Source organism: Mustelus asterias, chromosome 6 (genome assembly GCF_964213995.1).
Source record: "Mustelus asterias chromosome 6, sMusAst1.hap1.1, whole genome shotgun sequence".
NCBI classification, from domain to species: Eukaryota; Metazoa; Chordata; class Chondrichthyes; order Carcharhiniformes; family Triakidae; genus Mustelus; species Mustelus asterias.
The window spans coordinates 83412463-83556641 of NC_135806.1; the positions used below are offsets into that span (position 1 = coordinate 83412463).

Genomic DNA, 144179 nt, shown 5'->3' on the forward strand with positions numbered 1-144179 from the left:
CCTGCCTATTCCCAATAACATTTCAACCCCTTGCAATCAAGAATCTATCTAGCTCTGTCTTAAAGATATGTAAAGACTCTGTTTCCACTGCCTTTTGAGGAAGTGTTCCAAAGACTTACAACCCTCTGAGAGAAAAAAAATCTCCTTGAGTGACCCCTTATTATTAAATATTGACCCCTAGTTCTCGATTCTCCCTCAAGGGGAACATCCTCTCCACATTCACCCTTTAAATACCCCTCAGGATCTTATAGGTTTCAATTAAGTTGCCTCTTACTCATAAACTGCAGCAAATACAAGTCTAGCTTGCCTAATCTTTCCTCACAAGACAAGTTGGCCATTCCAGGTATTAGTCTAGAAAACCTTCTCTAAACTGCTTCCAATAAATTTACATCCTTCCTTAAATAAGGAGAGCAAAACTATTCACAGGGCTCCAAAAGTGGTCTCACTCTGTCCTACCATTTAGTTACTGCTAGGGAGCCTGTACATCATGTCCACAATTGACTTCTTGTCTTTATCATTTCTCATCTCTGCACAAATTGCTTCTACATCCTGGTTTTCTGAACTTAGATCATCCCTCTCTGTTGTGCAAATACCACCATTAATTAATAGTGCCACCCCTCCACTTTTTCAAAGCTTCCTGTCCTTCCTAAAGGTCATGGTTGATATCCCCTTTGGATATTTAGTTATAAGATTATTTAACAATAAATAAAAGTGTTTTAAAGTTATTTATTAGTCACAAGTAGGCTTACATTAACGCTGAAATGAAGTTACTGTGAAAATCCCCTAGTCGCCACACTCCGGCACCTCTTCGGGTACACTGAGAAAGAATTTAACATGGCCAATGCACCTAACCAGCACGTCTTTTGGACTGTGGGAGAAAACCCACGCAGACACGGGGAGAACGTGCAGACTCCGCATAGACTGTTGCCCAAGCCGGGAATTGAACCTGGGTCCCTGGCGCTGTGAGGCAGCAGTGCTAACCACTGTACCACCGTGTCGCCCAATATTCTCATATTCAATAATAATATAAAATCAAAGTATTATATAAAACAGAGACTGAATGCATGGCTTTAAAATGAGGAGCAAATTATGTCTGCACACCAGATTTATCCTAGCCAAATTCAAAGTGCAAAACGTGTAATCCAGGCAGCCTCCATGAAACACTTTGGACTATCTGACATGAATCATAAATCATCCTCTGGCTCCCATTGCTGACATGATTTCCCCCACTGTCTAATCTAAAGGTCCACCACTGGCCTGTTAGGTCTGGGCCTGAGTGTAACAAGATGCAGCGGTCCTTCTGAAAAGAGGCGACATGGGATCTCATTGATACTTCAGCCAGTGGCTGAGACCTCGTCACCTCCAAAAGATTCCATCCTCTAGGCAGGGTTTTTATTCCCACATGCTGATACTGCCTTTGGGATCAAATGTGAGTCAGGAACCCACAAATGTCAGTAACGGGAACCAGAGAATGATTTATGATTCATGTCAGATAGTCCAAAGTGTTTTATGGAGTCTGCCTGGATTACACGTTTTGCACCTTGAATTTGGCTAGGATAAGCATGATATGTTTCATCTCAGGTATGATTCAAATGACCCACTTTTACCAAACAAAGTTCATTTAAGAATATAGATAACATGTATAGAACGAATATAGTTAACATGTATAGTACAAATAACTATAGCAATAACTGTTATCAAATACAAACAAAACAAGCACCATAATGTATACCTCTTAACAAATATATCTAAGATGTTCCAATCGAACCAATCCTATAAACAAAACCCCTCCACAGGTTTAACACAGCAAAGACTAATGCTCACATGTTACTGGAATTGAGTCCTTTGGGCGAATGCTGCAGTTCTCTTGATACACTCAGAACAGTTTGAAGTCAGAACAGCTTCCCAGAACATGGAGAGACTCTGGTCAAGCCACCGACAGCAGATTTCCTATTCCAGGAAGGCAAGAAGCCTTGCTTTCAGCTAACCAGCAGAACTTCCAAAACCCAGGGAGAGAGAGAGACTGCTTTCAGTCTGATGTCCACTCTCTTCTAAAATAAACACTGCTGCCAGCCAAAAACAGAAGCTGAAACCTTGAATTCCCTTGGAAGGAAAAAAACCTGACCAGAATCCATGACTTTCCTCCTAACAATGCATGGCCATAAAACAACCCAGAGTAAAAATAAATAACCCCCATTTAAACCACTGAAGGAGCAAGAAAAGGGCTCCTACAGACAGCCTGGCAACAAAAAGAGCTGAGAGCTACAGAGAACATGATTTTCTAAAAAATCTCTTAAAGTACACTAACTTCACACTATCAATTAAATGACCACCTCCCATAGACTGGTCCCATCAAGGGGAAGCCGACGGCCTCCCAAATCTAGACTGTTGCAATATCACATTAGGAGAATATGAAAATGATGTGCACATGTCATCAAAGAACCAGGATGTAAAGCATCTGTCTGCAGGAGTACCTGTGCTGTTGGTCATGGTGGTTGTTGTTGTGGTAAATGGGACTAGATCATTTTAAGAAAATTGGTTGGCATGGATGGGTTGGGCCAAAGGGCCTGTTTCCATGCTGTATATCTCTGTGACTCTAACCACTACACCCTCATAAGCTTCCATTGCACCCTTGGTCCACAATTGCAAATGATTAAGTGACTATCCATGGCGCTGACTTGTCACTGATTACTTTTCCAAGTTTCCAATCATCAGATAATTGAAGGATAACTCAAGTGTGTCCAGCAGAATGAGCACAATATTCAGTTTGTTTGGTATATCTGAGGTGATTATATTGGACAACAGTCCATAATTTACAGACACATATTTTAGTGGTGTGTGTGCTAAATGGGACATAAACCATGTGACAGCCACTCCACACTACCCCAGATCCAATGGTCTTGCCGAGCGAATGTCTATTGTTAAGTTATTAAGTGCAAACGAATAAAACAAGATCTCCACATTGCCATATTACAGTTGAGGTTGACATCTTTCGACATGTCACCAGTGGAAATCATGTCTGAGAGGCAGGTTCGGACAACTTTGCTGAGTCATCACCTGTCCAAATTCTCAGGAATACAGGAGAAATTTCTCACTGAACAAGATACAGGATCGACATGCAGGTATGGAGCAGCTTAGTCTGCACATAGGACAATGGGTCAGTTCTCACATCCCACTCCAAGGAGCCTGGTTAACCATGCAAGTGTGCATTGAGTCAAGGTCCTATGAAGTCATAACATTGAATGGAGTGACGTTAAGGAGAAACAGAAAGCAGCTAAAGGAATTGTACAGTTATAACACCAAGCATGCCAATTGCATCTAGAACATATCCAAAGATGAACTCAGAGAGTGAAATTGTGACAGGCCACCATGAAAACAGTCAATACTCCAGTAAATTACAGGATGTTATTGTACCTACAGGTCAAGAACAACAAAGTGATAAATCTAGAACTCAAGAAGGTTACACTATCATGAGATCCAGGAGGACTAGTTAGTCACCAATATGTTATCCAAAACCTTAAAACTCTTAATTGAACAACAGAGACTTTTTTGTGAAAATTGTTTTTGTGATCACCCTGTGCACGTATAGTTCCTCCTGATGTATGCAACACTTTCTTCAGAAATAAAGGGGATGCTGTGATATCACTTCAAAAGAATATGAAATGATGTACATGTGTCACTGAGGAACCAGGATGTAAAGCAGAATGTGACCAGTGTTCTGTAGATCTGTATGAGGTCTTGTGGCATAGTGGGTAGTATCCCTGCCACTGAGCAAGAAACTCCGGGTTCAAGTCCTACCCCAGGACTTGATGGTTGAGGACGGTGCATTCATAACCTGACCAAACAGGTTGAGTGCGTCAACCTGCAAATCCTTCCAACGCATCAGTGGTTGGCAGTAAGAGCAGGAGGGATTCCTGGTCAGCCACACTTGATGCATTATAAGTTATAAGCTTCTGGCAATACTAGTGACTTGTTCCAGGAATAACTGGTTATGGAAACAGTCTGCCTTAGTGCAGCACTGGGTGTGAGAAGGGAATTGGAATTCTGCAGATGCAGCTGTAATGGTGGTTGCTGTTATCGACATTGAATCCCGAGAGTAAACACGTCTACTAAGCTATCCTGTAATGTGTATATGTTATTTGTAGTCTTCAATCAATCAAATAAATCAAGCCTTCTTGTAGTTTACTAATTACTTGAATGGTGAGTCTGCATAAACATTCAGGAACATAACATTCCTGGTTGTCAGAAAGTAAAGGGATGAGGGCCAAAAGCCATTCGACTGTTTGGCATAGAAACATGCAAACATATGAATTAGGAGCAGGAATAGGCCACTCAGCCCCTTGAGCCTGTTCTACCATTCAACAAGATCATGGTTGATCTGATTTAACCTCAGCTTCATATTCTTGCCAACACCCAATAACCTTTCACCCCCTTGCTTATCAAGAATCTACCTACTTCTGCTTTAAAGATATTCAAAGAGTTCAACCACCTTTTGAGGATAAAAATTCCAAAGTCTCATAACCGCCTGAGAGAATCTCTTTTCCCTCATTTCTGTCTGAAAGAACAGGTGACCCCTTATTCTTAAACAGTGACTCCTAGTTCTCGATTCTCTCACAAGAGGAAACATCCTTTCCAGATCCACCCTGTCAAGTCCCCTCAGGATCTTATGTTTCAATCAAGTCACCTCTTACTAAACCCCAGCAGAGCCTAGCCGGACCAATCTTTCCTCGTAAAACAACCCACCTGTAATAGTAAATACAAAAATGTTCATGTGTGTTAACTGTTGTCCCTTAAACATAGTTTTAGAATAGCCAGTATAGAGTACATTTGCCTGTTTACTGACAGATCAAAATGTATATGTAGCACCAGCTATATGATACTATTCCTTCAGTTCTATTTGTTCTATTTTATCATATCATCTCTTTGTTGTAGTCATTGTATTAGCTAGCCTATTATTTCTAAACAAAGGATAACTAATCTCTGGCAGAAAATTCAAGGCAATAATTCAATCTTGGGTTGTGCTGATTCAAGAAAACTGATCTTGTTACACTCACGGTTTTGGATGTCATCAGAGCTACTTATTGAATTGGACTGCCAGTCATTTGTTATCCTCTGTCACTTTCAATAGGCACAAAGGCCCCAATATTTACAGGGAGCTGGAATGGGAAGGGTGGAAAGAAAAGAGGCCAAAAAAGGTTGAAGAACCTGGCAAGGCCGAGGATGTGGAAGAGCTGCCAAATGTATCGGCAGAACCTCATAATTACTTATGTGTTCTGTAACGCCAAGAAATGGTGAAGCAGGGAGAAATAACTGTGTAGCTGGTGGCCTGGGTGGAATATCAGTGGCAGGAGACAGGGAAGGAGAAGGACTGGCAAATATACCTGAGGTATAATGGTCAGAGTGTAAGTTAGCCAATATTTGTAGCACAAAGATTTCCCAATGACTTTGCTAACTGCCTTAAGACACGATTTTTAATGTTTAAATGCATCATTTTACTACTTCTTCATTCCCTTCTCACACCCAGAGTCTGTTTCTGTAGCTAGTTGTTCCTGGAACAGCCGATCGCCAGAGGCTATATCTTAAGGGGTGCTATTTTACATCAAGCATGACAGACCCAGGAGATTCTCCCACTCTTACTGCCTGCCATAAGCGTATTGCAAGGATTGAAAGGTTGATAATCAACCTGTTTGGCTGCATAATGAATTCACTTTCTGTGGCCATCAAATCCGGGAGTCAAGTTGAACCCGAAGCTTCAGTCTCAGAGGAAGGGATGCAGTTTTTCCCAGTTCTCTATATGGGCCATTGTTCTGAATTAAGTGAGATGTTGGGTCTGATTTTACCATCAAGTTGTGCCTGTTTTCAGGCACAAAAACTTGGTAAAGTCGGACGTGAGGCAAGTAGCGCGATCTGCACCCACCTCTGCTCCGGTTCCCCTTTACCAAGGCCTGAAAATGGCCACGATCGGGACCATGCCCAAAATGGGTGCAACGGCCATTTAAACACATTTGAATGCATTTAAATTGAATTAATGGGCTGCACGCCCAACTTTACTGGCACTTCCCCCTTTACCACCGCGTTCGCCCATCCGGAATCGGCACGAAACAGACCTGCTCAATAAAAGTCCGATTCGGGCGCTCCATTAGTGAGGGTTAGTGAGGAGGTAAGTGTATAACGTCCGATGGCTCTCTGTTACTAATGAGTGTCCTTTTGTTGCGGCCATTTTCTTTCTCGGGTCAGATATATATATATATGTTTTGTGCGGAGAGGAGGGGAATAATAACAACCCCTCTCCCGGATGGATGCAGAGAGAAAAAAATAATGTCATGAAGACCGGATTATTAAAAAAATAAATAAGCAAAAATAAACACCCTCCCCGGGAAGCGGCGAGTTTTTAAAAAAAAATTTCCTCAGGAGAAGAAATAAATGAGCTGGTTAGGTTGTGGAGTGTGTGGGGGTGGGGGGGTGGTGCTGTTGCTCTGCAGGGTCTCCAATGTCCAACTTGCAGCACGGACCTGGGTCTTAGCACTGACCTCACGTCTTGTGGTGCTGCTGGGTCCTAGCGCACTCAGCACACTTCCAGCTGAAGGATGGGCACAAAGGCCTCGCAAATTGCACTGCTGCAGCCTCTCAACTTTGCAAGGAGCTGTGATTATGGGGTGCATGTAGCTGGGGGAATTAAGTGGGGGGGGCTGGGAATATGGGGAGCATGTGGCTGGGGGAATTAAGGGGGGGGCTGGGATAATGGGGAGCATGTGGCTGGAGGAATTAGGGGGGCTGGGATAATGGGAAGCATGTGGCTGGGGGAATCGGAGGGGGCTGTGATTGTGGGGAGCATGTGGTTGGGGGAATTGTGGGGGACTATGATTGTGGGGAGCATGTGGCTGGGGGATTTGGGGGGCTGTGATTGTGGGGAGCATGTAGCTGGGGGAATTGGGGGGCTGTGATTGTGGGGAGCATGTGGCTGGGGGAATTGTGGGGGACTATGATTGTGGGGAGCATGTGGCTGGGGGATTTGGGGGGCTGTGATTGTGGGGAGCATGTAGCTGGGGGAATTGGGGGGCTGTGATTGTGGGGAGCATGTGGCTGGGGGATTTGGGATGGGCATGTGATTGTGGGGAGCATGTGGCTGGGGGAATTGGGGGGCTGTGATTGTGGGGAGCATGTAGCTGGGGGAATTGGGGGGCTGTGATTGTGGGGAGCATGTGGCTGGGGGATTTGGGATGGGGCTGTGATTGTGGGGAGCATGTGGCTGGGGGAATTGGGGGGTTTCTGTGACTGTTGATGTGCTAGGGGCAAGCAGCATTCTGTAACCTTTACATGTATTCCTCTCCATCTCTTCCGTGTACTCCTCCCCTCCCCTCCCCCCACCCTTCAGAGTGACAAGATGGCTTTTGCGATGCAACCAATTGATCTTCCTGTTCTTTAGGTTGCTGCTGGAGCTGAGGAGGAGGAGCCAGAGGAAGAATTGCAAGCACAGGACGCCCGGGCCTTGCCACTTCCAGGACCAGAGGAAGGCAACCACCAGAGGCAGGAGGTGGCTGCCATTCACCCAGAGGGGTGGGGTGGAGGAGAAGGAGGGAACAGAGACCCTGGCAGTTCCATGCATGAATGTCATTTGAACAAATGTCGGACACCATGTGCCGCCAACATCTCTGCCTCCAAAAGGAGACAGTACAACCTGTTGCAGGACCTGGAACCTAGGAGCGGAGGGGTGGCGGGGGGCGGGGCACCCGCAATCAGTGGCTGTCAAATTGACTGCCGCTCTGAACTTTTATGCGACTGGCTCCTTCCAGGCCCCTAGCAGAGATGTATGTGGCATCTCCCAATCTGCCGTGCACCCCTGTGTGAGGCAGGTCACTAAAGCTCTGTATGCCCGGGCTGGCCAGTTCATCAACTTCAACCTGGGCCAGATGCAGCAGGAAGCCTGGGCTGCAGGGTTCGCAGCCATTGCAGGGATGCTTAAAGTTCAGGGGGCGATCGACTGCACACACATCGCCTTCACGGTCCCCTACAGAATCCACAGAGATTCGTCAACAGAAAGCGGTTCCACTCCCTGAATGTTCAGCGAGTGTGCGACCATAACATGAATATTATGCATGTCTGTGCAAAACATCCGGGTAACGTGCACGACAGTTTCATTGTCAGGAGCTCAGACATCTCGAAGGCATTTGAGAAGGAGCCCAGTCTGCGGGGATGGCTTGTAGGTGATATGGGTTTCCCGGGGGGAAGGAAGGAGGTGCTTGGGGATGAGGAGCTGGAAGCATGCAGGGTGCTGGGGATGGGAGGATCTGGGGAAATTTGGGAGAAGATGCAAGATGGGGTTCAGCACTCACCCTTGCTGCACGGATGAGGTCATTGACTTTTTTCCGGCACTGCTTCCGGGGAACCAGTGCCCTGGCACTGAAGTGGTGACTTCCTCCCAGGCTGCATTTCCATCAGCTCCCTGGGTCTGCGTCCTCCTGGGGGGAAGAGGGTGTCCCGCCTCGCCTCTGCTGCATCCAGCAGCCTCCCGAGGTTGCCCTCTGAGAATTGGGGGGCTGGTCGTGCGCTCATTTTGTGAGGGAATGCCTGCCTGCCTGCCCATTCTTGAGCTTTTAATGGAGCTGCCCCTCATTAGGGCAGATCAGCTGCAGGCAGAACATTCCAGCAGGTTCCATGCAGTTTGCTTGTTAGCATTGAGGGGAAGGCAAGTGAGCACTTGCAGCTGTGCTGATGGGGAGGGGGGCAGGTGGTGGATGAGAGCCTCAACGTTTGGGGACAGGGGAGAGAGAGGGAGGTGTCACACAGCCATCAGAGTCCGGAGGAGATGGGGGCCTTGTGCGGGAGGGTCTGGGGTGAGGTGAGGGGGATCACCAAGCCTGATATCTGTAGGGTGGTGTGGGGAAGGTGGATCTCTCTGCCTCACATCACTGGGGGGGGGAAGGGGGTCTGCTGCCACTCTTCCTGAGATCAGTGGGGGGGAAGGGGTAGGGGCCTGGGATCGTTCTGGATGGTGGATGGGTGAGGGAAAAGGGGGGTCAGTAATGTTAGGGGGGTGGTGGAGCAATGTCTGTGGGGGCCAGGGGAAAGCATTATCCGGTCCAGGAGCGAAGTGGTAGGGGAGCATTATTCTATCATTTTTTCTGTGCATGCGCAGTTGGAGGCACTGATCGGAGCTGCAGTGTTTCGGATGCATTAAGCCCCGCCCACAGGCTTCTGCAGTGTGATTCGGAATCGCTGATTTTTTTTTCAGGCAGAGTGCGTATGGGGGCGCCTAAGAACGGGTCTAAAAGTCGGATCTGAAACACTCCCAGATTCAAGTCCGCCCAGCACTTAGAATCAAAATGGCAAAATAGGGCCCATTGTATCTAAATGCAGGGGTGAAGTTGAGGGTGAGGGGAGGGTGGTGAGGGGATGGTGACTGTGAGATCCAGTTGATTTTACACAGCAGAGCCACAGCAAGCGATCAGCAGCACTGGGGTTATCCTTACAGCAGAGAAGGTTTAGGACAAATTTGATAGTGGTGTTCAAAATCATGAAGAGTTTTGATATGGTGGCACTGTTTTCAATGGCAGAAGTGTAAATAACCAGGGACAAGTATTTTTGATTTGATTTATTATTGTCATATGTATTAGTATACAGTGAAAAATATTGTTTCTTGCGCACTATACAGACAAAGCATACTGTTCATAGAGAAGGAAACGAGAGAGTGCAGAATGTAGTATTACAGTCATAGCTATGGTGTAGAGAAAGATCAACTTAATGCGAGGTAGGTCCATTCAAAAGTCTGACAGCAGCAGGGAAGAAGCTGTTTTTGAGTGGGTCGATACATATCCTCAGACTTTTGTATCTTTTTCCCGACAGAAGAAGGTGGAAGAAAGAATGTCCGGGGTGCGTGGGGTCCTTGATTATGCTGGCTGCTTTGCCCAGGCAGCGGGAAGTGTAGACAGAGTCAATGGGTGGGAGGCTGGTTTGAGTGATGGACTGGGCTACATTCACGATGTATGTAAGGTTAAGTGGAGAACAAACCAGAAGTGACATGAAGAAAAAATGTTTTATGTGATGTGTTATGATTGAGTGCACTGCCTGAAATGATGGTGGAAGCAGATTCGATAAAGAGAATTTGATAACTGTTTGAAAAGGACAAACTTGCACGGATATGAGGAAAGAGCAAGGGGGTGGGACTTATTTCCAAGAGCCAGCATAAACCCGGTGGGCCGAGTGGCCTCCTTCTCTGCATTCTATGATGGTTCTCGCCATGTTACCCAATACTGATCTGCCATTCAGACTCTAAATGGCACGTGACCAAAATTCGGAAATTAAAGGTTAAATACATTATTTCCAATCAGTTTTGATCGAGCCTTGACAGATTAATTAGCTGGCTTCAGAGCAGTGAAAGACATGGTCCAGCACTGTCTAATCTGCAGCCAAGTTGCTGGATTTTGCTTTGTCGCGGTTACACATGAGTTAAGAACACGTTTAGCATTGATTTGCCTATTTTACCTCGGTTAGGAAATAGAATGCCAGCTGTCTCCGTTGTTTGGTTTCTAATGAATAAAATGGGCAGAGCTGATGGGGAAATTAGCCGTGGACTGAAGTGTCCATGGTGTAAAAATGTAACACCCAATGCAGGAAAGTACAGGATTCAATGTCTTACTGTATTGTGTCTGCTGGTATAATCTCTGCTCAGAATGAATTCCATCTGGAACGCTTACAGAAGCGAGTTGTATGAGCGAGAACTGGGTAGCAGTATGTTGCGATGTGAAGGATGCAATTCATTTTAGACGCAGCATGGGAAGTAGCCCGGATTGTTCCACCAGTCTAACTGGAACAGAAAGAAATGGCGAGTCTGGATTTGCATCAAGATTTGCACGTCATGACCCCTAATCATATCTGCTTTGTGTGCTGCAAAAGCTTAGCCGCCTTACCTGAAGCCAGGATTTCCCAGTCTGACTGCTGCTTTATTTTTGGAGGCTGTATCCGGGTTGGCACCTGTTGAATTGGAGCCAATCGGAATCCAATAATAATAATGTCAGAATTGCTCTCGGCATGGCCGGTGTGGATTACACTAAGGTCGAATTATTCCCTTTGAAAGGTTAAACCTCCTGTAGCTCCAGTGATTTCACAAAGTGTGAAAGTGAATCTTCTAGTGTGATATTGAGAAACAGCTGGAGGTGGTGAAGGAGGCGCTTTCTGAATGGAGGATTTTGAATGGCTCCCCTATGTGTGTGTGTGCTGTGGTATTTTGCTATCCTCACTGGGTGAGAATGTGTGAGTGCCGCTGCAGAGCGAGCAACAAGCGGGCAGCTCAGTCAAGCACAACTGAGCCAAGCAGCTGGACACTGCAGCAAGTCTCTCTCAGTGAGATCGGCGGATGGAAGCAGCGAATCGCTAAACTAAAGGCCAGCCCCACCCTCAGTGTGTATGTGCAAACTAAGCTCCAATACAGATAACCTCGCCACATTGCAATATGTTGGATTTTATCCCCGTTCAACCTCTCTGACCTTGGACAGCCCACCTGACTGAAGCTTTAACACAAACTGTGTCTATTATTTAAAGCCTGATTGAGAGAGCGTTCAGGTGAAAAGCTCGATTTCATTTCAACACCTTCTGTGGAGCCAGCGAGACTGAGCCGTTCCCGGGCTCGGGCCGGGCTCCTGAACCCACTATGAGTATTTATTCCAGTGTTTTAATGGCTTTCTGTGAAAAGCAGCCGCCAGCAGGAGGAGATTGCTGCCAGTTGCCCTGAAAGAGGAGCTGGGTGTGTTCCAGCTGACCCTGGGAGGCAGAGGTTGTTCTGAAACCATTAGTCTAACGCTCCCATCTGCCTGAGCGGCGGATGTTGGCAGCTACCAGCCGGTTGGTTGTGCCTCGGTAATATCTCCACTCCACGCCCCGGGCTGGAGGCTGTGGGCGGGGTTTGGACTCGGGGAAGGGACTGGAAACGCCGGAGCTGAGGCCGGAGCTGAGGATCTGAGTGCGGTTCCAGTGGCTGGTGATCACAGCTCTGCAGCCTGTTTGTGTCCCCTGTCTGCCCCCCCGTCTGTCTCCCCAGCTCCTTGTCTGCCCCCCCCCCCCCAGCCTCCTGTGTGTCCCCAGCTACCTGTGTGTCCCCCAGTTCCCTGTGAACCCCCAGCCCTCTGTGTCCCCCCCCAGCTCCCTGTGTGTCCCCCTCCTGTCTGCCTCCAGCTCCCTGTGTGTCCCCCTCCTGACTGCACCACCACCCCCCAGCTCCCTGTGTGTCCCCCTCCTGTCTGCACCCCGCCCCCCCCCCCCAGCTCGCTGTGTGTCCCCCTGTCTGCTCCCTGTGTGCCCACTCTACCCTGGAAACAAGGAGAGGAAAATATTTCCACACGCAACCTCGGACTGACTCTTAATCCGAAAAGTGCCTTTCAGCAGGAGTATGTCCGATTCGGATGATATAAGTGAGTTTGGATTCATCGTTGACAGGATCTCCAAAGGTGAGGTATGTACTCCAATGTGTGTGTGTGTGTCTACAGTACAGGCAAGTCCAGTCTGACTTCTGTCTAATCCCAATCTTTCTATTAACTGAATGCTTACACATCCTGCTAGCTCAACCCATCCTGATCGCAATCTGACTCTAACCAGTACAGCAGACTGTGGGGTACATCCCCCAGGCACTGAGCTGCTTCTCTGAGCTGCTTCTCTTTGGGCTGACTCGCTGCTGGCCATGTGTTGCTGGCAGGGTTGCGCCAAGATATCCGTCAAACCAATGGCTCTCTTTCCCGATCCGCTTCAGCAGGATTGAATCCCAGTGTTTGGAGCAGGTTCACACAATCCCTCCCTCTCCATCCCACCTCATTCACCCCACCCCAGCTCTGAGCAGCTGCTCAGTCCGGAACTTGCACTAACTGGCGGTCAGGCGGATCCAAATGAAGGGATTTACATTAAAACCTGCAACCTTAAGTAGCAGTTTCCAACGGTTCCCATGGCGACCTTTCCTTCGCTCAGTTTCCCTTTCTGCCAAGTTTGGTTGCTGCTCGGATCCGGGCTCCTTCCCATTTAAGACACATCGCGGTCCCCAATCTGACTCCCGCCAGCCCATTCATGTTTAATAAGCGGCCTGAACCAGGCTCAAAATCTCCACCATGTCGGTTAAAATGCACTAAGGTGCAGGTAGTAACTTCCTGAAATAGTGTGAGGTGAGATGTTTGCAGAACTGAGACATATACGAACACACACCGACATATGGCCACACACATACACACACATGAACACACACAGACATACATGAACACAAACACACAAAGACACACATGCCCACACAAACACACACGGGCACACATGAATACAAACACACAAAGACACACATGCCCACACAAACACACACGGGCACACATGAATACAAACACACAAAGACACACATGCCCACACAGTCACACATGAACACAAACACACACGGAACGGATATAGACAAATACATGAACACACACGGACACATATAGACACACAAACACACACACAGACACATACACACACACACATAGACAAAAAACATACATAGAGACACACGGATACACATGAACAAACACATACACATGTAAATACAAACACACATGAACACATGCACACAAACACATGGACACATATAGACACACACAGACACATACACAGGCACATACACAGAGGTTCTATTTATCTCTTTATTGAACAAACTCGCCCTAAAATTGTGATTAGCTTCTCATCGGCCAATGATGTAGATAGTATCCTTCCGGTAGCCAGACACTCCTTCACAGTGTGAGAATGGGGTAGATTTTGTAACCGTTTCTTGTTGATGTGATGTTCAGCATAACTGGATAATTTCTCAATGCTTTGTTATTGTTTAATATGGACCACGTTTAAAAAAAAAACACCTCTACAGATTAAAATATCGATGTGGGGGTTGACTGATATGAGAACACCTGTCTGCACTCTCGGAGTTGTGAGAAGTTTTTACTATGCCAGTGTCAGGAGCTTTGTTGTTTAGTTGCAGCATGAGGTGTGGATGAAGGTCTCTCCCTTTTTGCAGGTTCCCATTAAAAACATCGAACGCGAGTTGATCTGCCCATCCTGTAAGGAGCTCTTCACCCACCCCCTGATCCTGCCCTGCCAGCACAGTGTCTGTCACAAATGCGCCAAAGAGTTACTGCTGTCCCGGGACGATGCGATTACAGAGTCGGACTCGGAGTTCTCCAATCCGGCCACACCTATCAGTAGCCCCAGGGTCCGCCGCCTCTCCTCGGCCAGTGTCGAGAAGCTCGACAGACTCACTAGGACAGGTAGGTGTCACTTCCCACTACTGCTTCAGCCAGCTGAGAAACCGCTGGGTCTAATGTGTACAATGATGGTGTCCCTTCTGGATTGTTTCTGCTGGACGAGGATGTAAATCTATTTGACCAAAGGTCACCCACCTGAAATTCTCTTTCCCCTGATCTATTCAGCAGCTCCAGCATTTGCTGTCTTTTAATTTGCAAAGATTACATGCGGAGCCCCAACCTAAATCCAAAACTTCATGGATGGGGTACATGACAGATTCAACAGCATCATATAAGGTCTGAAAGGGTTATATAATTTAACCCTTTCAGACAGGTTCTACAGACTAGACCTATATTCCCTTGGATATTGAATATTGAAGGGTGGGTGATCTGAGGTGCTTAAGATGATTAAACGACTTGATACTGTAAATCAAGATAAATTATTTCCTCTAGGAATTTGACTAATTATTATTGTCATATATATTGGTATACAGTGAAGAGTATTGTTTCTTGCGCGCTATACAGTCAAAGCATACCATTCATAGAGAAGGAAATGAGAGAGTGCAGAATGTAGTATTAGTCTTAGCTAGGGTGTAGAGAAAGATCAACTTAATGTGAGGTAGGTCCATTCAAAAGTCTGATGGCAGCAGGGAAGAAGCTGTTCTTGAATCGGTTGATACATGTCCTCAGAGTTTTGTAACTTTTTCCCGATGGAAGAAGGTGGAAGAGAGAATGTCCAGGGTGCGTGGGGTCCTTAATTATGCTGACTGCTTTTCCGAGGCAGCAGGAAGTGTAGACAGAGTCAATGGATGGGAGGCTGGTTTGAGTGATGGACTGGGCTTCATTCACGACCCTTTGGAGTTTCTTGTGGTCTGGGACAGAGCACAAGAAGGGTGCCAGAAAAAGGGAGCATAATCCCAAAATTAGAACTAGGACAATTAGGGTGATGTCAGGAAACATTTCTTCATGCAAAAGGCAGTGGCAATCTGAAATTCTTTGCCCCCCCCCCCAAAAAAAAAGCTGATAGAAAATTTCAAAGCTGAGATTGACATATTTTTGCTGGACAAAAATATGAAGTGATTTGGAAGTCATGCAAGTAAATGGAGTTAAGATATGGGTAAACTGTGATCTGATTGATTGGTGACACAGGCTCCACCAGCTAAAGGAATACTGGAACAAACTTTGAGCAATGTTCTTGAATGTAACGGTGTGAGACCATGGAAAAGTATATTGCTAGGGAGGTGTCAAGCCTCAGGTTTCAACAGAACCTGAGGGTTGGTTGGAGCTCCTAGCAACTTTGCAAACTTAATCCCAGTCAGAGTTTACATTGAAAACAGACAGTTGCATGTGGTCACAAAATAATTTTAAAAAGGGGCTGTCTGGGGGCAGTAGTGAATCCTGTTTGGGCCACAGATCCTGTTTCTCAGCCTGCAGCATCATTTTGGCATTGTTAGATGCAAATAGCATTCTGCAGCTATCAGTTTCGGACCAGAAGTGCACACAGTATAATCACCGCCCGAACATAGCAATATTGATTGGTGGGCTATTTTAGTGGTTTTAGTTTTCGCAGATATCTGCTGTGTTAATAGATCAGTGAATGTTCTAAAAAAAAACAGTTCTGCCAAATTCAGAAGTTTTTCTAACTGCTCAGCTTAATTTTAAAAAAAAGTTAACTAAAATATCAATGCAGTTATGAGACTTAATATTACACTTCATTGAGTCATGGGACAGATTTTGACAAGTTGATGCCCTGGCACAAAGCTTTGCATGGTGTGAGTCCATGAATTACGTTGAGAGGATCAGATCAATTCATCAGTGTTTTGTCCCTGAGGTGGTCTTACATCATTTGGCTTGACACCCACCACAGTATAACTCTAGCCCAGCCCATTAAGCAACATAAGTAACATAGGAACATTTTAAGCAACTTTATTTTCGAAGGTTAGCAGATGGTGGTTGTCTTGTCAGCTGTCTTCTGGCATTATACCGTGGGCGGCACGGTAGCACAGTGGTTAGCACTGCTGCTTCACAGCTCCAGGGTCCCGGGTTCGATTCCCGGCTCGGGTCACTGTCTGTGTGGAGTTTGCACATTCTCCTCGTGTCTGCGTGGGTTTCCTCCGGGTGCTCCGGTTTCCTCCCACAGTCCAAAGATGTGCGGGTTAGGTTGATTGGCCAGGTTAAAAATTGCCCATTAGAGTCCTGGGATGTGTAGGTTAGAGGGATTAGCGGGTAAATATGCGGGGGTAGGGCCTGGGTGGGATTGTGGTCGGTGCAGACTCGATGGGCCGAATGGCCTCCTTCTGCACTGTAGGGTTTCTATGATTTCTATGATTAATATTTATCAGGCATTTGGGAGGGCTGGACAGGAAGCTCTGCACTTCAGTGTATGCGCAGAGTTCTGCAGCATTTGGACAATGAACAACACAGTACTTGGAGATACCAACCTGGCATTTATTTATGCTGATACTGGTTCAGAGTGATATAACACCATAACTAGTAGCTGTTATATTAATAGATTAGTAATCCAGAAGCCTGATCTAATAATATAGAGAACATAACTTACAAAGCCACCATGGAGGTTTGAGAATTTTGAATTCAGTTTAGAAATCTGGAAATACAAAGCTGGTGTCAGTAAGAGTGAGCATAAAGCTAATTAAAACCTGGCTATTGTCCGTTTGGGAAATAAATTTGTCCTCCTTACCTGGTCTGGCCTAAATGGAATTGCAGTCTTAGACCAATGTGGTTGCCATGTAACTGTCCTTTGATGTGGGTCTAATAAGCCACTCTGTGGTTTCAAACCTCAAAGAAGAAGACCGACTACCACTTTCTCAGGGAAACTAAAGATGGACAATAAATGGTGGTCTTGTCAGCAATGTGCACATCCAGAGAATGAAGAAAAGTCATAGAACCATAGAATCCCTACAGTGCAGAAGGAGGCCTTTGGCTCATTGAATGTGCACCAACAGCAATCCCACCCAGGCCCCATTCCCACCACCACATGTATTTACCCTGCTATTCCCCCTGACACTAAGGGACAATTTGGCATGGCCAATCAACCTAACCTGCACATCTTCGGAGTTTGGGAGAAAACCCAGCAGACAGGGAAAATGTGCAAACTCCACACAGACACTGATCCGAGGCCGGAATTGAACCCGGGTCCCTGGCGCTGTGAGGCAGCCGTGCTAACCACTGTGCCACCGTCATGCAGTAATTAATTGAAAATTTATCCCCGGCTGACTTAGGCCAGCTATATTGTATTTGAGTGCAACAAATTTCCTCACAAACCTTGCCTCTAATATGCATGAAATATAACTGAAATTAAAATTTGTTTGTAATTCAGGCCAGGATCGACCCTTGTTCAGCCATCTAGAAAAAACACTATCCCCTCATTGTAACAATCAGCTTCTTTTAAAAAAGAATTTTGTCTCCACTCCCATATCAATAAGGAGGGTGGAGGACACAGTCAGCTGTACAGTACTGTCATGCCAGTGATAGAATATGGGTAGAATTTTCATCCCGCAGTGAAGGTGAGTTTGAAGATGTGCATGCAAGCAATTTCTTGCTTGCAGCTGCTATGCTGATCTGCTGGTATGTTTCTGCCCCTGGCCTATTTTCAGGGAGCAGGCTTCTTGGGTGTGGGGGAGGGAGGTGCGGGGTAGTTGATGACTACCCACCCACCAAATTGCAGGTGGCCAATTAGACCAATTAAAGTGCCATGTGAATGCATTCCTCACACGCCATCTGGATTTTCTCGACAGTGGACAAATCCCCATTGATGTGGCTGGGGCTGGTAGATTGAATGGTGGCAGCTTCCCTGAAGCAGGCCAGGCTGGGGGAGCCAGAGGCATGTCCTGCAAAGCAGCCCAGCATGGATCTACTGGATTGTGAATGCCACAGCCACTGCCGCAGACCATCCTGTGGCCTCTGTGGTGGGCTCCTTCCCACTATGTTGGTCTGGCAGCTGTGACCAGAATTTATTTGGTGCAATTTACAAAACTCCAGAGGGTAACTGCATCTTGGGGATGACCGTCCTCATAGTTTGCCATCCACAGCAGTAGTGGCCAACTCTCCCAGTCCAACTGTCACATCTCCAGAGCCTCAGGCCCACCCATTGGCCCTTCTGGCTGTGGAGACAGTCCTTCTTTCTTAATTGGGCAAGGCTTCTGGAGTTGGCCTTGAAAATCTCCTCCAGGGTCCAGCCAGAGCCACCTCTGGGTTCCGGACCTGGAATTCTGCCCTGGATCAGAATCATGGAAGTAAAATTCAGCCTTAGCTGTTTCCTTATTATTTTGTTTTTAAACTTTGACTGTAAAATTAAGATCAAATGTGTCTGAAGAAAAGAATGTACCTCAGTCTTGAAAGGGCAAATGCATATGGATACTATGGATACTTAACAGTTGAATTTTCAGAGCAGTCTGCTGCAAGAACTGATCCTGCCTGAAACCGCCCAGAAGGAATGATATCATCCCTTCAAAGTGATTCGAAGTAGGCGTGCATTCTGTTGGGCAACAATCCAAATAAATGAGACATTAAGGGAATGCATCACTCATCTAATCATCCATTGGACTACACAACACATATACACTATAAAATGAGAGACCTTCTTGAGTAGGATTTTAATGGAACCTTTCTGTCTTCTTAAAATAATAGTTTTTTCCCTTGCGGTCAAAACAACTCAAATTTAAAAATTCATTCATGGGATATGAGCAGCGCTGGCAAGGCCACCATTTGTTGCCCATCCCTAATTGCCCTTGAGAATCAATTGATTTGTATGTGGAAAGGAGAGTAACCCCTTAACCAGCATAAACCTAGATTTGGGATCAAATTAAGTAGTTTGGAAGGTATGTAGTACAGCTCATCTTTATGTTTTTGTTTAAAGTTTGATCATCTGTCATGTGTATCTGACTATTAATTGTAATAGCAAATTGACTGATTAAACATTGGGTGGTATGAATTTCAAATTAAAATTTGGTTAAAAACTAATCCAGGCAAAACTCAAAAAACATATATTGTGATCCTTACCCGAGGGCTTTTCGTTATATAAGGAAAAAAGTTATGTATTCTGTAATTTACCAATGTAACATCCCACGTGTCAGAATAACCATGATATTTATTCCTCATTTATATTCCAACCTTCAGAAGTAGCCCTGTAATGTGAATGTTGAGTTTTCTGGAAGCATAGACCATGACCTCTTTATAGCTGCATTTGTTTCCTCCTTTCAGAAAGCAAAATATTGACAATGCCAAAGGCACTTCTAATGCCTGTTGCTGACAGCATCGATGTGGAGATGCTGGCGTTGGACTGGGGTAAACACAGTAAGAGTTTTAACAACACCAGGTTAAAGTCCAACAGGTTTATTTGGTAGCAAATGCCATTAGCTTTTGGAGCGCTGCTCCTTCGTCAGATGGAGTGGAAATCTGCTCTCAAACAGGACAGAGAGACACAAAATCAAGTTACAGAATACTGATTAGAATGCGAATCTCTACAGCCAACCAGGTCTTAAAGATACAGACAATGTGAGTGGAGGGAGCATTAAGCACAGGTTAAAGAGATGTGTATTGTCTCTAGACAGGACAGCCAGTGAGATTCTGCAAGTCCAGGAGGCAAGCTGTGGGGGTTACTGATAGTGTGACATAAACCCAACATCCCGGTTTAGGCCGTCCTCATGTTTGCGGAACTTGGCTATCAGTTTCTGCTCAGTGACTCTGCGCTGTCGTGTGTCATGAAGGCCGCCTTGGAGAACGCTTACCCGAAGATCAGAGGCTGAATGCCCGTGACCGCTGAAGTGCTTCCCCACAGGAAGGGAACAGTCTTGCCTGGTGATTGTCGAGCGGTGTTCATTCATCCGTTGTCGCAGCGTCTGCATGGTTTCCCCAATGTACCATGCCTCGGGACATCCTTTCCTGCAGCGTATCAGGTAGACAACGTTGGTCAGCGGTCACGGGCATTCAGCCGCTGATCTTCGGGTAAGCATTCTCCAAGGCGGCCTTCATGACACGCGACAGCGCAGAGTCGCTGAGCAGAAACTGATAGCCAAGTTCCGCACACATGAGGACGGCCTAAACCGGGATGTTGGGTTTATGTCGCACTATCAGTAACCCCCAAGCCTCCTGGACTTGCAGAATCTCACTGGCTGTCCTGTCTGGAGACAATACACGTCTCTTTAACCTGTGCTTAATGCTCCCTCCATTCACATTGTCTGTATCTTTAAGACCTGGTTGGTTGTAGAGATTCGCATTCTAATCAGTATTCTGTAACTTGATTTTGTGTCCCTGTGCCCTGTTTGAGAGCAGATTTCCACTCCATCTGACGAAGGAGCAGCGCTCCGAAAGCTAATGGCATTTGCTACCAAATAAACCTGTTAGACTTTAACCTGGTGTTGTTAAAACTCTTACTGTGCTGACAGCATCACCATGTTTATTTTTGACATGGAGTGGGTTGAGCTTTTGGGGAACCAGTGGTTTATTGATGTCATTAGTCTTTTATTGGATGGCGACAACTACAATGGTAAAGTCACAAATGCTGTTTGATTTTTTTAAATTAGAAAGGTGCTCTGCTCAGTCCTAGATGGAGACAAGTGTTCATCACTTGATGTTATCTGGCACCTATTATAGTACTACATCATTCTGAAAATCAGAGGCAGAATACATCTATCAGCCAAATCACCCAACTCTGCTCAAGGAAAGCGGGAACGTGAAGGAAATATATGTTTTGAAGCTTAAACTCTAGGTTTCCCCATGTGGAACTGGAGAATACTCAAATATGATGCACAAATGTGTTGCTGGTTTCTTTGATTTTTAAGATGCATTTTATGCTAAAGATTTTTGGCCATTGAATGTCAGCAGTAAGCATTCCCAAGACAGGTACAGTAAAGTTAGATATTGGCTAAAATCCCCTCTAGCCTGTCCAAGCAACCAACTTCAACCTAACTTCAGAAGAACTATACTACACAAGTTTGACCTTTATAATTTTGCACATCCACTAACCCAACACCAATTAGTATAAGTATAATTACTTATACTGACTGGAAAGGGTTTCCAGTTTACCAGATTTGTGGGTGTCTGTGTAGCAATTATTATTCAGTCTGACATGGCTATTTTTCTAGTTCATGAACTTTAAATTCATTTGCCAAGTGGCAATTGTGTATGTATAAACTTGAATGGTGAATGTTCACACCACATAGGTGGTTATGGTTGGGTATCACAGTCAAGCGCAATTCAAACCTCACAAGATATTTACGCATGTGCACTTACCAACAAACATCAAGTAGCAATTAGGAAGATCAACACTAACTGTTTTTATGGCCACCTAGCCAGAAGCCATTGAAACCAATTATAAGACATTTTGCTATATTAGTTTATTACAGAATAAGTCATATCTATCACAGCTATAATTGAGAATTTGAAAACTCTCAAAACCCAATTTGAATTATACACCATTGCATCCTTTCAAAGAAAGAATCAAAAAGCATCTGGTATGCAATCATTTCCCTATGTAATCTGTGTCTATTTACAGCACTATTGTGGTATATTGAAAATGTACAAAATATATGGCACTGGATACATAATTTTATTGGAATGTTTCAAAGAAGTTAAAGTTGTGTGTGAAAGCACACAAAGGCCTTTGAAAACCCAAGATGACAACATTCAGAAAATGTTAACTCTTTTTCCCACAGAATATTGACCTGCAAAATGTATAACGTAGATCTATCTATAAATATCAGTGAACATAGCACTGTATATGACATTCGAAACACAGGACTATGCTAACCATCTCCTATCCTAACCCAATGGTGTAAGTAGAGCTTCTAAGTAATGAGTAACAATTTTAAAAAACTTCAAAGTGTTGGAAATAGATGGCAGGTCAGTCAGTTTCTGTAAAAAGACAAGCTAACAACCCAGGTACATCTACCTCATCAGAACATTAACTTATGTTTTACTGTTCAATTGCTAATTGATCTGCTGTATGTTTCCAGCAGGTTCTGTCAATATTTAATTAATATCTAACCAAACCAATGAGTGGAAGATGGACAGGTTTTTAAAAAAAAAAATAATGGGATGTTTGTTGTCCATCCCTAACACCCATGAACTGAATGGCTTGATAGTTAAGAGTCAGCCACATTACTCTACGTCCAGAGTTACACGCAGGCCAGAGAGCGAAGGAACGGTGGATTTACTTCCCCGAAGGACTTTAGTGAACCAAATAGGTCTTTACAACAATTGATGATAGCTTCATGGTCACTCACCATTACTGAGGTTAGCTTTCATTTCCAGATTTTCTGAATTGAATTTGAATTCCACCAGCTCTGTGGTGGGATTTGAACCAATGGACATTAGCCTCTAGATCACTGGTTCAGTGACATTACCACTACGCCACTATCTAATGTATCCCACTAATGTATCAGTTCATCATGTGAGTGTAATTATGTATATCACTCATTTTCAGGAACAGGATGTTACACTTCATTCTTTAACCTTCTTGTTTACGGCGGCAATTCCACATCCAAGTCCTAAACACCAGAACTGTAATTATTTATGCAAAGAATGTAAAAAAGATTTATTTGTGACAATAACAACGCTCATTTCACTAGTGCTTCTTAGTTGGAGAACATAAAGCTCTATATTGTGTTTGAGAGAAAGAGGGTGAGGAAAGGAGCTGAGACAGTTACATGGCCAAAGCTTTTGATGAAGTCTTTGAAAACAGGAGCAAAAGGAGATAGCGAGATAAGTTTTGGGAGAATTCCAGATCATGGGGCAGAGTAGTACAGCAGCTAGAAGTTGATGGTGAAATGGAGTGTAGAAAACAAGAAGTAATCTGTTATTGGGGGAGTGGAGAGCATGTGTCACAGGAACAGCCAATAAAGCACAGTGGGATTATACAGTTGAATTGTACAGAGTGAGATTGCCAAGGTATTCCCCAATTCCGCAGGACAAGTGACTTACTATTTATTTAAAGTGATTGCCTGAAAATTGGCTCCAACATCAGGGTTGTTTAAATAATGAACCCTGTAAAAAGCTAACAACACACAATCTATACTAAATGAAAGATGTTTGCACAGTTAGCACTAGCTTGTCAAAAATGCTTCCCTGAGCATACTTATGGCCTAGAAAGAGTAGAGGTGGGGTGGCACTTATTCATTAGAAATTATGAATATACAGAATGTTTTATCGGAATTCTTGATGCCAGGAGTCTCCATCACCATTGGAAAGGGACCGTGTGCTTTGAATGCTGAAGCTGGTCAACATTTTCACACTTTAAAAAAATAACTGTTTATTATCGTTTGTATAAAAATGTTTCATGGCCATCTGATTTATAATCCAAAAGCTGGAAAGAATGTGAGGCAGAGTTCAAGATAGGAAGCACCTGATCAGGGGCATGAATTGAAATATGAATGATACAAACACAATGGAGGTAAAACTGCAGGAAGCTGAGTAAAGATGTTTTTAATTCATTGTGTGATGAACAAGGTGTGATAGTGCGATACAGGGACATGTGCCTGAGTGGCCTATTTAACAATTCTATTTGAATTTGATAACTCTATAGAGAAGTGTTGTACCACTTGAAATCATGTATTTGAAGCAAGTGCAAAACACAAATCTTAGAAAACAAATGTTTCGATTATTTCTATTGTTCATTGCAGGAATGGGCTCTATATGAACGAAAAGCACCTCAGAATCTTTGATCAGTCATATTTTGGGAGGGGTCTTTTCCTCCGGTGTCTCTGTGATTGGCTATTGGAAGAAATAACAGCTTTATTTCAAGCTTCAGTCTGAACTTGCTTTAAACCTAGTCCCATAAATGTGAGGAATGTGATCCAAGCCACCACACTATCAAGTCTGTACTCAATTTTGTTTAAGGATTGGCTAGTATTCCATCAATAAACTAAAAAAGAAAACTGACATTCAGATGATTTATTTGATTTATTATTATTGTCATATGTATTAGTATACAGTGAAAAGCATTGTTTCTTGCTCGCTTTACAGACAAAGCATACCGTACACAGAGAAGGAAAGGAGAGACTGCCGAATGAAGTGTTATAGTCATAGCTAGGGTGTAGAGAAAGATCAACTTAATGCGAGGTATGTCCATTCAAAAGTCTGATGGCAGCAGGGAAGAAGTTGTTCTTGAGTCAGTTGGTATGTGTCCTCAGACTTTTGTGTCATTTTCCCGATGGAAGAAGATGGAAAAGAGTATGCCCGGGGTGTGTGGGGTCCTTGATTGTGCCGGCTGCTTTTCCGAAGCAGCGGGAAGTGTAGACAGTGTCAATGGATGGGAGGCTGGTTTGAGTGATGGACTGGGCTTCTTTCATGACCCTTTGTAGTTTATTACAGTCTAGGACAGAACAGGAGCCATACCAAGTTGTGATACAACAGAAAGAATGCTTTCTATGGTGCATCTGTAGAAATTCGTGAGAGTTGTAGTGGGCATGCCAAATTTCCTTAGCCTCCTGAGAAAGTAGAGCCGTTGGTGGGCTTTCTTAACTATAGTGTTGGCAGGGAGGGACCAGGACAGGTTCTTGGTGATCTGGAAACCTAAAAATTTGAAGCTCTTGACGATTTCTACTTTGTCCCATTGATGTAGACAGGGGCATGTTCTCCACTATTCTTCCTTAAGTCAATGACTATCTCCTTTGTCTTAATGACATTGAGGGAGAGATTATTGTCGTCGCACCAGTTCACCAGATTCTCTATCTCATTCGTTTACTCTGTCTCGTCATTGTTTAAGATCCGACCCACTACGGTGATGTCATCAGCAAACTTGAAAATCGAATTGGAGGGGAATTTGGCCACACAGTCAGAGGTGTATAAGGAGTATAGTAGGGGGCTGAGAACACAGACTTGTGGGGCACCGGTGTTGAGGATGATTGTAGAGGAGGTGTTGTTACCTATCCTTACTGACTGCGGTCTGTGAGTTTGGAAGTTCAGGATCCAGTCGCAGAGAGAGGAGCTAAGCCCCAGACCAAGAAGTTTGGAGATGAGTCTTGGAGGAAAAATGGTGTTAAAGGCTGAGCTGTATTCTATGAATAGGAGTCTGACATAGGTGTTTTTATTATCTAGGCGTTCCAGGGTTGAGTGCAGGGTCAGGGAGATGGGATCTGCTGTGGACCTGTTGCGGTGATAGGCGAACTGCAGTGGATCCAGGCAGTCTGATTATACTGTGGTACATGAATTCTGGTACAGTGCTAAAGGCCCATAGTCAAGTATTCCTTTCTGAAGGTGTAATGCAATAATTTAATCCAATCACTTTTAAAGCTAGGCACTTTGCTGTATTGTTCTAAGGCTTTTAGTAAACTGATGGTTACTTAGAATAATGTGTGATCTTTGGTATCTGACATATAAGTGCTGGGTCTGTTTAGGTGAATCATTTGTTAAACGTTCTACCTACTGTGGCACCATATCAATCAGCAAATTTTCAGTTTTGATCTGTGCTGAACTCATATGAGTGACAATAGTGATGATAAAATTGGCTTCAGTATCCCTAGATAAGGAAAGAAAAGAATCACCCAGGGTTCCCATTTCTAACCATTGTCTGGTGATTCTGCTGGACAACGTGTTTACTGGGCAACAGGTAAGGGTATGAGAAGGACAACATTCTCTGTGTCATAAGACCATAAGAACATAAGACCATAAGACATAGGAGCAGAATTAGGCCGCTTGGCCCATCGAGTCTGCTCCGCCATTCAATCATGGCTGACATTTTTCTCATCCCCCTTCTCCTGCCTTTTCCCCATAACCCCTGATCCCTTATCAATCTAGAACCTATCTATCTCTATCTTAAAGACACTCAATGACCTGGCCTCCCCAGCCTTCTGCGGCAAAGAGTTCCACAGATTCACCACTCTGGCTGAAGAAATTCCTCCTCATCTCTGTTTTAAAGGATCGTCCCTTTAGCCTAAGGTTGTGCCCTCTGGTTCTAGTTTTTCCTAGCAGTGGAAACATCCTCTCCACATCCACTCTATCCAGGCCTTCCAGTATCCTGTAAGTTTCAATAAGATCCCACTTCATCCTTCTAAACTCCAACGAGTACAGACCCAAAGTCCTCAACCGTTCCTCATACGACAAGCTCTTCATTCCAGGGATCATTCTTGTGAACTTCCTCTGGACCCTTTCCAAGGCCAGCACATCCTTCCTTAGATATGGGGCCCAAAACTGCTCACAATACTCCAAATGGGGTGTGACCAGATTCTTATACAGCTTCAGAAGTACATCCCTGCTCTTTTATTCTAGCCCTCTCGACATGAATGCTAACATTGATTTGCCTTCCTAACTGCCGACTGAACCTGCACATTAACCTTAAGTGAATCTTGAACAATGACTCCCAAGTCCCTTTGTGTTTCTGATTTCCTAAGCATTTTCCCATTTAGAAAATAGTCTATGCCTCCATTCCTCCTTCCAAAGTGCATAACTTCACACTTTTCCACATTGAATTCCATCTGCCACTTCTTTGCCCACTCTCCTAACCTGACAAGTCCTTCTGCAGCCCCCCTGCTTCCTCAATACTACCTGTCCCTCTACATATCTTTGTATCATCTGCAAACTTAGCAACAGTGCCTTCAGTTCCTTCCTCCAAATCGTTAATGTAAATTGTGAAAAGTTGTGGTCCCAGCACCAACCCCTGAGGCACACCACTAGCCATCCTGAAAAAGACCCCTTTATCCCCACTCTCTGCCTTCTACCAGTCAGCCAATCCTCTATCCATGCCAGGATCTTACCCTTAACACCATGGGCACTTAACTTATTTAACAGTCTCCTATGCAGTACCTTGTCAAAGGCCTTCTGGAAATCTAAATAAATCACGTCCACTGGTTCTCCTTTATCGAACTTGTTACCTCCTCAAAAAATTCTAACAGATTTGTCAGACATGACCTCCCCTTGACAAAGCCGTGCTGACTCATTCCTACTTTATCATGCACTTCCAATACTCTGCGATCTCATCTTTAATAATGGACTCTAAAATCTTGCCAATGACCGAAGTCAGGCTAACCGGCCTATAATTTCCTGTCTGCTGCCTCCCTCCCTTCTTAAACAGCGGTGTTACATTCGCTACTTTCCAGTCCTCTGGTACCCTCCCTGCCTCCAGTGATTCCTGAACGATCGCCACCATTGCCTCCACAATTTCCTCAGCTATCTCTTTTGTAACCCTGGGGTGTAGTCCATCTGGTCCAGGTGATTTATCCACCTTCAGACCTTTCAGTTTCCCCAGAACCTTCTCCTTAGTGATGGCCACTACACTCACCTGTGCCCCCTGACTCTCATGGAGCTCTGGCATCCCACTGGTGTCTTCCACCATGAAGACTGATGCAAAGTATCTATTCAGTTCCTCTGCCATTTCTTTGTTTCCTATTATTACTTCTCCAGCTTCATTTCTGAGTGGTCCAATGGCTATTTTTGCCTCTCTCTTATCTTTTATATATTGAAAAAAACTCTTCCTATCTTTTATATTACTAGCCAGCTTACACTCAATTTCATCTTCTCCCTCCATATTGCTTTTTTAGTTGTCCTCTGCTTGCTTTTAAAGGCTTCCCAATTCTCTGACTTTCCACTAATCCTTGACACTTTGTATGCTTTTTCTTTTGCTTTTATGCTGTCCTTGACTTCCCTCGTCAGCCATGGATGCCTCCTTAGCATGTTTCCTCCTGCTTGGGATGAATTTCTGTTGTGCCTTCGAATAACTCTCAAAAACGCCTGCCATTGCTCTTCCACTGTCTTCCCTGCTAGGCTTCCTTTCCAATCAACTCTGGCCAGCTCCTCCCTCATGTCTTTGTAGTTACCTTTATTTAATTGTAATACCGTTACATCTGATTCCAGCTTCTCCCTCTCAAACTGCAGGGTAAATTCTATCATATTGTGGTCACTGCTCCCTAAAGGTTCCTTTAAGATTCCCTAATCAAGTCTGCCTCATTACACATCACCAAATACAGAATTGCCTGTTCCCTAGTAGGCTCTGTCACAAGCTGCTCCAAAAAACCATCTCTTGGACATTCCACAAATTCCTTTTCTTGGGATCCACTACCTACCTGATTTTCCCAGTCCACCTGCATATTGAAGTCCCCCATGATTATTGTAATATTGCCTTTTTTATATGCCTTTTCTATCTCCTGATTTATTTTCTGCTCCACATCCTGACTACTGCTAGGGGGCCTGTACATAACTCCCATCAGGGTCTTTTTACCTTTGTGATTCCTCAACTCTACCCAGAGAGATTCTATGCCTTCTGATCCTATATCACTTCTTGCTATCAATTTAACTTCATTCCTTACTAACAATGCAACACCGCCCCCTTTGCCCATCTACCTGTCCTTTCAATAGGACACACATCCTTGGACATTTAGATCCCAGCCCTGATCCCCTTGGAACCACGTCTCTGTGATGCCCACAACATCATACCAGCCAATTTCAATGTGTGCAGCAAGCTCATTAATCCTGTTCCAAATACTGTGCGCATTTAAGTACAACACTCTCAGTCCTGCATTGACCACCTCCCTTCTCATATTTGTCACCTTTTTTGCTCTGCCTGAGGTTAGATTCCTGCCATTTTCTATACTCTCTGTTCTATTACGTGGTCTGGAAACTTTACTAACTTCTCCTGAGCCCTCAGCTCCATTAACCTGCACTTCTACCCTCTCCTTTAACTATGATTTTATGACTCTGGTCCCAGCACGATTCAAATGAAGACCATCCCATCGGAACAGATCCCCTTTTCCCCAATACTGGTGCCAATGTCCCATGAATTCGAACCCATTCCTCCCACACCAATCTTTGAGCCACGCATTTACCTCCTTAATCTTACTGACCCTGTACCAATTAGCTCGCGGATCAGGTAGTAATCCAGAGATTATTACCTTTTGGTTCTGTTTTTTAGTTTAGCTCCTAACTGTTCATACTCCCTTAGCAGAACCTTTGTTCCTGTTCTACCTATGTCATTGGTACCTACCTGGACCATGACAGCTGGATCTTTACCCTCCCACTCCAAGTTCCTCTGCAGCCCAGAAAAGATATCCCGAACCCGAGCACCAGGCAGGCAACACAACCTTCAGGATTCTCAATCCTGGTCACAGAGAACAATGTCAATGCCTCTAACTATACTATCCCCAATTACGACAACATTTCTTTTTTCTCCCCCCACTTGAACGGCTCCCTGTATCATGGTGCTGTGGTCAGTTTGCTCATCCTCCCTGCAGTATCAGTTCCTGTCCACACAGGGAGCAAGAATCTCAAACCTGTTGGACAAGTTCAGGAACTGAGGCTCCTGCAACCCTACCTCCTGGATCCCTCTACCTGCCTCACTCGCAGCCACACCCTCCTGTCCCTGATCACTGGCTGAATTCAAAATATTTAATCTAAGGGGTGTGACTGCCTCCTGGAACACAGTGTCCAGATATCTCTCCCCCTCCCTGATATGTTGCAGCATCCGAAGCTCAGAATCCAGCTCATCCACTCTGAGCCGGAGTTCCTCAAGCAACCAACACTTACTACAGATGTGCTCACTGGGAATGACAATGGGGTCCACCAGCCCCCACATCGTGCATGAACAACACATCACCTGACCCGCCACCTCTATTTTATTTAATTAATTTTTAATTTGGGTTTTAAATTTTTTCTTATTTAAATTTAAAAAAAAATTATATATCTCCTTAATACCTCAGTCTCAACGCAATGTCTAACCAGTAATTTAAATGGTTTTTCAAATTTAGTACAGCTCCCTGTTAGTCAATCAAATCACAGCCCTCCTGTCATGTCACTTTTGAGGTTTTTTTAGTCCGAAGTCACTGTCAGTTTCAGAGAATCAATAATAACACTTTATTACCAATCAGCACTCTTCCTTGTAGCCTCTGCTGCCTGTTTCACCTGACTCCCTGTGTTCACCCAACTCCAAAAGCACTCCTCACAGGCAGGCAGCACTCACCGTGCAGCCATCTCATGTGTCATCTCACACGAAACATCAGCCCTTGCTTGAGACACGGGAGAGTGTGTGGAAAATGTGGAACTATATCGCAACAATTTCCACCCTCCATTATTTAAGGCACAAACATATGCCTCAAATGATGGAGGGTGGAAATTGTTTGCAATTACTTTATAATATTTCCAGAATAGTTACAACATTAAATATAAGCTTTTGTATTATCTCTGCGAGATGTTGTCCTGCTGATGTGCGAGCTGACTTTGAGTACTTTGTTTGAAGAAAATTTTTCTGACTGTATATTCGATGCTTGAAAAATAGTCTGCAGTGTTCTGTGTACATTAATTGAATGATGTAAAAATAAATTGTTATAATTGTTTATTTACTTGGCAAATAGATGCTACAAGTTAGTGTTTTGAATATATAGGCAAGTAAAGGCCTGATAAGAGGTACGACAGTTTTAAAACATTTGTAACTTTATTTTGTTAAAGGTTTTCTAATTCAGAAATGTAAGGAACTAACCTGATTACTGCAAATTAAATTTTTCTTTTAAAAATATAATCTAATTTGTGTTACATTATCTCTGAGATGCCGGTCAGCCAGTGAAGTATAATGTTATTGTTGCATTAAGTATTGTAGCGTATTGGTATTGTAGGATTATTCCTGACTTTTTGTTAATTGATTACAGCCTCACTGCGAAGGTCATTTGGGAGAAAAGGTAGAACTATTCTGTGTTTATCTAGGTTCAATGACTCCTAGCTGCAGCTCTATTATAATGACTGTCTTTGTAAGACAGGATAATATATAAGAATCGACGGTCAAGTTCTAAAGTTAACATAAGGAGGACATAATCACATCACTATGGAAATATTTCTTTTCAATTAACTAACTTACAAAATTTCTGTAATACTGTGGTATTTGGATTATAATTGATGAGCTCCATTTCAGAGGTTTTGGACAGTGATATTTAAAACAATCTAAAATTCATTTTTATGCAGTTTCTTCTGGAAGTGGTGATAGTATCAAATGAGCATATATGGATAATGGGTCTCAGCACGTTTGGGGTTAGGCATTCACCTAATGATAAACTAGTTGTCAGCTTGTGGCACATTTAATACTTGTATAATAATGCATGCAATGGTTGGCATATTCATTGCAGCACAAGTGATAAAAGAACCAGACCCTATGTGAACTTTAGCGTAACTTGACCACTGCAGATTGTTTCTGGCATTCAGTTCCCTGTTGCTTGGTTCATTAGTTTGTAACAACAGTGTGCCTGTCCCATGCCTGCTTGTGTTGTCTGCTGCTCTCTGGATGTTGTGCTACATCTCACTGTTTTTTGATTTGGTGTGTTTTATGTGGTTTTGTTGTGTGCCATGCTCTTTGTTTCTTCCGCACTGCCTGATAATACTGCACTATGCAAATCAAGAGTGGGTACAGAAAGATAGGACAGATTTATGGGTATCCCAATCCTTTTTATTCAAAGGAAAGTCAGTGCACTGGAATGGAAGTTTGTGGATGCAATTTTATGGGCATGATTTGTGTATATTGTCATTTGACATCCTGAGCCATTCCATTTCAAGGGGATGGATAACCATAAACTAAATGATCTGTCCCACAAGTTGCATTGTCCGGAGTACTTTCCCGAGGCTAACAGCCATTGGCTGCACAGTGACACTGGGAGAAGTCAGTGAGTAAAGCCCCTGTAAGGAAATGGTGTGAGTCCACTCAAAAGAAAAGAGGGAAAAGATTTCAAAGAACCTAAAACATAATCCAGTTTGGAAAAGTGTTTTCGAATGCGACCATTTGCTAAGATGCAATGTGTTTATATTATTCATCACTATTCCTGTTACTTTATTAATAACCATTCAGCCTTTAACATGCAAACACTTCTGATATAAAGTTACCGACCAACACTAATAATCCAGCAGGTCCCACATACTAATGGACTATTAACCAAATGTAATTTCTCATTACGCTGCACATTTTAGCTTTATGATTTTTGTCACACTACTTGTTTTAAAGAACTAACATTTGTTTGATAAGTTGCAGCTTACTGACACTAACATTTGTGAATTATTAACAATGCTATTATCCTGTGAATTACTAACTTACAATCTTATAAATTGCTCACAGTGCTGTGATCCTGCAATTTACTAACAATGTTACTGTTCCCTGAATTACTGAATGTTCATATCATGTGAATTACTAATGGTCAATTAACATTCTCAGCCATGTTATCTGAAAGGGGTAGTTGAAAATAAGCGAAGTGGTTCTGCAGGAATTACTAACGGTATTGTGGTGAGGTATTCTTATCCTTCACTTGCTCATTGATTCATTGTTTTAGTCTCACTTTATCTCTCTCTGTCTCTCAGATTTTCTTCCCTCTTTCTCATTTTCTCTCATGTTCCACTTCTGAAAATTAAAAAAAAGGAAACTGCATGGGCTCAGTGTTTCTCTTCCTTCAATAGAGATGGTTGATACCTGTAAACATCACAAGGTGGTAATGTGATAGAGGGGCTTAGATAACACTGATCAAGGGACTTGGGTAACAATGCAACTATTGTACAAACCTAATATTAGATTACATACGAGAAGTCAGTTTAAGGTAGTGCTTCCCAAATACAACTCAACTCATATTTAGCATTGATTTCAACCCTCCCTGCCTTTGGGCATACTGAGTGCATGGGTATTAACAAGTAGCAAGCCAATTATCCACTTGGGTACTGCATACTTGCCGGCCATTGCTGATTCTAACCTGCAGGCTGAGACACCCACAGGTGTGGACACCATGGCCGGAATTTACCACCATTCACGCCGGCGGGATTTTCCAATCCCTCTGCAGTGAACGGAAATTTGGCTGGACGCCAAATTCTTCGACCTCGCTGTAGTGGGAGCATGGCGTGAACGGCTGGTAAGATCATGCCCCATGAATTAATGCAAATCAAAGACCCAATTATTAAACCTGGACCTGCTGTGAATTTCCTCCCAAGTTGAAGCAGATCAGCTGTGTGTAGGATGGACAAAGAGACTCTCCAATTGTGTAAAATACATCTTTGTGGTATCAGGAAAGGCAAGAGTGCTCGTTTGGGTGGGCACAAAGAAAGTCATCACCCAGATCCAACAGGCTTTCTCCCCTTTCCTCCCACCCATCCTTCACTGCTGTCAGTTGCTCCATGATATTTCAGCACCTGCTCCTCACAGGAAATAGAGCGGTGACATTTAAACAAGCTCAGGGATTTAAGAAAGCTAACGAAAGCTAATGGCATTTGCTACCAAATAAACCTGTTGGACTTTAACCTGGTGTTGTTAAAACTCTTACTGGATTTAAGATAACCCAGGCCTGAAAGACTGTGGTGAGGAAGAATTCCTCTCTCTCTACTATTAATTTCCCCCTCTACAAATGCCCAACACCAACTCAGTTTAAACCCATCCGCTTAGTGTCAATGTGGGTGTTTTCATTAAATTTTGGATCATTTTTCGTGTAAGCAGTAGTTATCAATGCACTTCATAGTGTGGGTGTCATTCACTTTGAATGATTAACCATTGTTATAAGTGTGCTGATAAGTTATTTGATGCAGATTCTCTGTATGATCAGAATATATCCAATTACATTACATCCACTCCTGTTTAAAAAGGCTAACAACATCCAACTCTCCAAAGGCTTAAATAAAGTTTCCAGTGTCGTTACTTACCTGCACTGGAAATGCAACAGCTGGCTGCAAATCATTTGGGGAATTAAATCTCCAGCTGTGCAGCCTGCTGTTTTAAGCAACCGAGTTTTGTTTCAAACTCACATAATTATTCACATTAACACACTCATGTTTCAAATGATATAAAAACCTGCTTGCTGAGGAGCTGTCACTGCAGAATCTGAGAATTGGAATTAAAACATCATTGTAATGTAAACAGTGGTTAAAATCTGAATCAATCCAGTATAAGTAAGTTCAGCTAGTCTACGATTAGTTTTATTAATTCAAGCAGTTTTATTTTCAATTATACGCAGTAATAATTATATAATAATTATATAATAATTATACGCAGTAATAATACACTGTCTGTGTGGAGTTTGCACATTCTCCTCGTGTCTGCGTGGATTTCCTCCGGGTGCTCCGGTTTCCTCCCACAGTCCAAAGATGTGTGGGTTAGGTTGATTGGCCATGCTAAAATTGCCCCTTAGTGTCCTGGGATGCGTAGATTAGAGGGATTAGCGGGTAAAATATGTAGGGGTAGGGCCTGGGTGGGATTTTGGTCGGTGCAGACTCGATGGGCTGAATGGCCTCTTTCTGTACTGTAGGGTTTCTATGATGATGATTTCTATGATTTAATTTGCTGAAGTGGATGCAATTGTTTCTTGAGTGGGGAGGGGAGGGTTGTACTAACCCTGCTAATATGATATGAGGCAGGTACTCATAGCAGTTCCGTTTAAAATTAAGGTGAGCAGCTGTTAAGTTCAAAGTCAGTGAGCTTTAACAATTTCAGGCATGTCTAATTAGGGTCTCTTACTCACCAGTGAATGCCAATGTTCTCTTTGACTGAGGAACTGGAACTAACACTAACCAATATATTTACAGCAAAACACTTTACAGTGCTTTTTTAGTTCGTTGAGAATCAAGTGACAGTGGTATATATTTTCGTGGAATAAAGTCTAAATATAAGATGTAAATTAGAATATCAAGTTATCCGAATAGAATAGTGTAACTTATTAAGTTAATTAAAAATAACTTATCATGCCATTTAAAGTTATGAGGTGATATTTTTACTAGCCCTTTGGCAACAGGCTGGGAGGCAGGAAGACTAGCAAAATACACAGAACAGCATCGGAGGGAGCGCCCAATGTCTTTCCATAGCCATGCTGTTTTGCCAGTGGCAGGAAATTGACAGGTCAGCTGCCCACCTGGCAGCCAATCGAGACACCTAAATAGACAATTAAGGGCCATTTCCTTCATGTGCTGGCAATTTGCTTGCATCTGGGGTGCCCACCACCATGTGGGGAAACCATATAGTGAAATCTGATGGGGAGGGGAGGCGACCTTTTGGGTATTCCATGGCCTGCGGAGGAGAATCCAAACCACAATGGCTGCTGCCTGTGGCATCAATGTGCACTTTGAGGCCTCACCCCTGATCATGGGGTCCTGTCTACCTGGCCTTGGCATACCTCAATCCCTCTTACCCATTTTGAGGGCCCCTGGCCATTGAACTGCCTTCTCCTTGCAGACATGGCCTCCCTACCTCTGATTGGGCAGACAATTATTGGGGATTTAATAAGGACAGCAGCCTTGATGGCAGCCACTTAACAGTCGCTGCGGTAATATGCTTCCCTGGGTCCGACCACCCCCCCCAGACGATGCGGCTTTTGCTTTTATTGCAAAACCTGTTCAAACTTATGATATCTGGTGAATCATGTTTTTTTTAATGCATCAGCATTAGTCAAACTCCACCTTTATTGTGAATTCCATGTCCTCCACCCCTTTTCCACAAATGGTAAATCTCATGGTACAAAGTAAAGCAGCTGATAGAACAGTTATATGTTCAAATAAAGTGAATCATAGTCCTGTAGAGTTGAACACTTTACTGCAAGCCTCTACAATTTGCCAGTCCATTGCAAAAAAGCCCAAAAGTGGTGTTAGCTAAATACTGACTTCCCTTAATTTAAAAGAATAGAATTTAATATTAGCATTCCTCAACTTTAGAAAAAATTGAACTCAGAAGCAGGCCACACGTTGGATATTTTATTCAGTTATAATTTTAGGGGACTACTGAAGGTTATTGAATTTTTAAATTTGAAGTTATCTAACAATTAGGGCTATATCCATGTTACAAATGCAACTACATCCCAAAAGTACTTAATTGGCTGTAAATGTGTTTTTGGATACCCTGAGATTGTGAAATGTGCATTATAAATGCAATTCCTTTAATTTCTTAATTCCTTGCTTTTAAGGTGCAAAGTGTATTGAAGAGAAACATCTAAAGGTTACAGGATTTCCCAAGCTCCCTCCTCCACTAGTCCAGTGAATGATGAATCAATCAGTGTAACACAAAGCCACACAAACCCAGAACAGGAGCTTTTAGCCATTTGATGTCCTTCTTCCCCGAGCTAAAGACAGGAATGTTGACCAGGTCTCCTGTTCCTGATTTGCTGTTCAGTGACACCTCATGGAAGTGCCAGTGTGCAGATGCCAAATCGGGATAGGATTTCCCTTCCTATGATGAATGATTAACTTTCCTGCCAATGGTCAGTGAGATAAATGTAATGATTTAGCACTCTTGGAACAGAGTTTCAGGACTGCATAGCAGGAATTTGGACTTGGATGCCTGATTCGTGGCCTGCAGGGTTTTGCATTCTTTCAGGCCATGTCCAAATTCCTGATATGCATTTGTGTCATACTGAGTCCCATTGTCTAGGGTCACAGATGGAAAGTGGCCTCTTAGGAGAAGATCAGAACACTGCCACTTGTGGAAATGTGCACTATCATCAGGATTTGTATTTGGAGAAAATTGTTGAGGGAATGGTGTGTAGGAGGGGTTGAACTGGAGAAAAAACATCAAATGACCTTGTCACTGTTCCTGGATATGTGTTCATTTTTACTAGTCCTGTACATTATGAATCTTTATTCCACAGTAATATATATTCATGCACAATCAGAGAATACTTTGACCAAGTCAATCACTTGGACAAAAAGGACTAGTTGACATTATTGCTTTTGAAGAATTTCAAAAATCAGTGTTTGTGTGAAACTGTGCCCGAAAGTCCAGATTGCAATACACCCCATAATACCACAGGGATAGATTCGTCATGGTTACTTTCATGATGTTCCAAGGCTAGATGTGCCAAATTAGATTTAGAATTGTAGTTCTATGTTTTTAGGTAGTTCAGTCTAATGTTTTCAAAACAAACAGAAGCTTAATTAAGTCTGGTGAATTAATATCATTAAAAACATGTCCTCTTGTCAGCTTGCACGATTTCAATCAATAGCTTTACAGAATTACAAAACACATCTTGCATGGAACTGCAATGCAATATTCAGCATCCAAAATTATTGTGGCATGAACATTAACTTTAAAAATTGGATGAGAAAGTTTCAAAAGCTAAATCCACTCATTACTAATCTTTATTTTCTATGCAATGGAACATTGACCCAAGAGTTCCTTTTTAAGTTACATTGCTTAAAAAAATCTGGAACCCAAGGCCAATGACCCTTATGATGGTCAGTTGTTTTCTGGGTGAACAGAAGTTGTGTTAGAAATGGATTTACATTGCAAGATAAACAGGGTTTGCTAATCTACAGAAAATGTTTTCATGGCAAATTATAAGCTTAATAGTATTTTAAAGAGAGTGCAAGAACTGAGAGATCTGGGTGAGTTTGTGCACATATCTTTGAAGCTGGCAGGATAGGTTAACAAAGCGGTTAATAAAGCATATAGAATATAGAGACATAGGGCCCGATTTTACCATTTTCATTCTAAGTGCTGAATCTGGGCGTAATGCAGATCCAATTTATAAATCAGCTTTCAGGCGCCCCCATACGCACTCAGCCTGAAAAAACAATCGCCAGTCCCATTCACGCTGTGGGCGGGACTTATCGCACCCAAAACGATCGGAGCTCTGAACTGCGCATGCGCAGTTAGAAAAAAAATTGAAAAACCCGTGTCAGATCGCTCCCGGCCCGCAGAAAGCGGAGAAAGCGGCCCAGGAGCGAAAAGCGGGAGCGATGGTCCCCGCACACACCGCTGGCCTCCTTATCCACCCCCCCACTACCCATACACATCACTGTCCCCCTTATCCACCCTCCACTACCCACAGACATCGCTGTCCCCCTTATCTACTCCCCACTACCCACAGACATCGCTGTCCCCCTTATCTACCCCCCACTACCCACAGACATCGCTGTCCCCCTTATACAGCCCCCCACTACCCACACACATCACTGTCCCCCTTATCCACCCCCCCACTACTCTCACACATCACTGTCCCCCTTATCCACACCCCCACTACCCACAGACATTGCTGTCCCCCTTATCAACCCCCCCCGCTACCCAGACCGATCGCCACCCCTGCCCCCCTCCACCCCCCACCGATCGCCCGCAGAGTGGCAGTGGACCCCCCTGTCCTCCCATGCCCGCAACAGAGATCCATCTGACCACCCTCCCCCACCAGTGAGCGATCGGGCCTCCCCCCCCACCAGAGCTACATCTTACCCGCCTCCCTCCTCCCTCCCCCCCTCCCCCCCCAGACAACAATCTGGCCTCACTCCACTCCCCCCCCCCCCCCCCCCCCCAGAGAATGATCTGGCCTCACTCATTCCCCCCCCCCCCAGAGAATGGTCTGGCCTCGCTCACCCCCCGCCCCCCCCCCCCCCCACAGAGGAACATCTGACCACCTCCTCCCCCCCCACTACCACCAGACAACGATCGGCCTTCCCCCCGCCTCCACCAGAGATATATCTGACCAGCCTCCTCCTCCTCCCCTCCCATCCAGACAACAGACCCCCCCCCCAACCACCCCACACACCAATCTGAGTCAGAGAGCCGTTGGAAGCACTGAACGCGCCTCTTCAGCAGCTGGAGTGCCCGATTCAGACTTTTATTCAGCAGGTTCATTTTGGCGCGATTCCAGATCGGCGAATGCGGCAGTAAAGGGGGAAATGCTGATAAAGTTGGGTGGGCAGTTCATTAATTCAATTTAAATACATGCAAATGCATTTAAATCGCCGTTGCGCCCATTTTGGGCGCGAAGCGGATCGCCGCCATTCCCGGGTTTTGGTAAAGTGGCAACCTGCATGGACGCGAGCACGGATCGCGTTAATGGCCTCACTCCCGACCTTACCATGTTTTCGCGCCCGAAAACGGGTGCGACGCAATGGTAAAATCGGGCCCATAGAGTACAAAAGTTAGGGAATTATGCGCAACCCATGCTAAACCTATATGAAACATTAGTTTATCCCTGCTGGTACATTGTATCCAATGGTGGGCACCAACCATTAAGAAGGGTGAGAAGGCTTTAGAGAGGGTGCAGAAGAGATTTACTAGAATGGTTCCAGGGATGAGGGATTAAAGCTATATTGAAAAACCAGAGAAACTGAGGTTGTTCTTCTTAGAGGAGAGAAGGCTAAGAGGAGCTTTATCCAGGTGTTTAAAACCATTAAGTGTTTAGATAGAGAACATAAAGAGAAACTGTTTCCAGTTGCTGAAGAGTTGTTAATCAGAGGTCACAGGTTTAAAGAACCAGAGGTGGCATGAGGAACAAACCTTTTTAGCCAATGAGTTGCTGGGATTCGAAATGCACTGCCTGATGAAGTGGTGGATATAGATTCAATATGAGCTTTTGAAAAGGAATTGTATAAGTACTTCAAAGAGAAATATTGCAGCGAATTGGGAAGGCGCAGCGGTAGGTCTAACTGTATCGCTGTTTGAAGAACCAATGTAGACTTGATGAGCTGAATGGCCTCTTTCTGTTCTGTACTATTCTGTCATTCTAATAATCTATATAGTTTTACCACTCTGTCAATATTCTTTTTTCCCCACTTCCCCTTATCTGTCCTTTCTCTGCACCTTCCCCTTTTTTACATGTATTGGTTGACTAAAAAAGGATCTGCTGCCCATTCAGGCTGGAAACGAACCATCCACAGCCAAGGAGTCACCACCTTCCCTTGTCCTAGCTGCGAACATGACATTGACCTTGGAGAACGTGGCCTTAGTGGTCTGTTCCGAAACTTCACCTTGGAAACGATTGTAGAAAGATACAGACAGGCTGCTAGAGCAGCTGTGGCAATCATGTGCAATCTCTGCAAGCCCCCACCACAGGAGGCGACAAAGAGCTGCATGGACTGCAAGGCAAGCTACTGCAATGAGTGCTTCAAGATTCATCACCCCTGGGGGACTCCAAAGGCCCAGCATGAGTATGTAGGACCAACAACCAACTTCCGACCTAAGGTACAGAGCTTCTCTTATCACTATTTTTATACAAATGCCCAGAAAGGCATTTATTTCTTCAGACATTTTGTTCAAAGTGCAACATCTGAATTTTAAAAAGTATACAAGCTGCTTCTCATTTCTTTGCAAAGATATGATTTGAAGATATAAATATGTGGTCCCATCACTCATCCCTCTCTTCAAACACACAGACAGGAATGGGCCAAGGACATTTTTGTGAAGACAGTGCTTTATTAATAATTAATTTGCTGACTGCAGAAATTCAATGGACAGCATTGAATTATTACATGTGACATGTCCAATATGCTTTGAATCAAGATCATCATTAATAATTATACACACATTATGAGTAGAGATCTGGTCATAGTATAGACATTTTGTATTTATTCATTAAAAACAAATATTTTGCTAGTTAAGCTAAAAAGGAGGAAACATTGAATAGGTTGCACAGTTGAATTCATTTTCTTAATTATTCATTCTGACTCAAATGCACAGATCAACCTTTAAGGTTAGCATTTCCCTTGAGGACATTAATGTGATGCGATAGATCAAAGTAACCTAAATGCTTAGAGGAAATTGGTTTCAAGTAAATAAATGTTTATTTTATTGCTATAAGCTTATCACCATATTTTGTTAAGTAACTTAACACTTTAAATTTGAAAATCCCAATTTGACAATCCAGTCATTATTTTTTTCACAATCATGTGGCTAGATCGAGTGATTCACAATACTTAGTCTCCAGTTTCCTTTTTTCCTTACAAGGATGTGATTTCTAATGAGAGTTACAGATCCCCAGTCAGTCAAGCATACACCTATAGTGCTAGTTATGGCATGCTTATCGTATCTGCTGGTGAATATGTTACAGATGTTGTAGTAATTTTACCCATACATGAATAACAGCTGTACGTCATTCCCTTAAGATTGTGAACAGCTGGAATAGGTGCAAATGTAGTCAAAACAGAAAAACAAAAGCAATGAACCAATTGGAAATATTGAATATATTTATTTTGAAACATTATTTAGCTTTCTGTCCTACAATTTGGGATATGATGCCATCGCAGCAGTGGTACCTCACCCAACTGAATATTTCTGATGTTTGAGTTTGGAAAATGTTATCAAAGTTGGGGGAACCTGATCCACATGAATACGTATTGCTTATTGGGCTTTTGGAGCGTGAGTCGTAGTTTATGTTGATTTCTTTACACTGGGGGTTGTGAATCTTTGGAATTCCCTATCCCACAGGGCTGTGGAAGCTCAGTCATTGTGTATGTATAAAGCAGAGATTGGTAAATTTCTGATCAACAATAATGTAAAGGGTTATGTGGATAGTGGGTCTAAAAGGCACTATCCAATCAGCCATGATCGTATTGAATGGCAACACAGGCTCTCGGACTGAATGAGGAAGTTAAACCTCATAAAATATCCAATCCAACTACAATATCTATAACCATTCAGCTTTTGATTGACAGTTTGGATATTTGATGTGGTCTAACTTCTTCTTTTCTAACTACTTCCTCTTTTACAAAGCACTCAAAATGCATTCAACCATAAAGGGAAAGAAAAACAAACAAGGCTCTTTGCTAGTGGGTAAATAATCCATACCTGTCAATCAAACTACTTCAAAATATGCAGACACCAGATGCTGACCTTTCAATGGTAAAAGGGTTCTCCTCAATGAAACTGACAATCAGAGCACTTCAAAGGGGTTTCACAGCAGCAGCTGTGGGCTATGAGAGAAAGCAAGGGGTTCTCCCCCAAGGAAATCCTGACAAGTCATTTCTGTAAGAGCACTTTAAAGAGGGCCTTTAACACTGGGGCAATCCTCATTGTGGCATGGAGTGCTGCAGTGATTTTGAAGGCTTCCAAGTGCCCAAGGAGCATGGATGTCAAAGTGATCAGGGCACCTCAAAGGTTTTAGAGGACTGAGACAATAATGAATATCTTACCAAGAATGGTGTCTGACTTCACTATCCTGAAATTGAAGAACACCTTTCCCAGGACAACAAGGACAAATGCAGCACTAGACCTCCATCCCGGGGGAGAGTCCTGATGTCAAACTCCCATCCTCCTGTAATTGATGACTTGCCTCTGCAGAGGCAGCAAATGTCACTGTCTTGTCCATTTGAAGAGGATGACTTCCAGGTTGCTCAGGTCAGCACATTGCAATCCAGTCCTGCAAAGGGCAAGGTGCAGGGCAATGGGAGGGAGTGCTCATCAAGAGTGCTTTGTAGCTGAGAGGAAAACTCCTGTTCCTTGTGGCTCCCATAAACTTAAAAGAAAAGCTTTAGTCAAAGTGACTGTGGATTATTCTTCAGTGGAGCAAGCCTTGAAAACTTGCCAATTTCAGCACAGTAGTCCTCAAACAGACATTAGGTCCCGCCTAAGAAACTTAATACTTGGTTTAGATGACTGAAAAGATTGTCTGAAGAATGAGCTGACTAATATGGGTCAAACATCTTTTTGGCACTCTTGGAGTGTGGGATATTGTGTTAGGTTCCAGAAAGACATTTGGCGAAGGATTGTACTGGAGCCAATCTTTATTCAGTATAATATTTATTTACACGCATTCAACTCCTAACTAAATCCCATCACAGTTTCAACAAGTGACTCCACACATGAGCTCAAGTGAAGCCCCGACTATTGCCTTCTACCTGCATGGTATTATAAACAATTGATATACAATTAACATACTGCCCTGAAAATTGAGTAATTTTTGCACCCTTTTTCAGTCTGGAAAAATGGGTACACCAAGAAGCAAACTCATCCCCCATGTGTGTTCATTTGCTAAACTACTTGCTTGTGTAAACAACTGTAAAATGATGGTAGGCAGGTAATCCCATTGGCAAACTGAATAATATTGATATTGCTCTTTGGAAAGTTCCCAATTACAAGGAATATTTCACTCTTTTGAAAGTGTGGTAGGACTACAGAAACTGACTAAAATTCATGTGGATGTTGGCTGTGACTGGATTGTACAGTTGGAATTGTGGTTCCAAATGACAATAGTTTTAATGTCTTGTTTTTTGCACCCCCCCCCCCCCCTCCCCTCCCCTCCCCCTATCACCAGATTCTGATGTGTCCTGAGCATGATATGGAAAAAGTTACCATGTATTGTGAGGTATGCAGAAGGCCCGTGTGCCATCTCTGTAAACTGGGCGGGTCACATGCCAACCACAAAGTAACCTCCATGAGCAGTGCCTACAAAATACTTAAGGTAGGTTATGTTGATAGAAGAACAAGAGCTAGTGACTGCTTCCATTTTCCAAAAGTGCTTATTATGTTCTCAAATATCAGGACATTAAAAATGCTCCAATTTCTTGTCCCTCTAATGCTTATACACAATTGGATCTTAAATGCTTAATGACTTTAATGTATCAGTGACTTTCCTGATTCCAGGCCTCACCATTCATCTATTTATTCTTTTATGTATATTTGGTTTCCATAAGTCTCATAATTGTTGGTTGCTTTGTGTCTATGTAAAGTGAGATATTGAGGACACGTTGACAGTTGGTGTGATTTGAATAGTGTTCTCTGATTTCACCCTGCGGTGTGCTTTGTTGTTATGACAACAGGAAAAGCTCTCTAAGAGTATCGGTTACCTCATCAGCAAAGAGGACCAAGTGAAAACTCAGATCTTTCAACTGGAGCACATGATTGACCAGACAGAGGTAGGAATTGGCTAGAATGACAGTTCCTTGCCGCCTATGGTTAGGTTATGTTACAATATAATGTAGTTTAACAACAAGGAGGATATTTTGAGAAAGCAAACTGGCAATCAAAACGTGGAGCAAACATTTCTCCTGTTATTATCTCGAGTCTTGTTTATGCAACAGTCCAAAATGAATGTGCAGAAAAATAGAAAAAGAAGCCAAAAAAAGCTTCTTAACAGCTACTTGCTGTTTTATTTCTTATCCTGATCTCTTAAGTGGTTGCTACCCATTGTGCTGTGTCCCAGTACTGGCAAATTTACATGGGCAGGGAAGAAAATTGGAGCAAAATTTGGGGACAGTGATGAGCAGTTGTATTATAATAGGAGCAGATGTAGGCCACTCAGCCCATTCTGTAATTTAATAAGATCATGGGTGATCTGACTCTGGCCTTCACTCCACTTTCCTGCCTGTTTCCCATAATGTGGAGATGCTGGCGTTGGACTGGGGTAAACACAGTAAGAAGTTTAACAACACCAGGTTAAAGTCCAACAGGTTTATTTGGTAGCAAAAGCCACACAAGCTTTCGAAGCTCTAAGCCCCTTCTTCAGGTGAGTGGGAATTCTGTTCACAAACAGAGTTTATAAAGACACAGACTCAATTTACATGAATAATGGTTGGAATGCGAATGCTTACAACTAATCAAGTCTTTAAGAAACAAAACAATGGGAGTGGAGAGAGCATCAAGACAGGCTAAAAAGATGTGTATTGTCTCCAGACAAGACAGCCAGTGAAACTCTGCAGAGTTTCACTGGCTGTCTTGTCTGGAGACAATACACATCTTTTTAGCCTGTCTTGATGCTCTCTCCACTCCCATTGTTTTGTTTCTTAAAGACTTGATTAGTTGTAAGCATTCGCATTCCAACCATTATTCATGTAAATTGAGTCTGTGTCTTTATAAACTCTGTTTGTGAACAGAATTCCCACTCACCTGAAGAAGGGGCTTAGAGCTTCGAAAGCTTGTGTGGCTTTTGCTACCAAATAAACCTGTTGGACTTTAACCTGGTGTTGTTAAACTTCTTACTGTGTTTCCCATAAGCCATAATTCCCTTGTCAATCAGAAATCAGAATATATTCAAGGCCGAGTTAGACAATGACCCGGCCTCCACCGCTCTCCGAGGATGAAAATACCAATGATCCTCTAAGATCAGAAAATCCTCATCACTGTCTTAAATGGAAGACCCCGTATTTTCAAACTGTGTCACCTCTCACAAGGGGAACCGTTCTCTCAGCATCTCCCTATCAAGTAGGGTTGCCAACCTGAATTTATAACCTCAATGCAAATAACAAAGAATATAGAAAAAACTTCTGTATCTATAGGAAGGTCAACTTTTCCTTGGTCCTTTAGAGCCCTGATTATATGTTTCAGTTACTCAGAAATGTGTGGCCATTCAACCCAGCATCCAGACTCTGTATTTTTCCACTGAATGCCACTGTACTTATAGCTTTGGATAAATTTAAATTCCTCTGCTGCCTGTCCTGGTGCCTCCAATCCTCCATGGTGTGGTATCTTAATTGCTTTTTGTTTTCCGCTCCCTTGGTTATCCACCTTAGAAGTAGGTGATAGAAGATGACTGGGTCCCATGGAGCTGTGACCACCATGGGTAAGCTTAAAGGGAGAGGGACAGAAATCTGAGGGAGAGATCAGACATGGATATTTCTCGTTATCACATTATCGAAATAAAGAAAGACTTGAATTTGTACAGTGGTTTTCACAAGCTCTGTTAGTCCCAAAGCCCTTTGCAGCCGATATATTTTTGGCATGTAGTAACTATTGCAATGCAGGAAATACAGCAGCCAATTTGTACACAGCAAACATCCATAAGCAGCAACATGATAGCGACTGGATAATCTGTTCTTATGATATTGATTAAAGAATAAATATTGATTGTACACTGGGGATAACAGCCTACTTATCTTCAAAATAATGTTGTGGAATCTTTTATATCCACCTGAGGAAGCAAACGGTTTCACATCATTGAAAGACAGCACCTCTGACAGTGTAGCGTTCTCTCACCACTGCACTTAAGTCTTAGCCTTGGGTTTTCAGCTCAAGTTCTACATTGAAGCGATAACCTTCTGACTCTCTGGTAAGAGTGCTACCAACTGAGCCATGGCTGACAAGTAGACCCTTTATCAGACCACTGTTTGTCCTACTTGCAATCTTACTCAGTCTCTTACAGAGTAAAGTAAAAGTAAATGTTTATTTGTTAGTCACAAGTAGGTTTACATTCACACTGAAATGAAGTTACTGTGAAAATCCCCTAGCCGCCATACTCCGGCACCTGTTCGGGTACACCGAGGGAGAATTTAGCATGGCCAATGCACCTAACCTGCACATCTTTGTGGGAGGAAATTGGAGCACCCGGAGGAAACCCACACAGACACAGGGAGAATGTGCAAATACCACACAGACAGTGACCCAAACTGGGAATCGAACCTGGGTCCCTGGCACTGTGAGGCAGCAGTGCTAACCACTGTGCCACAGCACCTTAATAAATCAATTCCAAAGGAATCAGTGAAATGTTTTGCTTTATCAACACTCCAATTTAACAGGATTTCTGCTCCAGGACCAGTCCTGCTTTTCTGGATGCTCCAATTAAAGTGTCACACAGACTCTAGTCTCAGACTGATAAACATGCTCTGTCTTCCTAAGCAGACCTAACTTCACTTGGTATGAATTCTGTAGTAGTGTCTCACTGTACTAATCAGACCTGGCCCTTCAGTAACTAACCACAGCTCTTAACAGTGCGAACTCAGGGGATGTGAACTCAGGCTAAAACTAAAGGCTGAAATTTTTCAGCCCATGAAGATGGGGTTGGAGTGGAGGAGAATGCTACTTCCCAATACCTTCCTGCTGCTGGAGATGTTTCCAGGCAGTGGGGAGTTCAGATGTGAATCAATTGCCCGTTCCAAAGAAGCTGGCAGTCACCTTAAATAATTAAGGCTGTAATTAGGGATGATTTTTATCGCGCTCACCAGCATTTTGCAGGTGGCTCAAGAGGCAGCCTCTCTGCGACAGGCTGGGGGACAATCAGAGCTGGAGGCTCCATGTCCCACTGATAGGACCATAGAAAAGGCTGCTCTAGAGTCCCAAAGATCTCCGCTGGGAGCTTTCCCCTCCATTCTGCCGGGCCTGCCATCAGACTACCTCTAAAATATTAATTTATTTACCTCTCTGAGGGTGTCTCCATTTTGAGATGTTTTCTGATCAGCTTCATTGGCATTTCCTTCTATTCTATGTCCTAAATCTACATCTAAATTTAAACCTACATTTAATCTTATACTATGCCTCCTAAGCTCTCTCCATTGTCTGAACAGCCTTCCAATAGTATGGAGCTCAAAACTGCACACAATACTCCAAACGTAGTCTTACTGAGGTTTTAAGACCGGTTTAGCAATACATTTTGACCATTGTGGTTAATGTGTATGAGCAGAAGGACAGAACAAGAAGACCAGAGAAGAGTTGGAGATTCCAGGAAAGTGTTTAATTAAATGTAGGTGGACCTTGACATATCGAGTACACTTTATATGAAATAAATGGAGGTGAATGCTGCTGAATGACCGTCACAAAATCTAGGGATTTAGTTAATTTTGTGAAATTAAAAGTATCAGGTTTCATGTAGACATTGAAGATTAATTTTAAATTAATTAGACACAGGCACATGTCGATGAATGGAGCCACAAAATTAATTAGATGAATCAAGGTTTAATTTTAATATATATCAAACTAAAATGAAACAAAAGTAGCAAAGCAATACTAAACTTCTACATATTGAGATATTTAATATAATAAAAGTCCACCACAGTTCATTTATGCATTTATCACTGGGAATTAGTTATTCTTGTAAAGTTAAAAATAATGGGTTTCATATTAATGACTAAACAGCTATGTTACACATGGATATTAGTGCAATATTGGTTTTATTTTTGATACATTAATAACACTTCATATTGCTCTGTTTAAATAATGCTTGGGTAATTTAAGACAAAAACATGTTGAATAAAGCTTCATTTATTTACAAAAATGCCCTTTTTAACAACAATGAATTAAGTTCCATTTATTTTTAGAATTTATCCAACAACACTAAACACATTGTCAAAATTATATATTTGGCTTCTAAAGGAAAGATCCAGACAGAAGGGTGAATGTATTAAAAGCGCAATGTATTCAATATTTCTGTTTAGTCTTTATTATTTTCTACCCATTTTGAAAGTTTATCCAAAGTTTAATAAAATTGCTTCCAGGGTAATCACAAGTATTTATGGAATTTGAAGGGGATAAATGGGTCTGTTATGCAATGTGGTCTTGTTTCTTGTAATGGAGCCAAATGGAAAGTAAGGATAGACCTGTTTACAGATGGGGATGGAAAATTCAGATCAAACACAAACATTTTTGTTAGATTTAGTAATATAACACATGCTCTGTTAGAGAGTGGCATTAGTTTTTATAAGCTTCTCACAGGCTTAGGGTTTAGGAACTAGCTGTACTGCTCATTATAGCTGAATAAACTGGATAGTTACCTTTGCTAACATTTTGTTCTGACTCCCTTCCGCTCAGTTAGTGCACACCTACAATTGGATCATCAGCAGCTTCAGGATTTTTAACTTGAGAGCCATTCATTAGCTGCCTAGGAGCCAGCAAACCAATGTAAATGTACTCTGACTGGGGAACAGAAATTTGATAAAATGATGAATTTGAACCATTCTTTGCACAAACATTCTTCAAGAGCCAGAGTGTTATCGGAAATGTTAGGAAGAAGATGAGGAGGACCTGTTGCCAGACAAGACAATCTGTATGAGACACTGAGGCTAATTTTCACAATTGGTAATCGTTGGGTGATGGGCAGTTTTGATAACTGTGCCTCATTTGCATTTGCTTAATGAGTAGTGAGGGCTGCTCATGGGGAGGGTGACAGGGAAACGTGAAAAATCTATTTTATCTCTAGATCAGGGTTCGAAGTAACTGACAAAGGGTAAAGGTAATTCTATGGTGGAGGAGCAATGAAAAGGCTGGCAGTGGGGTTAGAAGTTTTTATTATTATTATTTATTTTTGGGACGTGATTATCACAGGCAATGCAATATCTATTGCCCATCACTAATTGCCCTTGAACTGAGTGGCTGTCAGAGGGCAGTTAACAGTCAACCACATTTCTGTTGGTTTGGAGTCACACTTAAGCCAGAATGGTTAAGGATAGCAGATTCCTTCAACTGATGAACATTTGTGAATCAACTGGTTTCTTTGACAATCCAGGAGTTTCACAATCATTACGAATAGGCTACCGTTGTATTCCAGATTTATTAATTGAGTTTAAATTCCCTCAGCTGCTGTGGTGGGATTTAAGATCATAGCTGGAATTTTACCGCCATGCCCGCCCCCGGAATCGGGGCGGGCACAGCTCGCAAAATGGAATTCCCCTTTGGCCTTGGGCGAGATTTTACGAGCCTCACACAAGCGAGGTTGTAAAATAATGGCCCATATGTCTGGACCATTATTCCAGACCATTGGATTACAATGCCTTTAACATTACCACTAGGTCCTATATCTGCAGCCTAGAAGAACACGCATACTTCTCATCTTCATACAGACGTTACTCTGGAAATGTACCTAGGCAGTTTCCAAAGTGGCTTACTGTGGCTCCTTTGTCCATTGAAACCTAAATATTGTATTGGGATCCAATATATGCTGTAGAAGTTTGATTTACATGACTTAATAAGGCACCTATCTCATAATGCATGATGCAGAATGCCCTTTTTCTGAATTGGTTCAAAATGATGGTGGATGGAATGAGAGTAGGAGTGATGTGGTAAGTTCAATGCCCTGATTCTTGGATTGCTACTGGTCCAATCCCAGATGGCCAAGGCAATAAAATTGATCCATCCCGCTTACCCGACAGTGTGTGCATCTACAACAATCTACACATGTTCCCAGTGGCAAGGCCTGAATCTGAAAGAAGACATACCAGGGTGATGTGAGGCTGCTGAGGCATGTCTGAGAATGTGAGGGTATCTCAAAATGGAGGAGGCCTCTGAGGTCTCAGTGAAGGAATGACAATATAGTTCAAAGTCAGGATGGTGAGTGGCTTGGAGGGAGTAATAGTCATGACACAAAATGCCAGCAATGGCAATCCCCAATAAGAAAGATTTTAAATATCGCCTCTTGATGTTCAATGATATTATCAGCATTGAATCAGTCACTGCCATATCTGCGGGTTAGAAACTGATTTGGGAAAGCCATATAAATTCTGTGGCTACAAGAGCACGTCAGAGGCTGGGAATTCTGGGGAGAGCAATTCACTTCCTGACTCACCAGACTTGGTCTAGCATCTACAAGGCACAAGTCAGGAGTGTGATGGAAATCTCTCCATTTACATGGATGGGTGCAGCTCCAACAACACTCAAGAAGCTTGACACCATCCAGGACAGAACAGTCCGCTTGATTGGCACCCCATGCCAATTCAAAATTCACTCCCTCCACCATCAATGTCCAGTGGCAGCAGTGTACCATTTACATTATACATAGCAGGAACTCACTAAGTCACCTTCAACAGCACCTTCCAAACTTACAAACACTACCACCTAGACAGACAAGGGCAGCAGGCTCACCTGCAAGCTATCCTCCAAGTCACAAACCATCCTGACCTGGAACTAAATTGCTGTTCCTTCACTGTCGCTGAGCCAAAATCCTGGAACTCCCTTCTGAACAGCACTGTGGGACTGTGGGTGTACTGACACTACATTGTCAGCAGCATTCAAGAAGGTAATTCACCCAAACCTTGTCAAGGGCAACAAGGCAAGGACAACAAACGCTGATGTGATGCTCACATCCCATGAATGAATAAGAAATATTCTTACATTTGTTTTATTAGTTATAGAAATGTTTAAAATGGAAAGGAAGATTATTTGACTGTGCAGGACAATTGGAGATGGGAGGTCATGTGACAAAGCCTCCAGGAATAGGTTCAAACTTGTTCCTTGATGTTTCCTCTTTCAGGGGTGACCAGAATGAGCAGCCAAAAATACAAGATAGTCACCAATAAATATAATAGGGAGTTGATGAGAAACCTCTTCACTTTCAGTAATGCCTTTGACAAGGTACCTCATGGTAGACTGGTACGAAAGGTGAAGTCACACGGGATCAGAGGAGAGCTGGCAAGGTGGATACAATAAGAAGTCTCACAACACCAGGTTAAAGTCCAACAGGTTTATTTGGTAGCAAATACCATAAGCTTTCGGAGCACTGCTCCTTCGTCAGATGGAGTGGAAATGTGCTCTCAAACAGTGCACAGACACAGAAATCAAGTTACAGAATACTAATTAGAATGCGAATCTCTACAGCCAGCCAGGTCTTAAAGGTACAGACAATGTGGGTGGAGGGAGCATTCAACACAGGTTAAAGAGATGTGTATTGTCTCCAGACAGAACAGCTAGTGAGATTCTGCAAGACCAGAGGGAAAGCTGTGGGGGTTACTGATAATGTGACATAAATCCAACATCCCGGTTTAGGCCGTCCTCATGTCTTGGATACAGAACAGGCTTGGCCATAGAAGGCAGAGGGTAGCAGTAGAGGGGTACTTTGCTTAATGGAAGGCTGTGACTAGCAGTGTTCCACAGGGATCAGTTCTGGGACCTTTGTTGTTCGTAGTACATGTAAATGTAAATGTTTTGGAGGAAAATGTAGCTAGTCTGATTAGCAAGTTCGCAGATGACACAAAAATTGGTGGTGTTGCGGATAGTGACGAGGATTGTCAGAGGATACAGCAAGACATACACCAGGTGGAGACTTGGGCGGAGAAATGGCAGATGGAGTTTAACCCGGACAAGTGTGAGATAATGCATTTTGGAAGGTCCAATGCATGTAGGAATTATACAGTAAATGGTAGAAGCTTTCGGAGTATTGACAGGCAGAAAGATCTGTGCGTACGTGTCCACCGATCACTGAAACTGGTCACTCAGGTGGATAAGGTAGTCAAGAGGTTATACGGCATGCTTGCCTTCATAGATCGGGGCATTGAGTATAAAAATTGGCAGGTCATGCTGCAGCTATACAGAACCTTAGTTAGGCCTCATTTAGAATATTGTGTACAATTCTGGTCGCCACACTACCAGAAGGATGTGGATGCGTTGCTGAGGGGACGAAAGAGGTTTACCAGGATGTTGCCTGGTCTGGACGATATTAGCTATGAGGAGAGGACAATGGAGGTTGAGGGGTGACCTGATAGAAGTTTACAAGATTATGAATGGCATGGACAGAGGGGATAGTCAGATGCTCTTTCCTAGGGTAGAAAAGTCAAGTACGAGGGGACATAGGTTTAAGGTGCATGGGGATAAGTTTAGAGGAGATGTGCGAGGCACATTTTTTACACAGAGGGTGGTGAATGTCTAGAACGCGCTGCCCGGGGAGGTGTTGGGAGCAGGTACAATAACGGCATTTAAGGGGCAACTAGACGAATACATGAATAGGATGGGAATGGAAGAATACAGACTCTAAGTGCATACAGTTTTAGTTTAGGCAGGCATCATGATCGGCGCAGGAGGGCCGAAGGGCCTGTTCCTGTGCCGTACTGTTCTTTGTTCTAGGGAATAGTTAGAATGTGCAACTCACTATAACAGGAAGTAGTTGAGGCAAATAACATAGAAACACATGTAGAAAGGACAAGAAGAATATGTTGGTGGGTTAGAAGGATGTAGGAAGGCTCATTTGCAGCATAAACACCAGCTTGTCATACTATCATACTATCATACTATGGAATATTCTGCATGTGTTTAAATTTCAGGCACACTGAATTTTGCATTCTTACAAATACTGTACTCTTGGCACCTACCCAAAATTGTAACCGGATCTGTGAGCACTTATGCAAATGGAAGATCCAGAACATTTGCATGTTCTTTGCATCCTCTCAGTCTAGTACAGTTTACAATCTTTTTTAAAACTGACTTGTACCTAAGCACAATAATCCGCATTCTCTGTCAAGGACTGTCCTGGACGATTTTGTATTAAAATTATAAATGAGATTTTAAAACTTTGGTATTACTATTCAAATATATTTGGGGGTTAAACTTCTTCTTCCAGGATGATGGCAGTGAGGCACTTGCGTGATCAGTAATGTATAGGCACCAGTTATTTACCACAAATGAAAGGAGAGAAAGTAACGGCAATAATACAGGAACAGTTGGAGTTCGTTCCCCCCTTTATTCTTTCACGGATGTGGATATCACTGGCAAGACCAGCGTATGTTGCCTATCACTAATTGCCCTTGAACTGAATGGTTTGCTCAGCTATTTCAGAGGGCAGGTAAGAGTCAACCACATTGCAATGGATCCAGAGTCTCCAGGATCAGGCCAGGCAGGTAAGAACCACAAATTTCCATCCTGAAAGGAAGTGAACCACATAGGTTTTACAACAATCAATGATAGTTAACATAGTCGTGATTACTGAGACTAGCTAAATATTCCAGATTTATCAACTGAATTGAATTTCTACCAGCTGCTGTGGTGGGATTTGAACCCATCTCCCTACAGCACTAGTCTGGGCCTCTGGATCACTAGTCTGTGAGTTGGAGCATAAGAACATAAATAGGAGCAGGTGTAGACCATTCAACCTCTCAAGCCTGTTGCACCATTCAATAAGACCATGGCTGATCTGATCTTGGCCTTAACTCTGCTTTCCTCCCTCTAACTCAACATTTCAAAAATCCGTCCATCTTGCCTTTAAATATATTCAATGACCCATCCTCCATTGTTCTCTGGGGTAAAGAATTCTGAAGATTCAGAAACCTCTGAGCAAAGTTCCTCCTCATCTTTGCTTTAAATGAGCGACTCCTTAATCTGGAACTCTGTCCTTTAATTCTAGATTCCCCCATGAGATGGAGCATCTTCTCAATATCGACTCTGGTTAGGTGCTAAATTCTTCCTCAGTGTTCCCGAACAGGTGCTGGAGTGTGGCGACTAGAGGATTTTCACAGTAACTTCATTGCAGTGTTAATGTAAACCTACTTGTGACACTAATAAATAAACTTCAAACTGTTAAGCCCCTCAGAATCTTAAATGTTTCCATAAGATCACTTCACGTTCTTCTAAACTCCATCAAGGAAGTATAGACCTTGCTCAACCTTTCCTCAGAAAACAGCCCCTTCATGCCAGGAATCAGCCTGATGAACCTTTCCTGAACTGCCTCCAATACAAGTATATCCCTCATTAAATGAGGAGACCAGAACTGTACACAGTGTTCTCGGTGTGGTCTCAGCAGCGCCATGTACAGTTGTAGCAAGACTTCTGTACTTTCATAATCCATCCCCCATTGTAAAAAAGGCCAACATTCCATTTGCCTTTCTCATTATTAACTGAACATGCATGCTCACATTTGTGTTTCATGTACAAGGACACACAGATCCTGCCATGCTGCAGCATTCTAGTAGCCTCCCTTGATTTAAATAATATTTTGCTTTTCTATTCTACCAAAGAGGTTAAATTTACATTTTCTCACATCCCTGTTCAGTCACTTTGGCTTGAAATTTGGGAGGTGGGAACAGATGTGGGAACAGATGTGGGTGTGATGGTGGGTTTTGGGTTGGTAAAATAGGGGAAAGATAAATTGGGGGGTGCCCACCATAGTCCCAATGCTGGGGTTGTTACCCAGAGGCAGGCAGTGATGTGGATCAACCGCCCACTGTGCCACGAGAGAGATTGCCTGAGCCCCCCTCCCCCTCCACAGACATCAGGACCTCCCCCCCGTACCACCACCCCCCCCCCCCCCCCCCCCCATGGACATCACCACACTCCCCCCCCCCCCCCCCCCCGCCGATTGCCCCTCATGCAGAATTCCCTCCCTCCCTGATCGCTACCACTTCTGTGGAGTTCCCTCCCTCCCACTCCAGCCCCAATTCTATGATTCTGTGGGATGTTAGGCTAACTGCCCTGGAATTTCTTACTTTCTGTCACCTTTCTTTCTTGAATGGAGGTGATATATTTGTGGTTTTTCAATCCACTGTGGAATTTTGGAAGATAACATTTAAGGCATCCACTATCTCTGAAATCACTTACTGTAAGACCCTAGGATGAAAACCATCAGGTCCAGGGAATTTGTCAGCCCTTACTCCCATTGGTTTATCTTGATGCTTTCTCTCTAGTGACAATGATTGTTTTAAGTTCATTCCTGCCTTTTGCTTCCTGTTTTTCTGCTATTATTAGAATGCTTTTAGTGTCTCCTACCATTAAGGTAGATGCAAAATATTTGCTCAAAGCCTCTGCCATTTCCTTGTTTTCCATTATTAATTTCCCAGTCTTATCCTCTAAAGGATTAATCGTAGCTACTCGTTTCAGTGTTGTATATTGGTAGAAGTTCTTATTGTTTGTTCTTATATATTTACTAGTTTCTTCTCATAAACTGTTCTGTCCCTCGACTTTGCTTAGTCATCCTTTGCTGATTTCTAATTTCTTTCCAATCTTTTGACCGACCACTGATCTTCGCAACATAATATGCCTCTTCTTTTATTTTGATACTATTTTTAACTTTCTTTATTAACCACAAACATTTCGTTCTTCTCAGAGAGTCTTTCTTTCTCATGGAATATATCCTTGTTGAGACTTATAAATGTCTCCTTAAAGGTCTACAACTAACTACTGACTTAATTAATTTCCCAAGTCCACTTTAGCCATCCTCTGTAATTGTCTTTATTTAAGTTTAAGACATGTGTTTTGAATCCAAATTTCACACTTTCAAACAGAACGTGAACTTCTAATATGATATGATCCATCTTCCCTTGAGGATCCTTTACTATGAGATCATTAATTAATCCTATCTCATTACACAGTGGCCAATCTAAGATAGCCTGGTTGGTTCAACAATATATTGTTTTAAAAACTGTTCTAAATACGCACAATTAACTTATTCTCAAAGCTGCCTTTGCCAACTTGATTTATTCAATCTAAATGAAGATTAAAGTCACACATGATTTTCCCAGTACATTTCATACAACCTCCCATTATTTCTTGAGTTATTCGCTGTCATACAGTGCAGCTACTGTTAGAAGGTCTATAAGGTACTCCCACCAGTGACTTCTTTCCCTTGTTGTTTCTTATCTCTGCCCAAACTGATTCTACTCCTTGATCTTCCAAGTCAAGATAATTTCTCGCTGATCTTATCCTCCATTTACAAAGCTACCCACTTGCATTTGGCAGGAGATTCTGAAATGGAGGCCGTGCTGTGTACTTGTTGGTTCTGTTCCAATCTAATTTCTCAATTCATGATTGTGGCTGCTTTTTAGTTCTCTATACTGATATATCTTTAAGCAAGTAACATGCACGCTACTGAATGGTTTGGCAAAGGCAGACTGAATGCCTATCTTTCACAAAATGGAAAGCTTTCCAATCATGAATACTAAAGCAATCTACAATTGAAGCAGAAACACTTGGCTGGAATATTTCCACCCTGAAATGGGATGGGAGGTTGGAGGGACAGCAAAAAAAGTGGTTGACAAGCAGCATGGAAATCCCACCTTCGTTACCACGCTCTCCCATTTTGTACAGTGCAGAAAAACACGTGAGTGGCAACCAAACCAACATCTGATAAGTACCTCAGTGAGTTCAAGGCTTCGGCAAAAGTCCTGATTTAAATCACTGCACTATTTTCACAGAGACAGTTAGGAATCAGGGGTCCTCAGTAATCATGCTTATTGAGTGGAGGTGTGAATAGTGATAGATGTTTTTTTAAGCTTATTTATTAGTGTCACAAGTAGGCTTACATTAATACTGCAAAGAAGTTACTGTGAAAATCCACTGGTTGCCACACTACTGCGCCTGTTCGGGTACACTGAGGGAGAACTTAGCATGGCCAATGCACCAAATGAGCATGTCTTTTGGACTGTGGGAGGAAACCGGAGCACCCGGAGGAAACCCATGCAGACACGGGCAGAATGTGCAAACTCCACACATACAGTGACCCAAGCCGGGAATCGAACCCGGGTCCCTGGTGCTGTGAGGCAGCAGTGCTAACCACTGTGCCATTGTGCCGCCCTCTCCGCCATGCCGTGTGAACAGCAGGCAAGGAAAGTGTATAAAACTTGATCTGAATTGTTTGAACTGATTGCAAGATCGCTCTGCATCTGCTGAAAAGTTCCTGGATGGTCACGGTCAGCAGAGTTCGAAGCTTGCAAGGTAGGTTGGCGAGAGAGGGAGGAAGAAGGGACCTCACTCAGACCTCCTTTCTCAGGGTCTCAGCTGCTTGTCCTCTTACTGCAGAGAAAACTGAAGTTTAACACACACAATGGGGGTGGGCCTGTCACATGACCATCATCTATCAATTCAAACATGGTTGTCACTAGTATATTCCCCCTTGCAACACAAGGGAAAATAATCTTAAATCAGAATTAAGTCAATTAAAATCCAGGAAAAATGTTTTCATGGAAAGAATATTTATTGAGAAGCTATTGTTTTTGAAGTAATGAGGATGTTTCTTGGTTTAATGTGTTAACTACTTTTATTTAATGCATTTCTATCACTGCAGAATTGTGGTTTAGAAATAAAATAGTGAGCATGCTTCAGCTAGTAATGAGTTTTGGTGAAATCAAAAACATTATGACACTTTGATACTTCGTATTGCGCTGCAGTGTCATTTTGTGATGTATGATTTGAATCACAAGCGTATTGAACGCTATGCCTGGTTATGTCTCTGGTTATAGAATCCGTTTGCAGTTTGTTTACGTACTTGTAGTAGAAATCATTTTTCATTGGTACAGAAACCTTGGGGAAAACGTGCACTTGTCCAACTGAAAGTGCGAGGAGTAAGATTAATTATCACCAAATGTATAATAGATTACAAAGCCTAGATAGAGACAAACAGTCAAACCCAACTGAGGACAGAGAATCTTGACTCTTGTGTCTTCCTGGAAAACATGTTTCCATACACTTTGCTTTGATTTGCAGGATTGCAATGTGTAATGTTTATTATCTGGCTCTTTACATAAAAACTAAGAACAATATAGGTGAATGTGTTAATTAGTTATTCCTCTCTTTGCTAATTGACAAAGAGGTTAACCATATTTACACCTCCATTTAGGTTATAAAGGTTAGAAAGTTTTAAAAGTAGAAAGTACTTAACATGTACAGGAGATTGACTAACATTGAAAAGAGGGAAAGACAGGTTAATTGTTTTGCAATTATGCTGCCCCACTGCAATCCCTTTTGAAAAATCTTTACTCAAAAATAAAAATTGATTATTGAAATAAAAATACAGCAGTAATGAACAAAATAGTGAACCAATTTTGACTTGTGAATGCAGAGTGAAGTTCTGGTTGAGATTACTGTCATGTGTTAAAGGACAATGAAAGGAATTCAATGCTGTAAAGGTCTATTGTATTCCTACAACTAATTTTATTATCAGATTTGAAATATCTATTAATCCTTGTTGAGAAATTACTTTTGACTTGAAAAGTAGAATTATACTATTGGTCCAAGATTCTGTAAATTCTCCCAAATCAAGTATTCTTGTGAGAGTTGCTGACTCCAATCCCTGCCTTTAGTGCTCGGACTGGCACTGACAGGAAGGATCAGGATAAATGGAATAGTAGCTCGCTTCAGAGAGGAAAGGGCAGGAAGAATGGCTAGAGGTGGGAAGTCGTGGCGGGGGGCAGGAGGCAACAAGGAGGTAAATGAAATTAGTGACTTTGCCACTACGATGTAATAATGCAGAGATTTGCATCTTGTTAACCACACTTTCCTCAAATATAATAGAAGCGAATTAAATATTTTATCTAAACAATCACACAATTGTAAATTGTGTAAAGTTCAAACTGAATGAATGGCCTGAATTAAAATAGCAGCAATTTGTGCTTGTGTCTCTGACAGTGATTAGATTCTGCCTTTTGTTATTGTAGGCATTATGCTTTGTCTTGCTCATAAATGGATTTTGTCTCATATTCTAATTTAATATAAATCCATCAGCTGATTCAGCAATGCCTGTCCATAAGTGAATTACAGGATATGCAACATACTGTATACGTTAGTCTGGTTAAGGTCCAGTTAAGGATTAAAAATAAAGGATTAGCAGTGAGGGCACCAAAGTAAAGTCTTTGGAATAATGCGCAGGGCAGTGATTCCCTCCCAGTATTTTTATAGTCTAAGCTGTGTTTTATTTCTTTAACGTGCAACATGGAATAATTTAGTCACTATGTTTGTCCCTATCATCCTGCAGTTAGCAGGGGTTTAACTCATGCAGCCTGCCTTTCTCATTGTGAGATCAAATACACTGTGGTATTGTCACAGGACTAGTAATCCAGAGACCCTTAGCAATGCCAGGTGGTGAAATTTGAATTCAATAAAAATCTGGAACTAAAAGTTTAATGATGACCATTAACCCATTGTCAATTGTTGTTAAAAACCCATCTGGTTCAATAATGTCCTTTAGGGAATGAAATTTGCCGTCCTTACCTGGTCTGGCCGACATGTGACTCCTGAGCAACATGCGACCTCCTGAGTGGTTGACTCTTAAATGCTCTTTGGAATGGTCTAGCAAGCCATTCAGTTTAAGGGCAATTGGGGATAAGCAACAAATGTTGGCCCAGCCAACGACACCCACATCCCGTGAATAAAAAAACTCAATAACAAAGCAGCTAATGATCTAGCTCTGAATTTGCCAAATCCATTCATTAAGCAAATGAATATCTATCAAAAGTGGAAAATCAACTCTGACCCTCCAAACTTCTCTGAGGTGTTAAACTGTCCTGTTGACTTGGCCAAGATATTGTGCAATCCAGGAGAGCATGTTCATTGTTGTCCACTGTCCGTTTGGGTCTGTCTATAGAGTTAGTATACCAAGGACAGAATCCCCTGGCCTGAGAGACTCCTTGTGCATTGAACCAAATTCTGGATCCCAGCCCTGATTGTGTTTGCATTCCACCCACCTGTATGGCCTTCCTGGAGGTGGGCAATTAACAGTCGCCTCTGTGTTCATCTTCCAATTAAGGATGGTGGTCAGGTTCCCGAGATTGGAATCCCCGTAGGAGGCCCCCTAGTACTGGAGGAATGGCAGCCCCACTGGCTGAGGTGGGCACTGCAGGTAGGTGCACGTGAGAATGCCTCAAAATGAAGCCTACATAAAATGTGTGAAATCCAAAAGGCCTCTATCCTTTAGGGCCATCAGTGTGGTGGGGGAGACCCTTCCAGAGGAAGGTTTATGACATGAGGCTCCATCATGGATCACTGAGAAGGGACCGCAGTGACCATCAAGAGGCTGTCTCCAAGCTGCTGTTAGCCTTCCAACTCAATGGTGGAACCAATCCAATGCCGAGAAGGTCCTGGCAGCATCAACCGAAAAGAGCACTTAATTGTCCAAATTGGCTGCCAGCTGCTGCTGGGTGGGTATCCAGTGGCACTTTGACTCTGCTACGGGCTTGGAAAGAGAGTAGAGCTAACTAGAAAACTATTTCAAATTTTGCTCCATGACCAGTTTCCAAACCAATCTCTGTGGGACTTGGAAAATTCCACTGTAACAGGAGTACGCTGGTTTCATTCATATATATGTAACCGTGACAGATCAGTGCACTACCTGATGATTTAGATTAGCTCTTTGAACTTTGCCCTTTGCTGCATTAAAAACATGAAGGTGTCTGTGGCCCCAATTTTGAAAGGACAAAAACAGTTTGTGTGAGCTCCAAAGTGGGCAGTGCATCCAGAGACCCCAGGGAGCAGGAAGCCCTCCCTGTGTAAGGACTTGTTTAAACAGAAGTCCCCAGAGTCACAACCATCAACCATTCAAATTTACAATCTAGCTGAAGGGCAGAAGCAGGAATTTGACAGCAGAGACCGCAACCTGGGACCTTTGGGAACAGTTCCTGACAACCAATAGGAGGAAAAATCTGGAGACAACCTGGGATTGGGGTGGGGGCTGGAATCCAGGGTGATTAGAGGGAAGCTAGGAGTTGGGAATTCAAAGAATGGTTGGAGATGGGGAAACCCAAGGATTCTTTACAGGGCCCTGGAGGAAGGACTCCTGTGTTTCCTGGCTTACAAGGAGTTCCAACAGAAGCAATTTAAATAAAAACTTACCTTAGCTTCTTTTAGCCAGTCTGGGTCTCACTCTGTTGTTCTGTTGCTGAGCTACATAAAACATAGGACTCTCCAGGCGTGACGTTAATGTTACATTGCAGTGTCAATGACATTACTCAACTGCACCATCTGAATGATTACTATTTCTTCAGTAGAAACCTCATAGATGGAATAAAAATTACGGCAATAGATTCCAAATTTTGTAACTTCCTGCACCTGCCATTCCATTTTACTTGTCTCCCCTCTCCACCTGGTAAAGGTCAGGCGAGAGAGTTAAAATCACCCCAAAGGGTTCATGTCTCTGTAATTTCCTCTTCACTCAAATAAACTTAATTGACCAAAAAGCAAAAGAAGAACTGCACATGTTGCAACCCTGACACAAAAATCCCCCCAAAATCAAGTCAAGCATCATCTATGGAGAGAACAGACAAGTTTGTGTTTTAAATGTTGGCCCTTTTTGCATTGATTCATGTTTACCTCATGACCTGATTTGTATATGGTCGTGTAAGAGGAAGCTCTGTCTGATCCCAGCCTTTCCTGTTCTCTGCCGAAGTTTTATTATCTATTTGAATAAAATGTTCTTGCCACGAAGTCTAAACTCATGTGTTTTAATCGTCCATGATTTACATCCCTATCACGTCCTAATTAGCATAAACCTGAACTGACCTCAGTCAAGCACCAAAATAGCCTTTTAATTAGCAGTGCCAGACCTCAAAGCTCAAGCAAGATTCAGGTTACTTTTCGGTGATATCCTCTTTCACTTAGGAAGGGATACACTCCTTCTGTGCTGTCTGATTCTATTGATGTCCAGTTCCACTAAAAAGCACACCTCAGTTCTAAATGGATGGTGAGTTACTTACTCTGACCTTTAAGGGGTACCTTTACTATTTTGACATAGCAACTTCAGAGTGTGAACATGAGTTTATAAAATTACAATCACTTGGTAGTACAGACTTGAGTTTGGTGAAGTAAGAGACATGTTGTCAAAGCATCCCATCTTACGCTCACCAGGACAGAATAGCAAGAGTACCAAATCTCAAAGGGAACAACAATTTATACCATATGTGAAGAGCTGATTGATTGGCAAGTGGACTCTGATTGGTAGAGGTGTTACCATGAGGAATGCGCCAGGCAACTGTTAACTGCCAAGCTTTCGTTGAAATTCAAACCAGGCGAGTTGACTCTGAAGGTATTACCAAGGGGAATGAACGAGGGAATGGCTGCCCCCTCCAAGCTCTTGTTTAGTTGAAAAAGGTGCAATGCATGGACATATTCTTTCTGAATGCAAAGGATAGGGCCGTGTGTGTGAATATATGTAGCTTCTAGCACATGGAAATGAGCCACAGTTAACGGTTACCTGGGCATTCACCGCAGAATCACCTCTAACTATCAGAATACCATCATGCTAAATGGGATAGACTTCAAACAGATTGAGCAACTTTAGATTGGGTATTCATGAGGTGTTGTGGCCCATCAGTATACTCAACCAAAATCTGTAACCTCATGGTTGGTCATATCCCCCACTCAACTATTACCACCAAGTCAGGGGATCAACCCATATTCAATGAAGAGTGCAGGAGGGCATACAAGGAGCAACATTAGGCACACCTAAAAATGAGATGTCAACCTGGAAGTTACAACACAGGGTAACTTGTGTGCCAAACAACATAAGCAACAAGTAATAGACAGAAAGTTAAAGTAAAGTTTATTTATTAGTCACAAGTAAGGATTCCATTAACACTGCAATGAAGCTACTGTGAAATTCCCCTAGTCACCACAGTCCAGCGCCTGTTCGGGTCAATGCACCTAACCAGCATATCTTTCGGAATGTGGGAGGAAATCGGAGTGTCCGGAGGAAACCCATGCAGACACGGGGAGAACGTGCAAACTCCACACAGACAGTGACTCAAGCCGGGAATCGACCCCAGGTCCCTGGCGCTGTGAAGCAGCAGTGCTAACCACTGTGCTACCACAGATCAAAGCTAAGCTGTTCAGCCCTGCTAAATCCAGTCATTAAATGTGGTGGACAATGAAATAAATCACTGGAGGAGGAGGCTCCACAAATATCAAGGATGTGGAATGGAAGTGGGGGGTGAAAAAGATAAGGCCGAGGTTTTTACTACAATCTTCTGCTAGAATTGCCAAGTGGATGATCCATCTCAGCCTCCTGTGGACGTCCCCAGCATCACACATGCCAGTTTTCAGCCAATTTGATTCACTCCACATGACATAAAGAAATGGCTGAAGGCACTGGATACTGCAAAGGCAGTTGACCCTGACAATATTCCAGCAGTAATACTGAAGACTTGTGTTCCAGAACTTGCCATGCCCCTAGCCAAGCTGTTCCAGTACAGCTACAGCACATGCATCTATCTGGCAATATGGGAGATTGCCCAGGTATGTCCTGTACACAAGAAACAGGACAAATCCTACCCAGCCAATTACTGCCCCATCAGTCTACTAGAGTAGATTGTAGAGCCGGTCATCAGTAAAGTGATTGAAGAGATCATCAACAGTGCTTTCAAGTGGCACTTGCTGAGCAATAACTTGCTCACTGACACTCAGTTTGGGTTCACTCAGCTCCTGATGCTGCACAATATCCAGGCTTGGGCTGACAAGTGACAAATAACATTCACACCACACAAGTATCAGTCAATAACCATCTTCAACAAGAAGGTCATTGTGCCTACAAGAGCAGGTCAGAGGCTAGGAATCCTGTGGTGTATAACTCACCTCCTGATTCCCCAAAGCCTGTCCGTCATTTACAAGGCACAAATCAGGAGTGTGATGGAATATTCTCCACTTGCCTGGATGAGTGCAGCTCCAACAAGAAACTTGACACCATCCTGGACAAAGCTGCCCGCTTGATTGCCACCCCTTCCACAAGTATTCCCTCCCTCCACTACTGATTCACTGTATGCATCAGCTACAAGATGCACTGCAGAAACTCACCAAGGTTCCTTAGACAGCACCTTAAAAACCCACAACTGCAACTGTCTAGAAGGACAAGGGCAGGAGACACATGGGAACAACACCAGGTGGAAGTTCCCCTCCAAGACATTCACCACACTAACTTGGAAATGAACTGTCGCTTGGTCAAAATCCTGGAACACCCTCCCTAACAGCACTCTGAGTGTACCTACACCATATAGACTGCAGTGGTTCAAGAAGGCAGCTCACCACCACTTTCTCCAGGGATGGGCAATAAATGCTGGCCTAGCCAGTGATGCTCACATCCCATAAATGAATAAAAAGTAACTTTCCAATGAATCAGCACCCTCTTCTCATGTAGTATTAATTGTTGTTCCCTTTGAGATTTGGTACTTTTGTGATTCTGTCCTGATGAGTACAGAATGAAAAGCTTCAACAGCATGTTTATTTTCAATGAAATTTCTTTAATTCAGAATAAAAATCACACTCTGGGAAAGCATTTAAAGGGCTCTGTCTTCAAAAGCAAAAAGGCTGCATCAAAGATTTCACTGTTTATAGGGAAGTCTAATCAAAGAGATCAGGCATGAGATTCTCCAGCCTCCCAGCCACATGTTTCCCGCCGGCGGGAGGTGGCGCGTTGTTTGTTGGTGGCGGGATTCTCAGGTCTCACCGCTGTCAATGGGAATTCCCATTGACATCACCCCATGCTAGCGGGAAACCCACAGGCGGGAGTGCACTGCTGGCGGGACTGGAGAATCCTGCCGGTATGAACGGCCGAAGAATTCCGGCCCAGGTGTAACCTTCATCAAAAGTAATGCAGTGAATGATTGAATATAATGCTGTTTCGTTTTGCATCATCTATTTGGTCAACTTTGTAAAAATGGTTTGCCATACATTTTATGAGGAAGATCAGTGCTCTATAAATTGAGCTGTATGTTGTCAGGCTTAATATTAATTTAATGTCATTTTCGACAATTGAAAAGTATGGCTGGTAATTCACTAACAACTTGGAACATAAACTGAAGGCATATGTAAAGTGATAACATTAACAGAAAAAGAGAAACTGCATTTGTATAGCACTTGTCACAACCTCAGAACATCCCAGTGTGTTTTACAGCACATGAAGAATTTTCTGAAGTATAGACACTGCTGTAATGGAGGAAATGCAGCAGCCAATTTGTACACAGCAAGCTCCCACAAATGATAGTGACCAGATAATCTGTTTTTGTGTTGTTAATTGAGGAATAAATATTGTCCAGGACATGAGGGAGAACTCCCCTACTCTTCTTCAAAATGGTGCCTTCCTTGGAATCTTTAATGTTCGCCCGACAGAGCAGACAAAGCCTCAGTTTAAAGTCTCAGCCCAATGACATGTTCATATCCCTATAAAACCTTTCTGCTATTTTAATGAAGGTATTAACCTAATTATTTTAATTACTTGATACTCCCTTAAGCGGTTAACACCCTTAATTAAGACACATAAAGGAATGTCAAAAGAATGCTTTAAGCTAGCACTGGCCACATCAATTTCTGATTTCATAGTGTTACCAAATTGAGACGTTAAGTTATTCTCTTACCTCCTTCCTATCTTAATGTGCAGTTTGAGTTATCATTCCAGCTCAGTGTTATTCTAGAATAAGGTCATATTGAACACTGCAGGAAAACCTTCAATTTTGCAGGGAAACTGACTAATTGCACTCATTGATCCCCTGCCCCCCTCAGCTGAGGGCAGTGATAGCTCAGAGGTGGAGGATGAATGTGGCCATGCTCTTACCCCCGGAGGAGATGGTGCTGGCTATTATTGGAGCAGTCACCACTGAGGTTGTGCCAGGGACATGGCTGAAATGATAGAAGATGACAGTATCTTCATACCTGAGCATCTTTCTGGCATCCCACTTGTCTTACAGTCTCTTCTGATTTACAGTTTGCACATTTCAACTCCCTTCACCTCAACCGTAGCCTTGCACCTTTCTCTTTTCAAATACTGAAACCTGGACAGGCAGTGGTAAAATGGCAACAGTTGTAAGTGAAGAATCATAAAACCATAGAATCCCTACCGTTCAGAAGGAGGCCATTCAGCCCATCGATTCTGCACTGCCTCTCCAACAGAGCATCTTATCCAAAGGCTGTGCTTTCATGATGGCAAATTTTGACACCCACTCTGTTGAGTACTAGTCATACCCTTAGCCAAGCTGTTTCTGTACAGCTACAACACTGGCATCTTCCTGACAATGTGCAAAATTGCCCAGGTATGTTCCCTCTACATGAAAAATTCAATATAGCCCATCAGCCTACTCTCGGTCATCAGCAGAGCGATGGAAGGTGCTCTCAACAGTGTGGATAAGCAGCATTTATTCGGCAACAACCTGCTCACTGGTGCTCAGTTTGGGTTCCATCAAGGCCATTTGGCACCAGACGTCATTACACCCTTGGTCCAAATATCAAAAAAAGAGTTGAATTCATGCAATGAAGGCTTCTCCTCTTCCTTTCCCTCCCTCTTCCAGGAATCTGTCCCACTCTGCGTTGCCTCTGTTCATTCAACAAGTCATGTTGCATTCCAAATGGAATGGCTTGTCATCATTAGCTGTCCTTCAATTCGAGGTTGGCATCCACTCTGGGCTATAAGCTTCTGCCATGGGTCATCAGGTGACTGAACAGACCGATTCTTGACCCGCAGATCTTTGTGCACATTGGGCAGGACGTTCCAGACGATATTGGGATCTGGAGTGCAGGACTTGGTTCATTATCTTTCTTTCCCTGTCTCGGCTCTGCCCCATCATTAAGGCATTTTCACTCAAAGCATGATGCAACTTAATGAACCAAGATGTCACCATTTTGAACAGTGTTAGCAAGCTCCTCCCAGTCATTAATGTAGATGCTGCATGTTTCAAGAAGACCTTCAGAGTGTGTCTTTGAAACATTTTCTTTGTCCTCCCCTGGAATGTTGACTATTTGAATGTTGAGAAAACAGGACCTGGCGGGGGAGCTGTTTCTCAGCCGAACGGACGCAGTGTCCACACAGCGCAAACACAGAAAATGCTGAAAAATCTCGGCAGGTCTGACAGCAACTGTGGAGAGAGAATAGAGCCAAGGTTCTGAGTCTGGATGACCCTTCATCAGAACTAAAGGCAAAAAAAATCAGAAAAGATTTATATTATGAGGCTGGGTGGATCAGGGGGGTGGGGAGTGGGGGGGCTATAATAGGACAAAGGGAATGTAAGTGAGGATGAAGAAGGTTGAGAGAGGTGCTAAGAGTGTCCATTAAGTGATCAGAATGTGTGAATGGCAGAACAGAGGTACAGATGGTAAGAGGTACAGTTGCCCTGAAGAAAGGGGAGGGAGTGAGGGTGAGGGGGGCAAGTAGGAGAGTGGGAATGGAGAAGTGGAAAAATTTAGTTGAGAAAAAAGGATGATAAAAATGGATGAATGAGATGAAAATAAGAAACAGAATGAAATAAAGTACTTGGAAATGGGGTGAAGGTGGAGGGGAGAGTTCATGCTCTGAAGTTGTTGAACTCAATGATCAGTCCAGAAGGCTGTAAAGTGCCCAATTAGAAAATGAGATGCTGTTCCTCCAGTTTATGTTGGGGTTCGCTAGAACATTGCAAAAGACCAAGGACGGACATGTGGATGGGAGAGCTGGGTGTGTGTTGAAGTGGCAAATGACATGAAGGTCAGGGTCCTGCTTGTGGATGGACTGAAGGTGTTCAGCAAAGCGGTCACCCAGTCTGCGTTTGGTCTCTCCGATGTAGAGTAGACCGTATTGGGAGCAGCGAATGCAATAGACCAGATTGAAAGTGCACCTGAAGCACTGCTTCATCTGAAAGGGGTGTTTAGGACCTGGGACAGTGAGCAGGGAGGAGGTAAAGGGGCAGTTGTTGTACCTTCTACAATTGCATGGGAAGGGGCCGTGGACAAGGGGTGAGGTGTTGGGTGTGATGGTGGAGTGGATCAGGGTGTCCCAGAAAGAACAGTCCCTTTGGAAGGCTGCCAGGGAGGGGGGTAGTGGGGGGGAGGGGGAGGGGGCGGGGGGGGGGGGGGGGGTTGCTGGTGGGAGATGTGTTGAGTGATGCCATCGTGCTGGAGTTGGTGGAAATGGCGGAGGATGATCCTTTGAATGTGGAGACTGGTTGGGTGAAAAGTGAGCACAAGGAGGACCCTATCCTGGTTCTGGGAGGAAGAGGAGACGGTGAGAGCAGTCGTCCGGGGGATGGGTTGGACGCGGTTCAGAGCCCTGTCACCACAGTGGGTGGAAAACCACGATTGAGGAAGAAGGAAGACATATTGGCAGCGCTATTTTGGAAAGTGGCATCATCAGAACAGATGTAGCGGAGGTGAAGGGACTGAGAGAATGGGATGGAGTCCTTACAGGATGTGGGGTGTGAAGAGCTGTAGTCAAGATAGTTGTGGGAGTCGGTGGGTTTGTAATGGAGACTGGTGGAAAGTTTATCACCAGAAATGGAGACAGAGAGGTTAAGGAAGGGAAGTGTCAGAGATGGGCCATGTGAAGGTGATTCAGGGGTGGAAATTGGAAGCAAAATTGATAAATTTTTCCAGGTCCAGACGAGAGCATGAAGTGGCACCAAAATAGTCGTCGATATACCAGTAAAGGAGTTATGGGAGGGGGTGGAGTAGGACTGGAACAAGGAATGTTCCACACGACCCATAAAGAGACAGGCACAACTGGGACCCATGCAGGAATGGAGGTGTAGAGGGATTGGACATCCATGGTGAAGAGGAGGCAGTTTGGGCCAGGGAACTGGAAGTTGTTTCAGAAGCACTGCAGATATTTCTCTCACGCTCTTATATGTCACTGATACACAATCTGGGTTGCACTGCGGTACAGAAGTGTGGTGTTGACAACTATGGGAACTAATGCATTCGTATCTGGATGAAACTGGCTTGTGCAAAAGCCTTGAAGTCAGGACAAAATCCTTCAACACATGTCACCTCATTGATATAAGACATGTTAAAGAACTCTTGACAGCGCTATACACTTGGAGCATTATAGCAGCAGTCAGTAGGAATCAACCTGGAACTAATCTGTAAGTAGTTGATGATCCCTTTAAATAGCACTGGTGGGAGATGGGAGGGAGGAGGGGCTTTTCTGCTTGCATGATTATGGGACAGCATTAGCAGCACATGTGTCAAATCAGCATTACATCAATTTGCAATTCGGTGGAATTCAAGTGTGCACTCATGGTATGGTTGTATTTCGAACACTGCTCAGTACCCTAAATAGTGAGAACTATGCATTCAAATTTTGTGTCCACTAATGAGTGTCCTGACTAATTACCTGAATGCATTTGACTTGGTTTGTATTGGCTCCAGTTACACCACATAGATGGGAAAAGAATGAATATTTTCACATTAAAAACAAATTTAAGAAGGTGTCTTTAACATCCTCGAGACATTCTACAGTGCTTCACAGATAATTAACGGCTTTTGAAGTGAAGACAGTGGTGTAATGGATAATCCATTTACACATATTATAGATGCAGAAACAGCAATGAAATAAATGATCAGAGAATCTGTTTTAGTGGTGTTGATAGTGGAATAAATGTTGGCTGGGACATGAGAATTTTGTGCTCTTTGACAAGTGCCACAGGATCGTTTATATCCTCTTGAGAGTGTTTTATGCCTCATTCAAAAGGCAAATATGAAAGTGCACCAAATTGTCAGCCTAGCTTTTGTCTTCAGGCTTTTGAGGCTTAAACTCACAACTCTTTAACCCAGAGGTAATAGTGCCTCCATGGTTGGGTGTCTATATTCCTTCTAGGATTGTCACCCTGTGTGCTTTTCATCCAGACAAACACCTTTTTCAGGGGATTACATTTAATAAGGATAATAATTGGGCAATAAAGCCCCAATTTTTATGTATGTGACCCAACTTTCTAATGGTTGACAAGTGGATTCTGATTGGTTAAGGTTTTGCCATGGAGAATGCACCAGGGAACAACTGTCCCTCAAGATTTTGTTTAAATTCAATTTGATTCTGAATAGTGTGGAGAATGCAACAGGGAACAGTTATCCCCTATGCTTTTGTTAAATTGAATAAGGCACAATGTCTGGACATATTCTTTCTTCTTGCAGAGGACAGGGCCTTGCATATGAATATATGTAGCTTCTAGCAAGCATAATTAAGCACATTTGAGATCTACTGATAATCTTAAATTGGTTGTTAGTGTATTTCATAGCACACTCGGGATTGTTCAGTAAGTGTTGTCCAAGTGCAGAATCACATCTAACTTTGGACATTATGTGCTGAGCTTTGCAGGTTTGGGTTGACTGAGTATGGTCAGTACTCTGCCTGTTGCAAACAGACGAAGGGGCATGCTGTTTGAAACAATCAAATAGTCTTTGGGACATGCAACCTACATGCCTGGCACCCTTTTCTCATGCAGTATAAATTATTGTTCCCTTTGAAATTTGGTATTCTCGTGTCTGTTCTGATGAGTGCAAGGTGAAAAGCTTCGACAGCATGTTTTTTTTCAGCCTTACTCAAATTCTTAAATAAATAAATCAATAAGCTTTAAAGACAGACAAATGTTTATTATTCTGCTGCACATTATGGGTAAAGCAATCAGCACCATAAACCATATGTAGTCTTTTACCCCCACCCTGACTCAGATAAAAGTGTACACCCTTTATCTTCAACTCTCTTGATGGAGAACATGCTGTATCTGTCAGTTTTTAATGATCGTATAAACTTTTCAAGAAAATAAAAATAACATGAAGGATTTTTAAATGCTGGCTATCTATTTCTCACCTGAATAACCAGAGGTCAGTAACTGAATACTGAGAGGGACACCTCAGCCATTTTATTGACACCCAAGGTCCAGCTGTTACAGTTGTCAGATGCATCACTTTAGTCTTCTAGTTGCAATTTGCAGGTATAATTGGGCATAGTGTCTGCCTGTTTGCATTTGGCATTCAATGGCCTAAACAGCAATCCTGATGAAAATGTGGTTGAGGAAACATGTGAAGGTAATGGGAAGGAAAATGAAGTGGAGTGATATAATGGATGGCTGATCAAACGTAGCCTGTTTCACATCATTGCCAATAGTTAAAATTACCCACCCAGCACTAACATGCTGCGTGTGGATGAGCACACAGCTCTCCCCCCAGTAAAGAAATATGTCAGAAAAGATTTAGGAAAACAGGGCTAATAAACTGCTAAAGCATGAAGGAACCTACTCTAGTTGTTTCTAAAATGAGTTGTACAGCTGGAATGTGCTTTTGAAATAGCTTAACAAGGGTGGAGGTGATAGTAAATTCCTCATTAACACAAACCTCTGAATGATTCAGTTAATTTATCAGGAAAATATGCACTGAGCCGGTTCAGCCCCGGCAAGAAGTTACACTGCAGGCTTTGGAAATACAGGCAGTCCTTGGAGTTATGACACAATTAGTCCCTGAAACCCATGGATGGGATTTTCTGCTCTCCCTCCCCCGACACAGCATGTTTCGCGGTGGTAGAGGCAGCCCACCATTGGCCGGTGGTGGGATCTTCCAGTCCCTCCGCTGCCAACAGGGTTTCCCATTGTTTGCACCCATGGTAGGGGTCCACCATCAGTGGGACTGGGAAAGGCCACATAGTCCCATTCCTTGTAAGTCATAGAATCCCTATAGTATGGAAGGAAGCCATTCGGCCCATTGAGTCCGTACCGGCCACAATCCCACCCAGGCCCTATTCCCGTAACTCCACACATTTGACTCAGCTAATTCCCCTGACATTAGGGTCAATTTAGCATGGTCAATCAACCTAACCCACACATCTTTGGACTGTGGGAGGAAACTGGAGCACCCAGAGGAAACCCACGCAGACATGGAGAGAAAGTGCAAACTGCACACAGACAGTGACCTGGGCCGGAAGTGAACCCAGGACCCTGGCGTTGTGAGGCAGCAGTGCTAACCATTTTGCCACCGTGCGGCCCACACATTGAGATATAATAAGTCAGAACCGATTTTCCCATAGGAACAATGGGGGATTGGTTCCTGAACCAAGTACGGAAATCACTCATGGGTCACCCAGTGGTGTTAAATGCTCTCAACTCTTGCCTTGTCAAGTTGCTGAGACAACCTTAGCACGCCTTAGCACAAGTTCCTGAGTTAATGTGAGGGATATAATGGAGTCATCAATCACTGTCAGTTGCCTGTTTAATCTTGAATGTCTGCGAGTATGAACGCATACTAAATACATAAGCGTATAAATGCATTAAAATTGCAATGGTTGTGCCAAAAGTATTCAACAGAATAAAACATTAGTTTCCAATCTAATAAAGACAGTTCGACCTGTCCAGTCATAGAGCTGGGTGGTGCAGAGCATCAATGTGCATGTTCAAATGTGATGGCACAGTGTCAGAAACTTGAAACTGACTTTGTAAAATCGAAATGGGGCATCAATTTCTAAACGTGGTAAGTGCTGTTCTCCATAACTCAAACGCCATAAAGTCAATGACTGCTGGTAAACAAAAGGCTAACTTTAGAACATGTGCAAGTCTAAAGGCACGACACCCCTGGGCACAAATGATGGGAACATATGTGTTCTTAAGCCTAAATTCCGATGTAGTGAAGTTTCATTCTCTGCCCTGGTTCTTGTCACTATGATTCCCTGATAAACGCAGTTAAAATATGCGACAGTTGATATGCCTGCATATAAATGGGATGTATTGAGTGAAATATTGGATTAAACACAATCCTTTTACTTGGTTATTTTTTTGCAGAGTAATGGAGAAAGGGCAAAAAGAGAGGCAACTGATTCGATTGACAGGCTGTGTGGCATCCTGGAAGAGCGCAAAATGAAATTCATCAAGTCAATTGAGGACAATTGTTCCTCCAGACTGGAGAAACTGCGATACCAAATGGACGAATATCAGGGAATGCTGGAAAATAGTGGGCTCGTTGGATATGCCCAAGAAGTACTGAAGGAAACAGACCAATCCTGCTTTGTGCAGACAGCAAAGCAACTGCACACTAGGTGGGTCCAAAAGAAATTGCACCTCTGCTGTACATATAATAGCACTGATAGGATCTCTTATATTCTCTATGAAATGCATATTAAACTTTAATTTTAGTAAAGTCACAATATTCGATCACAGCAGAGTTTGAGAGCATGTAGGGTAGCTCTGGCATCTGCCAGAACATATTTTTCTCGCATGGAGATTATGCTTTGAGGAGCTGTGTCTGACTGGTCCCATTTCCAATGGCTTGTTCCTGTTGCATCAACTTGTGCCTAATTTTCCTTTAAAAATCCGTGTGAAACAAAGCGATTCAAAATACCTTCTGCAATAAGTTTAACATCTTCACCTGCATGTCAAGGCTTCCATTTGTTTTGAGGAGGTGAGTGATGTGGATGAGTGAATAGAAGGAGAGGAGAACGTTTTCCTGGGAATTGAGCCAGGAAACTCCTAATATAGTGACAATGTCATTTTTTAAAGAGCTAGATATTCCTGGCCCTATCTTGGAATGATTGAAATATGACTGTTAACCATTGTTGTGCCACTACCATGTCCTTTCTCCTGTTTTGTGAGTCAAATTTATCAGCTATTTCTAATTGGCTCCCAGTGGAAATCTCACTAGTTACCAGACGGCGGCTCCACAGCTAATTCTGAAGGGGTGACAGTATGGAGTCCCAAAAATGAAACAGCTCTGAGATCAAAGGCCTCAACCAAGACTAAGGGCCTTGACCATGTGAGCCTGTGGAGGGAACAAAGGCCTCCAGTAAGCCCTCTTCTTCAATCTCTTCTCAAGGGCATTAGGGATGAGCAATAAATGGTGGCCTAGCCAGCAACACCCACATCCTTTAAATTAATAAAAAAAATCTGAAGCATATGCCATAGTTCCCACTGCCATTCTAAACCGAGCACCATGATAGGCCCACCGAACTTGATGAGTGACAGGGGCAAAGAAAAATGGAAGGAAAATGGGCCTGGAAACAAGGCTCTGCTCCTCAATTGACATTTACTTCAATGGGTGATGAAGAAGTAGCTAACGGAGGGAGGGAATTTGAGGTTAAGTTGTTGACACAGGGTAGGTAACACTGCCCAATTGCATCCCCTTTTACTGCTGCTATTTTCGCTAATTTCAGGTGAGTTGGTGGGAGAAAACTCAGCATTAAATCTGAATCATGGTGAATCCAAGTTCTTTTGTTTGATAAGCCACGATATTCTTGTGCTCTCAGATACAAAGCCCACGGATGCACTAAAATGACCAGGTAATACTCTTGTACAGTGCTGAAGGAGTGCTGCTTGTTGGAGGTGCAATTCTTTAGATGAGACATTAAACTAATTTCCTATCTGCTTCATGTGTCAATGCGTGAATGTAAGGATTCCATGCACTTCTTATAAAATTACATAGAAACAACAAAACACGTAGTAGTCTCCTTTATCTCAACCATTTCTGTGTTTATATGAGCAGTAGACCTAATGCCATGTGTGTGCCCTATTCCAACTTTCCCAAAATCCTGTTTGATTCACCTTCCTACTTAATTTCTGCTTCGTCACTAACTCTTGATAGTTTAATCACAGCTTTACAACCAGGGAGAAAATGCTGGAAAATCTTAGCAGGTCTGGCAGCATCTGTAAGGAGAGAAAGGAGCTGATGTTTTGAGTCCAGATGACCCTTTGTCATAGCCCAGGTCCAAGAGCTTTGACCAGGGGTCATTTGGACTTGAAACGTCAGCTCTTTTCTTCCCTTACAGATGTTGCCAGACCTGCTGAGATTTTCCAGCAATTTCTCTTTTGGTTTCAGATTCCAGCATCTGCAGTAATTTGCTTCTATCTATTTTTCTGTAATCCTAGACCCTCTAATGTGGATCGCTATCATTGTGGATGGAGAACTGTTAATACTCAGCACGTAAAAAGCACACTTTAGTGGGTGGAAGTCATGTTGGTGATCATTCTTTTGAAAATAGATGGGGTGCATGTTTGTACCATTCTGCGTGGCCACGTTTGCAAGAGTTTCTACAGGATGTCCCATGTCAAGGTTATGCTCACATGGAGGTAAACACAGACTGCTTGGCCAAATAGCCTGTCTCCATGCTTCAACTTCTATATATTTCTATGTATGTTATGGAAGTTGAAGAATAAATACATCAACTTGCAACGCTAGGAGATGGTTGATATTTTAATGCTACCAATGCATCAAACGCACAATGAAAACATCCATATTGTGAGACAAGGCACCAAATACTGCTGTCTGGGCTTAGTACAGGGACCATTCTCCACTAGCCAAACTCCGACTTCTCTTTGGCCTCCATCATTTTTACATCCAAACCAATGAAAAATATCTTGCCTTTCCCACTAGATATACTGAGAATCCTCCTCCATCTCCTTATTCTCTATATTCTATTCTTCTTTCTTTTCAGTTGTCTCAGCCGGTACAGCTGTTCCCCTGGAGAGTAAATTTTTGCTTTCTTTATTTTTACTACTATAGGAAAATCTAGCAAGAGAAACGGCCCCTTTGCTTATCAAACCTACGACAGTAAGATTCCACAGGATTTCCATGCTGCATCATCACCACTTATCAATTCCCATACTTTAAAGAACACTGAAGAAATAGTTTCCTTCATGTGATCAATTGCTATAATGAGAGTGATATCACCAAAAGGGAAGGATATCAGGAGGAGATCGGCATGGTGGCACAGTAGTTAGCACTGCTGCCTCACAGTTCCAGGGACCTGGGTTCGACTCCTGGCTTGGGTCACTGTCTGTGCGGAGTTTGCACATTCTCCTCGTGTCCGTGTGGGTTTCCTCCGGGTGCTCCCGTTTCCTTCCACACTCCAAAGATGTGCGGGTTAGGTTGATTGGCCATGCTAAATTTCCCATTAGCGTCCCGGGATGTGTAGGTTAGAGGGATCGGCGGGGTGAATGTGTGAGGTGACGAGGATGGGGCCTGGGTGGGATTGTTGTCGGTGCAGACTTGATGGGCTGAGTGGCCTGCTTCGGCACTGTAGGGTTGCTATGATTCTATGATTCTATATCACTGGATTCGCACCTCTCTGAAGTCTGTTGGATCTACAACCTTTTTGATTCCCTTTTAATGCATCCATATCCTTTAAAGAATCCATATACTTTAAAGAACACTGGGCGGCACGGTAGCATAGTGGTTAGCACTGCTGCTTCACAGCTCCAGGGACCTGGGTTCGATTCCCGGCTTGGGTCACTGTCTGTGTGGAGTTTGCACATTCTCCTCGTGTCTGCGTGGGTTTCCTCCGGGTGCTCCGGTTTCCTCCCACAGTCCAATGATGTGCGGGTTAGGTTGATTGGCCGTGCTAAAATTGCCCCTTAGTGTCCTGAGATGTGTAGGTTAGAGGGATTAGTGGGTAAATATGTAGGGATATGGGGGTAGGGGCTGGGTGGGATTGTGGTCGGTGCAGACTCGATGGGTTGAATGGCCTCCTTCTGCACTGTAGGGTTTCTATGATTTCTATGATATCCTTTTGTAACTCTTAAAAATAGCTGTAGTAGTAGTGTACTGGTCCACCATGACAGGGAGAAATAAATAAATACTGTGCTGTTTGTTATTTTGTGTTGTTAACATTTGAACATTTTTTTAACACTGCAGATGTTTTCATAAAATGGCTTGTAGCAGTAGTACCCAGGGCTGGACTGTCATGGTTACTTTGTAATTGGTGAAATTTGAAAGAAAATGTAGTTTTTCTATGTTAGGTGTCAACATGAATCCCAGGTACTGTCTGTGATATGGAAGAAGCACACATTGTAAATATAACAACACTGGGCCTATTGTCTCCAATGAAATAAAAACTATTGGCCACTCCCTAGGACACCATTTGAAATGAAAATAATGTTTCTCTGTTGCATTGTTTGGAATCACCTTTGAATTGAGAAGCATTGTTTTTAATTTGTTTTTTTTGCGCCCTTTGTCCAAGTGAAGAAAATACTTGATTATTCATATAACATTTGTGTTTCAGGATCCGAATGGCTACTGAATCTCTGAAAACTTTCCAACCAGCTGCAGAACCTGACTTCACAGATTTTACTCTGGATGTTTCCAGAGAGGAAGAGCTCCTCAAAGATCTGGCATTTACAAATGGTGAGTGTGTTTGAAGTAAATTGTTCCTCGCTTGGCTTAACATCCATAAAGAAGACAGTGGCATGGTCTAAAATAATATTTTATTGGTTTTCAGAACACTTACACTTTGCAAATATATATAGAAAATATTTTATTTCACCTTTCATGAAAGGTTGTTTTTCTTTCCCCATAAGGCTATCCTGTTATAAATATCTGCATAATGGCACAGCTTGTACTATTGCACAGACATGTACTTTGTGCTTTACTCTATATGGTACAAGAAAACAAAATATTAGCACAGACTGTGACTTACACAGAGTATATGAAAGCATCTAACAGCAAGGTAACCTGTTTCTACTTCAGTCTACACACAGGACTGAGTGTTCAAGAATTTTGCTTCAGGAATTCTACACTTCGGGCATTCACAAAGCTTAAATTGAAAGCAAAACAATCCCATGATTGTAAAGATTACTGTATGAGTCTTCTAAATCACTCCTACCCTGTCTCCTTCTCATGCTGAACCACTACTGCGGTCTGCACAGTTGCCAAAGATCAGAAACTGCCAAGGATTCCTCTGCCTTCATGGGGAGAAGTTCATGGCACAAAGTGATGGACAACATTGGCGAGATGTTCATCATGAATCTCCCAAAGGACTTATTTATAATATTTTGAAAAGTTAATAATCCAGACTGTAATTCATGAACTGTATATTGTATAACATGTTCACATTTTACACATCCAGATTGATTACTGTGGTTGCACTGATGCATTGATCAATTGGCTTATTCCGTCCCCATGCACCAACAACTCTACACACCCACCATCTCTAACACCCACCCATTCCCATCCCAACACCCACCCATTCCCAACCCAACACCCACCCATCCCCATCCCAACACCCATACCTCCTCAGCCTGGAAAAGGAAAAAAAAGTTGGTTCAGCAAACGTCTGGGTAAATCTTCACCCCGCCTCCTCATACCCGATCAGGAAAGCCCTGTGATTATTCCATGAATAATTTACTCTTTGGGTCCAAATGCAATGGCAAACCACTTTTTTGGAAACCTATCTAATTCTGCGATTATTATCTGGGACTGCCAACAGATAATTGTGTTGCACTAAGATACACACCAGCGCTGGTTCCCCACAGGCAAGTCTTGTGCAGCCACATGAACTCTGAGTGTAAACTTGCTACAATTTACACCGACTGAGGACTGTGATGACCTGGTTTTACTGTGTCTACCTGGCTGCCAGATTTGGCTAATTCTGGAATGCTCATTTTTGGTTGCAGTTGGCTGCACAAGCCCCACACATGGGCAACTGCCATCACCAGAAGTAATCCTGGGTTTTGGGAAACGAATGATTTGGAGCTGATGGTACTTCTCTGAGCCGTTCCTTTTAGAGAATGGAATTGAAGGGGGAGGAGACACACAACCTCAGTTTTAGTTCTCAGTGCTTTTCACTAACTCGAGAGCACAGAATGCAGCTTTTACAATTTTAATCAGCCAGTAGAGGCGGCACAATGGTTAGCACTGCTGCCTCACAGCACCAGCGACCCGGGTTCAATTCCAGCCTAGGGTCACTGTCTGTGTGGAGTTTGTACATTCTCCCCGTGTCCGTGTGGGTTTCCTCCGGGTGCTCCGGTTTCCTCCCACAGTCCAAAGATGTGCAGGTTAGGTGGATTTATTATGCTAAATTCACCCTAATGTCAGGGGATTAGCAGGGTAACGAGAATAGGGCCTGAGTGGGATTGCGGTCGGTGCAGACTCGATGGGCTGAATGGCCTCTTTCTGCACTGTAGGGATTCTATGAATAGGTGGGGCAAATTTCATCTGCACTGCCTAAGCTGTAATCTAGTGAGAATCGCCCGCCTGTTGTATTCATTCCATTTATTGCAATGGAATGTAAATTGAATTTGTTCTACAATCCGCTGGTGAAGATAAAAATGTGTCCTGGCAAGGTATGATTTTTCCAAATAATTCGTTACATAAACATCATCGAGAAAACTATCAGAAACTGATGAGCAGCTTCAAACATACTGACAAGAACCTCAAAAAGCTTCACCTCAAGAGAAGCCCGGGTTTGACAGGAGGAGACAAATTTTAGATGGGCCTTTTTAATTTAAATGATGGGCTTTCCTGCCATGGGTTTAATTGGAGTGGAGACACCAAAGTAGCAGGGTTCCCATCCACCGCCATCCCATCCAACTAAATATCTTACCCACTTTCAACCCGCTGGGGTGGGGGACATAAAATACGCCCCTTATACTTGACAGTAAATTTTACCCATTTTAATTTCTAAAGAGTGCACATTTATAATTTACAATTAATGGATTTTTGATATTAATAAAAAATAAAGCGACATTGGCTTTTAAATTTACAACCCAATCACCCCTCTACAGGTTACATCAACAGATATTATCCCACATTCAAACCTCTTATCCAGTTCCCAAAAATATTTGACCCCTTTCAGACCCATTTCACAGAGACAATGCATCTCATCCAGCCTCTAATGATTTACAGTGACAGCCCCTTTTCCTCCAACCCACCTAGTTCATATAGGAACACTTCTCATGTTCTCTTCAGTTTAAACTTCCACCTTTACAGCATCCACTATTCCAGCTGATGCCTCTCTCCAAAAAGGTTGAAGCTCAGAAAGTTCTTTCACATCGAGCACCCACCATCCACCCATGTGAAATGGGCACACTTCTTGTCCTCTACTCAGGCTGGCACTCTGGTTCCAGCTGGCAATTTCTGACCCCAACATTCCTCTTAGCCATAGTGCCACCCTTCTTCCTCCCTCCGAACACCACTCCCAGCTAGTATCCTATCTCCCGTCCTCTTTCATTGCTATCCATCCTCCCGTTTTGAGCTGTTGTATCACTTCATCATTCCACAGGGTAGGGTTGGGGTGACACTGATAGGAGACAAACATAGCTCACATTATTGTTACAACAGCTCAAAATGCTTCTACTTGTCATGTATGCTATAAATTATATTCATGGGGTCTAAATTCTGAGTTTTGGAAAATCCAAATGGAAGATTCAACTACTATCCATAAGGAAGTATTTTGTCCGGCAATAATTTTATCCTTCTTTCCATAATTAAAATTTGAGCTCATTTGGTTTCTGTCCTGAAGAACATGTTTTGGTTGTCAATTTTTATCCGAAGCTCGAATCATTTATAAATCCACGTTCATGGCTTGTTCTGAGAATTCCTAATCTACTGTTATTATTAGGGTTGTTCTTTGCCCTGACAGAGGCAGAATTTACTGCAGCCAGTGAATGAATGATTCCCACTGTTATTTGGACTTGCTCTTGCCTGTTTAATGGTGCTGATATTTTATGCTGCAAGTTGCTAGAAGTGGGAGCTGGAACCGGTGCAGTGCCCTCCATGGGGCATCTGGGACCTGAGCGGACAGGACAAGCAACTGTGTGTCTCCTTTACCAGTCAAGTTGAAGGATTATGAAATGAAACATGGAACCGATGTGCAAGAATTCAGTGACCAAATCAGATGCAGGAAGGAAAACAACGAGAGGAAATTAAAGATTAGATTGAGAGGGTCAACCCACCGAAAGCGACTGGCCCGGATGGGGTGCCCGGATGAGTACTCAGATCCTGCATGGATCAGCTGGCGGGGGTATTCGCAGACATCTTCAACCTCTCTTTACAACAATCTGAGGTCCCTATCTGCTTCAAGAAGACGACCATCATCCCGGTACCAAAGAAAAGCCAGGCAGCGCGCCTTAATGACTATCATCCGGTGGCTCTGACATCCATCATTATCAAGTGCTTCGAAAGATTAGTCATGGCATGAATTAATTCCGGCCTCTCAAATTGCCTGGATCCACTACAGTTCGTCTACCACCACAACCGGTCCACAGCAGACGTCATCTCCCTGGCCCTGCATTCAACCTGGAACACCTAGATTACAAAGACACCTATGTCAGACTCCTACTTATCAACTACAGCTCAGCCTTCAACACCATTATTCCTATGAAACTCATCTCCAAACTCTGTGACCTGGGGCTCAGCTCTGCCCTCTGTGACCGGATCCTGAACTTCCTAACCCACAGACCACAATCAGTAAGGACAGGCAACAACATTTCCACCACGATCATCCTCAACACCAATGTCCCACAAGGCAGTGTCCTCAGCCCCTTACTATACTCCTTATACACCTATGACTGTGTGGCCAAATTCCCCTCCAACTCGATTTTCACATTTGCTGACGACACCATCGTAGTGGGTTGGATCTCAAACAATGATGCGGCAGAGTATAGGAATGAGATAGAGAATCTGGTGAACTAGTGCGACGACAATAATCTCTCCCTCACTGTCAACAAAACGATGGAGATAGTCGTCGACCTCAGAAAATGTAGTGGAGAACATGCCCCTGTCTACATCAAAGAGGATGAAGTAGAAATGGTCGAGAGCTTCATGTTTTTAGGTATCCAGATCACCAACAATCTGTCCTGGTCCCTCCATGCCAACGCTGCAGGGAAAAAAGCCCATCGATGCCTCTACTTTCTCAGGAGACCAAGGAAATTTGGCATGTCAGCTGTGACTCTCCCCAACCTTTACAGATGCACCATAAGGAACATTCTTTCTAGTTTTATCACAACTTGATATGGCTCCTGCTCTGTCCAAGACCGCAACAAACTACAAAGGGTCGTGAATGAAGCCTCGTCCATCACACAAACCAGCCACCCACCCATTGACATTGTCTACACTTCCCGCTGACTCGGAAAAGCAGCCAGCAAATCAAGGACCCCATGCATCCCGGACATTCTCTCTTCCACATCCTTCCATCGGGAAAAAGATACAATAGTCCGAGGACAAGTACCAACTGAATCAAGAACAGCTTCTTCCTGCTTCCGTCAGACTTTTGAATGGACCTAACTCGCATTAAGTTAATCTTTCTCTACGCCCTGGCTATGACTGTAAAACTACATTCTGCTCTCTCTCCTTTCCTTCTCTATGAACGGTATGCTTTGTCTGTATAGCGCGCAAGAAACAATACTTTTCACATCTAGGTGAACCTAATACATGTGACAATAGTAAATCAAATCAAATCAAAAGAAAAAGTGAAAACAGAGACAGGAAGCAATAAAGAATTAACTTGCCATTTTCCAAAAGTAATTAACAAAAACTAAAAAGAATGAGATTCCACGCTGTAGAAGCTAATGTTCTTTCCAGAGAGACTGTTTCTCGGTGATTAACAGTTAGCACAAAATTATTAATATTATGTTTAGGCTGAACTGAACTTTCTTGTGGCAAATTTATTTCATATGTCCCATGAAACAGAAACTCCCTGCTGTTTAATGCATTTGAATGGCGATTCAAAGAGAGAGATGCATTATTGTGAAGCTAGCTGATGTTTCTGACTGCAACATCTGGGTTTTCGAATTCAACCTTGCATCTACCCACGCCTGATATTGATGTGTGATTTGGGCATGAATAATGATAAGAGCCATTAGCTTCATCCTTATTTTGACAGGAAAGTCTGGCTTAAATGTTTTGATCACAGATTTTTGGAACAATGCTTAGATTATGTTCAGCTTTGTGCTTTAAGCTGGAGTTTAGTCCTGTGGGAGACCATGGCACTGAATCATTTATTACTGGCACATATCATCATTACACAGGAGATTAGATTCAGCTCTGATCCATTGATTCAAACTGAATTTGATCTCATTGAATGGTGATGGACCAGCTTGTTCCCAGACCAAATTAGTGATCAGACCCACAAAAATACTTTACTCAAGAAGAGTCAAAGTTAGTAGGGGATAGAAATCAAATTATTGCTGCTGTTCTTACTGCAACTTATTTAGATTCCCAGTTGCTTCATAACTGCAAGCAAGTGGTGTGCTTTTACTGCCTTGAAATGGAGATGTAAATATAGGGCCTCTCATCAGTGCATTTAAATTTGGGACTATTCTTGATTCCACTCTGATTATATGGCAACAATTATAGAAGAGAAAAGTAACACCCCTTCCATTCTGGAACTACAGCAATTATTTTGTGAAGACATATAGACCAGTAAAATCATCACTGCGAGGACTGTTCGGAATGCATTGTTCCTCAGAGGACCTTTTTGAGACCTTTGCCTTCCTGTACGGAATGAGATTTCTCCATTGCTTCTACTAATAGATCCCTTCCTTTAAGCTCGCTTTACCAAATCAGAAGCAGCTTACCGGAAAGATGCTTAAGAGGCTGGGCAGAGCAATGAGACACTTATTTTTCACTACCTCAGTTTGAACCCGCCTCAGACTAATCGGATGAATATCTGTGCTCACTACATTGGTTCTACATGAATTGAATTTGTCAGTTTCAGTCCACTTTTTACTAAACATGGGCCAACAGTACAAAACTGCCCCGATTTACAGTATAGTGCAGATTTGATGGGTCAAGTGGCCTTTTCTGCACTGCAGGGCTTCTATGATCTGATCTGGCACAAAATTGGCAGTCTAACTCAGAGGGTAGTGAAACTGTTCTTTTAACTACTGTTGGAAACAGATGTGAAACAGAACAATATTGAACTCATCCAGTGCTGGTGAGACACGTTGTAGATACGGATCAGTGGGAATTTTGCTCTGTGTTCAACTATACTGTAACTGAGAATACTTGACACCAATGGTTGGCAATTCCCCAGCATTAATACACCTCACACTGATGTATGCAAACATGCATAAGAAGACTTTTAACTTAATTAATGAAGCTAAATGTATTCACTTTGAGCAGAAGTACTGATTGATGTGGGTTCAGTAAGAATAATAACTTATATTTATGCAGCACCTTTAAAATAATAAAATGTCTCAAGATGCTTCACAGGAGTAATATAAAACAAAATATAACGCCAAGTTGCATAAAGAGAAAGTAGCTCATCTAATCAAATGTTTGGTCAAAGGGGTAGGTTTTAAGGAGTGTCCTAAAGAAGGAAAGTCAGGTAGAGAAATGGAGAGGTGTAGGGAGGGAATTCCAGGGCACAGGCAACTGAAAGCACAGCCAAGGATGGTGGAATGATTAAATTCGGGGATATTCAAGAGGCCGGAATTAGAGATGGACAGGTACCTCAGAGTGTAGTGGGTCTGGAGGAGATTACAGAGACGGGGAGGAGGGAGACTATGGAGGAATTAAAAATCAAGAATGAGAATTTTAAAATCGAGCCATTGCTTAACTGGGATCCCGTGTAGGTCAGCAAGCAGCAGGGTGATAATTGCAGAGCTAAGACATGGGCAACTGAGTTTTGGATAACCTCAAGATAACGAGGGTAAAATGTGGGAAACCAGCCAAGAATGTGTTGGAACAGTCAAATCTAAAAACAACAAAGACATAGTGAGATTTCTGGCAGCAGATTAACCGAGGCAGGGGAAAGGTGGGGTAATATTGAACTGGTGGAAATAGATGATCCTAATGATGGTGGAAATATGGGGTCAGAGACTCCTCTTAGGGTCAAATATGACATCAATTTTACAAGCAGAGTGATTGAAACTCAGACTGCTGCTAGGGAGAGAGTGGAGCAGTGATCGAAAACAATGGCTTCATTCTTTCCAGTATTTAATGGGAGGAAATTTCTACTCACCCAGTACTGGATGACGGCTAAGCAGACCATGAATAAGCAATAAGATTAAAAAGTAGATAAAAGCAAATTACTGCGGATGCTGGAATCTGAAACCAAAAGAGAAAATGCTGGAAAATCTCAGCAGGTCTGGCAGCATCTGTAAGGAGAGAAAAGAGCTGACGTTTTGAGTCCAGATAACCCTTTGTCAAAAGCTGGATTAAAAAGCTAACCTGATTTAATATCGCTTAATAAAAAGACACCTGGGTCGTGCATGTGTGTGTGAAAAATCATTAATTATTTATTAATAACTTTAATTAAAGCAGAATGGCATTATTTAAAATATGATGATCAGACATTATAATATCCACCATAAACTCATTTGCATGACGATTCACTGAGGCTTAATATGTTAAAAAAAAATAAGCAGGAGGTAAAGTTAATTTAAATGTTACTTTACCATCTTTCTAGATAATTTGATAAGCACATTAATGTCAGTATCAGCAAGTCAGTTCTTAAAATGCATATCATGTCAGCAACCTCTTGTGTGGAGCACTTTGAGAGTTTTCCTCAGTGGGTTATACTTTCTTTCACTATTCTATCTCCCAAAATGTACCATTTCACAGAGAAGTGAATCTGCTACCTGTCTGCTCATTCTACTAACCTGTGTGTGGACTTCAATTCCTGCATTTTTATCCCATGTTTGGGATGCCACATTTTAGTATTGTCAGAAAACTGAAATCCTGTTGTTTTTGTGCCAATGTCCAAATTATTTCTATAAATGGAACCCAAAGGAAGCCCTCAAACCAATGTACCTTGGGGGGAAACTTACCAAAATATGACAGAGTGTTGTTTCTGGCAAGAAAACCGGCGTATTTCTTTCCAGAGAAGTAGGCTGTTTTTCTCTCCAGATCTTGCACATTTTGCCTAAAAAAAATCAAGGGGGTGTGTTTCACGCCATCATGCAGGGGGGTGGGGCTTCAACATGCTGGCAAAACCTGGCTGCACTGAGATCAGGGCGCCATCTTTAAAGAGTGCCACGATCATAACAGAAATAAACCTCTCTCCTAGCCCACCATGGAGGCCTCAGGGATTCCCCTCCCCAGCCCTGATCGGAGTCGGCACTTCTCTCCCCAACCCTTCCCCCCTCCCCCCATGATCATAGGCCCCTTCTCCCCGATCATCGGCCCATTCCCTACCCCCCACCCCCCCCTCCATTGGCCATTACCAGAATCCCCTGCTCCTCCGCCTGCTCCCAGCCCACAACCAAATCTGAATCCCCTCCCCATGAGGCTCCCACTAGGGACCAACCTTTGGTGCAGGTTGGCACTGCCAGAGTGGCATGGGGCAGTGCCACGGGACATTGCCAGACCATTGCCTGGCCATGTCCCTCTCCCCCCGTGGTCATGTTTCACACTACACCGCCGGCAAGGTGGCTGGAAGATCGGAATTTGGAAACTCACCGGCGTGAATCGCGCTTTCTGAGTCTCTCTGGATTTTGACCAGTGCCACTGTTCCCGTGGAAGGAGAATGCAGACTCAAAATCGTCCCCATAATGTTCCAGATCCCACCAGAGAAATGATCCTTTTATCCATAGCTTTTCTTTCTGTTGTCTATTTCATCCTCTGATACCACACTCAGGCATATGGAATTACTGTGTGTGGATTATTGAGAATGAAGTTTTGTCATTTCAATCCACACCCTCAGTGATGTGTCATTTCAATCCACACCCAGTAATGTGATCACAAAGTGTTTTTGTATCTACATATAATAGATTTATAAGAAACTATCCAATCGCCTGTGGTGTTCCACACGTTGGGGGATAAATGTTTTATATTTCCATTCTACATTCTTATGTTCATGTTAATAAAGGAAATTGTTGATGCCCCACTTGCCATGCTGTAGTTACACCCTCCTACCAGCAGTAGTGATGCAGTGCCACCACAAGACAGCAAATGCAATTGCAATGTGTTCTCTTCCTCATGGAGAAACCATAAACCAAGATAATCAAAGTTACTGAATGACCTCCAAATGAAGAAATTACCAAAATATTTCACTTTTTATATCTTTAATTTTAACACAAATCAAAAAGCAATGTAAATTGACGATGAATTACAGGCAAATGATACTTCAGATAAAAAAGTAAATTTCACTTTAAATAGTCGATACATCTTGCACAACCCCAAGCACCTACATCAGCCCATAGACAAGTGGCACAATGTGGCTACACAGTTCCACAATATGCAGTTCTTTATTCATGCAGGGTAGGTTGGGAGTCCTATCTGATGACAAAGACCTGCTTCTTCTCCACACAAGAATTCTGTGTCTTCCTCTTTCTGGCTTTATCTGCATTTGTGTCTGTATCTATGTGCTGTCGCCTTCATCTTCTCACACTCCTTTGTGTCCACCAGCCACACAACTTCCTTATCTAAACTTCCTGTTGGTATTGCTTCCAGGTCAAAAGTTGCCAGGTCACAAAGACCCATATTTCTTACGAGAAAAGAAAGTTATAATTGATCCATTTTCAGGTGATACAAACTCTTAAAAGTCCTTTTCAAATATTCTTATGAACAATTACAGATTCTACAGACATTTATAATGGATCACAAATTTTTCCTAACTGCTTCTGAGTGAATGGTCCTCACTAGTCGATAAGTCGACATTGACAGTCTCAGTTATAAATGTGGAAATACAAAGTTAAGATGAAAAATGTTGACAAGAAGTGCATGTGTGCACTATTTTTTTGAATGTCAAACAATTGGTCTCCCTTAACAACAAATTTACAAGTGGTGACCAAAATCATAAAAGAAACAAAGAAATCCTTGCATTCAGAAAGTATCTTTCATGACTTCAGGATGTCCCAAAGTGCTTTGCAGCTTGTGAAGTACTCTTGGGGCAGAATTCTGTTGTCTCCTGCTGGCGGTTTATAGGCAGGGGCGCTGTAAAAATCCCCAGGTGGCCTTCCTGCCACCCTGGAGCCTACACTCAACCTATTTACAATTTAACAGGGGTGAGTGATGCCTAAGGCAGCTCACCCATTTTCATTCTAATTAGTGGCCACTTAAGTGCTGTTTCTGATCCGGCCTCAATTTTGAGGCTGTTGGGAAGAGTTCATGGGCAGGAGGAAGTCCAGCGGGTCTCAGGGAGAATGCAGGGGAACACCTCTTCCAAGGGCTCCCTTTTCACATTGGGCACCCCCCTCCAAAATCTGTCCTCCACAGATGCACCCCCATCCCTGGCCTCTCCATCAAACCCTCCCCACCTTCCCCAGATCTCACTTCCTCTCTGCGCTGTGAGACCTCCCGTATTTATCTGGTCATCGACTCCAAGGACTTTGAATTTTGGGATTGCTTGGAGTCCCAGTCCTGGCCACGGCCACCATTAGAGCTGGTGGGACAGGGGAGCAACTGGCCAATCTCAATGTCCAACAGCTCTCTGAGGCATGACTTCTGCCTGAATGAGGGATGGGACAGGGGTCCCGCCTCCAGCCAATTCACATTCCATGGAGCATTAAAGGAATGAGGGGATGCATTCTCTGCCAACTCATTGGGTAGAGGGACTGGAAACATCCACCATCAAAATAATCCTGCATTTGAAGTGTAGGCCTAGCAAGGTCTCACAAAGAGCATTGTGACGATAGCCAGATAATCAGTTTTTGTAATGTTAACTGAAGGCTAGGTATTGGCTTGGAAATCAAGGATAATTCCCTGCTCTTTTTTGATATACTACTTTGGGATCTTTTATGTCCACCTGTGGGCGTCAGTCTGGTCTTGGATTAATGTTTCATCTGAAAGACATTGGAATTTTAAGGAGGGCCTGAAAGGCTCTGACTGAAACTTGGCTCCAAGTTGAGATCTCTTGTCCCTCTCTGAAGGCTGCCACATCCCACTGTCTGCCTTGTCCAGTAGACATCTGGCATCTGTGGAGAAAAAAAAATCCTTGTTGGCTGTGCTAACTTTGACAAAGACTCCAGCAGTCTGCAGTTAGCCTAATGGCTGCTTTCAGTGATTTATAACAGATCAATAACTGCATTAAGAGTGATGATTTATGAGGCTTTTAGCAGGAATCAGTCTCCATGGAAATGGTTTTTGCTGAGGCAGGATGTTGTTTAGATACTCTTGGGCCACTTGGAACTGGAATTCAGAATTTAAATGACAATATATATGGCATTATTGATTAAGTAAGAATCATTTTTCAAAATATTAATGCTCTAACATTTTGAATGTTTCAGGATCCACTAAAAACCCAGTAATAGATATTGATTTTTCTCATGATTTAATTGATATTTAAGTGCTGCATTATCATTTTTTGTTGCAAAAATATAACTTCAGAGTCAGAATGCTTCACATAAATGATGTGCTAGGTTTTCTGCCTATTTGTTCATTTATATAATTGAAACATGGAATGAAATGTGAGCAAATGAATCATCGCTGTGAGAGCGTTGAGGTACCAGCCAATATTTATCCCTCAACTAACATCAACAAAGCAGTCATTATCGAGTCATTGTCAAAGTATTATCTTATTATTGTTTGTGGGAGCTTGCTGTGTACAAATGGCTGCTGCTTTTCCCACATTATAGCCGAGACTGCAGTTACAACGTGTGTATTTTGGTTTTGCTACTATTCATATCAATGTCACAGATGACATCCTACGCGACTGTGAAAAGATTGGCCACACTATTCTCCCTCAACATTTTTTCACCATCGTCCAGTTGGGTGGGTCTGCTCTCATCGAGCTCCATCCTTACCAATCTAATCATAGCCAGAGTAATACTTCCAATGGCTTTTCCTCCTGCACCTGCGCCATTATCTCTGGCAACCCCACAGATCTTTCCTTGGTATTCTCCGATGTTTTTTATCTACGTTCCGCCATTCAGATACATTATCCAAAAGCACAATATTAGTTTCCTCGTGTACACTGATGACATCTGGCACTACGTCACCACCACCTCTCTCAACTCCTCCACCGTTACTAAATTATTAGACTGCTTATCCAACATCAGGTACTGGATGAGCAGAAATTTCCTTCAGTTAAATATTAGGAAGTTTGAAGCTATTGTTTTCAGTTCCCACTCCGAACCCCGTTCCCTTGCTACCGACTCCATCTCTCTCCCCAGTAATACTCTGAGATTAAGTTAATCTGTTTTGTGTTATACTTGACCCTGAGTTGAGGTTCCAACAACATATTCATACCATCGTGAAGACTGCCTGTTTTGACCTCCATAACGTCACTTGACCTTGTCACTGTCTCAGCTCATCTGCTGCTGAAACACTTATTCGTTCCTTTGTGACCTCTTTACTTGGCTATTCCTGGCTGGGCTCCCACATTCTATCCTCTAAATTTGAGGTCATCCAAAATTCTGCTGCCCATATCTTAACTCTTGTTCCTCTATTATCCATCTGCAGGCTGACCCACACTGGCTCCTGGGCAAGTAGCATCTTGATTTCAAAATTCTTATCCCTTTTTTCAAATCCCTCCATGCCCTCACCCCTTCCTATCTCTGTAACCTCCTAAGGCCCCACAAACCTCCAAGGTATCTGCACTCATCTAATTCTGGCCTCTTATGCATCCCTGATTTTAATCACTCCATTATTGGTGGCTATGTTTTTAGTTGCATAGGCCCTCAGATCTGGAATTCCTTTCCTACACCTCTCTGCCTCACTACCTCCCTTTTCTCCTTGAGGACATTCCTTAAAACTTAGCTTTTCAATCAACCTTTCGGTCATCTGACCTAATAGCTCCTTATGTGGCTCAATGTCATATTTTGTTTTATAAAGGCCCCTGTGCCTGAAGATGTTTTATTAGGTTAAAGGCACTATATAAATGTAAGTTGTCGTTGTTTGGAATGTTTTGGAATGTCTTAAAGTCAGGAAAGGGATAATTTAAATGCAAACTCCTTCTTTTACTGCAAAGGCTGTGGAATTGCAATAGTAACTCTGTTTAGCAGATCAATAAACTGCAATGGAAAAGTTAATATGCTGGGTAATGCAACCTCTGAAAATAGCATGAACTGCACCCCATCCTCTTCTTGAACTAATGCAACAGTGTTTTTGGAGTAGGTTGTTCCTGGGGATTTTTCCAAGAATCAAGATTGCCTGGGAAAGGCTGCAAGACTGTGGCACCATTCCTACAATTAGTCTGATGTTATTGTATTGATAATTTTGCTGCTATTTAATATCTACCCAGGAAATGGACAAGCACTGGGCCACTAGAATTATTTGGCTCATCGAGTCTGCACTGACAACAATCCCACCCAGGACCTATCCCAGGACCTATCCCTGTAATCCTACCTATTTATCCTGCTAGTCCCACTGACACAGAGGGGCAATTTAAAATGGTCAATCCACCTAATTTACGCATCTTTGGACTGTGGGAGGAAACCGGAACACCACAATGACACGGGGAGAATGTGCAACCTCCACACAGACAGTGACCCAAGCCAGAATTGAACCTGGGTGCCTGATGCTGTGAGGCAGCAGTGCTAACCACTGTGCCACCGTGCCACCCTTACATCATGCACTATGTAAGGAAGAAGCCAGATTTGAATCTTCTTTCCAAATGTAAACAGATCAAACATTATATAATACAACATAAACTCATTTATACAATGATTCACTAAGGCTTCAGCTGTAAAGAAAACAAGATAATTAGGATGTAAGATCAATTTAAATGTCACTTTGATTGCCCAGATTTTGTGGACAGGGATGAATAAATGGAGCTCACCATTCATTACTCTGATATATGCCTGTGGAATTTCTGTGGACTTTTACACTGAACATTGGGAGGAATTTTCTGGACACTAAAGCAGAATTTTCAAACCCGGAGATGAAGTCCGGTGGCTGGTGGGAAAGGAGGCATGATTCCTGCTGGGTGGAGGATGACAGAACACACTGTTCAGCTCATTGATTATGCATCGGCGAATAGCGTGGCAAATCCCTTGGTGGGGCTGACAGGATGTCACCCACCCAGCCCTTTAGGGGTCAAAGGTCATGACTCCATATTTAAAAGGCACCCAGGCCTTCACTCAATGCAGACCAGGAGCTCTGCATTACTCCCCCAGGGTCCTTGTGACCACAGCTCATACTGGAGAATCTGGCTAATGTGAGCAACCACATGAACATTGCCTGTTACTCATCTCTAGATAAGAGCACCGCTGGTGATACACCCATGGTTTGGTCAATGCTCGCCTAACAGTGGTCCATGTTCGCCAACCTCTTACCTTCTAGAGGCGCCAATGCCTCTTGCTGCTTAGTTCCTTGCTCCTCATGTGCCAACCTGCGATGGGCTCTCCCTCTCTGCATCTGGATGAGAGCCATTACCAAGGCGAGTTGTCTACATCTTCAACACCTCAGTGGATGTGTGACTGTATTAAAGTGCTACATTCAGTGAACATGTTCTTTACAGGTTTTCCGCCATCTCAAAGCCAGCAGGCCAGTACTAAGTCCTTCTCCTGGCCCCCATCTAAATATTTCATGCCCCCCCCAACCCTTTCAGGTAAAGGACACCCTCGAGGGCCAGAAATTAGTGTTCCTCCTGTTCATACATGGCTGCATTTGGAGACATTGTCCTGTGATGTGGATGATCAAAACCATTTGCATGAAGCCTCCCTCTGACTCTATTTCATTTGCTTCCACTACCTGTGAGACACATGGGCATGGTGCCAACCTCTCAGTGCCAACGTGGCATGGTGAAAATATGGGGGGGTGTCAATATATGGTGAGGGGAGCATGTTAATCATATTAAAATATATTTGAATGAATGTCAATCAGTTTCACACCTGTTATGGGGGGGGGGGGGGGAGATCTGAGATTGTGATCGCGTCAGCAACATCTGCGACTTCCGGATCTTGAGCCCCCGCCAGCATTCTCATGGATGGCAGGAATGGGCTGAAAATTGCCCCCTCATTTTTCAGGCAATTAAGGATGGGCAATAAATGCTGGCCCAGCCAGAAACGCCCACATCCCATGAACAAATTTGCAAAAAGCCATCCATAGTTCCAGACTACAACATTCACATAAAAGTACATGTTGCCACAGAAACCTGGACTCTCTGAGTGATCTGTAACACACCACCAGTCATTTCCTGTTGACAGATGCACATGCTCCTTGCAAGATGGTGATCAAATGTGAGACTTTTCTTCTCATCTGACCTCTGACCTGTCACTGTGTCTGAGACCAGGCAACTCAGCAGAATCAGAGCTGAATAGATCAACATTACACCACACAGTAAATATACCCACTGGGAGGAACTGAAAGCAGCCTGTTGTTTTCCATTTGTTAACCATAGGCAGCAAATTTCTGCTGTGCCTGCTGAATACTTATATCTGTTTCCTAACAACAGTTGCCTTTAACTGAATTTTCCGTTAATCTTTTATTTAATTCTGATTTTCGATCTTGCCACTTTAGGAATTATTTTTCCAGTTTAACGTTAATGAAACCAGTCATACTAGTTGCTGATGCACTTTAAGATAGAAATGCTCTGAGAACCTCTAATCATCTTCAGTCAATACATGGAGCTACTTAGCTGCTTGCCTAAGGAAGCGTCTAATTGGAAACCATTATTAAGAATGGGGGCTTTATTATTGATTTGTTGGAACTGTATATGTTTGCAATACTGAGATGTGGCTAATGTTTCAGTCCCAGATGCACCAGTTATCGACCAGAAGCAAAGCCGCATGTATGATAAGGGAATCATCTGTTGGCAGCAGCCCAATGGAAATCCTCCCGTTGACCACTACAAGCTTGAATACAGGAGACTTGACCAAGGCGGAGAATGTGAGTGGGAGCTCACTGACGATGTGTGCAGCACAAGTAAAGTCATCTCCAATCTCGATACCAATACTAACTACCTCTTCAGAGTGAAGGGTTGCAAGAATTCTACCTACAGTGACTACAGCAAAGAGGTCGCTTTCCATACGCCACCTGCTCCAGGTATGCCCTTTGGGAGAAGGGGAGTTACACTGACGTATAATTATAATTACTCCTTTAAATGGTAAGTAATCATTATTAAAATTGATTATTTTTCAAGTGGATAATGGCCAACGTGCCTCAGGGGAGGATCATTGGAACGATGGACAGTACTGAGTGATTCTGAACTTTCTCTTTGTAGGTCTTGACAGTGAAGCCAGGGATTTTGTGCTTTGCATATTTCCTCGGGATTTTTTTTAATCAGAGCTTTTCATATCCATTAAAAAAATGTAGATTTTTCCCTTCTTGCCAAATGAAAGCCAGATAAAAGAAAATGAAAACAAGAAATGACCTAAAATAGTATAGAGCACTTTGTTGATCTTATAAATACCTTTGAAGTAATGTTTTTCAAGTTTTTTCTGTGAGATTTGGAATCAAAATTAACTTAGAGTCATAGAGGTTTACAGCATGGAAACAGGCCCTTTGGCCCAACTTGTCCATGTTGTCCCTTTTTTTGACCACTAAGCTAGAACCAATCGCCCTCGTTTGACCCATATCCCTCTATACCCATACCCATGTAACTGTCCAAACGCCTTTTAAAAGATAAAATTGTACCCGCCTCTACTACTACCTCTGGCAGGGTTGTTCCAGACACTCACCACTCTCTGTGTGAAAAAATGCCCCTCTGGAGCCTTGCGTATCTCCCCCCTCTTACCTTAAACCTATGCCCACTAGTTTTAGACTCCCCTACCTTTGGGTAAAGATGTTGACTATCTAGCTAATCTATGCTCCTCATTATTTTTTAGACCTCTATAAGATCACCCCAAAGTCGCTTATGCTCCAGGGAAAAAAGTCCCAGTCTATCCAGCCTCTTTATAACTCAAACCATCAAGTCCCGGTAGCATCCTAATAAATCTTTTCTGCACTCTTTCTAGTTTAATAATATCCTTTCTATCTTAGGGTGATCAGAATTGCACACAGTTGACCAGAACTGTACGCTGTACTTAATCTAAGATATCCATCTTTAATCAATTGCCTTGCCTGATAAAATAGCAACACATTCATACCACAGGAGTCAGCCTTCAACTTAGTGTTAGCCTCTGAGTCAGAAGGTAAAGGGTTCATGCCCCATTCCAGACAGTCCTGAAGAATAATGACTAGAATGTTGTCCTAAATACTGGGTTAACATCCATTGGAGTACTTCTGTCTGGATTGATTGAGCACTGACTTTGTGATAGTGCTCCTGCATCCTAGTCAGAAGGATTAGTTTTGGGCTTCACTCTATTATAGACCTGGACAGCGGAATGCTGATTCTGAATAGGATTAGCATCCAATGTGAATGTATAGTGTGGGTGCCCCTCCCTCCTCACCGTAGAGAGTAACTGGAGCTGGTTAGCCTTTTTTGGAGCCCACCTAGGCAAAACATAAATTAACTTAGGAAAGAAGGCCAGTCAGCCCACTATGTCTGTGCTGGAGGATAGGGTGAAGATAATATCTAAAAGGAAAGTAACCTCTAACTAACTTAACGACTCTTCCTTCGTTGATGAAGTAAGGATCTCACATGAGTTAGGACTTGCCCTTGGGCAGAACACCACAGACAGATTGATGGCAGAAGAAGGATAGAGATAGCCAGAAGTACTTTTGTGATGGTGTTAACAACAAAATTCAAGCTTGTAACAAAGAAAAAACTCATAAACATAGAAACATGGAAGATAGGAACAGGAGGAGGCCATTTGGCCCTTCAAGCCTGCTCCACCATTCATTACGATCATGGCTGATCATCCAACTCAACAGCCTAATCCTGTTTTTCCCCCATAACCTTTGATCCCATTCGCCCCGAGTGCGAGATCCAGCTGCCTCTTGAATACATTCAGTGTTTCAGCATCAACTACTTCCTGTGGTAATGAATTCCACAGGCACACCACTCTTTGGGTGAAGGAATGTCTCCTCACCTCCGTCCTAAATGGTCTACCCTGAATCCTCAGACTGTGATCTCTGGTTCTATACTCCCCCGGTAAGAAGTCTCACAATACCAGGTTAAAGTCCAACAGGTTTATTTGGTAGCAAAATAATAAATTTTTGTTACCAAATAAACCTGTTGGACTTTAACCTGGTGTTGTGAGACTTCTTACTGTGTGTACCCCAGTCCAACGCCGGCATCTCCACATCTATGCTCCCCCACCATTGGGAATATCCTCCCTGCATCTACCCTGTCTAGTCCTGTTATAAGTCTCTATGAGATCCCCATAAGATACCACATTTTATCTACTTTCCCCTATGTCTTAGAAACCTAGACAATAAATAAATACCTGGGGGAGAAAATAAAAGGCTTTGAAATGTGGATGCTGAGATGTATGCTAAAAGTTCCATATACAGACCATAGGAAGAGGTGCTTGAAACTACAAGAATAAAAAGAACTCTAAAATGTGACACCAGAAAATGAAATGTATCTTGGCCATTTGATCAGAGCTGGAAAGCTACAGGGATCTCTTCTAGAGGGCAAAGTGGAGAGCAGAGGGGTCAACCTAGGCGTAGTTGGATGATGGATGTCACAAAGTGGTATTAGAGGAGCATGACATACCATAACAGCAGATCTGTCAGGGGCAGCTACCAGCAGCAGCAGAGTGTGACTGAAATATTATTGTTCTGTATCGGGAATTGTTTCTAATTTTTCTGTTTAATTCAAGAAAAAAATAAGTTTTGGACTCAGAACAATTATAAAATTCTAATATATTGGAAATCTTTTTAAGTCCATCTTGCAATATGTGTTTTATTTGTTGGTTCAAAGTAGATTGACCTGCTCCCAATGTGTTCCACTCTGAACACCTTGAATATACTCAGAAAGTTATGAAGGACGGAATTTTATGGTCCTCCACCGGGGACTTTGCAAGCTAAGGCAGACTGTTAAATTCTGCAGGTGTCCTTACTGCTGTCTGCCTACCTGCCCTGACCTGGCAGCCATTAAATGGAGGGGTGTGCGAGGCCTACGTTGACTTGCCTGCCCACCACTGAATTGAGACCCTTACGTGGCTAATTAATGGCCATTGAAGGACTGCTTCCCATCCAGTCATAATTTTTAAGTCAGTGGGAATTATTGACCTGGTGGGGGGCGGTGGGGGGAGGGGGACTCTTGGCAGTTAGACTGCTTGCGTCTCTGGTGGGAAGGGTGAGGTGGGCACCTCCTACATGGGCCCATTTTCCCAATCGGAGCCACCCCTACCAAGTGTCCTCTCCTCTCCTGGCAGTTTCAATCTGGTCCCCCTTTTGCCACCCTTCACTCCCCTGTGGCCTCCTCTCCTGGTCCTGCTGAGTTCTCTGGGACTTAGAGAGCTGCCAGCCAATCAGATGGCAGGACTTCCCCCCCCCCCCCCAGAAGAGGGTGGACAAAATGTTTCTGTCGAGTTAATGGTCCTCAGAGAGTTAACTGGTTGTGGGGGAGCTGTCAGGAAAGGGGATTCATTACTCACTGAGCTTTTCGGTGACAATGCGAGGAAACCCCACCATCCGAAAAATTCTGCTCTAAGTTTCCACTAATTCTAGAAATTGTTAAAGCTCAGTTGGAATCAATTTACACTTAATTCTAAGGCTGTCTAAGACCTCTTAACTCTCAGAAGGAATTGACCCTGATTTAACTGGCACACCTGCCCCTGAATCGGGGCAGGTGAGGCGCGCAAAATGGTATTCTCTGTTGGCCTTGGACGCGATCTTACGAGCCTCGGGTGGACAAGGCGGTAAAATTCCAGCCAAATCTTTAGCATTGTATTACATTGGTGAATTCGCAAATAGTCCCTTTACATCTGTGCAAGCCTTTAGATTTCAACTGACAATAGATAATTGGAAGATTGCTGCATTACTGTATCCTTCCTCCATGATTCTATATCTGGTCAGCAAGATTGTACGCTATTACAGCCAAAACTAGACCTCACTTTTAAAAAGGATGCATTCACACTCAAAAAGGTTTGATCATGTATGTTCAGAATGGATTTCAATCACATGTTCAAAATGATTTGCCTACACATATCCAAAATTGCCTCACTTCATGTTGATGTCTATGCAAACAGCTTATTTTGCTGACGTGTAATCTTGATGATGAATGAAGTCTGTCGCTGTACTATCTGAGAATTGAACCAGAATTTACAAACTTGATGTCTTATTTGACCCAGAGGTTTGGGGGCACCCAGCTCAGTAGGAAGCCAGAGGCATAATGTGACAAGGATTGGGCACATGCATCAAGACTTGGCTATTCCAATGTTCTTCTGACTTGTCCCAAAACGTTGCCATATTCTAACTCACACCATGTCCCATTCACTCGTCACCCCTGGGCTCACTAATCCCTATTGGTTCTTGGTCTGGCAAAGCCTTGTTTTTAAAGTTCTCATCTTGGTTTTCAAATCTCCCCTTGCCATTGCCCCTCCCTATGTTTGTAAACTTCTCCAGCCCTACAACTATCCAAGACATCTGCCATCCTCTAACTCTGGCCTCTTCCTCAAAGTTAATTGTTCCACATTTGGAGGCCAGGAAGGACCTAAAGAGAGAGTTAAGAAGAGCCAGGAGGGGACATGAGAAGTCTTTGGCAGGTAGGATCAAGGAAAACCCTAAAGCTTTCTATAGGTATGTCAGGAATAAAAGAATGACTAGGGTAAGATTAGGGCCAGTCAAGGACAGTAGTGGGAAGTTGTGCGTGGAGCCTGAAGAGATAGGAGAGGCTCTAAATGAATATTTTTCATCAGTATTCACATTGGAAAAAGACAACGTTGTCGAGGAGAATACTGAGATACAGGCTATTGGACAAGACAGGATTGAGGTTAATAAGGAGGAGGTGTTAGCAATTCTGGAAAGTGTGAAAATAGATAAGTCCCCTGGGCTGGATTGGATTTATCCTAGGATTCTCTGGAAGGCTAGGGAGGAGATTGCAGAGCCTTTGGCTTTGATCTTTATGTCGTCATTGTTTACAGGAATAGTGCCAGAAGACTGGAGGATAGCAAATGTTGTCTCCTTGTTCAAGAAGGGGAGTAGAGACAACCCTGGTAATTATAGACCAGTGAGCCTTACTTCTGTTGTGGGCAAAGTTTTGGAAAGGATTATAAGAGATAGGATTTATAATCATCTCGAAAGGAATAATTTGATTAGGGATAGTCAACACGGTTTTGTGAAGGGTAGGTCGTGCCTCACAAACCTTATTGAGTTCTTTGAGAAGGTGACCAAAGAGGTGGATGAGGGTAAAGCAGTTGATGTGGTGTATATGGATTTCAGTAAAGCGTTTGATAAGATTCCCCACGGTAAGCTATTGCAGAAGATACAGAGGCATGGGATTGAGGGTGATTTAGCGGTTTGGATCAGGAATTAGCTAGCTGTAAGAAGACAGAGGGTGGTGGTTGATGGGAAATGTTCATCCTGGAGTTCAGTTACTAGTGGTGTGCTGCAAGGATCTGTTTTGGGGCCACTGCTGTTTGTCATTTTTATAAATGACCTGGATGAGGGTGCAGAAGGATGGATTAGTAAATTTGCGGATGACACTAAAGTCGGTGGAGTTGTGTCCAGGGCGGAAAGTTGTTGCAGGTTACAGAGGGACATGGGTAAGCTGCAGAGCTGGGCTGAGAGGTGGCAAATGGAGTTCAATGCGGAAAACTGTGAGGTGATTCACTTTGGAAGGAGTAACAGGATTACAGAGTACTGGGCTAATGGTAAGATACTTGGTAGTGTGGATGAACAGAGAAATCTCGGTGTCCATGTGCATAGATCCCTGAAAGTTGGCACCCAGGTTGATAGGGTTGTTAAGAAGGCGTACGGAGTGTTAGCTTTTATTGGTAGAGGGATTGAGTTTCGGAGCCAGGAGGTCATGTTGCAGCTGTACAAAACTGTGGTGCAACTGCACTTGGGGTATTACGTACAGTTCTGGTCGCCGCATTATAGGAAGGATGTGGAAGCATTGGAAAGGGTTCAGAGGAGATTTACCAGGATGTTGCCTGGTATGGTGGGAAGGTCTTATGAGGAAAGGCTGAGGGACTTGAGGTTGTTTTCGTTAGAGAGAAGAAGGTTAAGAGGTGACTTAATAGAGGCGTACAAGATGATCAGAGGATTAGACAGGGTGGTTAGTGAGAGCCTTTTTCCACAGATGGTGATAGCTAGCACGAGGGGACATAGCTTTAAATTGAGGGGTGATAGATATAGGACAGATGTCAGAGGTAGGTTCTTCACTCGGGATAGTAAGGGCGTGGAATGCCTTGCCTGCAGCAGTAGTGGACTCGCCAACATTAAGGGCATTTAAATGGTCATTGGATAAAGATATGGATGATATTGGAATAGTGTAGGTTAGATGGGCTTTAGATTAGTTTCACTGGTCGGCGCAACATCGAGGGCCGAAGGGCCTGTACTGCGCTGTAATGTTCTATGTTCTATATGCCTACAGCTTCCCAGGCCTCTTGACGACTGTCTCCTCCTTTAAGACACTCTTTCAAACATTTGACAACATTTTGACAGCAGTTCACCAAAGATCCTTAGACAGCACCTTCCAAACCCACGACCACTTCCATCTAGAAGGACAAGGGCAGCAGTTAAATGGGAACACCAACACCTGCAAGTTCCCCTCCAAGCCACTCACCATCCTGACTTGGAAATATATCGCCGCTCCTTCACAGGTGCTGGGTCAAAATACTGGAATTTCCTCCCTAACGCATGTGGACGGCAGCGATTCAAGAAGGCAGCTCACCACCACCTTCTCAAGGACAACTAGGGATGGGCAATAAATGCTGGCCAGCCTGTCACGCCCAGTTCCCATGAATGAATTTTTAAAAAATTGATTTCCTGTCCTAATATCTTTTTATGTTGCTTGATGTGAAATTTTGTTTGACATTTCTCCTGGGAGACACGTCACTATGTTAAAGGCTCTATACAATTGAAGTTGTTGCTGTTATTGTAGGAAGGCCAGTCTTGAATTGTCTTTAGCTGTCATACTCCAGCCTGAAGCCAGAAATCTTTCCCTATCTTTAGTGAGTTGTTGGATTTTTGGAATTTCAAGGCTTAATATTCTAAATAATAATGTAAACTTGATTAAAAATAAACTCTTAAACGTAAAGCCAATCAGATAACAGGACAATTTAGTTTTCCTACCCTTATAAAGTACAAAATCAAGTCAGTAATTTGCTTCTGTGCTTCTTTTCATCTTTCTGAACAAATAGCTACTACCTTTTCACCCCAATGTCTTGGCAGAAACCACAAGCTGTGCCTGCACTTTGAAGCAAATAAACCCAGTACAGTTACCATACAAAACAGTTGTTTCAAAAGATTCCCTATGTAGTCCAACTCCGTCAGGATGACAGAACAGTCCAGCCCATGGACACTGCCAGTATTACTCTTTGGTTGACCTGACAATGGAGTATACATAATGCAATTTCCATTGAAATTGGGGCGGCATGGTGGCACAGTGGTTAGCACTGCTGCCTCACAGCGCCAAGGACCTGGCTTCAATTCCGGCCTCAGGTGATTGTCTGTGCGGAGTTTGCACATCCTCCCCGTGTGGGTTTCATCTGAGTGCTCCGGTTTCCTCCCACAGTCCAAAGATGTGCCGGTTAGGTTGATTGGCCATGATAAATTGCCAATTAGGGCCCAACGGGCGCGAAAACATGGTAAAGTCAGGTGTAAGGTCATTAATGTGATCCGCGCCCGCGCAGATGGCCACTTTACTGAGACCTGGGAATAGCCACGATCTGATTCGCGCAACGGCGATTCAAATGCATTTGCATGCATTTAAATTGAATTAATGAACTGCCCACCCAACTTTATCAGCATTTCCCCCTTTGCCACCGTGTTCGCCGATCCGGAATCGCGCCGAAATGAACCTGCTGAATAAAAATCTGAATCAGGCGCTCCAGCTGCTGAAGAGACGAGTTCAGAGCTTCCAACGGCTCTCTGACTCAGATCGGTGGTGGAGGGGAAAGGGAGGCGGGTCAGATCATTCTCTGGTTGGGGGGGGGAGGGGAGTGAGGCCAGGTCATTCTCGGGGGGGGGCGGGGGGGGTGGTGGCGGTAGTGAGGCCAGATTGTTGTCTGGTTGGGGGGTGGGAGAGGGCAGATCGTTGTCTAGTGGGGGAGGGGGCGATCATTGTCTGGTGGGGGGGAGGGCCGATCGTTGTCTGGTTGGGGGGGGGAAGGGAGGCGGGCCAGATCATTCTCTGGTGAGGGGGTGGGGAGGGAGGAGGAGGCGGGTCAGATATTCCTCCAGACAGTGGGGGGGGGAAGTGAGGCCAGATCATTCTCGGGGGGGGGGGGGGGGGGGGGGGGGGCGGCGGTTGGGGACAGTGAGGCCAGATCATTCTCTGTGGGAGGGGGGGGAAGTGAGGCCAGATCATTCTCTGCGGGAGTGGGGGGGAGGGAGGTGGGTAAGAATAATCTCTGGTGGGGGTGGGTGCAGGGGTGTCTGCTGCCTCTCTGCGGGCAATCGGTGGGGGGGAAGGCGGCATGGGGTCGCAATCGGTCCGGGTAGTGGAGGGGGGGTGGGTGGATATGTCTGTGGGGGCCATTGCTCCTGCTTTTCACTCCTGGGCCGCTTACTCCGCTTGGGAGCGATGTGACACAGGCGCGCTTTTTCAATTTTTTTTCTAACTGCACATGCGCAGTTCAGAGCTCCGATCATTTTGGGTGTGCTAAGCCCCGCCCACAGCGTGATTCAGACCCGCAATCTTTTTCAGGCTGAGTGCGTATGGGGGCGCCCGAGAACAGATTTCCAAGTCGGATCTGAATTGCGCCCAGATTTAGCACTTAGAATCAAAATGGTAAAATAAGGCCCTTAGTGTCAGGGGGATTAGGACTGTAAATATGTGGGATTACGGGGATGGGACCTGGGTGGGATTGTTGTTGGTGCAGACTCGATGGGCCAAATGGGCTTCTGCACTGTGGATTCTTGGATTCTATTGGTCCCTCCCTAGTATCTGTATCTTTTTCCTCACTTTTATCTACAATCTCTTCTCCAGATCATCATAAATGTGAATATTGGTCAAACTGGGTGGTCTCCTCAGTTTATCTTCTCCTCAGAAACTATTGTCAACCCTTTCAACGTCACTATGCATGCTAATCCAGCTGTTCCTGATTAAAGTAAAACAGCTGGAAATTCCTGAGACTAAATGCACCATGTTATCAGGTTGTAAATATTATTTATTGAAATTTTATAAATGGATTTAGACAGTAATTTAGTTTTCACACAGCATAATTAAAACTGCTAGGTAAAACTTAACCTTATTTAGAAGTACCCAGCTAAATCTTGAAGACATTTACACCATAGAAGGAACCCATTTGGCCCATTGTGTTTGCACCAGGTCATTGCTACAGAAATTGGAGCTAACCCCAATGCCATCCCCCCTCCTGATAATTTTGCATCTTCCTTTGCTTCAAATGTTTATCTATCATTCTCACGGTTAGCACAGCTGCTTCACAGCACCAGGGACCCGGGTTTGATTCCCAGCTTGGGTCACTGTCTGTGTGGAGTTTGCACGTTCTCCCCGTGTCTGCGTGGGTTTCCTCCGTGGGGCTCCGGTTTTCTCCCACAGTCTGAAAGACGTGCTGATTAGGTGCATTGACCCGAACAGGCACTGGAGTGTGGTGACTAGAGGAATTTCACAATAACTTCATTGCAGTGTAAAACTTATTTGTGACTAATAAATAAACTTTTAACTTTATTTTTCACAAAAAGATGATCTCTGACTCAACTACTATCTGGGGCAAATTATCATTCTATAAAGTTCTCAAGGGCAATTAATGATAAGTAATAAATATTGCCATTGACACACATCCCAAAAAGAACAAAAAAAGAAAATCTCCTAATCTCTTCCATCACTTTTTTGTGGCAAATGTTTAATTCATTACCAATTGCCAATGACTCTAAATAAAGCTGCCTTTCCCTAATCACCCTATCAAATCTTTCACAACTTTAGAAAACTTTATTTTTTTAGCCTTCTTTTTGAGTCTTTGTTATCTTTATAACTAGTTTCCCATTCCTTATAGAATATAGTCCCATCTTTTTATCCAAGGTTTTCCATCAAATGATCTTTTTAATAATAAATATTAAGTGATGCTGTGAAGAGAACCTTTTCACTGAATCACAGATTGTTGTGAACCAAATAATCAGTGAGAAACTTAATTGAAAATGAGTCATTTTAGGTAATTCATTATCTATTTATCCTTCTCTCCTTACTTGAAAGCAACAATACATGCTTTGGAATCATTCCACCAATTGTTAAAAAACACCATACACAGATGGCCATTCTTCCTGTGTGAGGCTGGACAGTGTGTGCAGGCTTGTTTATTAGAACAAAGGACAAAGAAAAATACAGCACAGGAACAGGCCCTTCGGCCCTCCAAGCTTGTGCTGATCATGATGCCCTAACTAAACTAAAAACAAACCTTCTTCCTTTACTCAGTCTGTATCCCTCTATTTCCTCCCTACCCATGTACCCATCCAGATGCCTCTTACATGTTGCTAATGTGCCTGCTTCCACTATCTCCTCTAACAGTCCATTCCAGGCACCCACCACTCTGCATGAAAAACATCCCCCGCACATCTCCCTTAAACTTTCCCTCTCTCACCTTGACCCTGTGCCCCCTTGTAATTGACACTTACACCCTTGGAAAAAGTCTCTGGCTATCCACTTTGTCTCTGCCTCTCATGATTTTGTAGACCTCTATCAGGTCTCCCCTCAGCCCCCGTCTTTCCAATGAAAACAATCGTAGTTTATTCAACCTCTCCTCTTAGCCAAAACCCTTGAGACCAGGCAACATTCTGGTGAACCTTTTCACTCTCTCCTAAGCTTCCATGTCCTTCTGGTAGTTATTCTATCATAGAGGTCAACACAGTTGTGTCAGATTCTCTCCGTTCCTATGCTCATAAATGTCTAGCAAAGATGATTAGGTGGTGATGAGAAGCAGGGTCCCTGACTAATTTTCCAGTGCCTCAACGGAGATTCTGAAGTCAATTGTGCTACACTAGGCACTGCCCTGAGTTCCCTGGTCTGTAACATTGTACTGCACTTCACTTCATTTCACTTATCCAACACATTGAGGCTTCCGCTTGAGGTCAGTTAACATTTCCATAGCAAAATAAGAATAGAATATGGTTACAGTTTCCAGGTTTGTTTCACAAGTAAGTCAAAGGTATGCAAATATATTCAGTGGACTATGAAATTTATTCTGAGTGCAAGGGAAGGAAGAGTCATAAATGCTGCAATTAGCTGAGTGCAAGAGCCACCGCAGTATAACATCTGAGCTAGTCTTTGGAACAGTCCAAATCTGCTCAGTCCTGATCAGCAGCAGAATTCTAAGAATGGGAAATGTTGTTCGGTGTGCTATTGTTGAATGTCTGTACACCACAAGTGTGGAATGGATTCTGAAATATTAATTGATTTAAATCAGGGATGACCTACTCCCACAATTATACCTCAATGCTGCATTGTGCACTTGGTTTAAATTGGTTTCAGACCTCCTTGTTTCAATTTCTATTTCCAATGTCCAGTATAAAAATGTTAATATTACAAGCATTAGGCAGGCTTTCGTTCCAGTTCAAGACTTTGGACAAAACAAACTGTTTCCACATCTGTGACTGGTCTTATGATTGATGGTAGTTGGGATGTAAGGTGTATAGATTATTTGCAAATAAAGGCTGATGAAAAACCAATATATTTAGCTCTTTGAATTGCCAAAACTTTCAAAGTAGGGAGCGCATTACCCTAATAAAAAAAAACAAGTCTACAGAAAAGTCACTTACAGAGTTTTATGGATGAAAACTATCCAGACTGAAAGTTGAAATGTCTGTTTAGTTCTCAGGCATTTTGTTTATTCTCACTAACCAATTAGAAGAGAAATAATAGGCCAGACCATCACAGCAGAAATAGGTCACCCCGGCTCCATGCTTTCTGAGTTAATGGGCTCTGCATTCATTACATAACTGTTATATAATCTGAAATGATTGCCATCGATGTGTAAACGGCTGAGGGAACAAATGTGTGGAATGGGCTGGTTGCTTCGCATTTTAATAAGAATTAAACATTTTAAAATTTACTACCGTTTTATAGCGTACCTCATTTCTAATATTCTTGTTTATTTGAATGACTATTCTTGTATTTTTATTTATCCTGTATGTCTATATTCTCATTTTGATTTACAGCACTTGGCAAATGCCACTACTGTCTGTGGGATCTTGCTGTGCTGAAAAAAGTTTTCCTTCCCTCATTCAATTGTTCACGTTTTATTTTTTCCGTGTTTCTTTGTTCTATGAATCCAGTATTCACTTTCCTTTAGGTGTGGTCAATGCAGTCTTTCTTTTGTACAATTGCTGAATGCCTCTAAGTTAGACTTGCCCAGTAAGTAACGTGATACGATGGGTTATCATTTACAAAATAAATTACATCGCATTGATTTTGTACAATGTGCTCTACGCTGTACACCAAAGCCTTTTGGAGTTGTCTCATGCAAACGGTTTGAACTTTTCTGACCAGAATGATCAACCTTGCACACTCAGTAAAACATTGCACCTAATTTGTAACATACTCTCCAAACAGCAATAAACCATTTTATAGATTTTAAAGGAACATTTCATAAAAAGTGCACAGGAGACCATTGCTCATTTTTATTGGAAAACACAATGCAGCATAAATCAAATTGAAATGCAATATCACGTAGCTTGCAAATGAGATTATGTCAAAAACAGTTGGCTCAACAGTTTTCTGGTTCTGCTGCCTTCCTAATGCAGTTTTGTCAGGCACTCTTGCATGAAGCCATATTTCCTTTAAATAGAGCAAGCTTCGAATACTCCCAATACTAAGCCAGCAGTACTGTCTTTTCAATGAAGTATTAGCGATGCAAACTGTTTTCAAACAATGTGTGTGGGTAGACTTGTGATACTATAAAAATTGGACTCCAGATGTGTTGCGTGTATTTCTAAGTGGGGTATAGTACCGAGATACTGTAAAACAAATTCAATAAAGCTCAGCTCCTGATGCAGGGTTTCACTTAAGGGGAGTATGGATTGAAGAACTTGACACCAGGATTAGTGCTCCTGCTATTTTTGGTGGTTAATTTTAACCATCTTAAAAGCAGGAATGTTGTGAATTGCATGGCTTACCTCCTCTCTTCATTCTTCAATCAGTGTTTCCAAGAACCATGCTGAATGTTTTACATGATTTTCCCTTTGCTGGAAAACAATTTTTTGAGAAAGAAACTCACTGGGAATTGCACAATACAAAATAAGATACATTTTTTGGAATGTGATAGTTCTATATTTGTTATATTTTTATATTTTACGTTGCACTACTGTTAACCAGAAGGGTGGGGTGGTCTATGTGCATTTATGCTGTTCTGTCAATTGCACCTAGACAGTATTTTTCCGCAGGGGTTGAAGTTGGGGTTGATTTTGTCAATTCTTCTTTGTCTCTTTGTCACAGTACTCAAGGTGAAACATTTTGGGGATTTTTTTAAAGTACAACCTCTATTGTAAATGGGGGAAAATGATGAAAAACTCTTTAATCTCTTTTGAATATGTCTAGGCTGAATTTTAGCACATAAAACGGAATGGATTGAATGCAGGTTAGGTGTTCAAATTTTGAAAATCTGAATCCTGTCACCAACCCATCTCTAAATCACCCACTTCCTGGCTTAACAGAAACAGGGTAAAGGATGAGCGGGGCAATGGATAATTAGGATCTGGGCATTCTCTGTCTGAGAGTGTGGTGGAAGCAGATTAAGCCATAGCCTTGAAAAGGGGATAAAAGCAAATTACTGCAGATGCTGGAATCTGAAACAAAAGCAGAAAATGCTGGATAATCTCAGCAGGTCTGACCGCATCTGTAGAGAGAGAATAGAGCCAACGATTCGAGTCTGGATGACCCTTCGTCAGAGGGGATTCAGTAAGCACCTGAAGGAAACAAATATTTCTGAGCTACAGGGAAAGGGATTTGAGGAAAATCAAGCTGAGTTGCTTTTGTAGGAAGCCAGCATGCACTTGGCAACCACCTTCTGTCCTGTAACTATTCTGTGATTCACTATGTAACACACCTTCTATGTTTTGTAAATTGTTTTTACAATTATGCACTTGTGAGGTTGTCCCGGAGGAACAGAATTTGGGGAATAGAGCACGGTAAGAGTTTTTGATAAGTTATTTTGTGTCATTAAACATTCACCGTTGCAAGCCACTCCTTTAGCCATCATGCCCCTGTCCTGTCTGGCCACTTTATAAAAACCTTTTGTCTTGTTACTTGTAGCCTGGAACTCAGCCCGATTTCAAGTGAATTGAAGCACTTTCAAATTCCATCAGTTCATGCATTTAAAAGAACACTAATCTTTGAAAATTGGTTTCTGTGGTGGAATTTGAATTGGGTCGTACATGTGAAGCAATGACCGTGACATCTGGGGGCACAACACTTTACACACATACACACAGTGAAATGTCAGGGTGCCTTAAACCTTCCTCCTCTGCACTGCCAATTTTGAATATTGGTTGTGTCTGGAGCAGTGTTTAAATTACAAGAATGCTTTCTTTTTATTTTGTAAAAAGAAACATAAGGGGGAATTCTTTGGCCTTCGAGCCATATGTTTTTTGGCGGCAGAAGGTGGCGAACTTTCGCTGGTCGTGAGATTCCCTGGTCCCGCCACTGTCAATGGGAATTCCCATTGTTGTTGACACCGCAAAACCCACGGAAGGGGTGCAGCAGGACCAGAGAATCACACTGGAGAATTCCCCCATAGAATTATTGCAACATATACTAAGTACTCTGCTACAAATAAAATTAATTCTGAATTCTTAGAATTGGCAGCTATTTGAGATTTTGATTTATCAACTCCCAGTGGCCATTTATACAACCATCTTGAGTATTATGAATGTCTCGATTCTTGATTTAGAAAACATTATGGAACTTTGAAAGTGCAACTCCGGCAGGATTCTTTAGCCGCGCTCGCCCCAAAAATGGAAAATCCTGCCCAAGGTCAATGGACCTTTGCATGGTCCGTTCCCCACCTGCTACAATTCTTGTGGTGGGCAGGATGGGAAAATTCCCCCCTTAAAACCTGTTCCACAGCAGGAAACTCTTAGACTAGGAAATCAGAGTTTCAGTTGCTGTTCAATTTTCAGATGGTGTAAACTCTGTGGTTTCTAATTCAAATCTGATGTAAAAGAGGTTTTCAGTTTCACATTTCTGATGCTAAAGAAGTTTTTTTCATGTGAGAATCTGGGCCCTTTTCTATTCATTCAATTTCCATGATACTGCAATCTTTATTAAAGCAATGTAGTTTCATAACACACCCCTTGTTCCTGAAGCAGAGAAGGCCAAGGGTGGAACAAATTGAGGTGTACAAAATTGACAGACATAGATGGGGTAGATAGGAAGAAACGTATCCCTTTAGTAGGTGGTCAATAACCAGTGGACAGAGGCTTAAGGTCAAGGGCAGGAGATTTAGAGGGGATATGAGGAAAAGCTTTTTCACCCAGAGGGTAGTGGGAATCTGGAACTCACTGCCTGAAAGGGTGATAGAGATGGGGACCCTCACAGCATTTAAGAAGCATTTAGATGAGCACTTGAAATGCCATAGCATACAAAGCTATGGACCTTGTGCTGGAAAATGGAATTAGAATGGATAGATGCTTGATGGGCAGTGCAATCATGATGGGCTGAAGAGCCTCCATCTGTGCTGTAAATCTGTATGACTCTATGAAGGTGGAATGTGGCCTTTTGAGATGTACCAGCATTTTGATTTATTCGGTATTAATTCCATTAATTGCTTACAGAAAAGTAGGTTGTTTTATTGCATTAATACCATGATGTGAAAGAAATATATTTTCCCTTAGACTTTGAGTTAACATTTCTATTTTGAGTTTGCGAAGTCACTGGAATGTCAGAGACTTACATGGTGAGGTGTTACAGTGAAGTGCTTACACTCTTAGTGACATGACAGGTGATGGTTGGCTGTAAATCAGACGATCAGCCGCTGTTCTCCAGTTTGTGTTGGGCTTCCCTTCCTTGACCTCTCTGACTCCATTTCTGGTGATAGACTGTCCACTGGTATCCATTACCAGTCAATCGATTCCCACACCCACCTCGACTACAGCTCTGCGCATTCTGTAAGGACTCCATCCTATTCTGTCACTTCCTTTGCCTCTGTCACATCTGTTTTGATGATGCCACTTTACAAAATAGCATTGCTGACATGTCTTCCTTCTTCCTTAATTGTGGTTTCCCACCCATTGTGATTAACAGGGCTCTCAACTGTTTCTGACCCACTCCTGCACTGGTCTCACCCCTCCACCTCTCTTCCAGAACCAGGATAGGGTCCTCACTTATCACCCCACCAGCCTCCACATTCAAAGGATCATCCACCACCATTTCTGCCAACTCCAGCATGATACCACCACAAAACACATCATCTCCTCACTCCTCCATCATACCCAACACCTCACCTACTTCTCACGGCACCTTCCCATGTAATCACAGAAGATGCAACACCTGCCCCTTTATCTCCTCCCTGCTCAGCATCCAAGGGCCTAAACACAGTTTTCCGGTGAAGCTTCATGTGCACCTCCTTTAATTGATATATTGCAATCACTGCTTCCAAAGCAGTCTACTCTACATTGGGGAGAACAAACGCAGACTAGGTGACCTCTTTACAGAACACCTTCAGTCCGTCTGCAAGCAGGACCCAGGCCTTCCTGTTGCTTGCCATTTTAACGCACCATCTGCCCTCCCGTCCACATGTCCATCCGTGTCCTTTTGCAATGTTCCAGTGAAGCCCAATGCAAACTGGAGGAACAGCATCTCATCTTCCGATTGGGCACTTTACAGCCTTCCGAACTGAACATTGAGTTAAACGACTTCAGAGCATGAAGTCTCCCCTCCACCTTCACCCCATTTCCATTGATTTATTTTATTTCATTTTATTGTATATATATTTTATTTTCATTTCTTCCATTGTTTCATTTTAAATCTTCCTTTAAATCTCACTTTTCATCTTTTTTCCCCACTACTATCCCCCCTCTCCCCACTCCATCAGGGCCATCGTTATATGTCTCAGGTTGTCCTTTGACACTCTGCTTCCCTTTGTTCCACCATTTACACATTCTGATCTCTTATTGGCCACTATCAGCACCCTTCTAGCCATGATCACCACCATTTACATTCCCTTTGTCTTTTTGTCTATGACATCTTTGTCAATCTCTCCCATCTCCACCAGCCACTGGCTCTCTATCCAGCCCATCCCCTCCGCCAGACTCCTGACCACAACAGTATCAATCTCATACAAAAAAGTACTGGAAAATCTCAGCAGGTCTGACAGCATCTGTGGAAAGAGAGTAGAGCCAATGTTTCGAGACTGGATGACCCTTCATATAAATCTCTTCCTATTTTCTATTGTCTTCAGCTCTGATGAAGGGTCAAACTCCAATAGTATATTCCTTCAGGGGTTAGCAGACTGGAACTCTTGCAGAGTGATCCATCTTTCCAGAAGCGAGGAATTCTATAATGGGAGAAAGCACACAAAGATGAATTAGTCTTACAAACATTGATACAGGAGTTCCAATGTTTCTCGAGCACACAGCATAGGTGAGGACCAGGCAATTTGCCTGGACAGAACTCTTTCTGCTACTACCTGTTAGGTGGTAAATGATAGACTGCCTGGGCTCAGTTCCACATGGTGATATTACATGTTCTAACAGCTTGCAGGCAGTCATGTGATACAGTATACTGGGAGATTGGGGTACCTGCACAATGGCACCCCTAGAGCTCAGCAGCCGGTCTTACAGGTGGGCTGAGAGTCCATCCACGCCCCTAATGGTGAGATTTGCATTATGGCCACTGTATTGCACAGAGTGCCATAAATTACTGTGGCGTGCCGACAGCTGAAGAAATGGGTGAAAACCTCCACTTTACACTTAGAACATTTCTGAGAAAATTCCGCCCATCATCTCCATTGATTTGATTTATTATTGTCACATGTATTAGTATACAGTGAAAAGTATTGTTTCTTGCGTGCTATACAGTCAAAGCATACCATACATAGAGAAGGAAACGAGTATAGAATGTAGTGTTACAGTCATAGCTAGGGTGCAGAGAAAGATCAACTTAGTATGAGGTAGGTCCATTCAAAAGTCTGATGGCAACAGGGAAGATGCTGTTCTTGAGTCAGTTGGTATGTGTCCTCAGACCTTTGTATCTTTTTCCCGACGGAGGGTGGAAGGGAAAATGTCCGGGGTGCGTGGGGTCTTGATTACGCTGACTGCTTTTCCGAGGCAGCGGGTAGTGTAGACAGAGCCAATGGATGGGAGGCTGGTTGTGTGATGGACTGGGCTTCATTCACGACCCTTTTGTAGTTTTTTGCAGTCTTGGACACAGCAGGAGCCATGCCAAGCAGAAATAATATTTTCTATGGTGCATCTGTAAAAGTTGGTGAGAGTCATAGCTTACATGCCAAATTTCCTTAGCCTTCGAAGAAAGTAAAGGCGTAGGTGGGCTTTCTTAACTACAGCATCGGTGTAGAGGGACCGGGACAGGTTGTTGGCCCTGCGTTAGAAACGCAGAGGGTGTTGGTGCAGTCCTTTGGAATTTAATCTTCAGCAGTCACAGTTAGTGTCTCTTTAATGATAACGAGATCCCTGCTGATTTTCTGAAGGTGAGAAATTCCTCTGGTATGAACCTTGACTAGTCAGGAATATCAAGGCAAAGCCTTTGTCCATTAACAAAAATATAAACGAGCCAGATTGACATAGATACATGTTTTCCTTCCTGTTTTCTGGACAGGATACTAGCTTGAGCGGCATCCACTTTGCAAGCATAGGGCACGGCGGCAGCCTCTATGAACTACCACAAGCTGGTACAGGGATTGTACCCACACCATTGGCATTATTCAGCATCACATTCTACCCAATTGAGCTAATCAACCCTCCCCACACTCAACAGTCACATTAATGAAGCACCACTGCTTCTTGTTAACAAAAGTCCAGTATTGACATGTTCGAAGCAGAGTGAGTGGTAAATATTCTGTTAATGAAACCTTGTCAGACAGGGTCAGAAAACAAGCCAAAACTGTCACTTTTGTTCTGTTGAATAATAAGAGTGAACTTATGTTTATAGCATTTCTCTTCTTTTAATATAGTTCTAAAGTTTTTGTTCGATGAGAACTGTGGCTACAACAGCGATCACCTGATCTTAAGTGAACAGAGAAACTCTGTGGAGAGTGTGGCTGGACTTCCCCTGCTACTAGGTGCAGAGCGAATTGTGGTTGGAAGTTATATGTCTCTGGACTTCATCACAGGGGACACAGGAATAACAAAAGGGAAATACTACTGGGCCTTCCGCGTGGATCCCTCCTCATACCTGGTTAAAGTGGGTGTGGTATCCGCCACAAAGCTGCAGGAGTGGTTTCACAGTCCACGAGATATCAACAGCCCCAGGTTTGTACCTTGTCACCTATTCTGTCTTTTTGCATGACAGCATTCGAACATCCATTTCCAAGTTGTAAAAGTTGTTTGCAGACATTTTCTGCAAAGGGTTTCACTGTGAGAGAGGCAAGGTCAAGTGGGTTCTACACCTTTTATTGAACTTTACAATATTCAACAATTTTTCCTGAAATATTACATAAAGAGAAGAAATGAAACAATTTCCGGTAAGCACAAATGGTTACAAAAACAGAAAATGCTGTAAAATCTCAGCAGGTCTCACAGCATCTGTGCAGAGAGAATAGAGTTTCGAGTCTGGATGACCCTTTGCTAGAGCTCCTAACATTTCGAAACATTATTCTCTCTCCACAGAGGCTGTCAGACCTGCTGAGATTTTCCAGCATTTAGTGTTTTTGTTTCAGTTTCCAGCATCCGTAGTATTTTATTTTTATCTAAGCACGGATGGTTGCCGGACTGTTCAAAACTGCTACTAGTTAATTGTGTAACAATGCTGACTTTTGTCCATCTTTTGATCAGAATGAGAGTGCACTTTATGGGTTACAAACCAATGAAGTGGACAAACTGCAGAGCTCCTAATTTTAATCGACCATTTGATTTTTACTAAATTCTGGTACAAGAATACAGGAATGGTTATGGGCGGAATTTCCAACTCGGTGCACCGAGTGCTGGCTGAGGTGAGAAAACCGGTATGCAGCTCTCCACACAGCTGAGTTTTCTTCCCAAATATTCCGCACACTGCGCACAAAAAGTCCAGAGGTGTGGCGCACAACGTAACAGTGGCAGAGGTGGACCTGATCGAGCCAGCAACACCAGCTCCACAAATACTGGGGCGATCTTCACTGCAATAAATACCCCCCAAACCCCAGCCCCCCCCCCACCCCCCCCCCCCCCCCCCCCACAACCAGTACCCACAGAGAGGGGAACCCTCCAGGCCTATACTTACCTTCGTGCCCCCAGCAGGCTCCCTTTACCTGGTTCATGTTTTTCAAAAGTTATTGTAAACCTTGTGATGTGATGTCCCGCCGGTGAGGAGGGTTTTCTAATGTGGGGGAACGTATGATGAGGAAGCCCTTTAATTGTATTATAATTGATGGAAATGACTTCCCGCCCTTCCCGGGTGGTATCCTCATTAAATCACCAGCGACGGCTGGGGAAAATCGGAAAATGGGATCTCATCAGCAAGATTCTCGTTTTCCGAATCTCGTGAGATTTTGCACCCATCTCGCCATTTGTGCTCACAGCGGACATGGGTGAAAATTGCTTCTATAAGTGAGGCTTTTTTAAAGTGTTTCTGATTATAATTGTACACCAGTCATCTGACACATGAATGTACTTCCCATTTGAATCAAGCTATTCTGCAAAAATAATACAAAATGTCAATAACTAATGATCCAGAGCGGTGCTAAAATGAATGTGACAATTAACACCATCCACACTATTGTACTTAATCTAATGGCCATTGTTTCACGTATCTGCACAGGTGAAGCATAAACGTTAAATACAACACAGCTTGTCAATTAGCCTCTATTAATGCTAGGCTAGAATTTGATCCGATTAAGTTTAGAGCTGAATGAATAAAGAAACAATCAATAGCGTAGTCTAGAAGTATTAAAGTTTGAATTGGATAGCAATTGTAAGGAGATTTCATTCATGTTAAGTTTATGAGTGTTAGGGTAAGCAAGGTTCGCTTGAAATATATGAAGGATATATTAACAGCATCTTGGCACAGACCTTTGTTGACCTCTTGTGGTTATTAGCTTTGTCCTCCATTCGACAGGAGTCCTAGGGGTTAGGAATTTGCCACTCACTACCTGTACTATGAGCTTCCACATGGCCATGGCAGCTGTATTGACAGTTCACTTGCCACCCAGTTGCATTATTCCATCCTCACTGTGCCCAATCTCTATTTGAACTGTATTTATGTCACTCTTAAGGCTCTCTTTTCCCTGAATATTTTTGATCTGTGGTTTCAGGTTACTGCATTCTTGTTCTGCTTTAAGATCAATAAAACCTTACATTTTGTCTGTTCAACCATTCAGCACGTCACCTCTCCCTTGTGAAATAGATTGGTATCACAATGCCCCATTTACAGACCTACCTGAAAATCCAGGAGGTCTGGGACTGGCTGGGGTTCCATCTGAACTTTTTCTGCTGGTGGTTCAATTTTTAGGCAAGAAAGAGCTTTTAATCTCTCTATAAAATATTATCAACTGAGGGAAATACTGTCACTCGCTATATTTTCAATTTATTCTAGGTACTCCACAATTTCCTATACTGCTACCAACTGAAGAAGGACACCCCACAATATTTTAAATAGAAACATTTGCCCATGATGGTTGAGGTGCTGGGGAGGGGAGCATTTTAGTGATAGCGATCACAACATGGTACAATTTAAGCTTGTTATGGACAATGAAATAGACAAGTTGCAAAATTTTGGATGGGGGAGAGCAAATTTTAGTAAAATAAGGCAGGATTTGGCCAAGGAGTCTTCACACAGCTACTAGTGCGGTGATCTACAGAACAGCAATGGAGAGCATGAAAAAAGGAAACAGGGAGGGTGCAAGGATATTCCCTCTAGGGTGATAGAAAGGATTAACAAGGTCAGAGAACCATGGATAACCAGAGATATTCAGGATATAATGAGATGAAAAACAAAGGCTTTTAACAAGTACCAAGGGGAGAAAATCAGCACAGGCATTAGTGAAGTATAGAGAATGCAGGGTGGAACTTAAGAGGGAATATGAGAAAGCTCTGGTTGGTAAAAGTAGGCAAAATCCCAAGATATTCTATAAGTATATCAATGGGAAGAGGATAACCAGGGAAAGAGTGGGGCCCATTAGGGTCGAAGAGGGCAATCTGTGGGTGGAGCCAGAGGACATTGAGTGTTGAATGAATACTTCACATCCATCTTCAGCCAGGAGAATGAGGATGATGGTATGGAATTCAGGAAGAAAGACTCTGATGTTTTTGAGCAAATTGACATAGGGAAGAACAAACTATTGGAGGTGTTGGCAACCTTAAAAGTGGATAAATCTCCCGGTCCAGGTGAATTGTGCCCTAGGCTGCTGTGGGAGGCAAGGGAGAAAATTGCAGAAGTTCTGACCCAAATTTTCAATTCCTCTCTGGCCACGGGGGAGGTCACAGTAAGAAGTTTAACAACACCAGGTTAAAGTCCAACAGGTTTATTTGGTAGCAAAAGCCACACAAGCTTTCGGAGCTGCAAGCCCCTTCTTCAGGTGAGTGGGAATTCTGTTCACAAACAGAGCATATAGAGACACAAACTCAATTTACATGAATAATGGTTGGAATGCGAATACTTACAACTAATCAAGTCTTTAAGAAACAAAACAACATGAGTGGAGAGAGCATCAAGACAGGCTAAAAAGATGTGTATTGTCTCCAGACAAGACAGCCAGTGAAACTCTGTGGGGGTTACAAATAGTGTGCCATGAACCCAATATCCCGGTTGAGGCCGTCCTCGTGTGTGCGGAACTTGGCTATCAGTTTCTGCTCAGCGACTCTGCGCCGTCGTGTGTCGCGAAGGCCGCCTTGGAGAACGCTTACCCGAATATCAGAGGCCGAATGCCCGTGACTGCTGAAGTGCTCCCCAACAGGAAGAGAACAGTCTTGCCTGGTGATTGTCGAGCGGTCGAACACCGCTCGACAATCACCAGGCAAGACTGTTCTCTTCCTGTTGGGGAGCACTTCAGCGGTCACGGGCATTCGGCCTCTGATATTCGGGTAAGCGTTCTCCAAGGCGGCCTTCGCGACACACGACGGCGCAGAGTCGCTGAGCAGAAACTGATAGCCAAGTTCCGCACACACGAGGACGGCCTCAACCGGGATATTGGGTTCATGGCACACTATTTGTAACCCCCACAGAGTTTCACTGGCTGTCTTGTCTGGAGACAATACACATCTTTTTAGCCTGTCTTGATGCTCTCTCCACTCATGTTGTTTTGTTTCTTAAAGACTTGATTAGTTGTAAGTATTCGCATTCCAACCATTATTCATGTAAATTGAGTTTGTGTCTCTATATGCTCTGTTTGTGAACAGAATTCCCACTCACCTGAAGAAGGGGCTTGCAGCTCCGAAAGCTTGTGTGGCTTTTGCTACCAAATAAACCTGTTGGACTTTAACCTGGTGTTGTTAAACTTCTTACTGTGTTTACCCCAGTCCAACGCCGGCATCTCCACATCATGACGGGGGAGGTGCCAGGCGACTGGTGAATAGCTAATGTGGTTCCATTATTTGAGAAGGGTTGTAGAGATAAACCAGGGAACTACAGACCAGTGAGTCTCACATCAGTGGTAGGGAAACTATTGAAGAAACTTCTGAAGGAGAGCATCTGCTGGAGAGGCAAGGATTGATCAGGGATAGTCAGCATGGCTTTGACAGAGGGAGGTCATGCCTAACAAATTTGATTGAATTTTTTGAGGAGGTGACCAAATGAGAGTAGTGCAATCGATGTAGTTTACATGGATTTCAGCAAAGCCTTTGACAAGGTCCCACATGGGAGACTTGTAAAGAAGGTAAATACACATGGGATACAGGCTAATTTAATAAAGTGGATTCAAAATTGGCTCAGTTGTAGAAAACAGAGGGTGATAAAAGAAGAATGCTTTAGTGACTGGAAGCCAGTGTCCAGTAGCGTATCACAGGGATCTGTGTTGGGTCCCCTATTATTCATCATTTATAATAACAACATTGATGACTATGTGGGGGGTAGGATTAGTAAGTTTGCAGATAACACAAAGATTGGCCGGGTGGTTAACAGTGAGGCAGAGTGTCTTGGGCTACAAGAAGGTATAGATGGAATGATCAAATGGGAAGATAAGTGGCAGATAGAATTTAACCTTGAAAAGTGTGAAGTGATATACTTTGGAAGGAGTAATTTGGCAAGGAAGGATTCAATGAATGGTAGGACACTAGGAAGTTCTGTGGAACAAAGGGATCTTAGCGTGTTTGTCCACAGATCTCTGAAGATGGAAGGGCATGTGAGGGTGGTGAAAAAGGCATATGGGACACTTGCCTTTATCAATCAAGGCATAGATTACAAAAGCAGGAAAGTCATGCAGGAGTTGTACAGAACTTTGGTGAGGCCACAGCTAGAGTACTGTGTGCAGTTCTGGTCGCCACATTATCGGAAGGATGTGATTGCACTGGAGAGGGTGCAGAGGAGATTCAAGATGCTATCTGGGATGGAACATTTAAGTAATGAAGAGAGGTTGGGATTGGCTTGGGTTGTTTTCATTGGAGCAGAGAAGACTGAGGGGGGACCTGATTTAGGTGTATAAGATTATGAGAGGCATGGACAGTGGATAAGGAGGAGCTGTTCCCTTAGTTGAAGGGGACATAGATTCAAGGTGAGGGGCAAGAGGTTTAGGGGGGTTGTGAAGAAAAACCTTTTTACCCAGAGGTTGGTGATGTTCTGGAATGTGCTGCCTGGCAGGGTGGTAGAGATGGGTTGTCTTACACCCTTTAAAATGTACCTGGATAAGCACTTGGCATGTCATAATTTTCAAGGTTATGGATCAAGTGCTGGTACATGGGATTAGCAGGGAATCTGGGTGTTTCTAATGTGTTGGTGCAGACTTGATGGGCCGAAGGGCTTCTTCAGTGTATGATTCTAGGATTCTATGATAGCTGCATGATTGCACTTTTTTGCTGCATTACCAGCTTGAGGGGGACATTCTACGTTGCCCTGTCCTATTGTCAGCCTGATTGGGACTGTGCACTTTCTGTATGAAGAGCCTCAGGGGCACACTATGTACGTGCTATTCTGCTATTAACCTAAGTCAGATATTCTACCACTACCTGTTAATAGCCTGAATGGCAGGAACACTTCCAAATCAATAAGCTGGATAGATAATCCTGACTTTATCATCAAATACTCCTTCGATTACATGTTTATTTTTGTTAATATTATCTGCAGCAATTTGATTGTATTTCTGTTGTCTTTCACTTGCGATTAGTTTGGGAAATTTTTCTATTGTCTAAATGTCTCCCTGCAAGTCCTGCAATAAAAATATCTGTGGTTTAAAGAAAGGCAAAATGGACAGTCAGAAAAGGACAGACGTAAGATATTTATGGGTGTGGTATAATAAATTGTAGAGATGAAGCTGTTAGCTTGAAACTGTGGTTCTGATTGTCAAAAATGAATAAGTTAATAACAAAAGAAAGTACTACAGTTAAGTAAATACATACAAAGCCATCAAATTAATCCCACAAAAGCCTGCCTGGAGCAACTGCAGTAAAATGAAAGCGGTGTAATCTATAAATGAGTCTCGGGATCGCTGGAGCTGTTTGTCTCCAGTCAACCTTTCCTTCATCAAGTGAAAACCAGCTAGTTTTGTTATAAAACAGCAGTAAATTTCAGTGAATGATTTACAATTTCTTTTTGTCTCTCCTGTCCCCCAACATGAATGTTTTTCACAGGTATGATCAAGACAGTGGTCACGATAGTGGGAGCGAAGACATAGCTTTGGAACACTCCCAGCCTTTCACCTTTGTTACCATAGGAATGAGGAAGCTTTTCATCCCAAGAGGTCCTTCTAGTTCATCCACAGATTCCTGTAAACGCTGTCTGTCCATGCCCAATCGGATCGGTGTCTGCTTGGACTATGACAAAGGAAAAGTGTATTTTTACAATGCAGATACTATGCAGTGTTTGTATGAAAGAAAGGTGGAATGTTCCGGAACAATGTATCCTGCCTTTGGATTAATGGGAGGAGGGGCAGTACATTTGGATGAGTTAATTACCGTGAAAGAATCTACAAAATCTAGTTTTTATCTCAATTCCTGATCGATGGGAAATTTAATTTTCCAGAGATTTTAAAGCAGTGAAAAATACACAGTTTGCTTCCCCCTGTTATAGCACTTTATGGCATGCATTGCTTGAAGAACCTTGTAATATGGTTCCACTTGTGGAAGGTTCTCGGTAGAGTTTTGTGCAATACACGACCACTGATTAGGCAATAGAATGTGGTAATGGACAGTTGTTACTCAACAAATATCTCTTTCATCCTTCTTCACCTCTGCTTCACTTTGTTTTTGGTACAAATTTGATCGTTTTAAACTTAGATTGAAATGCACCTTTTCAAAGGAAATAATACTGTTGAATTGTGTTCTTTATTTTGTAAGATATGTAGAAGTGACCAATTGCATTTGGCTTATTTAAGGTTTTCAAAGTAAAAACATGAACCCAGCTGGTGTGTGTTGTCTTGTTTTTGACCTTTTGACTGTTGGGTTTGAGAATCCCACCCTGTATTTCTGCCAGGGCAGAGTGAAATAAACTGCAAAGCCAAGAATCGAAAATGCTCATTGTGAAACTGGTTGAAGAGATCCTTTGTGCAGCTTCTTTGTGAGTACCTTCATGGTGTCAGAATGCTGTAACAATACTCGAGATACAATTATTAATATTTGTACCAATGTATACAAGATTTACAGATGCATTTAAAAGAATGCATTTCTGATATTGCCAGAAATACCAGTCAGAAGATTTAGTTAGTTGTCACTAACACACAAAGGCTTGAGGAAATCTTCCCAGCCCCCCATTCTAAGCCCGTCCAGCTTGCTAAATGAATGTATCCGTCTGATGCTGCATTAAGTTGCATTGAATTGGCTCGGATTGGACTGTCCACAGCCTGTCTGGGAGCGTGTGGAGCCTACATGGTATGTTGCTATATGTCGGCATCTTCTCAAGTTTCTAATTATAAAGTGCCCTCACATATCAACGAGAAGCTCGGTCAGCAATCTCTCCACCATTACAGATGAAATTTGATTTGATTTGATTTATTATTGTCATATCTATTAGTATACAGTGAAAAGTATTGTTTCTTGCGCACTACATAGACAAAGCATACCGTTTATAGAGAAGGAAAGGAGAGTGCAGAATGTAGTTACAGTCATAGCTGGGGTGTAGAGAAAGATCAACTTAATACGAGGTAGATCCATTCAAAATTCTGATGGCAGCAGGGATGAAGCTGTTCTTGAGTCGGTTGGTACGTGATCTCAGACTTTTGTATCTTTTTCCCGATGGAAGAAGATGGAAGAGAGAATGCCCGGGGTGCGTGGGGTCTTTAATTATGCTGGCTGCTTTGCCGAGGCAGCAGGAAGTGTAGACAGAGTCAATGGATGGGAGGCTGGTTTGTGTGATGGACTGGGCTTCGTTCATGATCTTTTGTAGTTTCTTGCAGTCTGGGGCAGAGCAGGAGCCATACCAAGCTGTGATACAACCAGAAAGAATGTTTTTTATGGTGCATCTGTAAAAGTTGGTGAGAATCGTAGCTGACATGCCAAATTTCCTTAGTCTTCTGAGAAAATAGAGGCATTGGTGGGCTTTCTTAACTATAGTGTCAGCATGGGGGGGACCAGGACAGGTTGTTGGTCATCTGGATATCTAAAAACTTGGAGCTTTTGACCATGTAAATGTAAATAAAATGAAATGTAAAAATGTGCAAAATCAACCATGAAGAAAAAGTGGAATAGAAGGCAAAAAAGAAGCACAAAGGTGGGAGTGGAGCAAGAAGGGAAGATTCTGCTTATGCACAGAGAAGTAATGAAAATTGTTAATATAGGTATATTTTACAAGAGAGAGTAGAAAGTTGACTTGAGTTTTCATTGGGGTGAGAGCTAGCAAGGGGGCTACTAAATTCATAGAATCCATAGAGTCCCTACAGTGCAGAAGGAAGCCATTATGTCCATTGAGTCTGCACTGACTCCCTGAAAGAGCATCTTCCCAGACTCGCACCCTACCCTTTCCCCGTAACCCTGTACATTTACAATTGCTAATCCATCTAACCTGCACATCTTAGGACACCAAGGGGCAATTTAGCATGGCCAATGTACCTAACCTGCACATCTTTGGACAGTGGGAGGAAACTGGAGCACCCAGAGGAAATGCACGCAGACATGGGGAGAATGTGTAAACTCCACACAGTCACCCAAGACTGGAATCGATTTGTCTCTGGGGCCTTGAGGCAGCATTGGTAACCACTGTCTCACCGTGCCACCCTAATGATGAATATATACAAATAAACTTCACAAATGTACAACAATGTGCTAACTCAATGAGGCTTTACAGTTGGAAATTCTTGAGCTGGAGGTGTCCCTCATCGCAAGCGATAAGTTCTGGGGTAGACCTGGCAGAGGCTGCAGCAATCCACCAGCTGGACAGTCTAGATCTCTCATCCTTTCAGCTATAAGCAAGCATTGTAGGTGACTAGCTTAAGGGTTCCTGTGTACTGCTGCTTTAAAGGACACCACCATATAGCTACTAACACTGGGTGCTACCTTTGTATTAACCACTGATCTGCTGGTACCAATGAGATAAATCAAGGGGCCGATTCTCCCACTCCGCCACGCTAATTTTCTAGCGCAGCGAGCTGGGAGAATCTTGCAGCCAGGCATGTGAAGGATTCGCGCATGCATTCCCGCTGCGCGGGCATCTCCCAGTGCTGGATTTTCGTGCTGGAAACCGGCGGGAAGACAGTAAGTAATTTAAATCTTTATTTAAATCTAATTTTAATGTAATTAGCAGACCCAGGACTGGATTCTCCAGACCCGCTAACTTCCCACCACCCAGCCCGCCAGAGTGGTTTTTGGGGAGAATTCAGGCCAAGACTCTATGACAGCAGTTTATGCAAGCTGTGGAGGAGAGAAAAGAGCCTCTTCAGAAGCTCTGTAATGAGAGCCTTTGCTGCAGATTGCCAAGTCTGAAATGCCCCCTTTGATAATGGAGCCAACAATGTTGAGACAGTTGTATGTGGGATCATGACATGCCCCCTTATTCCTCACCAGTCAAAATGGCTGGTGGTAATGGAAGCAGGAGTCTCACAATCAGGTTCTGTTCACCATTTTAAAAGCCCACCTGACGTGGGTTGGCCCCATGGCTGAACTGGAAAATCCATTTCCTGGGTCCTCCCATTGTCATCAAGCTATAGCAACGTGCAAAAATAATTTAGTTAATGATTGTCTGCCTGGTCACTTCTGTTGAATAGAATTAATGTATGACTCAAAGTCATTATGGTTCCTATCAATACCTAGAATCATAGAATCCTACATTCGGCTCATCGAGTCTGCGATCACGATCCCACCCACGCCCTATCCCCATAACCCCATGCATTTACCCCAGCTAGTCCCCTTGACACTAAGGGGTAATTTAGCATGGAATTCCACCTAACTCGCACATCTTTGGACTGTGGGCGGAAACCGGAGCACCCGGAGAAAACCCACGCAGACACGGGGAGAATGTGCAAACTCCACACAAGCAGTCATCCAAGCTGGGAATTGAACCTGGGTCCCTGGCGCTGTTAGGCAGCAGTGCTAACCACTGTGTCACCGTGCCACCCCATAGCCCTGAGCTATGGCTTGATAAAAAAACCATGATGTGGAGATGTGGCGTTGGACTGGGGTAAACACAGTATGAAGTCTCACAACACCAGGTTAAAGTCCAACAGGTTTATTTGGTAGCAAAAGTCAGTAGCTTTCGAAGCGCTGCTTCTTCATCAGGTGAGTGGGATTTCAGTTCACAAACAGGGCATATAAAGACACAAACTCAATTTACAAAATAATGGTTGGAATGCGAGTCTTTACAGGTAATCAAGTCTTAAAGGTACAGACAATGTGAGTGGAGAGAGGGTTAAGCACGGCTAAAGAGATGTGTATTGTCTCCAGCCAGGACAGTTAGTGAGATTTTGCAAGCCCAGGCAAGTCATGGGGGTTACAGATATTGTTAAATGAACCCAAGATCCCGGTTGAGGCCGTCCTCATGTGTGCGCTTCAGATTTTTTTTTTTAATGACAATTCTGTGGAAACTGCTAATTAACAACACTAATTAATCATGCTTGCTCTGGTGTTTATCTGTCCCTTTACTATCATATGTGTGGGGTACATTTTTTTTCAAATTTTAACCTTATTTTCTTCACTACCCGCTGTAACATGACTGATTCTTAGCAATTCTGAAACCTTTTGCTTACCTTCTTCTACCTTTCCCCACACTCCGACTTCTCATTGTCACGCCTGGCATAACTTTGCAAGAAACCTGCAGTTTTCTTGTCTAAAAGCAAGTTGAAAATGATATATGTTTTACCGATTGAAAGCCAAGGATTAATAATGTCACCAGGTTAGCCTTTGACATGGGTTCTGAAAGAGGCTCTAATGGCAACTTGAATTAGCACTGATCCTTAGATTACTTAAATGATTAAACCTGTTCATTGTACTGGAAGAATGAAATCAATGGAATGATTTTAAAGTTTAAATTTGTTTCATACTGATTTTTGAAGAGGATTTATACCACTAGCTTGAAGCAATGAATATACTTACATTTGTAATACTGAAACAAATGTTTCCTACCAAAGTAGAAATAAAGCCAATCCCTAAGGGAGAAATCATCTCGAGTTGCTGCTTCTTGTCACTATCCAGTGACCTCTATTAGGAAGCTATGGGATGTGACTGATCCTTTGTGATATTGTCTCACTGTAATTATACCATTCTCTCAGTGACAGCACATCAAGGCCTCAGCTCCCAGCTCCTCAGCCTATACCGAAGAGAAAGTCCAATATTTCAACCAGTTCCACAAGTCTATTACCCAATTTTTTGTTAGATTTTCAAAAGTATTATATACTAATACATAAGGACAGAATGGAACTCGGTTACTTCTGCAGTTACGTCTAATTAACCCGTAGTCTTTAACTGCCTTCCTCCTGTATACTAATCTGACCTTATTGAAAAGTATCACAGTAATGGGGAAATTGGCCTTATGTGGGACAGAAGAGGGAGAATGAGGAAAATAGGAGAAGAGAGAGAGAGGGGAAAATAGTGAAGGGACAGACATTCAGCTTTTCCTGGTCATGTATGCCGATAAGGACCATTCTCCTCAAGTAGACCTTTGGTCACAGGACTTCCAGCCTTTCAGTATCAAGAGAAGGCATATTTTCCTCATGTCTCATCTCCATCATTGTTGGTAACATTGCCAACCCCGTAACTTCCCTTTTGTAGCAAACTGCAATCCTTGGTAGATTCTCCCAAGTCAATCTTCCAAACACTAGATGCGGATGGAGCAGGTCTAGTTTATTAATCAACCAATCAAAATAGGGGACAAAATGCATATTAGAAAGTTGTTTGAGCCCATCTCCCTGCATACGTATGAGTGGATAGAAAGTCTGGGCATGTACAAGCCTATTTTGCCAGGAACAAGACATTAGAAACTGGGGGTGGGGAGTGGAGTGCAATTTTATGAAACCCACAAGAGTTTGAAAAGTGGCTAAATTAGGTGGGGTGCAAAATTTTGATTAATCAACTGCAGATCGAGATAAAATGTATCTGTGGCCTTTCAAGCATTATGCTGGCCTATGGAAGGTTCATACCTGTAATACGTTTGCATGCCATGAATACTCGTTAGTGTAAAACCTTTAAAAATTAAGCCCTACCTCCAAGATAAAGTCAGTGACGCATGAAAATCTTACGGCGCCCGTTTCACAATCATTTAAAGGTGGTGGCGTGCACCAGTTAGTTTTGTGTAGTTGTATGGAAGTTCAGCAGTTTTCCATGTTGAACTCTACAGCACAAAGGACTGGAACAGGAGAATGGCAACTAGTGTGGAGGCTTGGGCCCGGGAAGGGTGAGTCAGTGGTGGTGTTGGCAGCGTGGTGTTGTGGACTGGAGTTGGGGGCAATGGAAAGGGATGAAGGGGAGGAAAGATGGGGTTAAGGATCATGGAGGAGTGAAGTGGGAAGGGCCTGGTTTCCTGGGTGTGGTGGAAATACTCAGTCAAGGTATGAAAGTGATGGGCTACAGGAAGATGTTAATACTGTCCAAATGTGTGCCCATCCCAGGGTGTAGGCTGAGAGTCCCTACAGGGCTTTGAGTTCACCTACAACATTTCAATTGTCCCCAATGAGAGTGATCTCAGATAATGTCCTTTAGAATGCATGGAACTGAGGGCCGACTGGACCTACAAGTTCAGCCATGCCCTGAGGCGAATACAATGACACGAACACGAGCATTCAATAAATAGTGAACAAAAAAAAACACCTTGTTTCTTGCCCAATAAAGAAGTGTCCCTACCGTTCAATGTGTGCCAACCATGAGGCATGCCAATACATTTAGCTCTCTTACTAAATTACTCTCAATAAATAACAATGATGCTAACATGAATAAAGTGAAACCAATATGGCGCGAAATATAATTTTCAAAAACACCTGTTCCACCTTTGTTTCTCAAGTCCTGGGTAATGGAGTTGGGCAGGAAAGATGTAACAGTATTGTAGTCTCCCAGTTTGACCAGCAGGCTCTTTTATAGACCACCCATAGCTGCAGCATTGTCAGCTGACAGTGGGTCTCAAGTTGAAAATCCTCTTCCGCCACTGGATCACATGGGTCTTCCATGCACACCATCGGCACTTAGAATTTTAATTGTAATCCTGTGGGAAATGGAAAATACAGAGTGTGTAGACAGAGCACAGATCCTGTTACAAGATTTCTAATTTTTGCTGTACTCCCTCTATAGCAAAGATAAATTTCATTAGCATGCTTCCCTGCTGTATCATGCCACATGTTGGGGATTTCCCCACTCGTCACATCAACAAGGTTTACAACAGGTCTGGAGTGATGCGAAGTTGGTGAAGGGAAACTGCTGAGGTGCACAGATTGTCAAGTGGTAGTGCCAGGGGGCAGTGCCCAGGCAGTGAGGGGGCAGTGCCATGGGGTAGTGCCAAGGGGAAGTACCAGGGAGATCCTCCCCTGGGGTTCCCCAGGTTTGTCGTGGAAGTAGCGGGGGGTGGGAGGTTCCCGTATCTTGGGGGAGGTTCTATGTTTTAATTTTTAACCATCGTTGCTGGAGGGGTGGGCTTCCACGTCTCCAGCATTTTAGAATCATAGAGTAGAATCCCCAAAGTGCAGGAGGCGGCAATTTGGCGCATCAAATCTGCACCGACTCTCTGGCAGAGTAGCTTACCCAGGCCCACCACGCTGCTTTATCACATGACTAATCCATCTAACCCACACATCCTGGGAATCGAAAGGGCAATTTAGCATGGCCAATCAACCTAACCTGAACATCTTTGGACTGTGGGAGGAAACCGGAGCACCCGGAGGAAACCCACACAGAGAACATGCAAACTCCACACAGACATCGCCCGAGGCCGGAATCGAACCTGGGTCCCTGGAGCTGTGAGTCAGCAGTGCTAACCATTGTGCCACCGTGCTGCCTGTTTATTTTTAAGTGCTGCAAAATAGAGCAAGCAAAGATGGCTGTGCAGCCAGTGTGCTGCTCATTGCTTTTCTCCAATGAGTCAGAACTTGGAAAAAAATGGAAAATTGGATATTACTACACATTGTATCTGTTAAAAAAATCTCCAAAAAACCTAAAGTGATAATTTCTTCATCAATTTTAATGTATACTTTCACATTCATAACTGTGAATCAATCATTCCTTTCAGCAGTGACACATCATTCTAAAACTTTATACTAACGTAGGTTGTAATGTTGCAGCGTGTAAGTTAATATGAAGAAACGTACAACAAACTGTCAAGTTAATGACACACCCGTGAGCAATTTGCCGACATTTAATCCTTTCCTTAACATTTTGGCAACAGGAGAAATAGGGCTATGATTGAAGAGCTGTGTTTTAATCACTCGAGACAATTATTTGATGTTGAATGTGGCAGAAAGGTCAGTAACCAAAGGACACTCAGAATGAAAATGGTGAAATCACCCCCTAAGTGCTGGGCAGACTTGAAACTGGGAGTGTTTCAGATCCATTTTCTGGGCCTGTTTTGAGGTGCCCCCATGCGCACTCTGCCTGCAAAGATATCAGCGATTGCGAATCACACTGCAGAAGCCTGTGGGCGGGGTTTAACGTGCCTGATACCCTGCAGCTCCGATCAGCACCTCCAACTGCGCATGCGCAAAAATGATAGACTGCTGACATTGCCTCACCCAACATTACTGACCCCCTTATTCTCCCCCACCCCCGAGGCCGATCGCGTCCCCCTTCCCCCTCACTGATCACTGGCAGAGTGGCAGCGGCTCCCCTTCCCCCTCACCAATCGCAAGCAGAGTGGCAGCGGCCCCCTATTCCCCCCCACCAGTCTCAGGCAGAGTGATCCCCCTACCCCGGACCCTCCTGCATAGGGTCCCCATCTCCCCCTGACTCCGATGGCTGTGTGACATCTCCCTCTCTCCCCCCAGTCCCAATCATCATAGAGGTACTGATCCACCTCCCCCCTTATCAGCACACCTGAAAGTGCCCAATTGCCTTCCCCTCAATGCTAACAAGCAAACTGCATGGAACTTGCTGGAATGTTCTGCCAAACTGCCTGCAGCTGATCTGCCCTAATGAGGGGCAGCTCCATAAAAAATCCAAGGACAGACAGGTAGGCAGGCAGTGCAGAAAAAAAGATAACAGAACAACCAGCCCCCAGATTTACTGAAGGCAACCTTGGGAGGCTGCTGGATGCGGCAGAGGTGAGACGTGACACACTGTTCCCCCCAGGAGGACGCAGATGCAGGAGGACTGATGGCAATGCGGCTTGGGAGGCAGTTGCTGCCTTGGTGAGTGCCAGGGCACTAGCCCCAGAACAGGGAAACTGTGCCACAAGAAGGTCAATGACCTCATCCAGGCACCAAGTGTGAGTGCTTAACCCCATCTAGCATCTATCCCCAAATTTCCCCCAGATCCTCCCACCCCCCAGCACCCTGCATGCTTCCAGCCCCTGACCCCCAAGCACCTCCTTCCTACCCTTTCCCCCAAGAGAAGCACTGTGCTTGCCCTCTGATGGCCACCACCTGATACTCTGCAGGAGTCATGCCTTCATTTCTTTCATGGTTCCTTCTGTCCCCACAGGAGAAGACTGGCCATAACACCCGAGAGAGGGCAATGACAGGGGTGGTGAGCCAGACCTCTGGGTCCTCACTCCCTTTGAAGAGTGGGCGCTGGAGCTGTCCAGAGAAGGGGAGATGTGGGCTGACAGCAACAGCATGGTCGGGCTGGAGTCCAGAAGTGAGCATCTGTCAATTCTCCACTCAATTTGAGGCATTTTCTAGCAGGCATAGGTTTTGGGTGCAAGGGGTAAGGTTTAAAGGAGATGTAAGAGGCAGGTTTATTTACACAGAGGGTAGTGGGTGCCTGGAACTCGTTGCTGCGGACGTCGTGGAGGCAGATACGAGAGTGACCTTTAAGAGGCATCTTTACAGCTATGTGAATGGGATGGGAATAGAGGCATATGGTCCCTGGAAGGGTAGGGGGTTACAATTCAGATGGGCAGCTTGGTCGCTACAGGCTTGGAGCGCCGAAGGGTCTTTTCCTGTGATGTAATCTTCTTTGTTCTATGTTCAATGGACAAACATAACTCAAGTTTTTTGCATCCTGGATTCCTCTCTCCCTTGCACTTAACCTTGTGTCCTGTGTTGCAACAACAGATATGGATGCCCTGGGACTTCTAGCATTGTGGCCCCCACTGCGGCTCCCACCCATCCTGCCCCAGACAGCTCGGACGAGTCCTCGGAGGATATAGGTGAAGGGACCTCAGTGGGTGGCACAATTTTGGTGTCAGCTTCCACCTCGCAGTACCATCCCAGATACTGACACATAGGTGGGTCCAGTTAGTGGTGAGGCTTCTGGGTCACTCTTTGGTGAGCACGACACATCTGCTGATGTACATTGGGTGGAGGAGGGAATGTCTGAGGCCTCTGGCATGTGGGGGCCTGCCAGAGGCGAGGACTCAGCTGGCCCCAGGCTACATGCTGGGCCTCTGAGATCACTTCTCCCACAGATGCTGGACATATAGCAACAAAGCCAGGGAATGCAGGAGGGACTGATGGCCACACTGGACTGACAGTGAGGCTGTTAGGAGCAGTCCCAAAGTTTTCAGGCAGACCAGCATTGTTAGAAGGAAGACTGGTGGCAGGTCATGTGCTTTGGACAGTTTTTTTCTCTTCTTTGTGAATTCAAGATTTCACTTTTAATTTGGCTGGCAGCAGTTTTAGTTTAGAAGGGGGTGGACATCAAGCTGAAAAGAAGTGTTTCTCTGTCTCCCTGATTTTGGAAATTCTGCTGTTAGCTGGAAGCAAGGTTCTGGCCTTCCTGTAGTAGAAAATCTGCTATTGGTGGTTGGCCTGACTAGCATCGCCCTGGTGTTTGGGAAGCTTTTCTGACTCCAAACTTGCCTGTGCATGCCTCAAGAGAACTGCAGCATCAACCAAAGGACTAAGTTCCAGTATCACGTGAGCATTAGTCTTTGCTGTGTTAAACCTGTGGAAAGTGTTTTGTGTATGGGTTTTGTTTGATTGGAACATTTTCTATATTCATTAAGGTTTATAGAATATCATGATTTTTTTCTTGTTTGCGATTGATAAAAATTCTTGCTAATTTTCTTTCCATACATGTTAACTGTATTCTTAAATAAACTTTGTTTGATAAAAGCTCCTTAGTGGGTCATTTGAATCTTACCTGAAGTGAAACATCTCATGCTCACCCTAGCAAAATTTAAAGTGCAAAGCTTATGATCCAGGCGGACTTCATAAAACACTTTGGAGTTTCTGACCTGAATTATAACAAGTCTTTCGTGTGCCTTACTATTCCTGTTGTTCTTTTCTCCAAAGGTGTATTTTGGATTTTAGGGGGAAGGATTGTGGTAGGATTATAGCCTTTTTGTGAGGGAAGGGGTGCCTTTCCCGAGAGCCACATGTTCGACGAGGATGCTATGGATCATCCTGGCAGGAAACAATCAGTTGGCAGGAAGGCACGTACCATGGGTCGAGGAGGGACACAGTTGGAGCCAAGAAGTCGAGTAGAGTAATTTTGTCTGAACTTGTATAAACATTACTCTTTATTTGGCAAAAAGCCTTTGTTAATTCAAGCCACATTGATTCGCCCTTGATCTATTACAGTGTGTAACTGGGATTCCTTGTGAACTAACAGTAGTGGAACGGGAGCAGCTCCATGGAAATTCCCAACACTGATCTCATATCCATTGGCTATCCTTTCAAAATTGAGTAGATAGTGGGCAGCCTGGTAATGAATACTCCATGGCTGCTTCCCGGATATCTGTCTGCGTTTGACAAAGTCCCTCATGGTAGGCTGGTGAAAAAGGTTGGATCTCATGGGATAAAGGGGGAGGTGGCTAGATGGGTGGAGAACTGGCTTGGTCACAGAAGACAGAGGGTGATAGTGGAAGGGTCTTTTTCCGGCTGGAGGCCTGTGACTAGTGGTGTTCCGCAGAGCTCTGTATTGGGACCTCTGCTGTTTGTGATTTATATAAACGATCTGGAAGAAGGTGTAACTGGGGTGATCAGTAAGTTTGCGGACAACACAAAATTGGCAGGACTTGCAGATAGTGAGGAGCATTGTCAGAAGCTACAGAAGGATATAGATAGGCTGGAAATTTGGGCAAAGAAATGGCAGATGGAGTTCAATCCTGATAAATGCGAAGTGATGCATTTTGGTAGAAATAATGTAGGGAGGAGCTATACGATAAATGCCAGAACCATAAAGGGTGTAGATACGCAGAGGGACCTGGGTGTGCAAGTCCACAGATCCTTGAAGGTGACGTCACAGGTGGAGAAGGTGGTGAAGAAGGCATATGGCATGCTTGCCTTTATAGGACAGGGCACAGAGTATAAAAGTTGGGGTCTGATGTTGCAGATGTATAGAACGTTGGTTCGGCCGCATTTGGAATACTGCGTCCAGTTCTGGTCGCCACACTACCAGAATGACGTGGAGGCTTTGGAGAGAGTACAGAGGAGGTTTACCAGGATGTTGCCTGGTATGGAGGGGCTTAGTTATGAGGAGAGATTGGGTAAACTGGGGTTGTTCTCCCTGGAAAGACGGAGGATGAGGGGAGACTTAATAGAGGTGTATAAAATTATGAAAGGCATAGATAGGGTGAACGGTGGGAAGCTTTTCCCCAGGTCGGTGGTGACGTTCACGAGGGGTCATAGGTTCAAGGTGAAGGGGGGGGAGGTTTAACACAGATATCAGAAGGACATATTTTACACAGAGGGTGGTGGGGGCCTGGAATGCGCTGCCAGGCAAGGTGGTGGAGGCGGACACACTGGGAACGTTTAAGACTTATCTAGACAGCCATATGAACGGAGTGGGAATGGAGGGATACAAAAGAATGGTCTAGTTTGGACCAGGGAGCGGCACGGGCTTGGAGGGCCGAAGGGCCTGTTCCTGTGCTGTATTGTTCTTTGTTCTTTGTTCCACCTGCATTACTAGATGGCAGTGGTTACAAACACACTGGACATGCAGAATAGAATAGAATGGCTTCTTGTTAATATGGAGCAAAAGGTTTTTCTAAAAAGTACTTAAACCTGTTCATGGGCGGTGGAGTGGAGAGGTGGTTGGATAGAATTCCCATTCCTCCCTATTACTGAATGATTTGGATGCTAAGATAAAACCAGGTTGGTACAGGTGCCAAGGTCTGACTGACAACTGCCCCCCTTCCCCCATCTGGCCATGAAAATTTCAGCTGGTGATTCATTTCTTTCTAATCATAGCCAGAGGATCATTTGTAATGGCTTCTCTGTATCAAATGTATAAAATTGAGGGGCATAGATAGAATAGGTGGGAAGTAGCTTTTCCCCTTGGTGGGGAGATCAATGACTAGGGGACATAGATTTAAGGTAAGGGCCAGGAGTTTAAAGCGGAAGCAAAGAAAACCTTTTCACCCAAAGGGTGGTGGGAGTCTGGAACTCATTGCCTGAAAGGATGTTGGTGGCAGAGTCCCTCATAACACTTAAGTATTTAGATGTACACTTGCATTGCCAAGGTATACAGGGCTATGGGCCAAGTGCTGGAAAATGGAACTGGAATTGTTAGGTGGTTTGTCTTTGACTGGCGCAGATGTGATGGGCTGAAGGGCCTTTTTCTATGTTGTATATCTCCATGATTCTGAGGTTTCTGCTGCTAACATTACCTCTGATATCTCCTCCCAATGATCAATCCCTGGCCCCTTCCAGATTCTGATCAACACGCTGTCTCTGGTGACATTGTCCAAAAGCAGAATGTTAGTTTCCACATCTACATTGATGACACCCATCTCTACTTCACCATCACCATTCTCAACTGCTCCGGTGTTGCTTAATGATCAGACTACTTATCCAACATCCAGTACTGGATGAGTAGAGATCTCCTCCAATTAAATATAGGGCAGACTAAAGCCATTGGTTTCAGTTCCTGCTCCAAATGCCGTCCCCTAACTACCAACTTCATTCCCCACAGCAACAGTCTGAGATTAAGCCAGCCCGTTTGCAAATTTGGTGTCATATTTGATTGAGATAAATTGCTGACCTCATATTCATGTCATCTCTAAGACCGCCTAATTCCACTTCCGTAACATTGTTTGACTTTGTTTCTGTCTCAGTTCTGCTGCTGAGACCTTCATTCATGTCTTCATTACATCTATGCTTGAATATTTCAATGCACTCCTGGCTTGTCTCCCATATGCTATCTTCCATAAACATGAACGCTGCTGGTGCCTGTGCCTTAACATACAGCAAGCTCTGTTCCTCTATTCTCACTGACCTTTCATTGGTTCCTGTTATAGTGAGGTCTTGATTTTAAAACTTGCATCCTTGTTTTCAAGTTCCTCCATGGTCTTGCCACTCCCTAACTGTAATTTCTTCCAACCCCACAACCTGAGATATCTCTGTTCCTCTCATTCTAACCTCTCATCCATTCCCAAGCATAATTGCTCCATCATTAGTTGCTGTGCTTTTAGTTGCCTCAGCAACAAGCTCTGAAATTCCCTCCCACCATCTCTCTGGTTCTCTACTTTGCTTTCCTTCTTTAAGACATTTCTTAAAACATATTCCTTTAACCAAGTTTTTGGTCATCTGACCTAATATCTCTTTATGTGACTTGGTGATGTACTTGAACTATGCTAGGCCATTTCATTATGTTAAGGGTGTAATATAAATAAAAGTTTTTATTGTTTATAATGTGTGCTGACTTGGCTGATGTTCCTTAGCTAGTTGTACAGTATATATTGTTGTTTCCTTTGAAATTTGGCATTTTTGAGTCTGTCCTGATGAATCAAAAGCTTTGACAGAATGGTTCTTTTTTTAGGGAACTATTCTATAATAGATTACAATATTTTTTTTCATTTTGGAAAATATTTTTAACAGTAACTGGATTTAAGTTACAAAATCAATCTCAAATCAGCAGTTGATCTGACCTTGTATCAACACCATCACCTATAGCATAAAGCCAACTCAGATCTTTGAGTTGTCTAATCAATGCTGCCACCTTATCTTTCATAGCAATCAAAATCGTGCAGGAAACTGGAAGCAAATAGTTAAATTTTGGAAATGAGCAAACACATTCCCCACTGTGCAGGGCTGATTTTTGTGTCAAATTAGCAGCCCAGCATGGGTGATATAGCATGGTACATGCTGATGCTAAACCTGCGATAAGCCCGACTATGGTCCAGAATCATAGATAATTAACACCTCTGGTTGCTTACTCATTGAAGGTCAGTCACAAATTAAAGGATAAATGCTGGAAGATTAAATAGCTCCTTAATAACGCAAATGTCAAGTCAGTTTTTTATGTCTTCCTTTTTCCTCAACTGAGAAGTCCCCACCCACATTATGATTGGCAGGGCCCTAGATTATGTCCATTTCCCACCCTTCTGCTCCCACACCTTTCACTCCCTCCCAAAGTCATGATAGTGTTTCCCTTTCCTCACCACCCATCCCATGAGCCTTTGTACTCAATGGATTGTCCTCTACCATTTCTCCCAACTCCAGCATGATGCCTCCACCAAACCCATCTTCCTCTCCTCCCCCACTTTCACCATTCCAAAGGGACCATTCCCTCAGTGAAACTCTACTTCACCCTCACCCTCTGGTAAGAGGAACATTGACACCAAGGTGGGAATATTTTTGCCTTTGCAGCCTGAGTTAATGCCTGGTGGACTACATGGAGGGATGTACAGGGGAATTTCACAGTGACTTCATTGCAGTGTTAATGTAAGCCTTACTTGTGATTAATACATAAATAAACTTTAAAGGGAAGATTGCACAGTTCTAGATTATCCTTGCGTTGATTAAAACACAAACCTGCTCAGCTAGCTTACCTGCCTGGAATCCAATCTCTTCCCTGTGACCAACCCTAACAGTTCTGAACACACAGATGGTATAAATGAAAAATTTCCCAGATCTGTCTTAAAGAAAAATTAGTGATAGTGGATCAAGTGAACAACGAATGATAAAATGCTTGATAAAACTAATGAAATATTTGCAGTCTTGTAGACTTATAGATTGGGCAAACCAATATCTGAGTCAGACAAATCCACATTACTGCAGGAAGCTGTTTTTCACCTCTTGTTACCTTGCTTGACCTAGTCATAGAAATCATAGAAACCCTACAGTGCAGAAGGAGGCCATTCGGCCCATCGAGTCTGCACCGACCACAATCCCACCCAGGCCCTACCCCCACATATTTTACCCACTAATCCCTCTAACCTACGCATCCTAGGACTCTAAGGGGCAATTTTTTTTTTTAACCTGGCCAATCAACCTAACCCGCACATCTTTGGACTGTGGGAGGAAACCGGAGCACCCGGAGGAAACCCACGCAGACACGAGGAGAATGTGTAAACTCCACACAGACAGTGACCCGAGCCGGGAATCGAACCCGGGACCCTGGAGCTGTGAAGCAGCAGTGCTAGCCACTGTGCTACCGTGCCGTTACACTTCTTGCAGCAATGAGTAGTCCTGTGTACTCATGGAGTTCACACTGACTGATCTGGCTGTTTCCTTTGACAGAACCTTGGCAATAATTTTTATAGGATTTCTTCATTCAGGCCCAATCAGTGCCTCCTTCCTCTGTCGTATTTGGGTCAGAAACACTCAAGATTCAAAACTCTATACCCTTCAGTTGACCCTGAGACATTCTATATGAAGTTGTGATAGTCTTAAAAAACACTGTTGTGATGCCTGGCCCTTAAAATCATCACTGGCATTTAAATTTGGCGTCTGAGCACTATTTCCCACTCCAAGTTAGGTTGCTTGTCTTGTTACTTGATTATCTATTTCTGGCAGTTGACCCATATAAATTACTCAGCAGTGGGAGTCTGCACTGGACTCGGGGCTGTTTTTAAACAGGGATGCAGTTGATTTCAGTTGAAATCCAAATGTATTTGACATTGTGTAAACTGTAAAGTTTTGCATAATAAATATGGAAGCGTACTTCTAAAAAAATTGAGAGCAAAGGCTGCTTTGAAAAAAGACCTCAGAATAAACTTAAATGGTAAAAAAGGACCACTGAATGCACCATAAGAAAAATAGCATATTCTTGCTCCCCTCCTGGGCAGGCAGATGCATTCACTCAGTACGTCATATCAGTAGATCCCGATAAATATATCACTGGATGCAGTGGATACATTTCAAATATTCATTTGACAACCCTTCCTGTATTTAAATGGATGCCTATGTAACAAGGGCCAATTTTAATCCTGTCTGACCACTGGAAATTGCAGGCACCCAGTTAAAAAGGTCCGCCAGACGTGACCTACACTGATCTCATTGCTACCTTGTGGGTTGTGATGTTAACCTGCAGGTGAGAGAGGCACCTGCTCGATAACAGCGGGCTACCTCTTTAAATATGCAGGTTTAAATGTCGGATGATATCATTGCCTGCTGCTTCCTGCTGCATTCTGTACCTCACGCTGCAGATGCCTGTTCACTTACCGCCCCTGCCTCCAACCTCCACCTCACGTTAAAGTTGTCCCTTGTGCACTCACTTCAGAGAGTAATTTGATGGTTCACTGTGCAGTTGTAAACATCATGATCATATTGAAATAATGATATTTATCCCTGTAGGGATTACTGCGGTATTGAAAACAAATTGTTAACAGATTAATTGATCTGTAATGTTCAGTGAATGATCTGCTTTCCAAAAGATTATAGAATCATAGAATCATAGAAACCCTACAGTGCAGAACACATCACCTTAATACATCATAGTTCCTTAATTCCCTCCAAGAGTTTTGTACCACAGCTGATTGAAGTTGCCCATCCTTATTGCAATGGTAGAGTTATGTAGTGTGAGCAGTCATAGATACTGAAATACGGGAGTAAGTATCCTTTTTTGTTAAATGCCATTATCACCAGAATAATTTCAAGCAAACCTTAGAATGAGGATGTCATTAATAAGTAATTGAAGCTTACTGAAAATCTTTTAAAGAACAAGAAAGATCAACAGAGACACTGCTCTCCTGCACTATACACTGGTGGGAGTACAGTAAGTGACAAGTTTTATATATGCTGAATATATAATTATAACAATCAATATCTGATAATGTATCAATGAAGCAACTGATTTGGTGTAAACTGGACAAGCAGGGAAGCTGTAATATAAGGGGGAGGTGGTGGCGTAATGTTATTGTCACTGAACTAGTATTGCAGTGGCCCATAGCAATGCTCTGTGAACCCAAGTTCGAATCCCACCCCGGCAGATGGTGAAATTAGAATTCAATAAAAACCTGTAGTTAAAAATCTAAATTCAATCTTTGTCATAAAAATCCATCTGGTTCACTAATGTCTTTTGGGGAAGGAAGTCTACCATCCTTACCTGGTCTGGCCTGTGACTCCAGATCCATAGCAATGTGGATCGCTCTTAAGTGCCCTCTGAAATGGCCAACTGAGCCATTACAGAGGCTCAGGGGCAATTACAGAGGGGCCTTGCCAGCGACACCCGGATCACATGAATGAATTTAAAAAAAGCTCAGGACATCTCAAAGTGCCTTATAGACAACAATGTACCTTTGAAGTGTTATGACAGTTGTAGTTAAGGGATACGTGACAGTCAATTTGCACACAAAGCAAGCCTAACAATCAGCAATGAAAAGGTGGCCAGATAACATACTTTTTTCTGAAATAAAAGCGGGAAGCTCTGGAAATACTCAGCAGATCTGCTAGCACCTGTGGAGAGAGGAACACAGTTAATGGACTGAATTTTACAATCTCAAATTTGGCAGGCTTCCCCTCCCCCACCACGCTTACTGAAATACGGCATGATAACATCAGGCCAGAGATCGGATGTCACCCCGCCAGTCTCCGTCAATGCAAAAAATGAGCAGTTGCTGAAGTCAAAAACCTTTTGAAAGAAGCAATTTACAAGCTATTGAACATGTTAAAATGCCAATCGACTGCAACTTTCCATTATGTTCTCCATTTATCGCTGGGAAAAAACATTGAGCGTGAATTATGCCAGTTATGAGGAGGCAGCACAAGGCTGGTTGCAAAGGCCTGCAAACAGAACCATGGCTACATGTAGCAGCAGAGTCTGTAGCTGAAGGTTCAGGATTTGACTGTCAGTACCCTCTATTTGTTCAGTTTTTATAGGCTGACATATCAATTAAGGAGAGAATGAGAGAGAAGGAGGCCTTTTAATTGGTGACCGGGACAGACGTCTGGTCTATGGCTTAACTCCTCTTCCATTGGCTGTCCCAATCTAGGCTTCTGATTGGGCATGGAGCCTCCCTACACAATGCGCATTGGCTGGCATTCCTGTTGACCAGTAGGTGCTTACTCTGACGTGCTGAAAGAGCAGCGCGTGGAGTGAGCGGGTCATGTACTTATCCATTCCTCAACCCTCACCCCACTGGAAACCGCAAAATCACCCCAATGTTTCAGCTCAGTTACCTGTCATCTGAACTCATTGCCCTGAAACATAAACTCTTTTTTTCTCTCCACAGATACTTCTAAACTTGCTATTTCCAGCATTTTCTGTTTTTATTGCAGATTTTTAGCATGCACAGTATTTTGGTTTTTGATATTGAGGGATAAATATTGACTTGGAAACCAAGATAAATTCCTTGTTCTTCTCACAATGCCATGGGTTCTATAAGAGGGTAGATAAGGCTCCCATTTAACCATCCCTACCATCTGAAAGACAGCACCTCAATAAGTGCATTTCTCCCGCAGTACGACACTGTAGTCTCAGCCGAGATTATACGCTCAATTTTTTTGAGTGGGTCTTAAATCCACAACCTTCTGACTTAGACGTTGGATGCTTTACCACTAGCGGCTCACTTTCTGTGTCACTATGGATTCTCTCCACTGCTTACACGACACAAGTCGGGGTGCAATAGAATGCTGTTTGTTTTCCTGATAAAAGCATAGAATCATAGAATCTCTACAATATGGAAGAGGTCGTTCAGCCCATCGAGTCCGCACCAACTCTCTGACAGAGTATTTTACCCAGACCCACTTTCCCGCCCTATCCCTGTAATCCCACACATTTACTGTGGCTAATCCCATCTAACCTACACATCTCTGGGTACTAAAGAGTAATTTAACATGTCCAATCCACCTAACCTGCACATCTTTGAACTGAGAGGAAACCAGAGCACCCGGAGAAAACCCATGCAGACATGGGGAGGATGTGTAAGTACTCCTACCCCTGTCCATTGAACCCATCAGCGGGGGCCTTGGGAGAATTTGATCCCTGATACAGATTTCGTACTCTGATCAACAATTCCATTTCTCCCCATGGCCATTGTTTCAGGTTCAACCTGACTATTGGCAATCTTGGTGTCCCAGTTAACCCTCAGCTGAGTATCTGACACCTTCCTCTTCTTTTTCAAGACTACTTATTTCCAACTCTGTCATATTGATGGTCACCCAGTCCTGTTCAGCTAACTGTAGCTTAAACCATCATCCATGCACTTGTTACTTGCAGGCTTAACTATTCCTCCAATGCAGCCTTTTAATCATTCTTCCTGACATGCCGGTGAAACAACTTGGGGCAATTTATTTTACACGAAAGGCACAATATAAATGTAGTTTATTGTTGAGCTAGCATCTAATTTTCTATTTCTCTGCTGGGTCAATGTTTGAGCTTTTCTTTATGCTATCTTTTTGGTGAAAGTAACCACAATCCTCCCTATTGGCAATGAACCAGTGTTGGGAGTGTCCCCAGTGAACTGGCTAAGTGTTGATAATAGGTTACAACAGGCACTGGATGACAAGTTCTCTTTTCATTTGTCGACATCTGCTGTCTGCCGAAAAAGAAACAAAACAGTATTTCAAACAAGGCAGTATTTGTCACTGGTTTTATAAGGCACGTGTTTATTTATATGCTATAGCACACTTTTAAATCTGAGAATTCATCTTTACTTAGAGCAGTTCACTTTTCTTTTCACCAGGTACCTCGGGTCTTTTTTTGTTTTATTTATTAGTGTCACAAGTAAGCTTACATCAACACTGCAATGAAGTTACTGTGAAAATCCCCTAGTCAACACACTCCGCCCCCTGTTTGGGTACACTGAGGGAGAATTTAGTATGGCCATTGCACCTAACCAGCACATCTTTTAGACTGTGGGAGGAAACTGGAGCACCCAGAGGAAATATATGCAGGCACAGGGAGAATGTGCGGACTCTGCACAGACAGCGACCCAAGCCGAGAATCGAACCCAGGGACTGTGAGGCAGCAGTGCTAACCAGTGTGCCACCATGCCGTTTCAGCCGGCCCATGAATGCATTCACATTAACTTCTAACTCAATCTCACATTGACATCAGTCTGCAATGGGTCTCAAGGCTTTATTCCCTCATCTTCCATTTTTCTGTGTATATAGAATCATTGAATCCCTGCAGTGCAGAGGGAGGCCATTCGGTCATCGAGTCTGCACCGACCACAATCCCACCCAGGCCCCATTCCCGTAACCCCACATATTTACCCTGCTAATCCCCCTGACACTATGTAGGGATGAGCATTCCAATACTAAACAGGACTGCTTCAGTGGACAGTTTAATGAAGATTAATTCAATATTTTACTTTCTGCAACATATCTCTTACTTCCTCACCATCACTGTAAATCAAGACAAAAACTTTATTATAAAAGAATGGACAGAATGATAACCTTTAGTTTTTGGGATCATGGATGAAAATCAGAAGAATTCAAATGGTGCCTCCGGCTGCAAGTGATTTAACTATAATTTTAAATGCCCTTTAACACTTAAAATCCTATGGCATTCTGATCCAACAGTCTTGATTACAGTAAACTATTTCACAGATAAATAAGTATGGTTTATATCCACAGGATAAGGCCATATCCTGATATTAGCTGATAACCCATTTAGGTTAGTGGTTTCCATAATGTATGAGTATACATTGTTATATAGAACATAGAACAGTACAGCACAGAACAGGCCCTTTGGCCCACGATGTTGTGCCGAGCTTTATCTGAAACCCAGATCAAGCTATCCCACTCCCTATCATCCTGGTGTGCTCCATGTGCCTATCCAATAACCGCTTAAATGTTCCTAAAGTGTCTGACTCCACTATCACTGCAGGCAGTCCATTCCACACCCCAACCACTCTCTGCGTAAAGAACCTACCTCTGATATCCTTCCTATATCTCCCACCACGAACCCTATAGTTATGCCTCCTCGTAATAGCTCCATCCACCCGAGGAAATAGTCTTTGAACGTTCACTCTATCTATCCCCTTCATCATTTTATAAACCTCTATTAAGTCTCCCCTCAGCCTCCTCCGCTCCAGAGAGAACAGCCCTAGCTCCCTCAACCTTTCCTCATAAGACCTACCCTCCAAACCAGGCAGCATCCTGGTAAATCTCCTCTGCACTCATATAGATAAATATATACAGCTTTGCGAACTACAATATCCAGTTAATTAGTATTCCTTTCACCATATCTCCCTTTGGCTAACTCCTTTAACAGATTTCTATTAAAGTGGTCACATGTAAAGCAGTCACAATATCAAGATGTGTTTATGTTGCTTTGAATCACTGTTATCCTATAAAAAGCTATCTGAACAGCTACCTTTTCTTTGTAATGTCAATCTGGTTTTTATTGTCAGCAATCTTGTCTGTTCAGTTACTCTGTGTCCATTGTTTTTAATGATGTATACATGATTGAGGGCACTTTAACTGAAATAATAAATGTGAGTAGAGAACACAGTTTTCTGAATGAGCATTGCTATGGGTTTAGCTTCAAACCTTGCTCAGTTCTGTCCATTACAGTTTGATGACAAGTGAAATAAATTGATGTGGGACAACCTTGTCTCAGTTCAGGAGAAGCAAGGTGATAATTGCATCTCTATAAAGGGGTCAGGTCATGTTATTTTTATTTGCTCTTGGAATGTAGGTCGACATGGCAAAGTCACATTTAATGCCCATCTTTAAGGCTGGATTTTACACTGTCCTGCCAGTGGATTTGAAAGGGGAGTGTAAAATGGGTAGTCTTCCTATCACCTACCTGCCAACCTGTCTGAAATTTTAGGGGGAGCGGGAGGTATTAACCCCAACCCCCATAGCCTTGGGGCTCTTGAGGGCCTTAAGTGGACAATTAGTTCCCACTTAAGGACCTCTTTTCACCTCGCCAGTATTTTAGCCTTGGCAGGGTGAGACCCATGCTGCGTGGGAAGCTTGGCTGCTTTAGCTTTGTGGGCTGCTGGCGGGCGAGGGTGGCAGAGAATCCTCCTTTGCGGGTCCCTTGACTATTCAGAAGCACCCCTCCCCCAGGGTCATCCCCCTTTAACCTTAGCCCAGCCTGTTGAACTTGGGTTCCCTGACCTCTCATCACCCAATGTGGGCAGCACAGTAGCACAGTGGTTAGCACCGCTGCCTCACAGCACCAGGGACTCGGATTCAATTCCCGTCTTGGGTCACTGTCTGTGTGGAGTCTGCATGTTCTCCCCGTGTCTGCATGGGTTTCCTCTGGGTGCTCCGGTTTCCTCCCACAGTTTGAAAAACGTGCTGGATAGCTGCATTGGCTATGCTAAATTCTCCCTCAGTGTACCTGAACAAGTGCCGGAGTGTGGCGACTGGGGGATTTATTAGTCACAAGTAGGGCGGCACGGTAGCGCAGTGGTTAGCACTGCTGCTTCACAGCTCCAGGGTCCCGGGTTCGATTCCCGGCTCGGGTCACTGTCTGTGTGGAGTTTGCACGTTCTCCTCATGTCTGCGTGGGTTTCCTCCGGGTGCTCCGGTTTCCTCCCACAGTCCAAAGATGTGCGGGTTAGGTTGATTGGCCAGGTTAAAAAAAATTGTCCCTTAGAATCCTAAAAAATGCGTAGATTAGCGGGTAAATATGTGGGGGTAGGGCCTGGGTGGGATTGTGGTCGGTGCAGACTCGATGGGCCGAATGGCCTCCTTCTGCACTGTGGGGTTTCTATGATTTCTATGATTTCTATGATTTTCACAGTCACTTCATTGCAGTGTTAATGTAAGCCTACTTGTGACTAATAAATAAACTTTAAACAATTCCCTTGCTGAGACCCCTGACCTCGGCACCCAGTGTGGTCGAACCAGCTGTCGTCCCAATAGCAGTCACTCTCCCAGCTGGTACTGCTGGGACTACAGAGCTGTCAACCATCTGATTGGTTGGCAGTTCTCTGAGGCAGTATTTCTTCCCCAGAAAGAAGCAGAAATCTCACCTTAAAGCAATTAACGCTGCTCCCAGTTAAATTGCAGCATGCAGCCGTCAGAATTTTGTGTGGAGTCCCTCCTGACTCTTTTTAGTTGGGGGTGGGGAGCGAGGTGGAGGACCATCCTGCCCCATAAAGTTCAACCCTTAGATTCCCTGAGAAGATGTTTGTCCACTTGAATCAATGCAGTACTTGTACTGATATTGTTTAACAATGAGGGAAGATGCTAAATGTCCAAATCAGGATGGTACGTGTCTGAAAGGGAAACTTACAGGTTATGGTGTTTCCATAATGTAGCGGTCCTTCTCTCTCTTGCTGTTAGAAGCCACAGGTTTGGGATTTGTTATTGAAGTAAGTTTGGTGAGTTCTTGCAGCACATCCTGTAGATAATGCACAGTGTGCTTGTATTAGTGGCAGTGGTATTTAGTTCAGGGATCATCAAGTGTAATGTTTCTGTCCAGCTTGATGGACCAGCTCGTCTTTTCCTACTCTTCCATTTTGTAGGTTTGTATGTTCTCAGTAATGTTGAGCATCTAGGGTGTGATTTTCACGGCACACTCCGCCTCAGCAAATCTCAGGAGGACCACTACATTATGGAAACACCATAACCTGTAAGTTCCCCTTTCAGACACATACCATCCTCATTGCAGCAGGATGGGAAAATCCTGCTAGCATGATCAGTCAGAAAATTCCGGCCCTTGAGTGGTTATGACATCCAGGCAAGAGGTGAATATCCATCACACTGTTGACTTGGGGCAGGGACATTGGAAGCTCGATGGGGACCACGTCACAGAGAACCCAGCCTCTATCTTGTCTTTTTATCCATGTTGTTGATATGGCTGATTAAATTAGACTATTAAAAAGGATGTGAAAGGATGTCAAAAAGGATGTCTCAAGACTAAGGAAATTTGGCATGTCAGTTACAACTCTCTCCAGCTTCTACAGATGCACCATGGAAAGTATCCGTTCTGGTTGTATCACAGCTTGGTGTGGCTCCCGCTCTGCCCATGACCGCAAGAAACTACAAAAGTTTGTAAATGTAGCCCAATCCATCACGCAAACCAGCCTCCCATCCATTGACTCTGTCTACACTTCCCGCTGCCTCGGAAAA

General features: G+C 43.3%; 1 protein-coding gene across 4 annotated transcripts; it reads left to right on the forward strand.

Annotated features, from left to right (window-relative positions):
• Positions 1-11884: 11884 nt before the first annotated feature.
• trim36 (tripartite motif containing 36) lies at positions 11885-119873 on the forward strand. 4 transcript variants are annotated; one of them, XM_078214642.1, is made up of 11 exons: positions 11908-12445; positions 14009-14258; positions 30821-30850; positions 39740-40065; positions 43133-43279; positions 43638-43733; positions 72474-72727; positions 76682-76803; positions 92974-93267; positions 112362-112659; positions 119104-119873. In XM_078214642.1, exons 1-11 carry the CDS (start codon positions 12383-12385, stop codon positions 119468-119470), a joined length of 2247 nt encoding a protein of 748 aa, XP_078070768.1. In that variant the 5' UTR covers positions 11908-12382; the 3' UTR covers positions 119471-119873. The 4 variants fall into 4 exon arrangements, with proteins under 4 accessions (XP_078070769.1, XP_078070770.1, XP_078070768.1 ...); XM_078214641.1 differs by having other exon boundaries at positions 11916-12445; positions 39722-40065; XM_078214643.1 differs by lacking the exon at positions 30821-30850 and having other exon boundaries at positions 11885-12445; positions 39722-40065.
• The last annotated feature ends 24306 nt before the right edge of the window (positions 119874-144179 follow it).

Coding starts and splice junctions, on each gene's coding strand:
- trim36 (XM_078214641.1), top strand. CDS start 12,383: ATGTCCGATTCGGATGATATAAGTGAGTTTGGATTCATCGTTGACAGG. Junction 43,280..43,637: donor GTGCCTACAAAATACTTAAG/GTAGGTTATGTT, acceptor TTATGACAACAG/GAAAAGCTCTCTAAGAGTAT. Junction 93,268..112,361: donor CCATACGCCACCTGCTCCAG/GTATGCCCTTTG, acceptor CTTTTAATATAG/TTCTAAAGTTTTTGTTCGAT.